Raw genomic sequence first — 121,896 nt, 5'->3', positions numbered from 1 at the left:
TCGGCGCTGACGGCCGTAGCTTCTCTCCCACTGGCAACAAGGAACCGCGAACACCGGGCAAAAAGCTCTACCAAAACGCGGGCGTGGAGCGGCTATGACATGTCGTGGTTGCGGAGCGGACGACCTTAATGGAAGGCAACGCGGCCGTGAACGGAGGCGGCGGCGGCGATGGCGGGGACGGAGGGCGGAGGGCGGAGGGAAAAGAAGGGAAAGAGAAAAATGGATGTGTCCCCGACGGATGTGCCGAGGGGACTGGGGCGCATGCCGCGCCCTTCCATGTGTGTTCGTTTAATCGTAAATGCGGCCCAACTTTGAATCGAAAGTAGATCAAAAGTGGATAAAAAATGGACAACAGTTTATTTGCTCCCACGTGTTAGACGGTCTGTTTGGTCCGTTTACCTCTAAACGGAAGCGATCGGACCATTTGAAGTCATGGGTTGGAGTTTTGCCTAAGACGGCACGCACGCACGCACGACCGCTGCGCCGGGTCGATCTACTCGACCGGACGCTGCGCCGCTCGCTCGGAGCTTGGAAGGGAGCCCATGACATTGGCTGGCGCACGGCACCATGGAAGGGATTTCTGATTTGTATCCGCGCGCAGGCGTCGCCTGGTCCGACGTCGTACGTGTCGCGATTGTGTACGGATAGGGCCATATGGGAGTCTGCGATTGGACTCCAAGGGCGGCTCGTACTACGCTGGTCTGGTGCGCGCTTGGGTTCGTCACCGGCCGCATCCCATCCGATTCCCGCGCCGCCCGCCGGGGACGGAAGCGGTTGGTCGGGGAGGAGCCGATTAGCTGCACGCCGCGTGGCTCCACTAGCTAGGAGTAGATGGCAAGCAGCTCACACAAGCGTAGCCGGATGTGGTTGTGGGCGTGACTGCCGCCGTTCCACCCATCGGCGGGAAGGGCACATTCGAACATGTCCATGGATAGCTGGCTTTTTTGAAAAGGCTGGCCAGTCAATCGGACTCACCAAGTATTCGCTCCTTGTTCGGTCTTCTTCCTCTGACATGAATATCAAGGCCAATATCAATTTAATCATACATTTAAATACTACTTAGTTTCTAACGAATGAAGCCACTATTAAAAGCTGAAGGTTGGATATTCAACAAGAACCCCACAAAAAAAAAGAGGACATTCAACAAGTTTTTACATCAATTGATCCCAAAAGCTCCTACTCCAACTCTCCGTTGCAAATACCTCCATTTGCGCAAAGCGTTTTATATGCGACGCGGTAGTCTTCAACATACCTCACCATGTCTCAAACTTGTAACTGCCTTCTCTTGGAGGCATCCTCTCACCATGAAATGCTCAATGGAGCTCGGCCTCTATGGAGGCTGAATTTCAAATGATCAAAATTCGAGGTTTGCATGTCTTAATTTCTTTTCTTTACGCCTATAAAAGCCTGAGTTGATGATGATGGTGTGCCTGTCATCTTTCACCGATAGCCGTCGGATCTAAATCTGACGCATACAAAGCAAACTGCTGCAATTTTGCAAAAAGATGCCCACACGTGTTTTCATATTTACAAACAACTCTTTGTCTCTCGCAATCAGCCTTATCCCCATCACATCTAGAAGGCCATGGAACAATCTGGTGTGATGGCCGCTGCCGGCGTCGTCCACCCCTAATCTTGATGTTCCGTGCAATGCACGGGCATCTTACTAGTTTTTTTGAAAAAAAATACACATATATCTAGAGGCACAATGCACAAGTGTGTAAATTTTCAGGACGAAATACGTTGCCTATTAATGAAACGCCCCACTCCGCTCACCACTCATATATAGTTACTAGTAAGCATGCACGTGCAATGCACGTATAACTTGCGCGCGCGGGAGGGGGGGGGGGGGGGGATACACCGATCTTGCATGAAGACCCTTGTGCTTTGAAGAACACACCTCTAATAGGTTACTCATGACCCCATCACTCTCTATCTCCAACCATATTTCCCTTCATTTCATACCAAACAAATATTTCAAGAAAAAAATGTGATATGGTTGTTCATGTCGCCATTAAGTTGACTTGCATCTTCTTTGCTCTCCCATAGTATATAATAAGCGTTGTAGTTGTAGGAAATAAGTTCGACACTTTTCTTGAATTTTCATGCATCAGTGACATGTTATTTTGTATTATACGCACATATTACTGAAAAGTTAGCAGAAATACATCTATATGACACGTAAGTCTTTTACTTCCAACCAAGAATAATTGCATCAAGTACTAAACCAATAAGCTCATTCCATCTCGCCGGTTAATGCAACTTATTAACCACTCCCTGTACGAGAAACCAAATGTCAAACTGAGTAGGGAAGGTAGTTACAATATCATAGGCGGCCATAGAGTTAAGTACTTCGAGGTCCAGAAGATCAAATGTGGTTAGATTTTCTTTTGCAGTCAATATAAAAATTATATTATGTACTTTAGAAATATCTTTACTATCCTCCTGATATAGATATAATAACCACAACTGTTCATTAGCAAAAATAAATAAATAAATAAATAGGATAGGTTTATGTACTGCTGAATGCTGAGGCTCAAGCATAGGTTTTGCTTTCCCATGCTAACTGAAATATACCAAAAGCACTAAATTTCACCTTTGTACAGAAGCAAGGTTGATTACTAATAATTGTATAGCAGAAGAAAATACATAGCATATTCATCTACTACATATTTATGTGTGAAAACAAATTTGGTCATGTTCCCAACACAAGGAATGAACCAGGTGTCAAAGCTGCCACCAGTATCAGAACAGTGCATGGCATCCAAATCAAAATAATTAATCACTTAACTGAATTAATCAAAATCATTACCATCATGAAGTATCCAGGGTAATGGTGCTGGGGTATACATATCCTCCTCCTCTGCAATTAGTATCACCTCGTCGGTCTCTTGTGAGAGACATAACATCATCGTGATGTACAGTTAGCAATTAGAAATAGTGTAGTTACTGAAGTTCATCCAGTACTCAGCAAGGGAATTGTAATAATCATTCCTCTTAGATGTAGCCATGTAGGTAAGTTCGTCAGTGTGTGCATCTTCCACATGTAGGACAAGCACCCAAGTTAGTTCAATAAAACCTGCAACCCCATGCTCAAAAGAACAATGTGGAAGTAAAATGAATTATATAAGCCAGTATGTGGCAGTGCGACAACATGACTATGAGTGGAATTAAACAGAGCTAATACGTACATACGAAGTCAAGCGAAGATTATAAGTTTAGTGCAAGAAAGTTTTTGAAGAAAATAGACTATCTATTTCAAAATATATCATTTTATGTCATGCCGTCCAAACCCCAAACACTCATTATCATAGCTCCATATCGTGTTTCAACGTAATAAAATTACCACTAATGAGAGGCTTACCATCTTCTCTAAACATGGCATTTGAGTTTTCAGATTAAAATGCCTATATGTTTGCCATTTCCTTGTCACAGAACTAAATAATCAGTAATGAAATCTCTGAACAAAATGATATTAGTACAACAAGGTAATACATGTAATCATTTTGGTTCAGAATTCAGCATTGAGTTTCTAAACCAGAACTTTGCATACATTAACTAAATAGTTAAGTAAAAGTTTGTTGAAGTGACAAAACATGGTAAAATACGGGAGTTAGTAGAACCCGAAACACAAGATTGGAGATAATTCAAATATTTATAGCCAACAATATACACTGCTCAACTGGTATGAAGCAAAACTCACTGATGACCTGAGACTCTGAGTCACCGAGGCGCATCTAATCTTACCTTGAAGGGCCTCCAGCATCGCCGAAGCAATAACCTCTGTATCATCGGCATCAAGCTCAACCACCTTGCCCATGCCTTCCCATGGTTTGGCACAACTTGCTGAGTCCAACTTGCATCCACGATAATTCTGCTTTGTTTATGATACGGAACATAATCGGTTTCAAGGTTTGCTGATATACAATGGTGAGCTGTTTCAGTTTCATAATGAGGAAATAAAAGGAAGTTTCACAGGCTCCCTCACCGGATAATGAAATAATATACTAATCATGAAAAAATGATATAAATGTGCACCAAGTTGCAGCAGGCTCCCTCACCTTTGCAAACCCAATGCCACCTTGATAGTATACACCACTAATATACGTGTTTGCAATGTTATGCTTCTTGTCGTCATCAGAATAATTGCAACGAAATAGATAATCCGAGTTTTCTGGCCAGTTTACTTTGATCTATTCTTGTATTTCTTGGACCTGGTCGTAGGAGGCATACCAGTGATGGAATAGGGAAACGATACTCCATTCTTGAAGGAAATATGCCCTAGAGGCAATAATAAAGTTATTATTTATTTCCTTATATCATGATAAATTTTTATTATTCATGCTAGAATTGTATTAACCGGAAACATAATACATGTGTGAATACATAGACAAACAGAGTGTCACTAGTATGCCTCTACTTGACTAGCTCATTAATCAAAGATGGTTATGTTTCCTAACCATGGACAAAGAGTTGTCATTTGATTAACGGGATCACATCATTAGTTGAATGATCTGATTGACATGACCCATTCCATTAGCTTAGCACCCGATCGTTTAGTATGTTGCTATTGCTTTCTTCATGACTTATACATGTTCCTATGACTATGAGATTATGCAACTCCCGTTTGCCGGAGGAACACTTTGTGTGCTACCAAACGTCACAACGTAAATGGGTGATTATAAAGGTACTCTACATGTGTCTCCAAAGGTACATGTTGGGTTGGCGTATTTCGAGATTAGGATTTGTCACTCCGATTGTCGGAGAGGTATCTCTGGGCCCTCTCGGTAATGCACATCACATAAGCCTTGCAAGCATTGCAACTAATGAGTTAGTTGCGAGATGATGTATTACGGAACGAGTAAAGAGACTTGCCGGTAACGAGATTGAACTAGGTATTGAGATACCGACGATCGAATCTCGGGCAAGCAACATACCGATGACAAAGGGAACAACGTATGTTGTTATGCGGTCTGACCGATAAAGATCTTCGTAGAATATGTAGGAGCCAATATGAGCATCTAGGTTCCGCTATTGGTTATTGACCGGAGACGTGTCTCGGTCATGTCTACATTATTCTCGAACCCGTAGGGTCCGCACGCTTAAGGTTTCGATGACAGTTATATTATGAGTTTATGAGTTTTGATGTACCGAAGTTAGTTCGGAGTCCCGGATGTGATCACGGACATAACGAGGAGTCTCGAAATGGTCGAGACATAAAGATTGATATATTGGACGGCTATATTCGGACACCGGAAGTGTTCCGGGGAAGTTTCGGATAAAACCGGAGCACCGGGGGGTTACCGGAACCCCGCGGGGGGTTAATGGGCCTCATGGGCCTAAAGTGGATAAGAGGAGGGGCTTCCAGGGCAGGCCGCGCGCCCCCTCTCCCCCTAGTCCGAATTGGACAAGGAGGGAGGGGCGGCGGCCCCTCTCCTCTCTCCCTTCCTTCCCCCTCTCCTAATTGGACAAGGAAAGGGAGGGGAGTCCTACTCCCGGTAGGAGTAGGACTCCTCCTGCGCGCCTCCTACTAGGGCCGGCCGCACCCCCCCTTGGATCCTTTATATACGGAGGCAAGAGGCACCCCATAGACATAAGTTGATCCACGTGATCATATTCTTAGCCGTGTGCGGTGCCCCTTCCACCATAGTCCTCGATAATATTGTAGCGGTGCTTAGCCGAAGCTCTGCGACGATAGTACATCAAGATCGTCACCAAGCCGTCGTGCTGACGGAACTCTTCCCCGACACTTTGCTGGATCGGAGTCCGGGGATCGTCATCGAGCTGAACGTGTGCTAGAACTCGGAGGTACCGTAGTTTCGGTGCTTGATTGGTCGGGCCGTGGAAACGTACGACTACATCAACCAAACGCTTCCGTTGTCGATCTACAAGGGTACGTAGATCACACTCTCCCCCTCTTGTTGCTATGCATCACCATGATCTTGCGTGTGCGTAGGAAATTTTGAAATTACTACGTTCCCCAACAGTGGCATCCGAGCCTAGGTTTTATATGTTGATGTTATATGCACGAGTAGAACACAAGTGAGTTGTGGGCGATATAAGTCATACTGCTTACCAGCATGTCATACTTTGGTTCGGCGGTATTGTTGGACGAAGCGGCCCGGACCGACATTATGCGTACGCTTACGCGAGACCGGTTCTCCCGACGTGCTTTGCACATAGATGGCTTGCGGGTGACAGTTTCTCCAACTTTAGTTGAACCGAGTGTGGCTACGCCTGGTCCTTGCGAAGGTTAAAACAGCACCAACTTGACAAACTATCGTTGTGGTTTTGATGCGTATGTAAGATTGGTTCTTGCTTAAGCCCGTAGCAGCCACGTAAAACTTGCAACAACAAAGTAGAGGACGTCTAACTTGTTTTTGCAGGGCATGTTGTGATGTGATATGGTCAGGACATGATGCTAAATTTTATTGTATGAGATGATCATGTTTTGTAACCGAGTTATCGGCAACTGGCAGGAGCCATATGGTTGTCGCTTTATTGTATGCAATGCAATCGCGCTGTAATGCTTTACTTTATCACTAAGCGGTAGCGATAGTCGTGGAAGCATAAGATTGGAGAGACGACAACGATGCTACGATGGAGATCAAGGTGTCGCACCGGTGACGATGGTGATCACGACGGTGCTTCGAAGATGGAGATCACAAGCACAAGATGATGATGGCCATATCATATCACTTATATTGATTGCATGTGATGTTTATCTTTTATGCATCTTATCTTGCTTTGATTGACAGTAGCATTATAAGATGATCTCTCACTAATTATCAAGAAGTGTTCTCCCTGAGTATGCACAGTTGCAAAAGTTCTTCACGCTGAGACACCACGTGATGATCGGGTGTGATAGGCTCTACGTTCAAATACAACGGGTGCAAAACAGTTGCACACGCGAAATACTCAGGTTATACTTGACGAGCCAAGCATATACAGATATGGCCTCGGAACACGGAGACCGAAAGGTCGAGCGTGAATCATATAGTAGATATGATCAATATAGTGATGTTCACCAATGAAACTACTCCATCTCACGTGATGATCGGACATGGTTTAGTTGATTTGGATCACGTAATCACTTAGAGGATTAGAGGGATGTCTATCTAAGTGGGAGTTCTTTAAGTAAATTATTTAAACCTAAATTTATCATGAAACTTAGTACCTGATAGTATCTTGCTTGTTTATGCTTGATTGTAGATAGATGGCCCGTGCTGTTGTTCCGTTGAATTTTAATGTGTTCCTTGAGAAAGCAAAGTTGAAAGATGATGGTAGCAATTACACGGATTGGGTCCGTAACTTGAGGATTATCCTCATTACTGCACAGAAGAATTACGTCCTGGAAGCACCGCTGGGTGCCAGGCCTGCTGCTGGAGCAACACCAGATGTTATGAACGTCTGGCAGAGCAAAGCTGATGACTACTCGATAGTTCAGTGTGCCATGCTTTACGGCTTAGAATCGGGACTTCAACGACGTTTTGAACATCATGGAGCATATGAGATGTTCCAGGAGTTGAAGTTAATATTTCAAGCAAATGCCCGGATTGAGAGATATGAAGTCTCCAATAAGTTCTATAGCTGCAAGATGGAGGAGAATATTTCTGTCAGTGAGCATATACTCAAAATGTCTGGGTATAATAATCACTTGATTCAATTGGGAGTTAATCTTCTAGATGATTGTGTCATTGACAGAATTCTCCAATCACTGCCACCAAGCTACAAGAGCTTCGTGATGAACTATAATATGCAAGGGATGAATAAGACTATTCCCGAGCTCTTCGCAATGCTGAAAGCTGCGGAGGTAGAAATCAAGAAGGAGCATCAAGTGTTGATGGTCAACAAGACCACTAGTTTCAAGAAAAAGGGCAAAGGGAAGAAGAAGGGGAACTTCAAAAAAAACAGCAAGCAAGTTGCTACTCAAGAGAAGAAACCCAAACCTGGACCTAAGCCTGAAACTGAGTGCTTCTACTGCAAGCAGACTGGTCACTGGAAGCGGAACTGCCCCAAGTATTTGGCGGATAAGACGGATGGCAAGGTGAACAAAGGTATATGTGATATACATGTTATTGATGTGTACCTTACTAATGCTCGCAGTAGCACCTGGGTATTTGATACTGGTTCTGTTGCTAATATTTACAACTCGAAACAGGGACTACGGATTAAGCGAAGATTGGCTAAGGACGAGGTGACGATGCGCGTGGGAAACGGTTCCAAAGTCGATGTGATCGCAGTCGGCACGCTACCTCTACATCTACCTTCGGGATTAATATTAGACCTAAATAATTGTTATTTGGTGCCAGCGTTAAGCATGAACATTATATCTGGATCTTGTTTGATGCGAGACGGTTATTCATTTAAATCTAAGAATAATGGTTGTTCTATTTATATGAGTAATATCTTTTATGGTCATGCACCCTTAAAGAGTGGTCTATTTTTATTGAACCTCGATAGTAGTGACACACATATTCATAGTGTTGAAGCCAAAAGATGCAGAGTTGATAATGATAGTGCAACTTATTTGTGGCACTGCCGTTTGGGTCATATCGGTATAAAGTGCATGAAGAAACTTCATACTGATGGGCTTTTGGAACCACTTGATTATGAATCACTTGGTACTTGCGAACCGTGCCTTATGGGTAAGATGACAAAAACACTGTTCTCCGGTACTATGGAGAGAGCAACAGATTTGTTGGAAATCATACATACAGATGTATGTGGTCCGATGAACATTGAGGCTCGTGGCGGATATCGTTATTTTCTCACCTTCACAGATGACTTAAGCAGATATGGGTATATCTACTTAATGAAACACAAGTCTGAAACATTTGAAAAGTTGAAAGAATTTCAGAGTGAAGTTGAAAATCATCGTAACAAGAAAATAAAATTCCTACAATCTGATCGTGGAGGAGAATATTTGAGTTACGAGTTTGGTGTACATTTGAAAAATTATGGAATAGTTTCGCAACTCACGCCACCCGGAACACCACAGCGTAATGGTGTGTCCGAACGTCATAATCGTACTTTACTAGATATGGTGTGATCTATGATGTCTCTTACTGATTTACCGCTATCGTTTTGGGGATACGCTCTAGAGACGGCCGCATTCACGTTAAATAGGGCACCATCAAAATCCGTTGAGACAACGCCTTATGAACTGTGGTTTGGCAAGAAACCAAAGTTGTCGTTTCTGAAAGTTTGGGGCTGCGATGCTTATGTGAAAAAGCTTCAACCTGATAAGCTCGAACCCAAATCGGAGAAATGTGTCTTCATAGGATATCTAAAGGAAACTATTGGATACACCTTCTATCACAGATCCGAAGGCAAGACTTTTGTTGCTAAATTCGGAAACTTTCTGGAGAAGGAGTTTCTCTCGAAAGAAGTGAGTGGGAGGAAAGTAGAACTTGACGAGGTAACTGTACCTACTCCCTTATTGTAAAGTAGTACATCACAAAAACCTGTTTCTGTGACACCTACACCAGTTAGTGAGGAAGCTAATGATGATGATCATGAAACTTCAGAACAAGATACTACTGAACCTCGTAGATCAACCAGAGTGAGATCCGCGCCAGAGTGGTACGGTAATCCTGTTCTGGAAGTCATGCTACTAGATCATGATGAACCTACGAACTATGAAGAAGCGATGGTGAGCCCAGATTCCGCAAAATGGCTTGAAGCCATGAAATCTGAGATGGGATCCATGTATGAGAACAAAGTATGGACTTTGGTTGACTTGCCCGATGATCGGCAAGCAATTGAGAATAAATGGATCTTCAAGAAGAAGACTGACGCTGACGGTAATGTTACTGTCTACAAAGCTCGACTTGTCGCAAAAGGTTTTCGGCAAGTTCAAGGGATTGACTACGATGAGACCTTCTCACCCGTAGCGATGCGTAAGTCTGTCCGAATCATGTTAGCAATTGCCGCATTTTATGATTATGAAATTTGGCAGATGGATGTCAAAACTGCATTCCTGAATGGATTTCTGAAAGAAGAGTTGTATATGATGCAACCAGAAGGTTTTGTCAATCCAAAGGGAGCTAACAAAGTGTGCAAGCTCCGACGATCCATTTATGGACTGGTGCAAGCCTCTTGGAGTTGGAATAAACGCTTTGATAGTGTGATCAAAGCATTTGGTTTTATACAGACTTTTGGAGAAGCCTGTATTTACAAGAAAGTGAGTGGGAGCTCTGTAGCATTTCTGATATTATATATGGATGACATATTACTAATTGGAAATGATATAGAATTTCTGGATAGCATAAAGGGATACTTGAATAAGAGTTTTTCAATGAAAGACCTCGGTCAAGCTGCTTACATATTAGGCATTAAGATCTATAGAGATAGATCAAGACGCTTAGTTGGACTTTCACAAAGCACATACCTTGACAAAGTTTTGAAAAAGTTCAAAATGGATCAAGCAAAGAAAGGGTTCTTGCCTGTGTTACAACGTGTGAAATTGAGTAAGACTCAATGCCCGACCACTGCAGAAGATAGAGAGAAAATGAAAGATGTTCCCTATGCTTCAGCCATAGGCTCTATCATGTATGCAATGCTGTGTACCAGACCTGATGTGTGCCTTGCTATAAGTCTAGCAGGGAGGTACCAAAGTGATCCAGGAGTGGATCACTGGACAACGGTCAAGAACATCCTGAAATACCTGAAAAAGGACTAAGGATATGTTTCTCATATATGGAGGTGACAAAGAGCTCATCGTAAAAGGTTACGTTGATGCAAGCTTTGACACTGATCCGGACGATTCTAAATCGCAAACCGGATACGTGTTTACATTAAACGGTGGAGCTGTCAGTTGATGCAGTTCTAAACAAAGCGTTGTGGCGGGATCTACATGTGAAGCGGAGTACATAGCTACTTCGGAAGCAGCAAATGAAGGAGTCTGGATGAAGGAGTTCATATCCGATCTAGGTGTCATACCTAGTGCATCGGGTCCAATGAAAATCTTTTGTGACAATACTGGTGCAATTGCCTTGGCAAAGGAATCCAGATTTCACAAGAGAACCAAGCACATCAAGAGACGCTTCAATTCCATCCGGGATCTAGTCCAGGTGGGAGACATAGAGATTTGCAAGATACATACGGATCTGAATGTTGCAGACCCGTTGACTAAGCCTCTTCCATGAGCAAAACATGATCAGCACCAAGGCTCCATGGGTGTTAGAATCATTACTGTGTAATCTAGATTATTGACTCTAGTGCAAGTGGGAGACTGAAGGAAATATCCCTAGAGGCAATAATAAAGTTATTATTTATTTCCTTATATCATGATAAATTTTTATTATTCATGCTAGAATTGTATTAACCGGAAACATAATACATGTGTGAATACATAGACAAACAGAGTGTCACTAGTATGCCTCTACTTGACTAGCTCATTAATCAAAGATGGTTATGTTTCCTAACCATGGACAAAGAGTTGTCATTTGATTAACGGCATCACATCATTAGTTGAATGATCTGATTGACATGACCCATTCCATTAGCTTAGCACCCGATCGTTTAGTATGTTGCTATTGCTTTCTTCATGACTTATACATGTTCCTATGACTATGAGATTATGCAACTCCCGTTTGCCGGAGGAACACTTTGTGTGCTACCAAACATCACAACGTAAATGGGTGATTATAAAGGTACTCTACAGGTGTCTCCAAAGGTACATGTTGGGTTGGCGTATTTCGAGATTAGGATTTGTCACTCCGATTGTCGGATAGGTATCTCTGGGCCCTCTCGGTAATGCACATCACATAAGCCTTGCAAGCATTGCAACCAATGATTTAGTTGCGAGATGATGTATTACGGAACGAGTAAAGAGACTTGCCGGTAACGAGATTGAACTAGGTATTGAGATACCGACGATCGAATCTCGGGCAAGCAACATACCGATGACAAAGGGAACAACGTATGTTGTTATGCGGTCTGACCGATAAAGATCTTCGTAGAATATGTAGGAGCCAATATGAGCATCCAGGTTCCGCTATTGGTTATTGACCGGAGACGTGTCTCGGTCATGTCTACATTATTCTCGAACCCGTAGGGTCCGCACGCTTAAGGTTTCGATGACAGTTATTTATGAGTTTTGATGTACCGAAGTTAGTTCGGAGTCCCGGATGTGATCACGGACATGACAAGGAGTCTCGAAATGGTCGAGACATAAAGATTGATATATTGGACGGCTATATTCGGACACCGGAAGTGTTCCGGGGAAGTTTCGGCTAAAACCGGAGCACCTGGGGGTTACCGGAACCCCCCCGGGGGTTAATGGGCCTCATGGGCCTAAAGTGGAGAAGAGGAGGGGCTGCCAGGGCAGGCCACGCGCCCCCTCTCCCCCTAGTCCGAATTGGACAAGGAGGGAGGGGCGGCGCCCCCCTCTCCTCTCTCCCTTCCTTCCCCCTCTCCTAATTGGACAAGGAAAGGGAGGGGAGTCCTACTCCCGGTAGGAGTAGGACTCCTCCTGCGCGCCTCCTGCTAGGGACGGCCGCACCCCCCTTGGATCCTTTATATATTGAGGCAAGAGGCACCCCATAGACATAAGTTGATCCACGTGATCATATTCTTAGCCGTGTGCGGTGCCCCCTTCCACCATAGTCCTCGATAATATTGTAGCGGTGCTTAGGCGAAGCTCTGCGACGGTAGTACATCAAGATCGTCACCACGCCGTCGTGCTGACGGAACTCTTCCCCGACACTTTGCTGGATCGGTGTCCGGGGATCGTCATCGAGCTGAACGTGTGCTAGAACTCGGAGGTACCGTAGTTTCAGTGCTTGATCGGTCGGGCCGTGGAAACGTACGACTACATCAACCAAATGCTTCCGTTGTCGATCTACAAGGGTATAGATCACACTCTCCCCCTCTCGTTGCTATGCATCACCATGATCTTGCGTGTGCGTAGGAAATTTGAAATTACTACGTTCCCCAACAATTCTATGCAACTTTTTTAAGTGCAGACATCATGTCACACTGTCCTCAGAAACCCATTTCGCTCATATCGAGAATACTACTGGGAATTATGGCCCAAACTAACATTACCTTGTTCCAATAGCTTCGCAATAAATATAGCACCATCAACGCCAGCATTTGCAGCTATTGTGATCAGGGGAGCCTGCAAAAATTCCGGAATAATTCATATATGTCAATGAACAACTATGGAATGACAGGCCTGAGACATAAATTGGAGAGCATGTACAACATATAATTATGTTGCAAAAAACAGAGTGATAAGAAACAAGTGGAGAAATATCTTTATTAAGATGATAAAGCAAAGTGTGATTACATGTTAGTACATAATAGGAAAATGATCACAATTCACTCTCCTGCAATGTTCCGTCATGATCCATTAACCTAGAGGAAGAACAACAATCAAGAACAACAAACTATTCAGAGAAACTATTTGTCAAATTTTGTAGCATTGATTTCATTGACTTGGTTCCTCAAACTTCAAATCTCAATGATTATATATATGCTAATGAGAAATATGATTAAGAAACTGTCAATAACTCACCTGTATCATTTCGCAAAAAAAGTAACTTACCTTTATCAGGAATAAAGCACCCTGGGATATCTTTGTCAGATAAAAACTTAATTTACCCCATGTACACATGCAAGCTGACATTGAGCGGGCTTCTGAGGATGCATGACAATCATCCTAGATTATATTATATTCGACAAGCAGCCATTCATTCCTTTCATGATGAAGCTCCTTGCTTTCTAGTACCTCTCTTCGCCATGGCGGCGTGATGCTCATTGCGCTCCTCGTCTTTGCCTTCGCCGTCACCAGCGGATTCGGAGGTGGGGCCCGAAGCTTCGGAGAGGCGTGTTTGGCAGAGGGGAGGCCGTGGTGGAGAAACGCCGTGCTGCTGCGCCCAATCTCCTTGTGCGCTGAAGCTGCCGCTGCTACGCCACCGTCACGCCAAAGACCTATGGATCCCACCGTTAGAGAAAGTATTGCAGTCATGGAGCTAGGGATCCACTGCTGGAGAGAGAGAGAGAGAGAGAGAGAGAGAGAGAGAGATGGTTGCTCATGTCGATCTGCTACTGTTGCCGCCACCGCCTTGTGCCCTTGTTCCGTCACTGCTGCTCTAGCTTCCGCCTGGTGGGGGCATCAATTCGCTAGCGTGGGGATAGGCGAGAGAGAGGGGGCCGATTTGGAAGGGATCCTAGAAGATCTCGACGTTGGGCTGATCCAAAATTTCAGGCGTGTGAGGAGGCATGACTTGCGTGAGATTGATTTTTTCCGGTGGAAGAACATGCGTGGGATTGATGTCCTGTGGCAGAACATTTAATCTCAGCCATTAGATGGGATGGCAGACTACTGAGTCAATTAGGACTGTCAAATTTAACTATGCGGGTTAGATCCTAAGGTGCTGGTTGATCCGTGTACAATAAGTTTGGTGACTCTAGGGGAATTCATGTTTGCTCTTTTAATAGTAGTGGAGATCAGAATAATTGCAACGAAATAGATAATCCGAGTTTTCTGGCCAGTTTACTTTGATCTATTCTTGTATTTCTTGGACCTGGTCGTAGGAGGCATGCCAGTGATGGAATAGGGAAACGATACTCCATTCTATGCAACTTTTTTTAAGTGCAGACATCATGTCACACTGTCCTCAGAAACCCATTTCGCTCATATCGGGAATACTACTGGGAATTATGGCCCAAACTAACATTACCTTGTTCCAATAGCTTCACAATAAATATAGCACCATCAACGCCAGCATTTGCAGCTATTGTGATCAGGGGAGCCTGCAAAAATTCCGGAATAATTCATATATGTCAATGAACAACTATGGAATGACAGGCCTGAGACATAAATTGGAGAGCATGTACAACATATAATTATGTTGCAAAAAACAGAGTGATAAGAAACAAGTGGAGAAATATCTTTATTAAGATGATAAAGCAAAGTGTGATTACATGTTAGTACATAATAGGAAAATGATCACAATTCACTCTCCTGCAATGTTCCGTCATGATCCATTAACCTAGAGGAAGAACAACAATCAAGAACAGCAAACTATTCAGAGAAACTATTTGTCAAATTTTGTAGCATTGATTTCATTGACTTGGTTCCTCAAACTTCAAATCTCAATGATTATCTATATGCTAATGAGAAATATGATTAAGAAACTGTCAATAACTTACCTGTATCATTTCGCAAAAAAAGTAACTTACCTTTATCAGGAATAAAGCACCCTGGGATATCTTTGTCAGATAAAAACTTAATTTACCCCATGTACACATGCAAGCTGACATTGAGCAGGCTTTTGAGGATGCATGCCAATCATCCTGGATTATATTATATTCGACAAGCAGCCATTCATTCCTTTCATGACGAAGCTCCTTGCTTTCTAGTACCTCTCTTCGCCATGGCGGCGTGATGCTCATTGCGCTCCTCGTCTTTGCCTTCGCCGTCACCAGCGGATTCGGAGGTGGGGCCCGAAGCTTCGGAGAGGCGTGTTTGGCAGAGGGGAGGCCGTGGTGGAGAAACGTCGTGCTGCTGCGCGCAATCTCCTTGTGCGCTGAAGCTGCCGCTGCTACGCCGCCGTCACGCCAAAGACCTATGGATCCCACCGTTAGAGAAAGTATTGCAGTCATGGAGCTAGGGATCCACTGCTGGAGAGAGGGAGAGAGAGAGAGAGAGAGAGAGAGAGAGAGAGAGAGAGAGAGAGAGAGAGAGATGGTTGCTCATGTCGATCTGCTACTGTTGCCGCTGCCGCCTTGTGCCCTTGTTCCGTCGCTGCTGCTCTAGCTTCTGCCTGGTGGGGGCATCAATTCGCTAGCGTGGGGATAGGCGAGAGAGAGGGGGCCGATTTGGAAGGGATCCTAGAAGATCTCGACGTTGGGCTGATCCAAAATTTCAGGCGTGTGAGGAGGCATGACTTGCGTGAGATTGATTTTTTCCGGTGGAAGAACATGCGTGGGATTGATGTCCTGTGGCAGAACATTTAATCTCAGCCATTAGATGGGATGGCAGACCACTGAGTCAATTAGGACTGTCAGATTTAACTATGCGGGTTAGATCCTAAGGTGCTGGTTGATCCGTGTACAATAAATTTGGTGACTCTAGGGGAATTTATGTTTGCTCTTTTAATAGTAGTGGAGATATACCATGTCTACCAACTATCTTTTATTTCATTATTATTGTTCCATTCGTCATCTCTGTCACTTCTCTGTCGTTCCCTTTTAACAAGGTGTTGGGCCAAATAATGATGATTGGCCGATGATGGGCTGCGGCAAGGTGTGGCCATTGCATGTCGCGTTGGTCCAATGAGCCGGTGTGTGTGCGAGCAGCATCAGTATAAAACGCTGGCTTCCTCTGCTGAATCAGACAACTAAGTTCAGAACTACAGAACCACTTCTACCCCTGCTTCCTTCCCCGCAAATTCTCCGCTGTTTACCCAAATAACTACCTCCAATGCTTAAGAGTTTGTGAAAAGTTCTGATCTTGTTTTAGTTGATGGCTTCTGAATTTTTTATAGAGGGGCTGAGCAGAGTTTCCAATTACTGTACTTCTCACTACCACTGCCAGTATCTCGGTGAATTGATCTCGTCAAGGGACTGGAACTGATTAATCTACCCATGCTAGTGATAATTCGCAGCAACATCTACTGTATTGTCGTGTATAAGCCTTGAAACTGCAAACACAAGAACATAGCTGCATCCTCATTACACAAGGCGTTCATCAGTGCTTAGCTTAGCAGAGTCTGACATGGATCAAAGTACTCCCTCCATTTTTGTATACAAGACCACAAACGCATATTACAGGTACCAAGGCAAAAGTTAATGTTTTCTAAGTCAATGTTGCAAGGCAGCTTGTCTCCTTGTTTGCCGTGTAAATTAATGTGTATTCTTCTCTTTCATGCACATCAAGCCAATACTCTCACTCCCGCATGCATGCAAGGGGTAGTTAATGTCCTCCTTTATTAGTACTACGAGGCAAACACCATTAATATTGCATCGATTAGTGTTAGTGGCCTTGTATATCTGTAAATTGTTATTTTGATAGTGGCCTTGTATATAAAAATGGAGGGAGTATAATAATTGGTGGATCACAGTTTATGTGACGGAAGAGACACATGACTAAACTTAAAAGCAAGACGGCAGATTGTTCATGACAGATGATACGGATTCAGAACCATCTGGTCGTAAGAAGTCTCTTCAGATCATCGTCGTCGTCAGAGAAGTCGATCGTGTTGAGCATATCCTCCCGTGCTCTGTCGCTGTCTGCTCGGACTCTGGCCCTCTTAGCGAGGAAGTCGTCATCGACCTCGACGTAGCCGTTCTTGGTGTACTCACTGCGTACCCATGCCTGGAATTTGAGGAAGTCCTCTCCGATTTTATAGTAGGCACGCACGCCGGCATAATATTCCACCATCTCCTCGTCCAGTTCCTCTTCCGGCGAAGGGAGCAGTTCAGGGTTTTGGAGCTTGAGGGCCTTGAAGTCGGAAGGGGCATCCTCGGCATCATCGATCACACGGGCGAGGATCCGAGCGACATCCTCCTGCGGCAGCCGCGTCATTTTCTTCCCTGGAGCATACTTCACATAGCCAGCCTCGTTCGCCGTGGAACAAGAAGCAATCGCCGGCGCCTTCCTTTTGGCGGTGCGCAGCTTCTCGTCGTCTGCCGCCGCCGCCTTCCTTTTGGCGGCGCACGGCTTCAGCGCGCGCTTCTCCGTCGAAGCATGACGGCATCGCTTCAGCGGGCGCTCCTCGCCGGTGGCCGCCGCATGCTTGGCCGCCCTCTCGCCCCCCGTCGACATGCTTCCGGTGATGCGCGGACCCTCCTCACCGGCCATTGATCGGTTGATTAGATCTCCCGCGCCTCGTCTCACTGACCACGCCCCGAGATTTGGTGGATGGTTGCGGAACCCTGGCTCTCGAATTAAGGCAGGAGGAGGAAGGATTATGTGCAGGCAGGGGCTTTGTTAGCGCGTCTAATTAGGAGTGCGAGTGGAGAGTTGAACTCGGAGACGAAAAAAACAAAATCCTTTTTGAGTTTGCTTCGACCAAGCCCACCTCGGAGTCGGAGTTCCTCGACAGACGGGCTTCCAATCCAAATCCCACTCTTCTATGTCTAAATAGCCAGCCTTCACTAATATATTTCTCCCAACATGCAAGCATGTCACCTCATTATTCAACATGTATAGGAAAGGTCCACCTCAACTTACAACCATGCATATTAAAAATCCACTTCAACATACAAGCATGCATGCATGTAAAATTCATTTCTATTATGGTATTAAATTTAATTCTTGTATAATTTTAAAAACTATTATTTCAAATATTCATGTTTCATATAACTAAAATTTTATTAAAATATTGCAAATATTCCCGCAACAACGTGCGGGGCATCATCTAGTTTGCCAAACGACCTGCATCTGCCGGCCCTCGAATCGGTCGGCCGTCCCATGCTATCCACACGAGAGGCTCAGCCTGCCCTGCGCATCGCCATGCTTATGTGGTCTTGCTCACTGGGCGTCGCCATGCTTCCGTGCTGCACATGTTGCACATGTTGTTGTTTTTTTGAAGTTTTTTTGTTTGCAAAAATCAGATCAATTATAAAGATTTACCGGAAGTACAAAGCACCTTAAACATAATAAACATTACATCAAGGTACATGAACAACCGAACAATCATTACCATCGCCAGAACGAGCCATCAACGTGTCACTGTCGCCGCTCCCATACCGGCTATTATATGATGCAAGCATTGCTTTCCATGTTGCGTACGTGGAATGATTTTCTTGGGTGATTTTTGTGCTGTGATTATCAACCGCTCAAAAACAACATCTTAATTTTGATTGAACTTGGTCCAACAATTAAGACGGCCGTCTACATGTTCATGTATTTTAAAAATATACTCATATAGATATTAAAATTGTTAACTTATTTTATAATATTAAAGACTGCTCACAAATCTTATAAGAAATGGTCATATAATGAAGAAATAGTTTGTATGAAAAATATAAATATGTTGCAATGAAATGAGCACACATATAAAAATAAATGTTTGTACTTTTTCAATAAAATATTTATGTATTCTTATGAAAACTCTTGTGCATAAACATAAATGTTTTCACATATTGCATAGACGACCATGTCCTATTAAAAAAATTCATAAGTCAAAATACGTGTCCATGTATCTTGTGAAAAAATTCTTGTGTTTTGCTCAAGAAAAAAAAGAAATGAAAACAAAAGTAGAAAAGTAAAGACAGAAAACAACATAAAGGGGGCAAACGCACATAAAATAACAAATAAGTCAAAGAAAGAAAAAATAACAAAAAATGAAGAAAGAAAGAAAAAATGGGGAAAGGGACAAAAGAAGAAGAAAACCGACACCATTGGACCAGTCCACATGGAAACCTGAGCAACTGCTCCCGCAAATGACTATGTTTGCGAAATTAAGGATACATCTTGCAAAGGTCACTCTCATCTTCTCAGATTGTAACAAATGACGCACTGTCGCAACTTGAGAGTTTTCTTTTTTTCGTACATTCGTTTATTAAAAATGTTTAATCTCTTAAACCATGCACCGAAAATCGCGAACTGTTTTCATGTTTTGATTTCTGCGTTGAGATCTTCGAAATTAAATTGCAATGTGAGGTCGTTATCAGTATGAATGGTACGCCATCCAGACCAGCGTCGTTAATGTTGTGCGGTTGATATGCTGGAGGCAATGTGGCCATGCACGTGGCAGCCGAGGAGATCGTAAGTTTTGTTTCTTCTTGCTCAACTTGTTACGCGTACGATGCCGGAAATCCACACTACTTGGCCCAGTGTGTTCATATGGTCCCTATAGGGTGTGGTAAAGTTTTAAATGCATTTTCGCAAAAGCTTAACCAGAGGCCGCGTATAAACCGTACCATCTCTGAGGGAGGATTTAGCTTTTTTAGAGGGAATGTGTCTGGTTTGTGAAGGAAATGCATGGCCCGTTACTCCGTTGGTCTTGAAATTGTTTGTGCACTCAAAGGAGGCCATCACATAAGACATGCCAGGCCCTGGACTTGTTCGGACCAGCCTGCAATATATGAGTCTTCTTTTAGGGTTTTAATGCGAGAATTTTTAGATTTAAAAAACGTATAATGTGTAAAAAAATGTAGACATGTTTAGAAGAAAATGAAGGGAAAAAAATAAAGAAAACGAATGCAAAATAATAAAAATAGTGAAAACAGAAAAACCCCCGAAGAAAACGGATGAAAACCAAGAAAGAAACAGAGAAGATTTCCCTCAGAAATAAAAGAAACAGAGAAGATGGAAGAAAAATAAAGAAAATAGAAAAGAAAAGAAAACGTAAGAGGGATTGGAGCGGGCCTGCCCTGTTGAACTGACCGGGTTTAGAAGCTCGAGGCGAGGCCCGCCGGCTGGCTCCTTGACGCGTCACCGCAGATTCCTCGACCATCCTCAACGCTGCCATCCCTCCTCCGGCAACCTGGTCTTCTTCTCCCCGGAGGTACTTCCTCACCGCCCCTCCCTCTCCTCCCTCTCTAGAGCACATCTCACTCCCCTCCCCTTTTCCGGAGCGTAAAGACATTGGGGCGACGACGGCGACACATCTATCCGGCGCTAGTTCGGGGGCGATGGCGCTATAGTGAGCCATCTCCTGCGTCGCCCCCTACCTCTAACGCCCACTAGTTAGCTTCTCCTCTCCCTCTTCCTTAATTTCTAGGTCAGATTCTTGATGCGACCGGTACTTTCTGCTGCTGCTGATGTGCTTCGAAATTTGTTGGGGAAACTTGTTGATTAAAGAATTTTCGTTGCAATGCACATGCTAGCCAGCCCATTTGTGGATGGGGAACTGCAATACAATGTTTTTAGTTCAGGATTTGAGCAAACTGTAGGACAGCTTTGTGAAGTTTGGTAGGACCAGGAGCCTGTGGCTCTTTACTTCTGAATTTCATTAGTGAAAGTTATCATCCTTCTTGCCTTATTCTGCCTGTAGTTGTACTTTTTATGATTGCTTTTCTTTCTATTTTCATCTCTTCCCAGCTGGTAATGTGTCGAGCAAGTTGTGAGATGGACCCTGAAATATTTGCCAACACTTTAATGTACAATACAACCAAGAGCTTGAAACGCAAATAAAATTCATCTTATCTTTATACCACCAAAAGATACCTTTCTAGTATAAATTTATGCTGACATCTTAGTCCACCTCAACATGTAGATGTTTAGGCATCTCCAGTTTGAAAGTCGGGCATAAGTTCCTCTAGAGTACATGCAAGCATGTTCACACATAATGATGTTATCAATCAGAATATAAATAAAAGCTTATTTTTCAGTCATCCGCAAGTTTTGTACTTGGGACTTTATTTCTTAATTAAGCAATGATGGACTGGGATAGAAGTTTGTTAAAGTATGGCAATAGTTTGCAGCAGCTTGTATCATGTGATCAGTGAGCTGCTCTTCAACCATCAAGCAACTTTGTTATGTTGAGAACAATATGATTTGTATTTCCTAATTTCCTGTGATATATCTTTAAGGATGATCAAGTAGCATTTACATTGACATTTGTTGGCAGTTGCTGCTGTAGCCTACCCATTGAGCTTCTCCAGTACGCCTTCACTAAGTCATTGTGAATAATTAAAATGTCACACTATCCAGTGCAGCCTCCCTAGTCATTCCAAACATTTTTTTTAGTTTTGGTATATTGCCTGTCGACTCATGGCTACACGATTTTTTCTCCTCCCTCTTTCTTTGTTTCTTTGTATGTGGAGATTCTACTTATCTAGAGACATATTTGTATTAGTATTTAGTAGTACTTGATGGAACCTAGTTCTTTGATAAGCAGAGACGAGCAAGTAATATAACTGTTACAGGCATGGCTACTGGCATTGGGAAATTGCCCCTTTTGTACTAGAATCAATGATTCTGTCTCTTTCTTATTTCAAGAACAGTGTTAGCTCATACATGAGGTCTTATCTTTTTTTATTCAGATTTGATATAGATAATAGCTATTGCAATGATTGCCTTGTCTCTGAAGTAGTCATGCAGTGGCCTTGATTCCCACTGTATTTCTAGTCTTTTTAGCACTAGGCTGGACCTGGCATGTTTTGCTGCTTCAACACAACTGACGGGCATAAGCATCATGTGTGTAAACTGAAAATTCAGTATGCTCTCATGCGAAACCGAGCATGAGCTTCCAAACTGATTAAGAAAATGCTGCTAGGCTACAAGTAAAAAATTATACATATAAGGGGTATTTTATTTTTCAAAAATCGCCTTATGAAAAAAAAACTGTATATGCATGTCATTTCTTTTACCTATTACTAAATGTACCTTACTGAAATTGATGTTTATATACTTCAGTGTCAGGTGGAATCAAGCTTGATTATGAAATCTTGGAAAGTATATAACACTGTTCTTGCATGTTCAGAACTTACATGCAAACTGACAATAGGTGCGAGGTAAACTGATTCGATTTCACTTTGTTTACTGTTAAATATTTAGTTTTCATCAACCAGTTCAACGCCTTTGTGAATGATATTGGGTCATATTCAATACTGAAATCTGCACTGCCCTTGCCTGCATAATCTAGGAAGCTTAATCTGAAATTTGAATGGGACCAACACTAATAATTTGCTTCAAACTTGTAACTGTGACATCACTGAAATTCATTCGCATGTGGGAAAGTAGCATGTATCTTGAACTCTTTTTCTTTTCAAACTACTACCCAGTTTTGAGAAATAATTTCTGGATTAAGAGAGCATGTTCTTTTTCCACATATCCTCTGATATTTTTAACCTGCTACATGGCTAAATTTGTTAAACATTGTTGTAACATAAATTTTTTAGGACCTGCTTCTCTTGTCATGAAGTGTGCTATCGATGGATTACCCTATGTTCCATTCCCGATATCTATGTTTTCACTAATCTGTAATACTCATACTCCTCGCCAGTATCAATTTGGTAACAAGATGCTTGGTTTTATGTATGGATTTTACAGTTTTGTAGCAATTTTTTCTTGCTTTGATGTTGTTTAACTTGCAAAAATTGGATTTTAACTGTTTGCATTATCTTATCTCAGTATGGCAATCTCTGCCTACCAAGCATGATTTATGTAGGAAGGGGAATGGGGATGAGAGAGGTTGGGGGTTAGTGGGGATTTGAGGGGATTGGGTGAAAGGGAGGGATTCACCAAATCCCCAGCCCCAAAGGGGCTTGAAAAACCCTTGTGCCAAACAAGGCCTAGATATGACGGATTGATGAAACTGGCCTGACTTGGCCGCTACCTCATCGTAAAATAACATGGAGGCTGCGAAGCAGAGTGGGAACCGGATTTGGCGGCAACAAGCAAACTCTATCGGGAGAACCCAAATTGAGAGAGTACAACTCCCTGGGTCCACTTGCCAGCCACTTGGTTAGCAGAGCGAAGTTATAGTCACCCAAGGAAACATGTGCATGGCCACCAAGTAACCCAACAAATCTAGAGATGAAACAATTGCTTCATAATATTTGGTCAGCAATTCAAAGTTTGACAAGGGATTGAAGTATCAACAAAATTTCTGCCTCCATTAACTCGTCAGAAATGACACCATTACTGGTCACGTTTTACATTCTCGGACGAGTAAAGTAGCAGCTACTCAGCTAGAGCTGGTGAAGAAGCTGGAGGCTCAACAAGGCTAATTAGTCTTTCCTATGAATCCTACAGATACAAAGCATGGATGTGCGAATTTCTACAGGCTTGAAATACAAAATAACCTTTATATCATTTACAGGAACAACTATACTTAGCTCAATCCATCCACACTAGTGGTTGGACAGTAGTATGACAGATTGACAGTACGTACAAGAAATCTGAAAGAATGTCGTCCTCCTCATCTCTTCTGGAAGTTGAACCTCATGATGGCGAAACTGAACAGGAAGGCGAACAACACGGTGAAAGCAACGTGCACCACCGCCACAACCCACAAGAAGTCATGATGGAAGCCATAATAGTCCCTGACAAACTGGGCCACAGTTATCTTTGGGCCTGGGACTCCCGTATCGAGCGGATGGTGGAGATCACCAAACTGGGAGGCAACCAGTCCGTACATCGTCCATGCCACCGGGCAAATCCATGCGTACCACCTCCACCAAATAGGAAGTTTCTGAAGTAAAAGTTCAATGGATGAGTAATGTGACCGGTAAGTATTAAGTTTACACAAAAGAAAAGAAAATGTAAGTGTAACTTACAGGTCGGGGGATTATATATCCTGAGAAGAGGTTCCATACGTTGTAGAATGCTGATGAGATGATAGCTGCTATGCTCTCATTCGGTGTCAAGCCTACAGCCATCATTCCATAGAACGTGAAATATAGCATGGTGAAGTACATGAAGAACAGGTACCACAAGAACTTGGCAACTGTCCACTCAAATCCTATCATGGAATAGACGAGCCCGCCATATATCAAAGCCTGAACCATGATGTATGGAAATTCAATCGCAACCTAGAAAAGGGATAACGTGGCATTGTTAGGTTCCAGGACTGATATAGCTCAAGAATGTTGATAAACTGAGCCATGATAAACTGCCCCAACCGCAGCTGTGACTTAGATTGCAAGAGAATTTGCATTCTCAAAGGTCATTCATACATATGCCCTGAAATAGGTAAACCGAGGGTCAAAGAAATTACCTGTCCAAATGCATATGGAAAAGCTGAATACATGCCAGCTGCTCTTTCCCGGTAAAAGACTGTCCGCTCCACCACGACAACTGGTTGAACAGAACCAGAGTTTTGCACACCGATGTATAGTACTGCAGCATACATTGATCCCATGGCATTAAATAAGTCCTGCTGGCTTCGACTGCATCGTGATATGAGTAAGGCGTCAGAATATATCTTACTTGAAGTAGATTCTATATCCAAAGTATAGAAGCAGTTCTAATAACAGTTGTATGTCCAAAAGAGTTATAGTAACAGTTAGGAGATGTACGTTTTATTTCCAAGGCCCCAGAACATTGTTCCGAACATTAGAGCAATGACGATGGTGAATAGTAATCTCACTGCTGTGTAGGATGGGTTTCTCCAATATGACCAGTTTTGCTTCCACAAGCAAGCTAGACACTGTGTAACGAATGATCTAGAGTACTGTGTAGGGAAGTTGAGATCTCTAGAGCCAGAAGGTGGCATGCTTAGCTCCTTTATGAGTTCCTTGTTCCTTCTGAAATTGCGAAAATGAAAGGTAGTTAGAAATGTCACTCAAGCTACACTGCATACGGATGGCTTGTGGGGAAGCTTACTGATATAGTTCTGATTGTCTGTAAACTTCAGCGAAATCAATACCCAGCATTTCCTCCTGGGCACTAGAGGACACTTCCAACATCCACGTTGCTGGGTTATATCCATCTTTTATCTTACTAATGCCTTCAATTTCCTGAACAAACATACACAAGGAATGTTGGACGTGATCTAGCTGGTAACAAGAGTGCAAACTGCAGTAGCACTGTTGATTTAATCTTCTTACCTCAAAATACTCAATCAAAGTTGATGAATTTTGTCCAACAGGACCAACATAAATTTCTTCTCCCCCTCTCTTCATTAGGAAAAGCTGCAGCCGTACATAGTCAATATACGACCTTAATAAAGCTAAGGATAATAACTGAAATAGGGAATAATGAATAACCACCTCATCAAATGCTTCAAATATGTCAATACTTGGCTGGTGAATGGTGCAAACAACGGTCCTACCAGTGTTAACAGTGTTCCTGACAGTCCTCATCACAATTGCAGCTGCTCGAGCATCAAGACCAGATGTTGGCTCGTCCATAAAAATGATCGACGGGTTAGCAACAAGCTCCACGGCAATTGTAAGCCTCTTGCGTTGCTCAGTTGACAGACCATTCACTCCAGGAAGCCCAACAAGTGCACCCCTCAATGATGTGAGCTCTACTAGATCCATGACCTCCTCGATGAACATCTGGCATCACAGTTCAGCCGGTGAGATCTCCAACCAAATGAGAAAAAAGAAATCAAGAGCTGATAATTTGCCTAGATCAAAGCTAACTAACCTTTCTTCTTTCTGAATCAACATCTGAAGGAAGCCGCAGCCATGCGGAAAATATGAGCGATTCATATACTGTCACATGTGGAGAATGAATATCATTTTGCTCACAGTATCCTGAGATACGTGCAAAGGTCTCTTGCTTCTTTGGATAGCCTGATACGGTGATTTCTCCCTCTATGTATCCTCCGGTTTTCCTACCGGCTAAAACATCCATCAGGGTTGTCTTTCCAGCACCACTCACACCCATTAATGCAGTAAGTACTCCTGGCCTAAAAGAACCACTGACACCCTTTAAAAGCAACAAGCGGTCTTCCGTTACTCCTTGTGCTTTCATTGCCTGTGAATATAAAGCATTATAACTGGGTAAGCAAACTTGGTTAATGGGTACACAATCATACTTGTGCGATCATTGTTCATTGATAAGAACTTTACCTCTGGCATGTCCACCGAGTATTTTGTGTCGTTAAAGGTAAGTGACAGTGGTGTAAATGGAAGTACTAGTCCCTTCCTGCTGCCACTAGAATCCACACCACTAATCGCTGAGTTTCGGTCACTAATGTGAGATAATTCCAGTTCTTGCGTCCTAGAATTCTTTTCCTTATGATCCTCTAGAGCTTTACCACTTAAATTTGCATGTTTTTCTTTCAGTTCCTCTTCAGACATTGATGGGTGAGAGTCTGTCAACGCTGCAAAGAAAAGCAAGTGGCTACAGTTATTATCATATAAGGTAAATGCCTAAGTTATAACCTGCAAATGTTGATTATCTAGTCCTTGATAAATAAGCAGTCTTTTAAATATGCTTACGACTCAAAACTGAAAGGGCTACGGTGTAGAGCAGGTTGAAGAGGAGAGTGTATCCAACCATGGCACCAAGCCCAATCCAATACCACTTGGCTTCTGTAAAGATGCCACGACTCTTAAGCACGGTAACTCCAATGGTCTCATTTGTTCCATTAACAACCTGTAAAATACGAATACATGTTGAATTTTCTATTTGTATGTAGTGGTGAGTTTGATTTCTTCTGCAGGCAGAGGGTACTTACTTGGTTCCAACTGGGTCCTAGAAATTCGTTTGTTGAGAGAGCGTTTTGTGCATATGATAGTGGAGATATCCAGTAACCCCAAATCCACCACTTTTTGATACTAGCTGGAAATGAAAAATAAGATGGTCATGTGAGCAACAATTAACATTTAGTTCCATCATTGTCGTGTAAACATGGCAACATCCATTTTATCATGTCCGAGTCAGTAACTTACGTCTTGCAAGGATAAAGCCACCCAATGCTACAAAAGCCAACAATGTTAAAGGTCCAAATGTGTGGGACACAACCATGTCTCTTCCAATTCCAGCAATGAAGCGGAACAATGAAGATGACATTTGATTGATTGCAAGGAGCAGCAGATACTGCTTAAAAAACCTGAGCACAAGAAATCATTAAAACTTCACAGAGCTAGTTCATTTCTTGTGAAACAATAATTTAAAAATACTTGCTCACAAAAATTCATAACTGCCTAAGAAGCAATATAATTGAGTAAGGAAATTGATTTCTGCATGAGTTTTGTACCTGCTTACACTAGGATCAAATCCAATGACATAATATGTGGTGAAAACATAAACTCCGACTTCAACAAAGGTGATAGGGATCTGAAGAATCCACGATGGTATGGTGTAGGCCCATGCAGGAAAGAAAAGAAGATCCCTCTGCTTGAAGAAGACCGGAAGTTTCATTACGGTCATCGCAAGCTCCGCAAAACCATTAAACATTATTGTGTCGAGAGCAAAGAACAAGGCCCCCAAATAGATAATTCCATATTCAACATTGCGGTGCATGGTTGTGCGGAAAAATGTGGTCATCACAATGAATGCCATTAGAGTTAACTGCAATGATGGAAAAGTTTAGATTGATGTTATCTAATAATCTTCATCCTAATAATCAAGGAAAACACGTTGAAGATATGAACTTACATTGACAAGTTTGAATATGTACATGAATGCATTCCTCTTCATCAGTAGAAGTTCTCTATCGATAGTGGCTTTGAGCAACTCTTTCCTGCTGACACCAAACTTGGAAGTAGCCAGAGCAGCAGGGTGGCTCCTGGTCCTATCAAATGGCTCTTTAAGCTCCTTCTCTATGGACTGCCCGACATGGAAGGAACGGAATGCATCCGCAAATTGCTTCACAGGTACAAAACTATATGGCCTGTCACCCCTGCACCAATATTGCTCCTGGTCTTTCTTTGATGTCACCTTTTCAGTTATTCAGATGTTTCAGTACCATTTTCTTAAAAAAAACAGAATCACAACTGTAATAGGAATTTATAGGTGAGACACACACCTCCTGTAAAAAATCAGCAACACCCTTTCTGCTAGGGCATTTGAAGCCCATGAACTCAAAGAACTCGAGCACATTTTCCCGGGGGCCCTGGTACACAACCTGCCCGTCGGAGAGGAGTATAATGTCGTCAAACAAGTTGTATGTTTCAGGGGCTGGCTGGAGCAAGGAGATGACAGCAGTTCCGCCTAGGATGTGGATAGTCTGCCTGAGAGAATTCACAATCTGGTATGTGGTTGAGCTATCCAGCCCAGTGGATATCTCATCCATGAACAGAGCTTTTGCAGGGCCAACGAGCATTTCACCTGTGCATTGAAGATGCATAAGTCGATTAGGAATTTCTTAAACAAGACTGTTTCATTGTGATGAAAAAAGCGCAAGTCTTTGTTGTACAAATATAAAAGGAGCCTCATTCTTGGTGAAAATATACCTGTTGTGACACGCTTACGTTGTCCACCAGATATACCCCTTAACATCTCATTGCCTACCATCGTGTCAGCACAAATATCCAGTCCTAGTATCTGCAGTTACATACGTGACACACATGAGAAGTCCGTTCTGTTAACAAAACAAATGTCAAGAATCATCCTTGCACTGCTATACCTTTAGTATGTATTCTGTCACAATACTTGATTCTTGCCCTCCGATAGCTGAGGCCTACAGGGCGTAAGTAATGAAACAAGTGTTAACTAATAATTTACTGATAAACAAGTCTTCTTCAAATGATTCTCTTCAATCCTAAGCTAGTCACATAAACAACTTTAAGAAGCATAAAATGCTCTAAACTTTGATAACATCCTCACCTTCATGTAGACATCGATATCATGATCTGGCTTGATGTTCGCTGCCTTTTCCCTTCTGGCCAGCTCAATAAGCATCTCTAGAACAAGCGAAACAGCAAAGCTCGAAGCTTATCACCATGATCACATCTAACATAAGCATATCATCCATGGCATAGTCCCAATAATTAGGCAGCATACCGTATCTAGTGCCAACACCTTGGCACCGGGCCGAGAACGCTAGCGTCTCCCTCACGGTCATCTCCCCAATGTGGAGATCGTGCTGGCTGATGTAAGCTGCGGTCCTCTGCGGGACGAACTCGTCCATCCCGTGGCCATTGTATGTGACCTTCCCTGAGACCTTGAGCTCCTTGTCGAGCTTCCCTGCCATCGCCAGTAGCAGTGTCGTCTTGCCTGAGCCAGGAGGTCCAAGCAGCAGTGTCATCCTCCGGGGCTTGATAATCCCGTTGACATCGTGTAGGACGTTCATGGCCTGCTTCCTGCTGGGGATGATGTGGAGCGCGTTCCCGACGGCCTGGAGCACACCGAAATATCAACAGGCTTAGATATCGAAAAAAGGACACGGTTCTTCCAATGGGGTGCTTTTTTTATCCCCTACTCTCTCTCTCCCTCTTTTTTTTTTGCGAAAATGACCCCCTACTCTCTGTTAACCCGTAAACTGCGGAGTGACGTATATAACAGTTAGGCAATGGTTGCTATTTTCGTGCAGATTGGATGGGACGGTAAATGGGTTATGCGTGTATTCTTTGTGATTTTTGTGGGTTTTGCACCTGAGGATCTTCTTCCTAGTTCAGTTTTGTGATTCGGTCTGTGAGGATTTCATTTGGCTCCTTGATCCTTTTTTTGCAGGTTTTGTGAACTCCATCTGAAGAGGGAGTTCGAGTACAATTTCAATATAGGCATAGCCGATACAATTTTCTTGTTTTCTCTGGTACTTCATCATTGTTAGCCAAATTCAGAACCCCATATAGCGTGACTAAATACATGATAGTTTTATAATACCTTACTAGAAAGAGGCCCATGCGTTGCACGGAACATTAAGATGCATTTATACGAGTTGTTTATCTTGTGGGAGACAAAGATGTACGAGAGAAGGCCTTATCTGTAAATGTGGAGAGGGGTGCGGGTATCTTTTTACAAAATTGCCCTAATTTGTTTTCTATCCGTCAGATAATCGAACGGTCTATATTGTAGGATGACAGACACACCATTATCATCAACTCGGTTTTTTTGTAAGAGTAGAGAATAGTAAGGGTGTGACTAGGTCTCAGTTGACTGGGATTTAAACAAGTCTTGGTCAACTGACATAACATGCAAAAAAGAAGAAAAACTAAAAGGAAAATTTTGCTCTGATTTCAATGTAAGATCTCACAGAGATAATACCGACTGAAACATAGCAAGACTGTAATAGTAATCTCTCCACCCAACTATATATAGGGCAATATACACCACAATATATATGTCCATGTGAATCTTGTTTTGGAGTGGAACCGAATTGTGTGAGTTGTGTTGACGAAGGAGTGATTTACCTCGAGGGTGTTTGTGACGGAGTTGACGATGGTGGGGAGGCCGCGGTTGCCGACGCGCACCTCGGCCTCGACCTCCAGCTTCTCGAACCGCACCTCAATGGTGGGGTAGTCGATGCCGACCCTGTCCATGCGCTCCTTGAGCCTGAGGAGGAAGTTCTCGTGGTCGTCGTCGGCGGCGCGAACGAGCCGCTCGATGAGCGCCCGGCTCTCGTGGGCGCCCAGCCGGGCCACGTCCACGTCCACCTTCTCCCCGCCCTCCTCCACCATGAGGATCCCGCGCCGCACGCGGTCGTACGTCGGCAGCCGCTCCAGGGCCGCCCACCGCAGCGCCTCCTCGTCGTCCTCCTCGTCGTGGAACCGCGACGACGTCCGGGAGAAGACGTCGTCGCCGCGACGCCATAGCGAGCTGTCCCGCTGCAGGCTCGCCACCCGGTGGATCTCTCGACTCATCCTCGCCTACGTACTTACTACTTATACTTACTCAGACACCACCAACATGTATCTTCTTCCTCCGTTGATCACTGTCTGCACCGACTTGGCTAGCTTGGTCTGTTGTGCAGCTCCTCCTTGCCTCGCGACAGGGGACTGGTTTGTCTCGAGCAAGCGAAGGCATCTGTATATAACTATATATACGCCCAAGAGAAGGAATGGTTGAAGCTGGTGAGGAGGAAGACCACACCCCATTCTCGAGTTTGATTTCACCTCACCTACCATGAGTGAGTCCTTGACCCTGTCGCACTTTGCACCGGTGCGGTGAACTGTGCGAGCTTGGACCCGGCACGGGATGTTTTCAAGGGGACACACCATGGAAATGTGCATCCCCGGCATAAACTAATTAAGCTTTCGAGCTAGCTCTGCATTTTTCTCGCACGTGCCTAGACTTGAAGCTTCCTGGCATGCGTCCGTCAAGGCGGGCAGGCTAGCTGAAGATAGCTTACGAAGGCAGCCACTTGCAGATGCAGATACTTACTATAATCTCTGATTGCTAATCAGTGTTTACTTTGGGTGTGACCGCGCGCGGATTGCGTGTATTTTCATGTTTTGGGCTGTTAGGCTGGTTATAGTGGGGAGTAATTTATAGCAGTGTCATGTATATGGCACTAGTCTAAATTACTATCTTCATAGTACAAAGTAATATAGTAGTAGTATCATAGATGACTTCATTTATTAGCTTATAGACTAATTTTTTTTTAAAAAGTGTTATGTTATAGTAACATACTATATTACTTTAAACACATCACTTCTCATTAAGTACATATCACATAAGCAAATTTGTATTGGAACCCGCTATGTTATTAGCTAAGTTATTCTCACTATAACTAGCCTTAGCAGCGCATGCATGCAGCAGCCCGTCTGGCGACTGTAATGCTTAGAACCATGGCTTGGTTTGGTTGTTGCTTTGGCACATGGCTTTTATTTTGTTTGTTCTATTGGGGCATATTCAATGTTGACCCGCAACCAGAGACCGCATCCGTTTCTGGATCGGAGGACTAGTCCGCGGACACAGATACGGTAGCCATCCATCCAAAGCTAGCCGTATACATTTTAAACCGGGTTTCACAAGGGTGTCAGGACCTCTCACAGCTCTCGTACAGCTGAACCGTTTATTCGGCTAGACTGTAGCTCTGCGCTTAGCCTCGGGCCTCCCCCAACAACCAACATGAGGTTCTACCGGAGTTTTAATTTCATGTGAAAAGTACAGGCTAGCATGACTTTCCGATGGAACACACCTCCTAGATTCCTTCGAACCGAGCAGACTATGGGTGAAAATTCCTATGGAAACTAATCCTCCGTATGTTCCTCCGAAATTCCCGTATACCAAACGGGCCCTAAGGTTGGGGTTTTGGAGCTTCAGAGCCTTGAAGTCAGAAGGGGCACGATCGACATGGATCACATGGTCAAGGATCAGAGCGACCTCCTCATGCGGCAGCCGCGTCACCCCCCCCCCCCCCTCCCCGGAATAGAGCTTTCAATGCCGAGGAACAACTGATCGCCGCCCACGCTGCCTTCCTTTTGGTGGTGCGCAGCTTCTCGACATCAGTCTCCGCCTTCCTTTTGTTGGTGCACCGCTTCAGCGCGCGCTTCTTCGTCGAATCATGTTGTCATCTATCTAGCGGACACTCCTCGCCGGCGGCTACCACATGTTTGGCCCCCCTCTCGCCCGTTGACATGATTCCAGTGATGCGCAAACCCTCCTCGCCGTGGTCGATCAGATCTCCTGCGCCTCGCGCCTCACTCGCTACGCCGAGATTACATAGGAGGAGCCTTTTCTTGGTGCTTTTGGTGGAGTTAGACCCGGAGTCGGAAACATTTTATTTTGAGTTAGTGTGACCGACCCCGCCGCTCCTAGAGTCGGAGTTCCTCGTGGCCGGGCACCCAAAACCACTAGTCTTTTTTTAGATCAAACCCAATCCCACTATAGTAGTAAACGAACTTTTCCTTAAAAAATGTTCTGAAAAAGATTTTCAAGTTCCTCTTCTTTGCCAGCCAAGTAATGAATTGACAAGGTGGTCGCGGTGTTAGAATAAGGTCTCTTCGGTCTCTAACTATCAGTGTTGATGGATCAGGCGCGGGGGAGGTCAAGGAAGTACATTCAATGGGGAAACTAATATCAGGGAAGCCGACTATGGTGGATGTCTTAGGGCATACGTTGGGCATGTGTAATGATTGGGCGATGGGCCGAGCCAAGGTAGACAGAAGACTATGAAACCCCTAATGCATCACATTAGCATTTTCCTATGATAAATAGTGGGCTTGACCATGTGTGTGTGGACGTTCATCTTAGTGGTTTGTTGCCATGTAGGATGAAAATTATGAGCTCTAATCATGTATAGAATGTACAAGTGAGTTACAATTGTAGGCTATAAATCGTCCTACAAAACCAAACATGACTGAGGAAAATCACTAAATTTTAAATGAAGGCTTGTAAGAATGAGAGAAGAAATTTATCATATGGCATCTTTTCTCTTGTATGGACTATGGAATTGTCATGACACTTATATTATCCTTATGCAATGCTTTTATGTTGACTTAGTTAAGAAGTTTTAAATAGCTATAATCTATGATTTTATATCACGAAAGAAAGTAATATAAGGCATGTTGTATCCGGAATTCAAATTATGGACCAAGACGAGCGTTGAGATAATGGCACCTTAATGTCTAGGACAAGTGAGTTCATAGATCCATCCGAGTACAAAGGAGCTGAAGATAAGTCCCTGGTTAACCAGATAACATAATCTGGAACCCCAAATCGAGGTGACACAAACCCCACATCTCGATCATGTTGGAGGTAAGGCCACCATGTTGAGACAACTACTACACAAACCAATGTCACAGTCATAACCGAGACAGTGGAGAACAACACAGCTGAAAGAAGAGAAAGAAAATTAGCCTCCCGTCGGCCAGGACGCCGTAGAGGATTTATTTTGCAACCACATCCATCGTTTTGTTCTAAGATGACACAATGGAGAGACCCATCATGTCAGTATGGAAGGACTCCCAAGGCCCTCCCGTACACGACGACGTCGTATATCTCGTCCAGGTTAGTGTACTTGTACTCGAACCCTTCCTTGACGAGCTTGTCCGACCAAATGCACACCCTGGGCTTCTCCGGAAGACCACCAATACTGCAGGCAAACACAAGCCCACACATCGTCAGTGATCAAGGAGTAATGCTACATCTATAAAGGTTTTGCTTAATAAAGATTTTACTACAAACTGAGTAGAGGATTGTGATTGGTAATGGTGGGATTAAGGAGCCCACTCCACTTAAAATAAGGGGGTGAGAGAGAATTAGTTTGGAAGGTCAAGTAAATCTTTGTACTTCGTTGTAGGTCTAGCGTTATTGGTGGTCAAGTGCATCGCATAATTAACGATAATTCTAGATGCACAGCCCAACTACGGAGGTTTTACGGGACGATAACTAATCTCATCGCCCCGTGATTCTCAGTTGGGGTGGGCCCTTCATCAGATTTCTACCCAATTAAAAAGGATCTCAATAAATCCCGAACGTTTGGATTTTAAGCATGTCATCCCGAATGTTTTTTCATGGCAAATTTAGTTGATGCGAGATGACAAGTTTAGTTGTTAAGACATGGCAACTTTGTCTCAGTTTGTTTTTTTTAGAAAATTGCCATGTTTGCCAACCTCGCATGAATTAAAATTGCCATGAAATACGTTTAGGTTGCCATGCTTAAAATCCAAACTTTCGGGATTCATCATTTCTGATAAATAAAAAAAATCCCAGCTCAGCCTCTCCGTTGATTCCGTAAAGAGCAGCCCGAGTATGAAGCATTTCTCGCACAACTAGTACTCCAGCTTTTACGTAACACGTCGTGTACTTACTGATCTGTGTTGATTTCGTACTGCGGGTACTTGGCCGCCAGGAAGTGGGCGAGCGCCACGCCGGAGGTGTTGAGGGTGCACACGATGTACCGTCCCGACGTGGCCTCCTCGGCGGCGAATATCTCGGCGCGGCACACGTCCTCGATGTGGATCAACAGGATCGACCCCGACGCCTGCTCGATGAGTTCCAGTCTGTCGACCATGTCGTCGTCGCCTGAAATCATCCATCACACACCGTCTCCACGGATGCATCACTGCATAATTTTTGTGCGCACGTTTCAGTTTGAGGCCTCACGTACCGGATAGCAAGGAGAGGATCTCGGGGACGCTGGTCGTCACCTTTGTCGCCGGGGCCCTGCCGACGACGACGACGGGGCACACGGTGACCAGGCTGAGGCCCTTCTCCTCCGCGAACGCCATCGCTGCCTTCTCCGCGAGCACCTTCGACGCAGGGTACGCCTGCACTTACGGCGTCATTCCAAACTTTTTTATGCTACTTTCAACTTGACTGAAGATGCATGCATAGACGATAGATGTGTACGCACCCAGGTACCGATCTTGTTGGCCCTGAGGTACTCGTCATCGGACCAGGATTCCTCATCCAGGACATGGCCTTCACCTTGCAGCGGCCCGCTGGAGATGGCGGCCGTGGACGATGTGAGGACCACGCGCTTCACCGTCCCCGCCTTCACGCACGACCTCATCACGTTCAGGGTTCCCTGAATCGCTGGCTGGATCACTTCTTCCTGACACCACACATGAAAGGAAAGCAAACATTGCCAATACTCAATACTCGATAGTGGGTTAACCATAACCTCAGTGAAGTTAAAACTGTAGTGTGGTGGTGGTTGCTTACCTCAGGGTTCTCCGGCAAGAGGGTCACCGGAGCGGCGACGAGGAAGGCGTAGTCGCAGCCGGCGACAGCATCGTCGAAGCTGCCCTCTTCGTTCAGATCGGCGCGGAAGACCTCCAAGGGTCCGAGCGCTTCCAAGGCCTTGAGATGCGCGGTCTTCTCCGTGTCATCTGAGAATCCAACACACCACGACGCATATGACCATTTCATTCAGTAAGTTCTGACGATTTCACAAGAGGTAAATGAAGATCTAGAGCAAGCAATTATACCGGGGTTCCTGACGGTGGTCTTCACGGCGTACCCCTTCTCCAGCAGCATCTTCACCAGCGCCGACGCGATATACCCACTCCCTCTGGTGACGCACGCCGTCTTTTTTTTTGGAACGAAGGCTCAAATAGAGCCCAGTTTTGAATTAACAAAGCCATCAACCGGCCAGGATTACACAAGACCATCAAGCATGAGCGACCGAAAGATACATGGAAGCTGACTGAACAGCTTACAACGCAACGCACATTACTGCACACCAAGAAAATACACGAGAAAGTCCTGCAAGTAATGTCGAAGCCCGCTGCACCCCGGGACCAAAGACAGGAGAACAAAGAAGCATCGAGGTTCAGTCAGTAGCATGGAGGCACCGGGGGTCGCCTGACCATGGAGCATCGGACAAAACGAGCACCTGTCTTCCAACGCCGAAGAGGAACCCTATCCTCTCGCCTAGGCTCGAAGGCGCCGCACCATCGGATCGTTGGGAGCTCACCCGAGAGCTAGAGCAGGCGCCGGCCGACACACCAGAGCAAGTAAACTATCGGTCCTCGCCACACCAAAGACACACCACATCCGCTGCACTGCCACCTTCCTTGGACACCGAGAAACAGAAGGAAAGCTGCCGGGAGGATCGTCGAAGAAGCAATGCAGAGCACCAGGGAAGAAAGTTGGAAGCACCAGGTGCCGCTCCAGTGTCCGCACAAGGGAAGAGGCTTCCGCGGTGCGCGTCGTGGGGCTGTCAACGGGAAGAGGAACCCTATCCCCCTCCAACCCGGCTCAGGAGCAGAGCCACCATGACACACCACGACCTTGGCGCCGCAGAGCATTACTCCATCAAGGCATACACCTGCAGGAACACACACCCTACACAAAAAAAATCACCCCTTGGGCTCGCCGCCGACGAGCGCTCTCCAACCTCACAACCACTCTTCCGAAGAACCAGAGAGCCCCAGGCGGCGTCTCCAAGGAGAGAACGACGCGCATGGCGCCGCCGTCGCCCCACCCGGGACGGGTTTTGGGCTTTCACCCGGGATCTGGGATGAGGGTGGAAAGAAACAGGTCCTCAACGGCGCCTCCAGGGAGGAAAACCACGCGCGCACGCGCCGTCGCCGCCGTGGCCGAAGAACCGGCCATGGGATTACCCCAGACGCAGTCATATACCACCATCACCCCGCCAGCACCGGATCTGATAGCCGAAGCCACAGATCGAACACCGCCAGAGGGGGGAGTGGAGCAGAGGGGGAGAGAAGCACGACCTTCAGATCTGGAGTGGAAGAAGCCCACACCACGACCACCTCCTGCCGGCTCCTCGCTGCCCAAGCTGCCGAGGAGGCCGTCCGCTGCATCCCGCGCCCGCCACCTACCGCGAAGGTGGCGCCGCCTCGCCGTCCGGGGCCGCCGCCCCGGCGTTCAGGGTCCTTCGCCAAAGGACGAAGCGACGGGGAGCTTCGCCGCCACCTTCATCGGCAGCAAGGGGAGGGGGGGCTGGAGGGGGTGGAGGCGCCGGGAAAACCCTAGTCGCCCCCGAGTCGCCCAAGGGGGACGCCGGGGGGGGGGGGGGGGGGGAGGAGGGGAAGCTCAGCTACTCACTACTACAGTTCTCTTGGCAACTCAAGCCAACGAGGTAGTAATTCTGCTCTTCTGGTGAGTGGTGCACGCGGCTCTGATGTAACTGTATATATATGCTCCCACCTGCACGTGCATCACGCGCGTTCAACTCCAGCCACGCAAATCGGTCGATAGGTACAGATATTTACCAGTGCGACTGTGAGCACGCACGACTCCACATTCGACAAGGAATCGTTGGGGCCGTGAGACCTGCAACTAAAGGATGTCGAGGACTATATATGAGCACGAGGTAACTATACATTTATCTCCTATCCCTTTTCTTTGCGCAAAAGTTGTCCCATATCTCCAAAGTTTTGCTGTAATAATGATGTATCAGCCTGTACGTGACGTGCTACCAACCTATACACTCGTCTCCTTTTTCTTCTGCAGGGAACCAAAAGACTCTTTAAAGTCAGTGTGTAACGAGTCCCGCCGTGACGAGTGCTGCAAACTGCCTAAGGGCATGGTCAATGCATAGCCTCAGGGTGATGCTCACATGTCATGTAGGATCGGATGTCAGGAAAAACAGATTATGAAGAAGAAGCCGGATCCTCTTCAGGAGGCGGGTGTTTCAAAAGAAAAAGTATGATCCGGTGTAAAAAGCTGAAAATGATGGAGTGAAGAGTAGAGATGCATGTGCATTAGAGTCTTTACTTTTCATTTCTTGATGATGCTCACTAGTGGTAGCTTGCACCGGGGAGAAAAAATTAATATAGATGTCTCAAGTTACTTTTTTTCGTGAGGCAGTGTGTTCACATACCACCATAGTTCATGCCCTAAAAGATGCAATTCTCTCCAACCACACGTCAGGTGTGGTCAGCTATTACAAATTGAATTGGTTAAATGATCCGTTGGAGAAAAATGCAATTCTCTCCGAGCATGATGTACCGATGCAATTCTCTCCGAACCAAGCTAACATGTGACAAATGAATTCAGCCTTGTAAGTTTAGCGTGAATATGTTGTTTCCTCTTCTCCTCTGCCTTAGTTGCCCTGTGTGGCTTGTGTGTGGGAGTTCAAGTTTCTGGCTCAGCTACTTTGGCTCGGTCTGAGCGCCATTAACAGTTTGATGTGGTCTTGTTGCCTCATTGGTGCTCATTTTCTTCTGAAATATATATATATATATATTTAAATAACCTTGAAATTTTCCCAATGGCACATTAATGCTTCAAATATAAAATGAATGTTTTCAAAATGCGAACACGTTTTTATCAAATATCACGACAAATCTCTACGTCTTTTAAGAAAAAAGATGTAAAATGGAAAAATTGAACAAGGAAAGCCGGACAATGGCCGAAAGGGCCCATGTTAGGACGAATTGAACGAACAACCGACTATCATGACCAGTGCACCACAACAAAGTTCACTAGCACAGAAGGAATCGAACAAAGCTGAAAAGCTGAGTCTTTTTTCTTCCCCTAGTCTCTCACGACTAGGGTTCTCTAGTCCTCCGACGGCGCCGCTGTTGTGAGTTTTGCCCGGCGAGTCTTCCGCCGCCCTTCAGTCCCCCTCCTCCCCCCGCTCAACTCTCTCTCCCTCTCGGGCTGATCCAGGGGATCCCTCGTGGTTCTTCCCGGCCTTGGAGGTGAGGCGACAAAAGCTAGGGGCTAGGGGTTTCTCGATCTGTCAGCACCGGCAACCCGATCATGTCGGAATCGCAGGAAAGTTTGGAGAAACAGGATGCAGGAGTGGGAGAGACAAGCAACTTGCTGGAGAGGTTGATGCTGCAAGATGATGAGGCTGACGATCTGATCTGGGAAGAAGAACTTGATGTCGAGGAAATCAAACCTAAGTGGTTAGCCTTGGGGCGCTTGCTCACAACGAAAACTTACAGCCATAGTGCTTTGATTGCAGATATGAGGGCTGCATGGAATCCTGCCTTGAATGTGGTTTGGAGAAGGATTGATGCAAATTTGTTCTTGATTCAGTTTAACTGCCTTGGAGATTGGAATAAGGCTATACATCAGGGGCCGTGGGACTTCAAAGGACACGCTGTGATTCTGGCAGAATACGATGGGTTCACCAATCCAGAGAAGGTCAAACTAGATAAGCTTGAGACGTGGTGCCAAATCCATAAATTACCTGATGGTGTGCTTAGAAGAGAGAAGGCACTTGAAAACCTAGCTCAAAGGATTGGTGAGGTTCAGGAGGTTCAGGTTACACTCCCTAATGGCTTTGCAGGTGAATTTATTCGCATCAGAGTCAGGTTAGATGTGAACAAAAAACTTACCCGGGTGGTCGATATCACAAAGGGTGGAGAAACAGAGAAATATTTGGTGAAATTTGAAAAGCTACCCACCTTTTGTCATGCTTGCGGCTTGATGGGGCACTGGTATGAGGAGTGCGGCACGAGAGAGCACGATGTAAGCAAATTTGAATGGGGGAATTTTCTCCTTGCTCCGAGACGGGAAAGAGGAGGTGGTCGTGGAGGTCGAAGTAATGGTGGCCGAGGGAGAAACACCCGTTCCTTCGGCCCTTCCAATGGTAAATGGAATGGTGATGAGGAGGATGACTTGGCAGGCGAGTTTGGAAGAGGAAGAGGACGTGGGATGCATGAGTTCGCAAATTGGCACTATAACAGCGCCTACAACCAGCAAGCTGCCAGTAACCTGGGAGAAAAAACTAGTTCACATGGACCTGAAATTGCTAACAAGGAAGCCCTGATGACTAAGAAATCTGGAAATCCGGATTTGGGTGAGACCATAGGGCAGATTGTGGTGGCAGATCATGTAAATGTCCTAAGGAAACGTACTGCAGAGGAGTCGGGTGCTACTGTGATTTGTAACAGTGAAGCGATACAACAAGAGAACGCTGGAGCTATTCTACCAGTGGGCAACACAGCAAACAAGGTGGATAACTTTGATGGGGGAGGTTCTGTTAGCACTGATCCGATGGGGACCCCACAGAAAAATGCCAATAAGAAAAAGCTGAAAGGAGTGGATGGTGAAGCGATTGCAAATGACCCCAATGTTGTATCGGCGGCCTCCTCGGCGGAGGACCGCCGGGAGCAATGAAAACCCTTGCATGGAACTGCCGCGGGATGCTTTCGCCCACGGCAGTTCGCGAGCTCTTGCATCTGCAAGGGCATGTGAAAGCGGATGTGGTTTTCTTGTCTGAATCACATCTGAACAAAGATAAGGCAAATGAGATTAGGAAGAAGTTAGGTTTTGATCAATTACATGTCGTAGAAAGTGATGGTCGGTCTGGAGGGCTTGTACTCTTTTATAATAACTCAAATGAAGTGGTTTTGAATTATTCATCGCCTAACTTTATTGATGGTTTTGTGATGGATGGCAATGCTATGGCTTGGCGCTTGACGGGGTTTTATGGAGAACCCAGTTGGGATTTGAAGCACCTATCCTGGACTTATCTGAGGACGTTGCATAACAACACCGAGGGACCGTGGATGATCATAGGAGATTTCAATGAGATATTAGTAGCAAGTGAAAATGACGGTGGAAACATCAGGCCCTTACAATTTATGCAAAGTTTCAGAGATTGTATAGAGGAGTGTGGATTGCAGGAAATTATGTATACGGGGACCAATTTATGTGGAGTCGAGGAGTGATAAGGGAACGCCTTGATAGAGCTCTTTGTACCGAGAAGTGGGCTGAAAATTTTCCTTTTGCAGCTGTTGTTCATGAACACCATACCCACTCAGATCATCGACCCCTAGTCTTGGATACAAACTATTTTGCTGATGTGCTTTCACAGCAGCCAAAGGGCGAGAGGAGATTTGAAGCAAGGTGGCTGAACGAAGAGACAGTAAATGAGATTGTCACAACGGCCTGGCAGCGTGCCCATCTGTCCGGAGTTGGGCCGTCACTGTCGGAACGTACACGAGCAATAAAAGAGGATCTTTTTCAGTGGGATCGAGAAACATTAAAAGGCCCAAAGCGAAGAATTCATAAACTGGAAAAAGAATTAGAAAAGTTGAGGAGGAGACAACCCACAAGTGAAGCCAGACACAGAATGAAGGAGATTCAAATCTTGATAGAAAACTTACTGGATCAGGAGGAGATTGTTTGGCTACAGCGAGCACGGGCAAACTGGTTGCTGCATGGTGATCGGAACACTTCGTTCTTCCATAAAGCTGCCTCGGCACGTAAGAAAAGGAATTGCATTAAGAGATTACTTGACGATACAGGTGTGTGGAGAGAGGATATGAATGACATAAACTGTATTATTTCAGGGTACTTTACTGAGTTGTTCACATCTCAGGTTGCCATACCGAATGCTAATGTCTTGAACCAGGTGCAATCTAAGGTAACCTCAGCTATGAATGATGTGTTGATGTCCCCGTACACAGAGGAAGAGGTGAAGAAAGCGTTATTTTCCATTGGTGACCTTAAGGCCCCAGGGCCAGACGGGTTGCATGCAATATTTTACAAACGATTTTGGTCCATGCTAGGAGATGATCTTGTTGCAGAGGTGTTGAATGTAGTAAACTCTCAGATCATGCCTCAAGGTTGGAATGACACCACAATCGTTATGATCCCCAAGGTAAATGCTCCGGAAAAAGTTTCGCAATTTAGGCCGATAAGCTTATGCAATGTTGTATATAAGGTCATATCTAAGATGATTGCCACGAGACTGAAGTATCTCTTGCCGGAAATAATTAGCCCAACCCAAAGTGCCTTCGTCTCAGGGAGATTGATTACGGACAATGTTCTTATTGCTTATGAGAGCTTGCACACAATAAAGCATAAGAAGACAGGCAAAGATGGTTGGTGCGCTGTCAAACTTGACATGCATAAAGCATATGACCGAGTTGAGTGGGTGTTCTTGGAAGCTATTCTTCTAAAACTCGGGTTCCATGCAAACTGGGTGAACATGATTATGTTGTGTGTCTCCTCGGTTGAATATAGAGTGAGGTATAACTCGACGGAGACAGAAGCATTCAGACCAACTAGAGGCCTCCGTCAGGGGGACCCACTATCGCCGTACCTTTTCCTTCTCTGTACAAAAGGACTGACTGCCTTACTATCAAGAGCTGAACAGGAGGGTGATTTGGTGGGAGTCAAAGTCTGCCGTGATGCACCGGTAGTAAAAAAATTCTTGTTTGCGGACGATTCACTTATTTTGATGAAGGCCAATGCAGCTAATGCAACTTGCTTAAAATCAATCCTGGACCTCTATTGTTCTGCTTCGGGCCAACTTGTCAGTGTGCAGAAATCGAGTATTTTTTTCAGTCCAAGTACAGAAACTAATGTTAAGGCCGAAGTTTGCTCAATTCTGGATATCATGACAGAGGCCTTGAATGATAGATACTTGGGTCTCCCATCCAATCTGGGTGTTGATAAAAGTGATGATTTTCAATACCTGATTGATCGATTGTTTCAAAGATTAATGGGATGGAAGGAGAGATGCCTATCTTCTAGAGGAAAGGAAGTGCTCTTGAAATCAGTGGCTCAAGCCATACCAACTTACGCGATGTCCGTCTTCAAAATTCCTAAAAAAAATTGTAAAGGAATCACAAATGCGATGTCTCGGTTTTGGTGGGGGTGATGATGCAACGAATAGAAAGATGCATTGGTTCACGTAGCGGAAGATGTGCATACCAAAGAAATATGGAGGTATGGGATTTAGGGACATCCACTGCTTCAATCTTGCACTTCTAGCAAAACAAGCCTGGCGTCTTATTGATAGCCCGGTTTCATTATGTGCAACTATTCTGAAAGCTAAGTATTACCCAGAAAGAGACTTATTGGACGCCACCTTAAAGCCAAAATCATCCTTTACATGGCAGAGCATTATGGCTGGGGTACACATGTTGAGACGTGGATATATTTGGAGGATTGGAGATGGTCAAAAGGTGAACATATGGGAGGACTCGTGGATTCCTCAAGCGCCAACGAAAAAAGTGTTAACTATCAGAGGTAGTAACTTAATATCCCGAGTTTGTGATCTCATTGATCCGGTGACTGGAGATTGGGATGTACAGTTGGTGAACCAAACGTTCTGGAATGTGGATGTTCAAAGGATTCTGGCTATACCCTTACCTTTACATGAAATGTCTGATTTTATTGCATGGAGCCCTACCAAGAATGGGCTTTTCTCAGTGCGATCAGCCTATCAAATTGAATGGAATTTTCAGTTTGGTGACCTGACTCAAGTTAATGCGAGCCCTTCATCACCTGATGATAAATGGAATTTGATATGGAGCTTAGAATGCCCAGCAAAAATTAAAATCTTCATATGGCGAGTACTACATGCCGCTCTTCCATGTCGGGCAGTCCTAGCTTCTAAACACATGAAGGTTAAAATCCAATGCCCAGAATGCAGGTTGGAACCTGATAGTATACGCCACTTCTTGTTTGAATGTCCAAGATCAGTAGAGGTTTGGAGACAATTGGGGTTGTATGAGATAGTAAAGAAAAAGTGCACAAAATACAAGTCTGGAGAGGAAGTGATGCACGAGTTGTTGCATGTGGAAGATACAGAATTCTATATCTTGGGGCTTCCAAAAATGAGAGAGATGGTAGTCACCGCAGCTTGGTACTTGTGGTTCGAACATCGTAAAGTATACCATGGTGAAGAAATTCAAACATCCACTCGGATCGCCCTAGCTGTACGCGGACTAGCGGCAAATTTCAGTATCGCATGTTCACCAAAAGCTAAACTTCGGTGTGGAGGTTGGGAAAAGCCACCAAAGGGATACATGAAATTAAATGTTGATGCGGGGTTTGATCAAGATCTACTTGAAGGATCCGTGGGGGCAATCATTCGCGATCAGAGTGGACAATTCATTGCAGCGGCGAACGAAAAAATAGGCATTTGCTTTGATTCTTTCACAGCAGAGGCTCTGGCCGTCAGGTTTGGGCTGAACCTCGCAAGAACTATCGGATGCAGCAGGATCGTGGTAAACTCGGATAGTTTGGAGATAGTAGAAGCCCTAAAAGACGGCAATTCTTCTTCAGTTGCATCTGCTATTATTGACGATTGCTTCTTCATGGCCTCTGATTTCAGCCATGTTATTTATGATCATTGTAATAGAAAGAGTAATAAAGTAGCCCATGAACTTGCTAGGCTAGTTAAGTTTTCCCCTCCTAGTTGTTGGTTGGGTTCAGCGCCTCCTAAGGTGCTTTTAGTACTTGTAAGTGATAACACTGTTCTCGTATCTGAATAAAGGAGGAGAAATTCTGTCAAAAAAAGGTCCACTAGCACAGAAGCGATCAAATCTGTGCCTACACGGGAAGTAAATCCGTGTCTCTCGTGGTAGGAAAAAAAACATGTTCTTTTCCCTTTTTGCGGCAAGCACCGCAGAAGAAAATCCGTGCCTCGACGAGAAGTAAATCCGTGCCTCTCGTGAAAGGAAAAAAATGTATTTTTTTCCTTTCCGAGAGGCATGGCGGAAGCAAATCTGTGCCTCCACGAAAGTAAATCCGTGCCTCTCTTGGTAGGAAAAAAGATGCGTTTTTGCGAGAGGCACGGTCATGCCTCTCGCGAAAAAAAGGAAAACACATTTTTCTCCTTTTCCGAGAGGCAAGACCGTGCCTCTCGCGAAAGGAAATACGTTTTCTAATTTTTGCTGTTCAAAACCTAAGAAAAAACCGAGAAAAGCGAAAAAAATGATTTTTATTATTATTTAAAAGCCGAAAACGTGTATGAAAAAATGGAAAGAAATTTCGAAGGAAGCGCCCAAAGCGCGATAAGTGACGACGGCTGAGAGCACGCCAAGTGACGTGCTCCCAACCCACCCCAAGTGACCCTTACGGGGCTCGTGAAGGAGTACTCCTTGATTAGTTGCTCTCTAAGAAAGTACAAAGGCAAGCATGCGAAAACTGAACGAATGGTATAAATGGACTGGACTACAAATTGATCACAGCTGATTGAGACTTAACAAAGTCCTTAGTTTGCCTAGAAAAAGTCCTTTGTTCATTGAGTTGTAGCCACATAAGCAGTTACCGGGGAGACTTTTATGAGATCTCACATTAGTGTGATTGGCTTTTGTTTAAAAAAAATACGTGTTCGAACATTCTCAAAAAATTTATGGACACACATCATATTTGATGTACAGACTATCAAAATGTTTTAGCTCCTAATTCGACTTACATTAATAGAATCAAAAAAAGACAAAATCAGATATGAATATAGTGTTAAAGTACTATTCACCCAAAGCTGCCATTTTTCACATTTGAATTTGTCTTTTTTTGAATCTCTAAATGTGCACTGATTTTTGAGCTGATTTTTTCGGAGTTGTAGACATACCTCATATGGATGTTGTCAAATAATTTCAGATATTTCTAAAATATCTAAATATGATTTTAGGGGTTGATCTCATGATCTTACCTAATTTGAGATCTCATACAAGTCTCCCACAGTTAATGTCTACCAGCTTCGTTTTGGTTTACTAGCCGCCTCCTTATTTTGAGGCTTTTTTAACCATGATTTTAACTAAAAAATATAAATTATACGTAATAAAAAATATATCATTGAAAATTATATTTAAATACAAATTCAATAATGTAATTTTTTTATGACATGCAAGAATATTTTGCTAGTCAAATATGTGATGCAACTTTGACCAAAAATATGACAATCTATACCTACTAATGAAGTATGGAGTGCTTCTGCCCGTTCGACGTCCGTCATACGATTTACAAAACGAACATGATTTTTTCCTTTAAGTAACCCGCGGTCCCACATTAAGTGCCTTTTCTTTGTTGGGCTTTGACTCTACTGTGGTAGCCACTATCTTGCGCTCTTGGGCGCTGCTTAGTGTTCCGTGTTTTCTAGTTCACTCAGCCCGTTTAGGTCCATAGCCTTTTATTATTTACAGAGAATATGTTAAACATGATTATGATATAATTTTGCAACCGTAACTCAGACTAAAATAATTTGTATATGTAGTTGGATAAAAAATATGTAGTTTTCAACCGTGCTATTATTTGTACCTGCTAACCACTTTAAGATTCCGTTTAGGGTATAACTTTAATTAATAACCTAATTAATTGCAATGATGTATTTTCAGAAATGCTAACACACAATATAAATTTTATATAGCCCTTATCTATATCAATATAAAAAGACCCAAAAGGGCACATCCAAACCATCTTAACCGTCAAATCATGTGATCTAGTGGTTCAAATCGCTCCAGTGTTGAGCACCAAACACGTTTAACGCTCTAATTACCCACCACTGGCATTGGTTATAAACATGTTTAGACTCAACGATATCCCATGAAATCTGCCATGTAAATAATATCTTACTATTCCGGCGAAGAAAGCAATTAATATCTTACCAAATATCAATGTGCCACAAACATACCTTACCTAATATAACGTGCCACTAATATCCTACCTAACACGTCATTGCATGTACATAATTACTATTAATATGAAGTATGTTAGAGGGGGCTATATGAATTTGAGGGAGCATGAATGATCGGTTTTAATGGGCATATAGGAGTAATAAAGAAAGGCGAGAATAAAGGGCGTAATCAATGGGGATAAAAGAAGAACGGGAAAGTGAGAGATGCTATGTGAGCGTCGAGTTGCATGCAACCAACTAGGGTCATTTCGCTCAGACATAGACAATTTTTCTATTAATCTTCAAGCGTATTCAAAGATGGCCTAAAACATATTTAATATAATCTTTTATTGATATTTTTCTCACGACTTGGTGCATATTCCAAACATTGCTTCAACTTATAAATAATGCCTTGGTATGATTTTTTTTTATAAAAAAATAGGCTCTTTAAGATCAAAATCGCCGCAAAAAAATCATACCAAAAGTATTGTCTATGTAGCATGCTTCTTAATGTACTACTGATACGAATTTCTGCTAGACCTTAGTGTGCGCCTCTCTGGTATGGCGGGCACAATTCAAATGTTGTTCGGCCGTGCTAACGGATAATTCAGGTAAGACTAATAAACCTAGCTTAAGTGGCTGCAAACGACGCCCGATCGAGACGGAGAGAGCTAGCTGTTCCATGCACTCCAGCTGGCATGCATCAACTTAATCGATTTGGAAATGCATCGTCGTGCAAACTTCATCCGATGTTTGAACCGGCCGCCATGACAAAGCTTCGGAGGCTCCGCTCCGCCGGCCCGCCTGAAGCCGCGGCCTCTCGCGCCATCCCTTTCAGAGCCTCTACTCTTTCCCTGATTTCAATGGCCCTTGGGCCATGACCCATGAGCAGCTCCACGCACCTCGCGAGCTCCTCCCGAGTGAAGACGCCCTCGCTGTTGCGCTCCCCTCTGACGCCGGCAGCCCACTCCTCCTCTATCAGGAACGCGTTCGTCGGCTGGTCGAACAAGCTTGGCGCGGCGACGACCGGCACGCCGAGCGACATGGCCTCCAGCGCGGAGTTCCAGCCGCAGTGCGTGACAAAGCATCCCACGGACGGGTGCGACAGGACCTTCGGCTGGTCGCACCACTCCACCACCATGCCCAGCCCCTCTAGCACGACGTCGTCCAGGCTCCGGCTCACGTCCTCCTGCCGCCCATCGTTGCGCACGACGAGCAGGTACGGCCGCCCGCACCGGCGCAGCCCGTTGGCAATCTCCTCCATCTGCTTTTCGGTGTACGTCCATACGCTCCCGAACGAAACGTACACCACCGACCTCGCCGCCTGCGCGCCCAGCCACTCCATGTACCTCTTCTCGTCGGCGCCGGCGTGGTTGAACAGGTGGATGCGCGGCTCGGCCGAGGAGGAGGGCCCGATCACCGGCCCCACGGCGAACACGTCTAGGCGCTCCTTCATGGCCGCCAGCGCTGCCGGCTCCAGCTCGTCGAAAGTGTTGACGAGAACCTTGGTGCAGCCGTGATCACCCAAGCGCTCGAACACTTCTCGGGCCGCTTCGTTCATGAGCTTGGCCAGCTCGCTGCCCGTGGTGTCGACGAGGAAGGACGGGAAGTCGCGGATCCGGAGCGGGCGGGGCATGCCGGGCAGGGACACCTCGAACGCGGGGTCGGCGGCGTGGGACGCGACGAGGTCGCCGTGGCCGTGGAAGTAGTGGTAGTACGCGGCGAGCACGGTGGCCGGCTGGATCCAGTACACGGCGAGCGGGATGGCGTGCTCACGCGCGACGTCCAGCGCCGCGGGGAGAACCATGCTGCAAACGACGCACGTGACGGGCCGGCCACGTGCGGCGAGGGTGGCGACGACGGCCGACAGGCTCTCAAAGGTCGCCTGGCGGCTGCGCGCCCTCGCCTCGCCGTCCCTGGCCATGGAGCCGTCGTCGAGGCCGTTGGAGTATGGAGCGTAAGAGACGAGGCCGTCGGTGGCGGCATCCTTGTTGTTGTTGACGTCTCCGGACGAAGGGAATAAGCGGCGGTGAGCGAACACCGGGAGGGAGATGGTGGCGAGGACGGGCCCGGAGCCGTCGACGCCGTGGAGGCGCGCGAGGCGGTGCGCGAGGACGCGGCACGGGTTGAGGTGGCTCTGGATGCCGTAGGCCACGATGAGGAAGTGGTGGCCGGTGCGCGCGCCGCCGTTGCGGCTGTGTTGCTGCCGGTGCTGTGCGTCCGTGGCCATGGATGAGATGAGAAACTTTGATGTGAAATGAAGATGTGTCTGCTTGTGATGTGAAACCTCTGACGCGCCCTATATATTGGTGTCATTGTGCCGTATCTTTGCCCTGTGCCGGCCTTGAAGCCGCCGAATGGCGAACATCAACAACTTGCTTCCAAATGGGTGAGAGCTACACGTGACGTCGGCACTGACGGTATGCCATCCCATTTGGAAGTCAGCCGTACATTTGTTTTCAGGAAATCAGGAGTTTATTCCTTACCTAATACTAGCTGAGTGCCCGTGCGTTGCCACGGAACAATAAACTTAGACATGAGACATTGCTAAAAAAATCAAATAAATTTTCATTCGTATATGTTTTGAGAATAGAGTTGTATGTGCCATACATGTATTTCTTGCAATCAATTCAAAACAAATCAAACATATATCCCTTCCATGTAGTTCTTTGGGAAGTCAATTCGCTGCATGCAAGAAAATTAGAAAGTAGGTAGTTGGCTAAGGTTTAAAATGTAGAACCGGCAAACTTGATGATATGCATGCTCATAGTTTCCTGTCGATCGAGTGTTGCTCCTCTAGTTATTGAACACCCGATCTTGTTGCCAGCCTCTTGGATAAGTAGATTCATTTGCAAAAGCTTAGCTTCTTAGTGTCTGAATTCAGGAGGAACTGTACATAAGTACTTGGGCTGGTGTAGTAGCAGTACACATGTAGCACGTTTTCCACTCATATCTAGACACGACATAATGCTTGCTATCTTTGAACATTGTCCATTCTGCAAGGCTATTTGACTGTCGTCAATGTGACTGCACTTGGTGGCATTGGTATTGGTACCAACAAAGGAAAGTGATTTTTACCAATTCATTATCCCATGCTGAAACAAACCATGTGGAAAACAACTGAAAAATCACATCTCACTTCAAAATACTTAAACTATATTTGTTCCTGATTTAAAAAAATACAAATTTTATATGTGATGAGTCAAATATAAAAATTAGCCCATTTGATACATTGCAATCACAACCCTAATATTACACATCAACTTTCAGTTACTCTGATCCAGAAGACTGGTTACAAACCGGTCAAAGAAGCAAACAAAAAAAAAACTCATCACTGAAACAAATAAATGAATATGATTTAAACTTCATTATGCAGTTACTGTCTTTCGCTCCAAGGATGTTGAGAATCATATAAAATATGGTTATGGTTTATCTATATTAGCAAGACCACAAAAGCCCCCTCACTTGAGAGTACCACAAAAGTCCAAAACAATTGTTCTCGGAGGGCTCTTCTCGGGGTGAATTAAACTTTTTCCGCCTGCACTATGCAATAAATTAAAATTTCTCAACAGTTTTTCAATGGCACGAGAGTTTTAGTACTATCCTCCTAGAACTAATTTTGGTACTAGCATGTTTGTTACTAAAGGCAAGTTAAGAGGAGGTCATAATATACTCCCTCTGATCGATATTAGTTGTGGTTGATTTAGTACTTGAACTAAATCAGCAATAACTAAAAAGGAGTGCCGAAGGCTTCATGTAACTTCAGTATACACTCAAAGTTTGAAACAAGATTTATCTTCTATTTCTACATGCAATTGAATACATTTCGCAATCACCAAAAATAATACGGGCTTAAATTAGACTATGACAACCATAGAAATAAAAAAATGGGAAATATTTTTGTCCTTACCTTGATACCTCAGCAGCCAAATTACTATTTCATTGCCAAACACAACCTAAAGAATGAATCACATTACTGCTATAGTTGGTGAGATGTTGTCAAGCTTAGTGACAAACAAAAAGATCAGAATGTACCATACCTTCAGCTGGTGACCTCTTGGAGTTAAATAAAAATAATTTCCAAAACGAAAAGTGAGATGTTGTATCTGGTGCCTCACCCAAATACACTTATGTTCGTTCTGTTGCAAGAACTGTATATATTCAGTAGCCTGCAATAGAAAATGGTGTCAAGAAAACCCAACTTAATAAAATGGGTTGCAACGTATAATCAATAACCTTCTAGGTGTGTGCCATATCACTTTTATGAAAACCAGAACAAAGTTATTTATATGCATCTCTAATTAGAACCCAAACGAAATTAATAAAATCTCTGAGGCGAAGAACACATACAAATTAATGGACTAAAAAATAGCAGGATTGAGCAGAACAACCCCACTGTTGCTTGTTGGAAAGGGTAATCATTAAGACTTTATAAGGTCGATCCATCACGAACCAAAGACTGCACAAATGGTCAAATTCTGTACAAAAAAAATCAATACAGACTACCGTTAACTAATACCTCAGGGAGCACTTTGAAGCAGGGAAAATATCATGACAACTTTATTAACATGAGTCTCGACAAGTCGGGCATTATACATTTTTCAAGCTTGACCTCCTATATGGAGTATCTTATACAGCAGAGCAAGGTAGAAATAACAACTGGGATAATAAAAGGAATTCCTACTCAAGTCGACCGACCAAAAGCTAATTCAAATATGTGACTTCAGAATCCACTCTATTTGCTAAAAATGAAAAAGCAAAACATGGATTATATCGATAACCTTTAAAATAGTTATGTTACATTTACATGATAGCTTAGAACTACTTAAATTAGCACGGTGAATCTACATAAAATAGTGAAAGAGGACTCACCAGCCTTGCTAGTTCTCTCTTTTGGTTGCCCACAGATCTCACAGATTGTTAGAGTTCACCAACGATTGCTTGTCCAAGTAGTATAGAAATCATAACTCTACTTTTCTTTGAGCAGTAATCGTAACTCTACCTAGCCAGGTGATACATGTAGCTCCTAGGTTGTATCAACGTGAGTTGAAGAAGTATAAACAGCAAATAGCGTTACATGCCAGTGTGTGTGTGTGTGTTGCTAGCTAGTCCATCAACATAATCCACCTGCTAGTCGACCAATCAATCCATCGACTGGATCCATCTCAAGGCAAAGCTAGCTAGCTACGTTGTTAGCTGATTCAGTCCATCCCAAGGCAAGCCACGTTTGCTCTGTGTTCGTTTTGCCATCGGCCGAAAGCGTCGGGCAAGAGGAATATTGGTCCACGGGCACTTAATTAACCGACCAGAACGAAGGAAAGGATCGAGATGCACGCACCTGTGACAGAGTCCTGATGGGGGCAAAGGGCTTAAGTCTGAGCTGTTTGCCTTCTACGGGTCCTCGTTGTTGGGGAACGTAGCAGAATTTTAAAATTTTCTACGCATCATCAAGATCAATCTATGGAGTCATCTAGCAACGAGGGAGAGAGGAGTGCATCTACATACCCTTGTAGATCACGAGCGGGAGCGTTCAAGAGAACGGGGTTGATGGAGTCGTACTCGACGTAATCCAAATCACCGAAGATCCTAGTGCCGAACGGACGGCACCTCCGCGTTCAACACACGTACGGAGTGAGGACGTCTCCCGCGCCTTGATCCAGCAAGGAGGAGGGAGAGGTTGAGGAAGAGGGCTCCAACAGCAGCACGACGGCGTGGTGGTGATGAAGCTGCAGTACTCCAGCAAGGCTTCGCCAAGCTCTTATGGAGGAGGAGAGGTGTTGGGGAGGGGAGGGGCTGCGCCTTGAATGTTGTGTGCAGCCCTCCCCTCACCCCTCTATTTATAGGGGAAAGGGGAAGGGGGCCGACCCCCTCTAGATGAGATCTAGAGGGGGGGCGGCGGCCAAGGGGAGGGGGGCTTGCCCCCCAAGCAAGGGGGCGCCCCCCCTTAGGGTTTCCCCCAACCCTAGGCGCATGGGCCCTAGGGGGGTGTGGCGCCCCAGCCACTTGGGCTGGTTCCCTTCTCCATACAGCCCATAAGGCCCTCCGGAAGAGGTGGACCCCTGGAACCCCTTCGGTGACCCCGGTACAATACCGATATGCCCCCGAAACTTTCCGGCGACCATATGACAACTTTCCATATATAAATCTTTACCTCCTGGCCATTCCGGAACTCCTCGTGATGTCCGAGATCTCATCCGGGACTCCGAACAACACCCGGTAATCACATATACAAGTCTTCCTAACAACCCTAGCTTCACCGAACCTTAAGTGTGTAGACCCTACGGGTTCGGGAGACATGCAGACATGACCGAGACGACTCTCCGGTCAATAACCAACAGCGGGATCTGGATACCCATGTTGGCTCCCACATGCTCCACGATGATCTCATCGGATGAACCACGATGTTGAGGATTCAATCAATCCGTATACAATTCCCTTTGTCAATCGGTACGTTACTTGTCCGAGACTCGATCGTCGGTATCCCAATACCTTGTTCAGTCTCGTTACCGGCAAGTCACTTTACTCGTACCGTAATGCATGATCCCTTGATCAACCACTTGATCACATTGAACACATTATGATGATGCATTACCGAGTGGGCCCAGAGATACCTCTCCGTCATACGGAGTGACAAATCCCAGTCTCGATTCGTGCCAACCCAATAGACACTTTCAGAGATACCTGTAATGTACCTTTATAGTCACCCAGTTATGTTGTGACGTTTGGCACACCCAAGGCACTCCTGCGGTATTCGGGAGTTGCACAATCTCATGGTCTAAGGAAATGATACTTGACATTCAGAAAAGCTACAGCAAACGAACTACATGATCTTTGAGCTAAGCTTAGGATTGGGTCTTGTCCATCACATCATTCTCCTAATGATGTGATCCCGTTATCAATGACATCTAATGTCCATAGTCAGGAAACCATGACTATCCTTTGATCAACGAGCTAGTCAACTAGAGGCTCACTAGGGACGTGTTGTGGTCTATGTATTCACACATGTATTACGATTTCCGGATAACACAATTATAGCATAAACAATAGACAATTATCATGAACAAAGAAATATAATAATAACCATTTTATTATTGCCTCTAGGGCATATTTCCAACAGTCTCCCACTTGCACTAGAGTCAATATTCTAGTTACATTGTGATGAATCGAACACCCATGCAGTTCTGGTGTTGATCATGTTTTGCTCTAGGAGAGGTTTAGTCAACGGATCTGCTACATTCAAGTCCGTATGTACTTTACAAATCTCTATGTCTCCATTTTGAACACTTTCACGAATGGAGTTGAAGCGACGCTTGATATGCCTGGTCTTCCTGTGAAACCTGGGCTCCTTGGCAAGGGCAATAGCTCCAGTGTTGTCACAGAAGAGGGTCATGGGGCCCGACGCATTGGGTATGACTCCTAGGTCGGTAATGAACTCCTTCACCCAGACTGCTTCTTGTGCTGCCTCCGAGGCTGCCATGTACTCCGCTTCACATGTAGATCTCGCCACAACGCTTTGCATGCAACTGCACCAGCTTACTGCCCCACCATTCAAAATATACACGTATCCGGTTTGTGACTTAGAGTCATCCAGATCTGTGTCGAAGCTAGCATCGACGTAACCCTTTACGACGAGCTCTTCGTCACCTCCATAAACGAGAAACATTTCCTTAGTCCTTTTCAGGTACTTCAGGATATTCTTAACCGATGTCCAGTGTTCCATGCCGGGATTACTTTGGTACCTTCCTACCAAACTCACGGCAAGGTTTACATCAGGTCTGGTACACAGCATAGCATACATGATAGACCCTATGGCCGAGGCATAGGGGACGACACTCATCTTTTCTCTATCTTCTGCCGTGGTCGGGCATTGAGCCGTGCTCAATCTCGTACCTTGTAATACAGGCAAGAACCCCTTCTTTGACTGATCCATATTGAACTTCTTCAATATCTTGTCAAGGTACGTACTCTGTGAAAGACCAATGAGGCGTCTCGATCTATCTATATGGATCTTGATGCCTAATATATAAGCAGCTTCTCCAAGGTCCTTCATTGAAAAACACTTGTTGAAGTAGGCCTTTATGCTTTCCAAGAATTCTATATCATTTCCCATCAACAGTATGTCATCCACATACAATATGAGAAATGCTACAGAGCTCCCACTCACTTTCTTGTAAATGCAAGTTTCTCCATAAGTCTGCATAAACCCAAACGCTTTGATCATCTCATCAAAACGAATGTTCCAACTCCGAGATGCTTGCACCAGCCCATAAATCGAGCGTTGGAGCTTGCACACCTTGTCAGCATTCTTAGGATCGACAAAACCTTCCGGCTGCATCATATACAATTCTTCCTTAAGGAAACCATTAAGGAATGCCGTTTTGACGTCCATTTGCCATATCTCATAATCATAGAATGCGGCAATTGCTAACATGATTCAGATGGACTTCAGCTTCGCTACGGGTGAGAAAGTCTCATCGTAGTCAACCCCTTGAACTTGTCGATAACCCTTAGCGACAAGCCGAGCTTTATAGATGGTCACATTACCATCTGCGTCTGTCTTCTTCTTAAAGATCCATTTATTTTCTGTGGCTCGCCGATCAACGGGCAAGTTAGTCAAAGTCCATACTTCATTTTCATACATGGATCCTATCTCGGATTTCATGGCTTCCAGCCATTTGTCGGAATCCGGGCCCGCCATCGCTTCTTCATAGTTCAAAGGTTCACCGTTGTCTAACAACATGATTTCCAAGACAGGGTTGCCGTACCACTCTGGTGCGGAACGTGTCCTTGTGGACCTACGAAGTTCAGTAGCAACTTGATCTGAAGTTTCATGATCATCATCATCAACTTCCTCTCTAGTCGGTGCAGGCACCTCAGGAACATTTTCTTGAGCTGCGCCACTTACTGGTTCAAGAGGTAATACTTCATCAAGTTCTACCTTCCTCCCACTTATTTCTTTCGAGAGAAACTCTTTCTCTAGAAGGGACCCATTCTTGGCAACAAAGATCTTGCCTTCGGATCTGAGGTAGAAGGTATACCCAACAGTTTCTTTAGGGTATCCTATGAAGACGCATTTTTCCGACTTGGGTTCGAGCTTTTCAGGTTGAAGTTTCTTGACATAAGCATCGCATCCCCAAACTTTTAGAAACGACAGCTTAGGTTTCTTCCCAAACCATAATTCATACGGTGTCGTCTCAACGGATTTCGACGGAGCCCTATTTAAAGTGAATGCGGCAGTCTCTAAAGCATAGCCCCAAAATGACAGCGGTAAATCGGTAAGAGACATCATAGATCGCACCATATCTAATAGAGTGCGATTACGACGTTCGGACACACCATTACGCTGAGGTGTTCCAGGCGGCGTGAGTTGTGAAACTATTCCACATTTTCTTAAGTGTGTGCCAAATTCGTGACTCAAGTATTCTCCCCCATGATCTGATCGCAAGAACTTGATTTTCCTGTCACGTTGATTCTCAACCTCACTTTGAAATTCCTTGAACTTTTCAAAGGTCTCAGACTTGTGTTTCATTAAGTAGACATACCCATATCTACTCAAGTCATCAGTGAGGGTGAGAACATAACGATAGCCACCGCGAGCCTCAACACTCATTGGACCGCACACATCAGTATGTATGATTTCCAATAAGTTGGTTGCTCGCTCCATTGTTCCTGAGAACGGAGTCTTGGTCATCTTACCCATGAGGCATGGTTCGCACGTGTCAAATGATTCATAATCAAGAGACTCTAAAAGTCCATCTACATGGAGCTTCTTCATGCGTTTGACACCTATGTGACCAAGGCGGCAGTGCCACAAGTATGTGGGACTATCATTATCAACCTTACATCTTTTGGTATTCACACTATGAATATGTGTAGCATTACGCTCGAGATTCATTAAGAATAAACCATTCACCATCGGAGCATGACCATAAAACATATCTCTCATATAAATAGAACAACCATTATTCTCGGATTTAAATGAGTAGCCATCTCGTATTAAACGAGATCCTGATACAATGTTCATGCTCAAAGCTGGCACTAAATAACAATTATTGAGGTTTAAAACTAATCCTATAGGTAAATGTAGAGGTAGCGTGCCGACGGCGATCACATCAACCTTGGAACCATTCCCGACACGCATCGTCACCTCGTCCTTCGCCAGTCTCCGTTTATTCCACAGCTCCTGCTTTGAGTTACAAATGTGAGCAACCGCACCGGTATCAAATACCCAGGAGCTACTATGAGTACTGGTAAGGTACACATCAATTACATGTATATCACATATACCTTTCGTGATGCCGGCCTTCTTGTCCGCTAAGTATTTGGGGCAGTTCCGCTTCCAGTGACCACTTCCCTTGCAATAAAAACACTCAGTCTCGGGCTTGGGTCCATTCTTCGGCTTCTTCCCGGCAGCTTGCTTACCGGGCGTGGCAACTCCCTCGCCGTCCTTCTTGAAGTTCTTCTTACCCTTGCCTTTCTTGAACTTAGTGGTTTTATTCACCATCAACACTTGATGTTCCTTTTTGACTTCTACCTCTGCTGATTTCAGCATTGCAAATACTTCAGGAATGGTCTTTTCCATCCCCTGCATATTGAAGTTCATCACAAAGCTCTTGTAGCTCGGTGGAAGCGACTGAAGGATTCTGTCAATGACCGCGTCATCCGGGAGATTAACTCCCAGCTGAGTCAAGCGGTTATGCAACCCAGACATTTTGAGTATGTGCTCACTGATAGAACTATTTTCCTCCATCTTACAGCTGAAGAACTTGTTGGAGACTTCATATCTCTCGACCCGGGCATGAGCTTGAAAAACCATTTTCAGCTCTTCGAACATCTCATATGCTCCGTGTCTCTCAAAACGCTTTTGGAGCCCCGGTTCTAAGCTGTAAAGCATGCCGCACTGAACGAGGGAGTAATCATCAGCACGTGTCTGCCAAGCATTCATAACGTCTTGGTTCTGTGGGACGGGTGCGTCACCTAGAGGTGCTTCTAGGACATAATCTTTTTTGGCAGCTATGAGGATGATCCTCAGGTTCCGGACCCAGTCCGTATAGTTGCTGCCATCGTCTTTCAGCTTGGTTTTCTCTAGGAACGCGTTGAAGTTGAGGACAACGTGGGCCATTTGATCTACAAGACATATTGTAAAGATTTTAGACTAAGTTCATGATAATTAAGTTCATCTAATCAAATTATTAAATGAACTCCCACTCAGATAGACATCCCTCCAGTCATCTAAGTATAACATGATCCGAGTTAACCAGGCCGTGTCCGATCATCACGTGAGACGGACTAGTCAACATCGGTGAACATCTTCATGTTGATCGTATCTTCTATACGACTCATGCTCGACCTTTCGGTCTTCTGTGTTCCGAGGCCATGTCTGTACATGCTAGGCTCGTCAAGTCAACCTAAGTGTATTGCGTGTGTAAATCTGTCTTACACCCGTTGTATTCGAACGTTAGAATCTATCACACCCGATCATCACGTGGTGCTTCGAAACAACGAACCTTCGCAACAGTGCACAGTTAGGGGGAACACTTTCTTGAAATTATTACAAGGGATCATGTTATTTAAGCTATCGTCGTTCTAAGCAAATAAGATGTAAAACATGATAAACATCACATGCAATCAAATAGTGACATGATATGGCCAATATCATTTGCTCCTTTGATCTCCATCTTCGGGGCTCCATGATCATCGTTGTCACCGGCATGACACCATGATCTCCATCATCATGATCTCCATCATCGTGTTTTCTTGAAGTTGTCTCGTCATCTATTACTTCTACTACTATGGCTAACGCTTTAGCAATAAAGTAAAGTAATTACATGACGTTTATGTTGACACGCAGGTCATAAATAAATAAAGACAACTCCTATGGCTCCTGCCGGTTGTCATACTCATCGACATGCAAGTCGTGATTCCTATTAGAAGAACATGATCAATCTCATACATCACATATATCATTCATCATTCATCACAACCTTTGGCCATATCACATCACAAAACACTTGCTGCAAAAACAAGTTAGACGTCCTCTAACTGTTGTTGCAAGTTTTTACGTGGCTGCTATAGGTTTCTAGCAAGAACGTTTCTTACCTACGCCAAAACCAAAACGTGAATTGACAATTTCTATTTACCCTTCATAAGGACCCTGTTCATCGAATCTGAACTGACTAAAGTGGGAGAGACAGACACCCGCCAGCCACCTTATGCAACTAGTGCATGTCAGTCGGTGGAATCGGTCTCACGTAAGCATACGTGTAAGGTTGGTCCGGGCCGCTTCATCCCACGATGCCGCCGAATCAAGATAAGACTAGTAACGGCAAGCAAATTGACAATATCGACGCCCACAACTACTTTGTGTTCTACTCGTGCATAGTAACTACGCATAGACCTAGCTCATGATGCCACTGTTGGGAACATAGCAGAATTTTAAAATTTTCTACGCATCACCAAGATCAATCTATGGAGTCATCTAGCAACGAGGGAGAGAGGAGTGCATCTACATACCCTTGTAGATCACGAGCGGAAGCGTTCAAGAGAACGGGGTTGATGGAGTCGTACTCGACGTGATCCAAATCACCGAAGATCCTAGTGCCGAACGGACGGCACCTCCGCGGTCAACACACGTACGGAGCGAGGACGTCTCCCGTGCCTTGATCCAGCAAGGAGGAGGGAGAGGTTGAGGAAGAGGGCTCCAACAGCAGCACGACGGCGTGGTGGTGATGAATCTGCAGTACTCCGGCAGGGCTTCGCCAAGCTCTTATGGAGGAGGAGAGGTGTTGGGGAGGGGATGCGCCTTGGATGTTGTGTGCAGCCCTCCCCTCACCCCTCTATTTATAGGGGAAAGGGGAAGGGGGCCGCCCCCCTCTAGATGAGATCTAGAGGGGGGACGGCGGCCAAGGGGAGGGGGGCTTGCCCCCCCAAGCAAGAGGGCGCCCCCCTTAGGGTTTCCCCCAACCCTAGGCGCATGGGCCCTAGGGGGGTGTGGCGCCCCAGCCCACTTGGGCTGGTTCCCTTCTCCATACAGCCCATAAGGCCCTCCGGAATAGGTAGACCCTCCAGGTGGACCCCCGGAACCCCTCCGGTGGCCCCGGTACAATACCGATATGCCCCGAAACTTTCCGGCGACCATATGACAACTTCCCATATATAAATCCTTACCTCTTGACCATTCCGGAACTCCTCGTGACGTCCGGGATCTCATCCGGGACTTAGAACAACATCCGGTAATCACATATACAAGTCTTCCTAACAACCCTAGCGTCACCGAACCTTAAGTGTGTAGACCCTACGGGTTCGGGAGACATGCAGACATGACCGAGATGACTCTCCGGTCAATAACCAACAGCGGGATCTGGATACCCATGTTGGCTCCCACATGCTCCACGATGATCTCATCGGATGAACCACGATGTCGAGGATTCAATCAATCCATATACAATTCCCTTTGTCAATCGGTACGTTACTTGTCCGAGACTCGATCGTCGGTATCCCAATACCTTGTTCAGTCTCGTTACCGGCAAGTCACTTTACTCGTACCATAATGCATGATCCCGTGATCAACCACTTGATCACATTGAGCTCATTGTGATGATGCATTACCGGGTAGGCCCAGAGATACCTCTCCGTCATACGGAGTGACAAATCCCAGTCTCGATTCGTGCCAACCCAACAGACACTTTTAGAGATACCTGTAATGTACCTTTATAGTCACCCAGTTACGTTGTGACGTTTGGCACACCCAAGGCACTCCTACGGTATCCGGGAGGTGCACAATCTCATGGTCTAAGGAAATGATACTTGACATTCAGAAAAGCTACAGCAAACGAACTATACGATATTTGAGCTAAGCTTAGGATTGGGTCTTGTCCATCACATCATTCTCCTAATGATGTGATCCCGTTATCAATGACATCTAATGTCCATAGTCAGGAAACCATGACTATCCTTTGATCAACGAGCTAGTTAACTAGAGGCTCACTAGGGACGTGTTGTGGTCTATGTATTCACACATGTATTACGATTTCCGGATAACACAATTATAGAATGAACAATAGACAATTATCATGAACAAAGAAATATAATAATAACCATTTTATTATTGCCTCTAGGGCATATTTCCAACACTCGTACCCCATCTGCTCCGCCACATGTGTCCTCCCCATGGCCGCCTGCGATGAAGATGATCCGTCGAATTCACATAGAGGACGCACACCCAAATCATGGAAGCTGGTGGCCGCGGAAGACGTCTTGGAGCAAGTGGATGGAGGGCGGAGGCGGAACATGGCTCAACAGCGAGAAAGCCAGACGGCGAGCCGTCGGCCATCTTCGCCACAACCGAGTCGAGTGAAGTTTCTCGAGAGAGATTAGATTGGAATCGAGGGGGGTGGAGGGGATTGAGACGGAGAATAGATGATCCTCATGCAGATGGGAGTGCGGGGCCGACAGCGACGTCCACGGCCAGGACCGCAGCCATGACAACCAGGAGAGGACGATGAGGGGAGCAGCGACAGTGAATTTCTCGAGAGCGGAGAGATTGGTTGGGCTGTTTCTCTTTTCTTTGGTGTGAGGGGAGATGGAGGATGGGACGTGTGTTCGTGGGTGGGTCATGGCCTCTGTTTTTCTTTCCTTTCTCTGTGCTATTTTTTCGAAGCAGTGGGTAGTTTTCCTGATTTTTTAACGTGCGAAGGGTGGGGGAAGGGGTATCGATAGGATAGGAGGTCGAACCATCACGACGTTTGATTCTCCTTTAATAGTAGAGATTCTCACTGTTTCACTCTGTTCATTGGATTCATGAGAGTCGTATTTTTTAGGGTTTTAATCATTTATGTCACTAGTTGTTTCCCACTACTCAGTTTTGCAATTAGAGATTACAACTCATCACAAATGTCATTGTTCCTTGAGATGGTTCCTCAAAAATGCCATTAGATATCTCAAAAATGCCATCGTTCCATTAGATGTTTGCTCAAAAATGCCATTAACATTGTTATTGTCTAGACCCCTAGACCCACATGTCAAAAATACCACTAGACCCACATGTCACCTCTCTCTATCTCACAATTATAAGTGTGGGCCCCACTTGTCTGGAGTAAGCAAGCGAATAATTTTAGAGAAAAATAAGAACACTGTTGGGATCAAGTGAGACCCATACTTTATTGTAATGAGATAGAAGAAGAGCTTGGTCCATAGGTATTTTGTTCATTATAACATGTCAAATGAGATTTGAGCTAATAGTAATGGTGTCCGATGGCATTTTTGAGCAGTTAAATTTCTAGTGGCAAAACTAAGTAGTGCGACATAAGCAGTGGCATAAATGATAACCCCCCCCACACACACTTTTAACACACTATAGATGCAGACACGCTCATACACTCACCGTTATGAAATCACTCATGCACATCCTACCCCTATGAGCACATCCGAGAGATTGAGCCGGCACATCAGAAATAATCCAGGAAAATGCGACCACCAATGTTGTGTAGGATTTGAATTCTAGTGGGTTGGTTCCATCACAAGAAACCTAATAACCATCTAAGTTACGCTCAGTTGATGACAGATAAATGGATAAAAGCATCTTCAACAGGTGATATATCTTAAATACACAAATAGTTTTACATCATTAAAAATAAATTATACGTCACCTGAAAGATTTTTGCTATAACAGATGATATAAAATAGAGCACCATTTTGCTCCAATAGGTGATGTATATTGGACACAACAATTGCAAACATATTGAACATATTCATACCAAACTCATCTCAAATGAATCACAGACACTACAGATAATTTTTTCATCACACATCACGCAAATTGTTCAAGTTATTACAAAAATTGGTCATCACACATCACGTAAATTGTTCATCACACAAATTACTCATCGCAAGAGAAGATGAAATTAGGGTTGTTGTTCCCCATGCCACTTCCACCACTCCATGGCATCCTTTCAAAGACCATCATGCGTATTGGCATCTCAAATCTCATGGTACGTCTTAACAAAGCATCAGATTTGATCCTCCCTTCGGCTTCACGGGTTTCCCCATGAGCTCATAAAAGGTGTAATCCAAATCTTCGTCACGCTTATTCCCAAGGATCATGTTGTGCATGATCACGCATGCCGCCATGATGTACCAGAGGACCGCTTGATCCCAAAACCTAGACGGTCCTCGTACAATAGCAAATTCGACTTGCAAAATTGCAAAAGCCCTCTCCACATCTTTCCTAGCGGTTGCTTGAGCATTATGAAAGTAGAGTTCTTTCTTACCTTGGGGACTTTGGCTTCACAAAAGTAGACCACCTTGGATATGTCTCGTCCGCAAGGTAGTAGCCCTTGTTATGGTGCGGCCATTTTCTATGAACTCCACCGATGATGATTCTCCATTGACTACCTTGGCAAAAAGAGGTGGCCGCTGGAGCACATTAACATCATTGCAAGATCTCTGCATCGCCAAATGTGCATGCCAAATCCATGTCTCCTGATTGTCCACGGCCTTAAGAATGATGGTGGCATCTGATGGTGTCCTGGACTAGGGGGTACTCACCACGTCGTCTCCCGACCAGCTGGATCGGGCCGAGGACCCCCATGGAGATTCACTCATGGGCCACTTCGGGCAGCCCATGCCGCACAAGAGGAAGATTCCACAAGGCTTGGTGATCAAGACAAGGACTCCTCTTCGCCAACGTATTCGACTAGGACTCTTGTTATCCTAGGCCTCCGGTACATTATATAAGCCGAGGCCAGGCTAGTCGATAGATCATTATGACATTATTCACCATACCCTGAGGTTTTAGACCACAACATATGATCTCGAGGTAGATTAACTCTGTACTTGATACTCCATCAATATAAATAAGAGCAGGACGTAGGGTTTTACCTCCATCAAGAGGGCCCGAACCTGGGTAAAACATTGTCTCCTTCGTTCCTGTTACCATTGATCTGGGAATCCATAGCTCGGGACCCCCTACCCCGAGATCTACCGGTTTTGACACCAACAATGGTGCTTTCATTGAGAGTTCCGATGTGTGATCGGCAAAAGATCAATGGCTCGCCTGCAGATCAACTGCGACATCGGCATCTTCGTCGTCGGCTCGACTGGTCACCTTGGCTTGACCGAGGACTGTGCCCTGCCTCCAATCATCATGTTCGGACGAGGGCCTTCATCAACATCAACTCCGATCTCTATCATGATCATGGAGGAATCAACCATGGAGCTTGGGGGCTCAACGTCAACATTTCCCTCGGGCGACCGTGCTATTTTTCTGAATAGCAAACTTGTATCCGCTACCACCACCTCCTCGAGCATCGCTTTGATGATTCCTTTGGTGGACTTGTGCGAAATTGAGGCTACAATGACCCTGTAAAATTCCGTCGCCTTCCGATGGAGGAATCTCCGGTGATCTATGATATACCGGAGGCCTGTCGAGTCTAGATGGGAATCTGAATGAGTTTAGGGCGTGGTCTCCAAAGCCTAGCTCGAAGGTTATTTGGAAGATCCAACCATTCATCTTCTGTGGAATTTCCATATCTGCCACCTCTCAAAATTTCAGCTTGATCCGACATTCAAACTCCGGGAACCTTCCGATTAGTGCATCATTTTTCGGATCTGTTTTCTGCATGAACACGAATCCGACCTGAGTTCATCCCTTTTCATGAACGAGATATTGGACAACCTTTTGGAAGAATCTCTTTCTAGGGTATTGTGTTTTATTTCCGAACACATGCTCACAAATTTCGCTCCTTTTCCGAGGTAATCTTCACCGTCGTGCCGGTGTCAAACCAGCCCTAACTCCACGTCTGCCGACCTGCGCCAGACGGATCGTGGCTTCATCGACTGAGCCCAACCTTATCGGATCATCATCTCGACAAGCCGAACAAGAGTTCGGGATCGTGAAGGCTAAATCATCACCAACATCATCGCCAGACATCGCTGCATGGTCACTTCAGTAAGCGGGCATCGACCGCGTCACAAGATCCGGCCTGCATCGGCATCACCGCACTATTGCTTCTTCAAGCCTGAATGCGACCTCTGCGTCCGAAGATCGGGAGTCAATTCCGTCCAGACTCACCTCTCTTATCTCGAATCCAGCTTCAAGTCTGGACCCGACTTCGGCGTCCGAACACCAGGAGTCAACCCTGGCCGGGCTCACCCCTCGCACCATCGTACCGGAGGACGACTCCGAAGAAAACCCAGATACTAATCCGGCGAGGTGTCGAAGTAGGTCGGCATGGTGGACATCGACTTGGTTGGTCGGATTACGTCTTCGTCCCGGCACGAGCTCGGACCTCGTCAAGGATACCGAGTACACTAACCAGCTAAGTCGCCTCCATGCTCAGTTTTTTCTTTCATTTTATTAATTCTTGTTTGGTTCGACCAAACATTATACTTGTGTTAAACAATAAAGTTGTTCGTTCAAACATTTATTGTTGAACACTTCTTTTTTTCGGCACCTCGGTCATGAGGGTTTTCGTCACCTCGGCTGGACCAGGGGCTTCGGCTCGTCACATCGACCGTGCGGCATCGCCACTTCATCAAGCCAAGCTCTTCGCTCGGACACCTCAGGATTGGCTTGGGGGCTGGGACCTCGACCCGCTGCAAGCTCGGCCCGCATCATCAACGCCGAACACATTAATCAGCTAAGTCACTTTCATGCTCAAAGTTTTCAATTTTTTAATTTGTGTTCGGTTCGACCATGCTCGCGTGAGTTGTTTGTTAAAAGAAACTCCCTTTGTCCATGTTAACTAAGGGCTCTTAAAATTTATATGAGCCATTTTATAATAAATGTGTTTTCTTCTTGTTCATTGCAAAGTCTTTTTCTATCACTCCTTCCTCGACTCGAGTATGTGGTCAATAGCCGGATAGCCTGGTTTCTCTCTAAAGCCGCTCAAGTTTAGTTTGCTAAACCGTCCTGAGAAGCACTCCGCCTTAGGGATAGGAGGTTGAAGCCGAAGGCTAAACCACTCGTAGTCTTGAGATCGGATGTGTCATTTTAAAGCACGACGGAAGCACAAACTAATTTTAAAACCAATTTTCAGATTGGCACCAAAAAAACTTACCATAGTTCGGACGTAAAGTTTCTGCATAAAGTTTTAGCTTATGGCACTTTTGATCTATTTGTGTGTTTTTCTTTTATGAGGCGGGACATCCTCTTGACTGGGGTACCCTGTGTAATAATCTAGCTTGGGAAATCTTTTTCGACCCATAGTTCGGCATTTTTGCTGCCTGCACCTCAGTGTTGGGTCCGAGCATAAATCCCGCAGTATACTGCCGGGCACTTTTTAAGCATCGACAATATCAACGGGGGGCTGCGACTTGAGCTGAACCCACCAAAAGCCAAGGTACTCCGAGGAGTCCTCGGCAAAATGTTCTCGAATATTGCTTTATATGCATCAGTTTCGAATTGTGTATTCGGTCAATAGTTGGGTTGCCCGGCTCCTGTGCTTGCCTCCTACATTTCACTTTGTTCGGCTAGGTGTGCAAAGGGAGAACCACTGCGATTGTGCTTCGAGCTAGCATGGTTAAGCGCCTCCTTGGAGAAAGCCGAAAACTGACTGTCACAATAAGCGTAAACTGGTCAGCGATCCAATGACTGTATTAAACTATAAGATCGATAGAGGTCACCCCGTGTTAAATGATGGTCTGTTCATAACATTGGCCGAAGTGTTTATGGCTTGACCTCGACTATCGCCGAACACTAACCGGGGGCTAGTAACTGGCCTCCCAACTTTTAGCTCCTATGAGTAAGTGAAAGTTATAAAGCCCGCATATCTAATTGCCTTGTTTCTGCTAGCACAACCGCCTTCGGGCACCGACACGTCGGCTAAGGGTTGCCTTGTTATTGCGGAAACACCCTACGTAGCATCTACAAAGGGGTAGAAGCCAGTGATGGGCCACTTTCAAATGATAAACGGTCACAACGGAGTCAAAATAAACATATATCATCAGTGTTTGTATTCATTATACAAGTGTTGCCTTCCATAATTATCGTTATAAAGCCATAAATATGCATCAATTTGACTTAAGATTTTGGCCAAGCTGGGTCGCCTGGCTCCTGTGCTTAACCCTACATTCCCGATAGTTCGGCTAGGCGATAAAGGGAGCATCTCTGTGATTGTTACTACCGGGTCATCCGAGTTAGTACCTCAGAATGGGTGAAGCCGAAAGCTAGTCATCTTAAAGGATATAATTGGTCGGCAACGATGGAAGTGAAAATTCAGGTCCGCTAAAGACCACATAATTTGGGAACTTTCTCCAAACTAAATCCTCAGTATTTTCCTCCCGCATTGATCGGAGCTGAGGTTTCGTGATCATGATCATCATGGCAACCCAAAGAAAGGAACTGATGGCGGAACTATTTTCTTTGGAAGATGTTTCTTCATATAACATATCTCTTTGCATACCTTTGTTTATAAAACGTATGGCCGGTTTGCCTCGTTTGCCACAAATCTTTGCCCTCATAAAGGCTTTAAAAAGTGGGACAAACAATCCCTAGCTACTGGCCGAGGACGTTGAAGCCAATGGTCGGTCAACAAAGTTTTGTACAATGCAGATCCGAGCATTACTGATGTAAAGTACTTGGGTACATAGAATCGCTACACATAAATTGTGAGCAAAAATCAATTTTTCCGCATCCAATCTTTTAAAGAGTCAATGGCACGGTCTCTTTGAGACAACCGAGCAGCTGACATAACGCTCTCATAGTTCCTTATTGGCATTGATTTCCTATTGATACGTCTCCAATGTATCTATAATTTTTGATTGTTCCATGCTATTATATTATCCATCTAGGATGTTTTATATGCATTTATATGCTATTTTATATGCTTTTTGGGACTAACCTATTAACCTAGTGCCCAGTGCCAGTTTTTGTTTTTTCCTTGTTTTTGAGTTTTAAAGAAAAGGAATACCAAACGGAGTCCAATTGACATGCCAATTTTTGATGATTTTTTATGGACCAAAAGAAGACCCCGGAGTAAAAGAGTTGGGCCAGAACAGCCCCGGGCCGTCCACGAGGGTGGGGCACGCCCACCCCCCCACGAGCGCGTGGGCCTACCTCGTGGATGACTCGGGCACCTTCTTGACGTGAGACCGACGCCAAAAATTCCTATAAATACAGAAACCTCCAGAAAATAACCTAGATCGGGAGTTCCGCTGCCAGAAGCCTCAGTAGCCATCGAAAACCAATCTAGACCCGTTTCGGCACCCTACCGAAGGGGGGAATCCCTCTCCGGTGGCCATCTTCATCATCCCGGTGCTCTCCATGACGAGGAGGGAGTAGTTCACCCTCGGGGCTGAGGGTATTTACTAGTAGCTATGTGTTTGATCTCTCTCTCTCTCTCGTGTTCTTGAGTCGGCACGATCTTGATGTATCACGAGCTTTGTTATTATATTTGGATCTTATGATGTTTCTCCCCCTCTACTCTCTTGTGATGAATTGAGTTTTCCCTTTGAAGTTATCTTATCAGATTGAGTCTTTAAGGATTTGAGAACACTTGATGTATGTCTTGCATGTGCTTATCTGTGGTCACAATGGGATATCACGTGATCCACTTGATGTATGTCTTGGTGATCAACTTGCGAGTTCCGTGACCTCGTGAACTTATGTATAGGGGTTGGTACACGTTTTCGTCTTGACTCTCCGGTAGAAACTTTGGGGCACTCTTTGAAGTTCTTTGTGTTGGTTGAATAGATGAATCTGAGATTGTGTGATGCATATCATATATTCATACCCATGGATACTTGAGGTGACATTGGAGTATCTAGGTGACATTAGGGTTTTGGTTGATTAGCGTCTTAAGGTGTTATTTTACTACGAACTCTAGGGTTGTTTGTGACACTTACAGGAATAGCCCAACGGATTGATCGAAAAGAATAACTTTGAGGTGGTTTCGTACCCTACAATAATCTCTTCATTTGTTATCCGCTATTAGTGACTTTGGAGTGACTCTTTGTTGCATGTTGAGGGATACTTATATGATCCAATTATGTTATTATTGCTGAGAGAACTTGCACTAGTGAAAGTATGAACCCTAGGACTTGTTTCAACACATTGCAATACCGTTTTAGCTCACTTTTATCATTAGTTACCTTGCTCTTTTTATATTTTCAGATTACAAAAATCTATATCTACCATCCATATTGCACTTGTATCACCATCTCTTCGCCGAACTAGTGCACCTATACAATTTACCATTGTATTGGGTGTGTTGGGGACACAAGAGACTCTTTGTTATTTGGTTGCAGGGTTGCTTGAGAGAGACCATCTTCATCTCATGCCTCCCACAGATTGATAAACCTTAGGTCATCCAATGGAGGGAAATTTGCTACTGACCTACAAACCTCTGCACTTGGAGGCCCAACAACGTCTACAAGAAGAAGGTTGTGTAGTAGACATCAAGCTCTTTTTTGGCGCCGTTGCCGGGGAGGTTAGTGCTTGAAGGTATATCTTTAGATCTTGCAATCGAATCTTTTAGTTTCTTGTTTTATCACTAGTTTAGTTTATAAAAGAAAATTACAAAAAAGGAATTGAGGGTACCTCATATGCTTCATCTTTTTAATATCTTCCATGAAAATAAGGATTCCGATAATTGTGCCAAATTACTAGAGGAAGAATGCATTAGAATGTTTGGCACTAAATCTTTGAATGATGAGCATGATTGCAATGTTGTTATTATGAATTCCTTGAATATCCATGGTACTAATGATGATTGCACTAGTCATGATGAAAATGTCTCTTATAAGCATGTCAATTTTTGTGGAGTGCATAGAGTTTGCAAGTACACACCAAATAGGGAAGATAGATCTTGCAAGAGGCATAAGTATTTAGAAACTAAATGGTTGCAAGAAAGGCTAGATGCTTGTGCTGAAGATTTAAAATTTCTTTGCCATCCTTGTGAACTTTGCAATGAACGTGATCATTTAAATATCCAATGCAAATTGTTTCATGATCGAATCGTGTCCACAAATTGTGATGACTTTATTTCCCTTGCACATCATAATGAACTTAGTTTGCTCCTGGGTTATGAAGAAATGAAACGTATAACTAAGGATATTCCAGAATTTGCCCTTGATAAAGTTCTTGATTTTGATCTAGAGGAAATTTATGTGTATTGTGCGGTGAATTGCATTGAGAATCCTTATATTACCAATTACATAAAGTCTAGAAAATAAATAGAAGATGAAGAGAATACTAATGAAAGGGAAGAGATTTCCCAATACCCTCCTATTATTTCTTATGATGAACCAGGTAACGAGGAGGAGCCTTCTATTCAACCAATCTCATTAATAAGGAGATCCAAAAAGAGGGATAAACCCATACTTAATGTGAAGAAGAAAAAGGAAAGATGGAGAAGTAAAGGTAAAGAGGTATCCCTCCCAAATGATGTTGCTCCTATTACACATCGTGATGATGATAATTGTTATACTATTGGTGCTATCCATACTATTAATGATGAGAGTGATTATGCTTATGATATGAAAAGGCCCAAGCTTGGGGATGCTATGTTTGATGAGAATGACATGTTTGAGAATGTATTTGCTGCAATTAATGTTTGTCCCAAGCTTGGGGATGCTATGATTAATGAAGATGGTATTTTTAGTCTCCCAAGTTTTGATGAGAAAATTTACTATGATGATAGCATGCCTCCTATTTATGATGATTATATTTATGAAAGTGGGTTTGGAAGAGTGTCAACTTTAGGAAGTAATGATCCCACTATTTTGGAGTGTGTTGAATCTTATTGTGATAATTATGAAAGTGGATTTCGAGAGGTCATGACTTTATTTAGTGATGAATCCACTATTTCGGAAGAGTTTTCAATTGATTATGAGAACAAAGTTGCTACTTATGATGATTATTGTGATGACACTTATGCTATAAAAAGTAGTGATGATTATATTTATAAAAATTGTTATGATTATGATTACCCCTTTTCTGAACATTACTCTTTTAATGTGGAAAGCATTTATAGTATTCGGGTTTCTTATGTTGCTCCCACTATTCCGAACGAGAAGAATTTTGCTTATGTGGAGAGTAATAAATTTTCTATGCTTGTGGCTCATGAAAATAATGCTTTATGTGATAGTTATATTGTTTAATTCATTCATTATGCTACTGAAAATTATTATGAGGGAGCAATATATTCTTGTAGGAATTGCAACAATATCAAGTTTCCTCTCTATGTGCTTAAAATTTTAAAGTTATGCTTGTTTTGCCTTCCTATGCTAGTTGATTATTGTTCCCATAAGTTGTTTGCTCACAAAATCCCTATGCATAGGAAGTGGATTAGACTTAAATATGCTAGTAATATTCTTCATGATGCTCTCCTTATGTTTCAATTCTTATCTTTTATGTGAGCATCATTGAAATCATCATGCCTAGCTAGGGGCGTTAAACGATAGCGCTTGTTGGGAGGCAACCCAATTTTATTTTTGTTCCTTGCTTTCTGTTCATGTTTAGTAATAAATAATTCGACTAGCCTCTGTTTAGATGTGGTTTTATGCTTTCAATTAGTGTTATTGCCAAGTAGAACCTTTGGGAAGACTTGGGGGAAGTCTTTGCGATCTTGCTGTAAAAAACAAAAACTTTAGCGCTCACGAGATTTGCTGCCATTTTTTTACTAGAGAGTGCGATTAGGTTGATTCTTTTTGCAGATGATTAATAGACAAATTCCTCACGTCCACCAACTTATTTCAGAATTTTTGGGGTTACAGAAGTATACGTTTGATTCATATTACTACAGACTGTTCTATTTTTGACAGATTCTGTTTTCATTGTGTTGTTTGCTTATTTTGATGAATCTATGAGTAGTATCAGAGGGTATGAACCATAGAGAAGTTGGAATACAGTAGATATTACACAAATATGAATTTAGAATGAGTTCATAACAGTACCTAAGTGGTGATTTATTTTCTTATACTAACGGAGCTTACGAGTTTTCTGTTAAGTTTTGTGTTGTGAAGTTTTCAAGTTTTGGGTAAAGATTCGATGGACTATGGAATAAGGAGTGGCAAGAGCCTAAGCTTGGGGATGCCCAAGGCACCCCAAGGTAATATTCAAGGACAACCAAAAGCCTAAGCTTGGGGATGCCCCGGAAGGCATCCCCTCTTTCGTCTTCATTCATCGGTAACTTTACTTGGAGCTATATTTTTATTCACCAGATGATATGTGTTTTGCTTGGAGTGTCATTCTATTTTATTTTTCTTTACTTGCTGTTTGAATAAAATACCAATATCTTAAATTATTAAATGTTAGAGAGTCTCCACATAGTTACATAATTATTCGACTACTCATTGATCTTCACTTATATCTTTCGGAGTAGTTTGTCATTTGCTCCAGTGCTTCACTTATATCCTTTTAAAGCACGATGGTAGTTTTATTTTGAAGAAATAGATGAACTCTCATGCTTCACTTATATTATTTTGAGAGTCCTAACCAGCATGGTAATTTGCTTTGGTTATGAATTTAGTCCTAATATGATGGGCATCCAAGAGGGATATAATAAAAACTTTCATAAAGTGAATTGAATACTATGAGAAGTTTGATACTTGATAATTGCTTTGAGATATAAAGGTGGTAATATTAGAGTTGTGCTAGTTGAGTAATTGTGAAATTGAGAAATACTTGTGTTGAGGTTGGTAAGTCCCGTAGCATGCACGTATGGTAAACGTTGTGTGACAAATTTGAAGCATGGGGTGTTCTTTGATTGCTTTCCTTATGAGTGGCGGTCGGGGAGAGCGATGGTCTTTTCCTACCAATCTATCCCCCAGGGGCATGCGTAGTAGTACTTTTCTTCGAGGGCTAATAAACTTTTGCAATAAGTATATGAGTTCTTTATGACTAATGTGAGTCCATGGATATTACGCACTCTCACCCTTCCATCATCGCTAGCCTCTTCGGTACCGTGCATTGCCCTTTCTCACTTTGAGAGTTGGTGCAAACTTCGCCGGTGCATCCAAACCCCGTGAGATGATACTCTCTATCACACATAAGCCTCCTTATATCTTCCTCAAAACAGCCACCATACCTACCTATTATGGCATTTCCATAGCCAATCCGAGATATATTGCCATGCAACTTTCCACCGTTCTGTTTATTATGACACGCATCATCATTGTCATATTGCCTTGCAGGATCATGTAGTTGACATCGTATTTGTGGCAAAGCCACCATGCTTAATTTTTCATACATGTCACTCTTGCTTCATCGCATATCCCGGTACACCGCCAGAGGCATTCACATAGAGTCATATTTTGTTCTAAGTATCGAGTTGTAATTCTTGAGTTGTAAGTAAATAAAAGTGTGATGATCATCATTCGAGCATTGTCCCATGTGAGGAAAGGATGATGGAGACTATGATCCCCCCACAAGTCGGATGAGACTCGGGACGAAAAAAAGAGGACAAAAAAAGAGAAAAAAGGAGAAGGCCCAAATAAAAAAATGAGAGAAAAAGAGAGAAGGGACAATGTTACTATCCTTTTTACACACTTGTGCTTCAAAGTAGCACCATGATCTTCATGATAGAGAGTCTCTTATTTTGTCACTTTCATATACTAGTGGGAATTTTTCATTATAGAACTTGGCTTGTATATTCCAATGATGAGCTTCCTCAAATGCCCTAGATCTTCGTGAGCAAGCAAGTTGGATGCACACCCACTTAGTTTCTTTGACGAGCTTTCATATATTTATAGGTCTAGTGCATCTGTTGCATGGCAATCCCTACTCCTTGCATTGACATCAATTGGTGGGCATCTCCATAGCCCATTGATTAGCTACGTCAACGTGAGACTTTCTCCTTTTTGTCCTCTCACATAACCCCTATCATCATACTCTATTCCACCCATAGTGCTATGTCCATGGCTTGCGCTCATGTATTGCGTGAGGGTTGAAAAGGCTGAAGCGCGTTAAAAAGTATGAACCAATTGCTCGGCTTGTCATCGGGGTTGTGCATGATGGGAGCATTTTTTTGATGAAAATGAAGCATGGCCAGACTATATGATTTTGTAGGGATAAGCTTTCTTTGGCTATGTTATTTTGATAAGACATAATTGCTTGGTTAGTATGCTTGAAGTATTATTAGTTTTATGTCAATATTAAACTTTTGTCTTGAATCTTATGGATATGAATATTCTTGCCACAATAAAGAAGATTATACTGATGATTATGTTAGGTAGCATTCCACATCAAAAATTCTGTTTTTGTCATTTAACTACTCGAGGACGAGCAGGAATTAAGCTTGGGGATGCTTGATACGTCTCCAACGTATCTATAATTTTTGATTGGTCCATGCTATTATATTATCCATCTAGGATGTTTTATATGCATTTATATTCTATTTTATATGATTTTAGGGACTAACCTATTAACCTAGAGCCCAGTGATAGTTTCTGTTTTTCCTTGTTTTTGAGTTTTTACAGAAAAGGAATACCAAACGGAGTCCAATTGACGTGCCAATTTTTGACTATTTTTTATGGACCAAAAGAAGACCCCGGAGTAAAAGAGTTGGGCCAGAAGAGCCCCGGGCCGTCCACGAGGGTGGGGGGCACGCCCACCCCCTTACGGGCGCGTGGGCCTACCTCGTGGACGACTCGGGCACCTTGTTGACGTGAGACCAATGCCAAAAATTCCTATAAATACAGAAACCTCCAGAAAATAACCTAGATTGGGAGTTCCACCGCCAGAAGCCTCCCTAGCCACCGAAAACCAATCTAGACCCGTTCCAGCACCCTGCCGGAGGGGAAATCCCTCTCCAGTGGCAATCTTCATCATCCCGGCGCTCTCCATGACGAGGAGGGAGCAGTTCACCCTCAGGGCTGAGGGTATGTACCAATAGCTATTTGTTTGATCTCTCTCTCTCTCTCTCACTCTCTCTCTCTCTCTCTCGTGTTCTTGAGTCGGCACAATCTTGATGTATCGCGAGCTTTGCTATTATATTTGGATCTTATGATGTTTCTCCCCCTCTACTCTCTTGTGATGAATTGAGTTTTCCCTGTGAAGTTATCTTATTGGATTGAGTCTTTAAGGATTTGAGAACACTTGATGTATGTCTTGCATGTGCTTATCTGTGGTGACAATGGGATACCACGTGATCCACTTGATGTATGTTTTGGTGATCAACTTGCGAGTTCCGTGACCTCGTGAACTTATGCATAGGGGTTGGCACACGTTTTCGTCTTGAATCTCCTGTAGAAACTTTGGGGCATTCTTTGAAGTTCTTTGTGTTGGTTGAATAGATGAAATCTGAGATTGTGTGATGCATATCGTATAATCATACCCACGGATACTTGAGGTGACATTGGAGTATCTAGGTGACATTAGGGTTTTGGTTGATTTGCGTCTTAAGGTGTTATTTTACTACGAACTCTAGGGCTATTTGTGACACTTCTAGGAATAGCCCAACAGATTGATCGGAAAGAATAACTTTGAGGTGGTTTCATACCCTACAATAATCTCTTCGTTTGTTCTCCGCTATTAGTGACTTTGGAGTGACTCTTTGTTGCATGTTGAGGGATAGTTATATGATCCAATTATGTTATTATTGTTGGGAGAACTTGCACTAGTGAAAGTATGAACCTAGGCCTTGTTTCAACACATTGCAATACCGTTTTAGCTCACTTTTATCATTAGTTTGTTGGAAATATGCCCTAGAGGCAATAATAAATTGGTTATTATTATATTTCCTTGTTCATGATAATCCTTTATTATCCATGCTAGAATTGTATTGATAGGAAACTCAGATACATGTGTGGATACATAGACAACACCATGTCCCTAGTAAGCTTCTAGTTGACTAGCTCGTTGATCAATAGATGGTTACGGTTTCCTGACCATGGACATTTGATGTCGTTGATAACGGGATCACATCATTAGGAGAATGATGTGATGGACAAGACCCAATCCTAAGCCTAGCACAAGATCGTATAGTTCGTCTGCTAAAGCTTTTCTAAATGTCAAGTATCTTTTCCTTAGACCATGAGATTGTGCAACTCCCGGATACCGCAGGAATGCTTTGGGTGTACCAAACGTCACAACGTAACTGGGTGGCTATAAAGGTGCACTATGGGTATCTCCAAAAGTGTCTGTTGGGTTGGCACGAATCGAGACTGGGATTTGTCACTCTGTGTAAACGGAGAGGTATCTCTGGGCCCACTCGGTAGGACATCATCATAATGTGCACAATGTGACCAAGGAGTTGATCACGGGATGATGTGTTACGGAACGAGTAAAGATACTTGCCGGTAACGAGATTGAATGAGGTATGGGGATACCGACGATCGAATCTCGGGCAAGTAACATACCGATAGACAAAGAGAATTGAATACGGGATTGACTGAATCCCTGACATCGTGGTTCATCCGATGAGATCATCGTGGAACATGTGGGAGCCAACATGGGTATCCAGATCCCACTGTTGGTTATTGGCCGGAGAGGTGTCTCGGTCATGTCTGTATGGTTCCCTAACCCATAGGGTCTACACACTTAAGGTTTGGTGACGCTAGAGTTGTTATGGGAAATAGTATGTGGTTACCGAAGGTAGTTCGGAGTCCCGGATGAGATCCCGGACGTCATGAGGAGTTCCGGAATGGTCCGGCGGTGAAGATCGATATATTGGACGAAGGGTATTGGAGTCCGGAAGTGTTCCGAGGGTATCAGGCTATGGCCAGCATGACCGAAAGGTGTTTCGGGAGCCCCGGCAAGTGTGGGAGGGCCTCATGGACCAAAGGGGAAGGGGCAAACCAGCCCACTAAGGGGTGGTGCGCCCCCCACACCCTTTCCCACGTTACTCGGGGAGGTGGGGCGCCTCCACCTGGCTTGGGAGGCAAGCCTCCACCTGCTTGGCTTTGGGGGCAAGTCTCCCTAGGATTTTCCCTAGGGAGATCCAATCTTCCCTAGCCGCCGCCCCTTGGGGGAAACCCTAGGGCACCTCCCCCTCTCCCCTTGCCCCTATATATAGTGAAAGGGTGGGAGGGCAGCCGTACCTCTTCCCTGGCGCAGCCCTCCCTCCTCCTACCTTCTCCTCCTCCTCCATGGTGCTTGGCGAAGCCCTGCCGGAGAACCACAAGCTCCTCCACCACCACGCCGTCGTGCTGTTGGACTTCTCCCTCAACTTCTCCTCTCCCCTTACTGGATCAAGAAGGAGGAGACGTCCCCGGGCTGTACGTGTGTTGAACGCGGAGGCGCCGTCCGTTCGGCGCTTGATCGGATCTTCCTCGATTTGAATCGCCGCGAGTACGACTCCATCAACCGCGTTCTTGTAACGCTTCCGTGTCGCGATCTACAAGGGTATGTAGATGCACTCCCCTTCCCCTCGTTGCTAGATTACTCCATAGATTGATCTTGGTGATGCGTAGAAAATTTTAAATTTCTGCTACGATCCCCAACAGTGGCATCATGAGCTAGGTCTATGCGTAGTTTCTATGCACGAGTAGAACACAAAGCAGTTGTGGGCGTCGATATTGTCAATTTACTTGCCGTTACTAGTCTTATCTTGATTCGGCGGCATCATGGGATGAAGAGGCCCGGACCGACCTTACACGTACTCTTACGTGAAACAGGTTCCACCGACTGACATGCACTAGTTGCATAAGCTGGCTAGCGGGTGTCTGTCTCTCACTTTAGTCGGATCGGATTCGATGAAAAGGGTCCTTATGAAGGGTAAATAGAAATTGGCATATCACGTTGTGGTTTTGGCGTAGGTAAGAAATGTTCTTGCTAGAAACCTATAGCAGCCACGTAAAAACTTGCAACAACAATTAGAGGACGCCTAACTTGTTTTTGCAGCATGTGCCGTGTGATGTGATATGGCCAAAAGGATGTGATGAATGATATATGTGATATATGAGATTGATCATGTTCTTGTAATAGGAATCACGACTTGCATGTCGATGAGTATGACAACCGGCAGGAGCCATAGGAGTTGTCTTGATTTATTTATGACCTGCGTGTCAACATAAACGTCATGTAATTACTTTACTTTATTGCTAAAGCGTTATCCATAGTAGTAGAAGTAATAGATGATGAGACAACTTCAAGAAGACACGATGATGGAGATCATGGTGTCATGCCGGTGACAACGATGATCATGGAGCCCCGAAGATGAAGATCAAAAGGAGCAAATGATATTGGCCATACCATGTCACTATTTGATTGCATGTGATGTTTATCATGTTTTACATATTATTTGCTTAGAACGACGGTATCTTAAATAACATGATCCCTTGCAATAATTTCAAGAAAGTGTTCCCCCTAACTGTGCACCGTTGCGAAGGTTCGTTGCTTCGAAGCACCACATGATGATCGGGTGTGATAGATTCTAACGTTCGAATACAACGGGTGTAAGCCAGATTTACACACGCAATACACTTAGGTTGACTTGACGAGCCTAGCATGTACAGACATGGCCTCAGAACACGGAAGACCGAAAGGTCAAGCATGAGTCGTATAGAAGATACGATCAACATGAAGATGTTCACCGATGTTGACTAGTCCGTCTCACGTGATGATCGGACACGGCCTAGTTGACTCGGATCATGTTTCACTTAGATGACTAGAGGGATGTCTATCTGGGTGGGAGTTCATTAAATAATTTGATTAGATGAACTTAATTATCATGAACATAGTCTAAATTGTCTTTGCAAATATGTTATAGATAAATAGCTCACGTTGTAGCTCCCTGTTTCAATACGTTCCTAGAGACTAAGTTGAAAGATATTGTAAGCAATGATGTGGACTGGGTCCGTAGTCCGAGGAGTGTTCTCACTGCTACATAGAAGGCTTACATGTTTGATGCACCGCTCGATGTGCAAACCCCTACAACATCGTCTGTGGGTATTGTGAACACCTGACAGACACATCCTAATGACTACTTGATAGTTTAGTGCACCATACTTTACGGCTTAGAATCGGGATTCCAATGACGTTTTGAACGCCATAAGACATATGAGATGTTCCAAGAGCTGAAATTGGGAATTCAGGCTCATGCCTGTATTGAGAGGTATGAGACCTCTGACAAGTTCTTTTCCTACAAGATGGAGGAGAATAGCTTAGCTAGTGAGCATGTGCTCAGAATGTCTGGGTGCTACAATCACTTGAATCAAGTGGGAGTTAAAATTCCAAATAAGATAGTGATTGATAGAGTTCTCTAGTCACTATCACTAAGCTACTAGATCTTCATGATGAACTATGGCATGCAAGGGATGGAGATGATGCCGGAGCTGTTCGCGGTGCTTAAGACCGCAAAAGGTAGAAATCAAGAAGGAGCATCAAGTGTTGATGGTTTAACAAGACCACTGGTTTCAAGAAGGGCAAGGGCTAGAAGGGAAACTTCATGGATGGCAAACCAGTTGCCGCTCCAGTGAAGGAACCCAAGGTTGAACCCAAACCCGAGACTAAGTGCTTCTATTGTAAGGGGAACGGTCACTGGTAGTGGAATTACCCCAAATGCATGGTAGATAAGAAGGCTGGCAACTTCAACAAAGTATATATGTGTTATTAATGTGTACCTTACTAGTACTCCTGGTAGCACCTGGGTATTGGATACCGGTTCAGTTGCTATTATTGGTGACTTGAAGCAAAAGCTACGGACTAAACGGAGACTGGCTAAGGGCGTGGTGACGATGTGTGTTGGAAGTATTTCCAAAGTTGATGAGATCACCATCGCACGCTCCATCTGCCTTCGGGATTAGTATTGAACCTAGATAAATGTTATCAGGTGTCTACGTTGAGCATGCATATGATTAGATCATGTTCATTGCAATACAATTATTCATTTAAGTTAGAGAATAATGGTTATTCTGTTTACATGAATAATACCTTTCATGGTCATGCACCCTATGTGAATGGTTCATTGAATCTCGGTCGTGGTAATACACATGTTCACGCCAAAAGATGTAGAGTTAATAATGATAGTACCACTTTCTTGTGGCACTGCCGCTTAGGTCATATTAGCGTAAGATGCATGAAGAAACTCCATGTCGATGGATGTTTGGAGTCACATGATTTTGAATCGCTTGACACATGCGAGCCATGCCTCATGGGCAGGATCACTAAGACCCCGTTTTCAGGTACAATGAAACGGGCAAGTGACTTGTTGGAAATCATACATGCTGATGCGTGTGATCCAATGAGAAATTGAAGCGTGCGGTGGACATCGCTATTTTCTCATCTTCACTGACAATTTGAGTAGATATAGGTATATTTACTTAATGAAGCACAAGTCTGAAACGTTTGAAAAGTTCAAGCGATTTTAGAGTGAAGTTAAGAATCATCATAACAAGAAGATCAAATTCCTACGATCTGATCAATGAGAATTTCCGAGTTATGAGTTTGGCAAACACTTAAGACATTGTGGAATTGTTTCACAGTTGAAGCCACCTGGAACACCACAGGGTAATGGTGTCTCCGAACGTCGTAATCAAACCCTATGAGATATGGTGCAATCTATGATGTCTCTTGCCGATCTACCATTTTCATTTTGAGGTTATGCGTTAGAGACAACTGCATTCACTTTAGATAGGGCACCATCTAAGTCCGTTGAAAAGACGTCGAACATTGGTTTGGCAAGAAACCAAAAATTGTCGTTTCTTAATGTTTGGGGCTGCGATGCTTAAGGCTTCAACCGGAGAAGCTCGAACCTAAAAGCGGACAAACACATCTTCATAGGATACCCAAAGGTGACAGTTGGGTATACCTTCTATCTCAGATCCGAGGGCAAATTGTTTGTCGCTAAGAACGGGTCCTTTCTCGAGAAGGAGTTTCTCTCGAAAGAATTGAGTGGGAGGAAGATAGAACTTGATGAGGTTGTCGAACCTTTACTTCAACCAGAGAGTGATGCAACACAGAAAGATGTTTTCTGTGGCACCTACGTCTGTTGAATAGGAAGTTAATGATAGTGATCATGAAGCTTCGGATCAAGTTGTTATCGAACCTCATAGGTCGACAAGGATATGCACTACTCCTGAGTGGTACGATAATCATGTCTTACATATCATGTTGTTAGACAACAATGAACCTACGAGCTATGGAGAAGCGATGGTGGGCCCGTATTCCAACAAATGGTTAGAAGCCATGAAATCCGAGATAGGATCCATGTATCAGAACAAAGTATGGACTTTGGTGGACTTGCCCGATGATCGGCAAGCCATTGAGAATAAATGGATCTTTAAGAAGAAGATGGACGTGGACGGTAATGTTACCGTCTATGAAGCTCGACTTGTGGCAAAGAGTTTTTCACAAGTTCAAGGAGTTGACTACGATGAGATTTTCTCACCCGTAGCGATGCTTAAGTCCGTCGGAATCATGTTAGCATTAGTTGTATTTTTCGATTATGAAATCTGACAGATGGATGTCAAAAACAAGTTTTCTTACCAGTTTTCGTAAGAAAGAGTTGTATGTGATACAATCAAAGTTTTGTCGATCCTAAGGATGCTAAAAGGTATGCTAGCTCCAACAATCCTTCTATGGACTAGAGCAAGCATCTCGGAGTCAGAATACATGCTTTGATGGAGTGATCAAAGCTTTTAGGTTTATACAATGTTTGCTAGAAACTTGTATTTACAAGAAAGTGAGTGGGAGCACTACAACATTTCTGATAAGTATATGTGGATGACATATAGTTGATCCAAAATAATGCAGAATTTCTGGAAAGCATAAACGGTTGTTTGAAGAGTGATTTTCAAAGGAAGACCTGGATAAAGCTGCTTACATATTGGGCATCAAGATCTATAGAGATAGATCAAGACGCCTGATGATACTTTCAAAGAACGCACACCTTGACATGTTTTTGAAGGATTTCAAAATAGATCAAGAAAAGAAGGGGTTCTTACCTGAGTTGTAAGGTGTGAAGTTGAGTAAGACTCAAAGCTTGACCACCGCAGAAGAAAGAGGAAGGACGAAGGTCGTCCCCTATGCTTTTGTCATAGGCTCTATACGGTATGCCATGCTGAAGTACCGCGCCTGATGTGTGCCTTGCCACATGTCTGGCAAGAGGGTACAAAGGTGATCTAGGAGAGGATCACCAGATAGCGGTCGAAATTATCCTTAGAGGAATAAGGAAATGTTTCTCGGTTATGGAGATGATAAAGAGTTCGACGTAAAGAGTTACGTCGATGCAAGCTTAACACCTATCCGGATAGCTCTGAGTAGAGATACCGGATACGTATAATGGAGCAACAATTTGGAATAGCTCCAAGTGGAACGTGGTAGTAGCATCTACGATATGACATAAAGTTTTGCGAAATACATAGGGATCTGAATATGGCAAGACCCGTTGACTACAACCTCTCTCACAAGCATAATATGATCAAACCCAGAACTCTTTGAGTGTTTATCACATAGTGATGTGAACTAGATCATTGAGTCTAGTAGACTCTTGGATGTTGGTCACATGGCGATGTGACCTGTGAGTGTTAATCACATGGCGATGTGAACTAGATTATTGACTCTAGTGCAAGTGGGAGACTGTTGGAAATATGCCCTAGAGGCAATAATAAATTAGTTATTATTATATTTCCTTGTTCATGATAATCGTTTATTATCCATGCTAGAATTGTATTGATAGGAAACTCAGATACATGTGTGGATACATAGACAACACCATGTCCCTAGTAAGCCTCTAGTTGACTAGCTCGTTGATCAATAGATGGTTACGGTTTCCTGACCATGGACATTTGATGTCGTTGATAACGGGATCACATCATTAGGAGAATTATGTGATGGAAAAGACCCAATCCTAAGCCTAGCACAAGATGGTATAGTTCGTCTGCTAAAGCTTTTCTAAATGTCAAGTATCTTTTCCTTAGACCATGAGATTGTGCAACTCCTGGATATCGTAGGAATGCTTTGGGTGTACCAAACGTCACAACGTAAATGGGTGGCTATAAAGGTGCACTACGGGTATCTCCAAAAGTGTCTGTTGGGTTGGCACGAATCGAGACTGGGATTTGTCACTCCGTGTAAACAGAGAGGTATCTCTGGGCCCACTCGGTAGGACATCATCATAATGTGCACAATGTGACCAAGGAGTTGATCACGGGATGATGTGTTACGGAACGAGTAAAGAGACTTGCCGGTAACGAGATTGAACGAGGTATGGGGATACCAACGATCAAATCTCGGGCAAGTAACATACCAATAGACAAAGGGAATTGAATACGGGATTGATTGAATCCCCGACATCGTGGTTCATCCGATGAGATCATCGTGGAACATGTGGGAGCCAACATGGGTATCCAGATCCCGCTGTTGGTTATTGGCTGGAGAGGTGTCTCGGTCATGTCTGCATGGTTCCCGAACCCGTAGGGTCTACACACTTAAGGTTCGGTGACACTAGAGTTGTTATGGGAAATAGTATGTGGTTAGTGAAGGTAGTTTGGAGTCCCGGATGAGATCCCGGACGTCACGAGGAGTTCCGGAATGGTCCAGCGGTGAAGATCAATATATTGGACGAAGGGTATTGGAGTCCGGAAGTGTTCCGGGGGTATCAGGCTATGACCGAAAGGTGTTTCGGGAGCCCCGGCAAGTGTGGGAGGGCCTCATGGGCCAAAGGGGAAGGGGCAAACCAGCCCACTAAGGGGTGGTGCGCCCCCACACCCTTTCCCACGTTACTTGCGGAGGTGGGGCGCCTCCACCTGGCTTGGGAGGCAAGCCTCCACCTGCTTGGCTTTGGGGGCAAGTCTCCCTAGGATTTTCCCTAGGGAGATCCAATCTGCCCTAGCCGCCGCCCCTTGGGGGAAACCCTAGGGCGCCTCCCCCTCTCCCCTTGCCGCTATATATAGTGAAAGGGTGGGAGGGCAGCCGTACCTCTTCCCTGGCGCAGCCCTCCCTCCTCCTACCTTCTCCTCCTCCTCCATGGTGCTTGGCGAAGCCCTGCCGGAGAACCACAAGCTCCTCCACCACCACGCCGTCATGCTGTTGGACTTCTCCCTCAACTTCTCCTCTCCCCTTGTTGTATCAAGAAGGAGGAGACGTCCCCGGGCTGTACGTGTGTTGAACGCGGAGGCGCCGTCCGTTCGGCACTTGATCGGATCTTCCGCGATTTGAATCACCGCGAGTACGACTCCATCAACCGCGTTCTTGTAACGCTTCTGTGTCGCAATCTACAAGGGTATGTAGATGCACTCCCCTTCCCCTCGTTGCTAGATTACTCCATAGATTGATCTTGGTGATGCGTAGAAAATTTTAAATTTCTGCTACGATCCCCAACATAGTTACCTTGCTGTCTTTATATTTTCAGATTACAAAATCCTATATCTACCATCCATATTGCACTTGTATCACCATATCTTCGCCGAACTAGTGCACCTATACAATTACCATTGTATTGGGTGTGTTGGGGACACAAGAGACTCTTTGTTATTTGGTTGCAGGGTTGCTTGAGAGAGACCATCTTCATCCTACGCCTCCCACGGATTGATAAACCTTAGGTCATCAACTTGAGGTAAATTTGCTACTGACCTACAAACCTCTACACTTGGAGGACCAACAACGTCTACAAGAAGATGGTTGTGTAGTAGACATCACCTATCTATTAAGCCCCTTAAGGCCTAACTTGCCGAGCTCAACTTTTGTTAGCTCTAACTCCTTTATGAGATCTTTAATCTCTTTCCAAGAACTTTGTGTTAAACACAACAAAATTTTCTGTCAAACGGATATCAATCCTTAATTCGGCCACCCGTGCCCGCATTAAGGCTCGGGGCCTACTGGGCCTCGTGCTTATTATTTATAAATATTAAAGGGGCACATTGATCCCCTGATCTGGTGTTGCCACCCGACTAGTGTCTCGGGGGCTACTGCATTGCCTATTCAATGCAGAAAATTCAAAGCGCTTAGTGTTCGGCTTGTCCGAACTATGGGCAAACGCATCTTCGGACAACAATATCTACCATCTGGACCTATCCGGCATCAAGCTAATATATTATGGCAACTTCTCAAGACCCTCTCTCAAGGGCCCGTTCGCCGATCACTATTTCCTCTAAAATATTACACCGCGTTTCTATTCCTAAGTATGCTGCCGAGCTGGGAATTGATCCTTAGGCTGATTTTACGAATCGACCTGAGTCTTAGGGGCTACTAGGGTCAGCGGTTTGATTTTATCGTTCAGGTGCATCCCAGATATTAGGCCAACTATTGGGGAACGCAGTAATTTCAAAAAAATTCCTACGCACACGCAAGATCTATCATGTTGATGCATATCAACGAGAGGGGAAGAGTGTTGTCCATGTACTCTCGTAGACCATAAGTGGAAGTGTCATGACAACGCGGTTGATGTAGTCGTACGTCTTCACGATCCGACCGATCCTAGCACCGAAGGTAAGGCACCTCCGCGACCTGCACACGTTCAGCTCGGTGACGTCCCGCGAACTCTAGATCCAGCTGAGTGTCCAGGGAGAGTTTCGTCAGTGCGACGGCGTGATGACGGTGATGATGAAGCTACCGGCGTAGGGCTTCGCCTAAGCACTGCAACGATATGACCGAGGTGGATTATGGTGGAGGGGGGCACCGCACACGGCTAACAAAGTCAACTTGTGTGTTCTAGGGTGCCCCCTGCCCCCGTATATAAAGGAGCAAGGGGGGAGGCCGGTCGGCCCTTGGGGCGTGCCAAGGAGGGGAGGAGTCCTCCTCCTAGTAGGAGTATGACTCCTCCTTTCCTAGTCCAACTAGGAGGAGGAAGGGGAAGGAAGGAGAGAGGGAGAGAAAGAGGGGGTGCCACACCCTCCTTGTCCAATTCAGACTCCTCAAGGGGGGCATGCGGCCAGCCCTAAGGCCCCCTCCTCTCTCTCTCACAAGGCCCATGTTAGCCTATTAGTGTTGGGGAACGTAGTAATTTCAAAAAAATTCCTACACACACGCAAGATCATGGTGATGCATAGCAACGAGGGGAGAGTGTTGTCTACGTACCCTCATAGACCGAAGCGGAAGCGTTGACGCAACATAGAGGAAGTAGTCGTACGTCTTTCCGATCCGACCGATCCAAGCACCGTTACTCCGGCACCTCCGAGTTCTTAGCACACGTACAACTCGATGACGCACCCCGGGCTCCGATCCAGCAAAGCTTCGGGGATGAGTTCCGTCAGCACGACGGCATGGTGACGATGATGATGTACTACCGACGTAGGGTTTCGCCTAAGCACTACAACGATATGACCGGGGTGGAATATGGTGGAAGGGGGCATCGCACACGGTTAAGGAACGATCACGTTGATCAATTGTGTCTAGAGGTGCCCCCCTGCCCCCGTATATCAAGGATCCAAGGGGGGGTGCGGCCGGCCCTATGGTGGCGCGCAGGAGGAGTCCTACTCCTACCGGGAGTAGGACTCCCCCCCAATCCTTGTCCAACTAGGAGAGGTGGAGGGAGAATAGGAAAGGGGGGGCGCCGCCCCTCCCTCCTTGTCCAATTCGGACTAGAGGGAGAGGGGGCGCGCGGCCTGCCCTGGCAGCCCCTTCCTCTTCTCCACATTAGGCCCATGAGGCCCATTAACTCCCCGGGGGGGTTCCGGTAACCCCCCGGTGCTCCGGTTTTATCCGATACTACTCCGGAACCCTTCCGGTGTCCGAATATAGTCATCCAATATATCAATCTTTATGTCTCGACCATTTCGAGACTCCTCGTCATGTCCGTGATCACATCCGGGACTCCGAACTAACTTCGGTACATCAAAATGCATAAACTCATAATAACTGTCATCGTAACGTTAAGCATGCGGACCCTACGGTTCGAGAACAATGTAGACATGACTGAGACAAATCTCCGATCAATAACCAATAGCGGGACCTGGATGCCCATATTAGCTCCTACATATTCTACGAAGATCTTTATCGGTCAGACCGCATAACAACATACGTTGTTCCCTTTGTCATCGGTATGTTACTTGCCCGAGATTCGATCGTCGGTATCCAATACCTAGTTCAATCTCGTTACCGGCAAGTCTCTTTACTCGTTCTATAATACATCATCCCGCAACTAACTCATTAGTTGCAATGCTTGCAAGGCTTATGTGATGTGCATTACCGAGAGGGCCCAGAGATACCTCTCCGACAATTGGAGTGACAAATCCTAATCTCGAAATACGCCAACCCAACATGTACCTTTGGAGACACCTGTAGAGCTCCTTTATAATCACCCAGTTACATTGTGACGTTTGGTAGCACACAAAGTGTTCCTCCGGCAAACGGGAGTTGCATAATCTCATAGTCATAGGAACATGTATAAGTCATGAAGAAAGCAATAGCAACATACTAAACGATCGGGTGCTAAGCTAATGGAATGGGTCATGTCAATCAGATCATTCATCTAATGATGTGATCCCGTTAATCAAATAACAACTCTTTGTCCATGGTTAGGAAACATAACCATCTTTGATTAACAAGCTAGTCAAGTAGAGGCATACTAGTGACACTCTGTTTGTCTATGTATTCACACATGTATTATGTTTCCGGTTAATACAATTCTAGCATGAATAATAAACATTTATCATGAAATAAGGAAATAAATAATAACTTTATTATTGCCTCTAGGGCATATTTCCTTCAGTCTCCCACTTGCACTAGAGTCAAAGGGTTTACTAGAGTCAATAATCTAGTTCACATCGCTATGTGATTAACACCCAAAGAGTGATCATGTTTTGCTTGTGAGAGAAATTTAGTCAACGGGCCTGCCAAATTCAGATCCGTATGTATTTTGCAAAATTCTATGTCTACAATGCTCTGCACGGAGCTACTCTAGCTAATTGCTCCTACTTTCAATATGTATCCAGATTGAGACTTAGAATCATCTGGATCAGTGTCAAAAACTTGCATCGACGTAACCCTTTACGACGAACCTTTTTGTCACGTCCATAATCGAGAAACATATCCTTATTTCACTAAGGATAATTCTGACCGCTGTCCAGTGATCTACTCCTAGATCACTATTGTACTCCCTTGCCAAATCTGTGCAGGGTATACAATAGATCTGGTATACAGCATGACATACTTTATAGAACCTATGGCCAAGGCATAGGGAATGACTTTCATTCTCTATCTATCTTCTGTCGTGGTCGGGCTTTGAGTCTTACTCAACTTCACACCTTGTAATACAGGCAAGAACTCTTTCTTTGACTGCTCCATTTTAAACTACTTCAAAATCTTGTCAAGGTATGTACTCATTGAAAAAAACTTATCAAGCGTCTTGATCTATTTCTATAGATCTTGAAGCTCAATATGTAAGCAGCTTCACCGAAGTCTTTCTTTAAAAAAACTCCTTTATGCTTTACAGAATAATTCTACATTATTTCCGATCAACAATATGTCATTCACATATACTTATCAGAAATGCTATAGTGCTCCCACTCACTTTCTTGTAAATACAGGCTTCACCGCAAGTCTGTATAAAACTATATGCTTTGATCAACTCATCAAAGCGTATATTCCAACTCTGAGATGCTTGTATCAGTCCATAGATGGATTGCTGGAGCTTGCATATTTTGTTAACACCTTTAGGATCGACAAAACCTTCTAGTTGCATCGTATACAACTCTTCTTTAATAAATCCATTAAGGAATGCAGTTTTGTTTATCCATTTGCCAGATTTCATAAAATGTGGCAATTGCTAACATGATTTGAACAGACTTAAGCATAGATACGAGTGAGAAACTCTCATCGTAGTCAATACTTTTAACTTGTCGAAAACCTTTTGTGACAATTCTAGCTTTGTAGATAGTAACACTACTATCAGCGTCCGTCTTCCTCTTGAAGATCCATTTATTTTCTATGGCTTTCCGATCATCGGGCAAATCCATCAAAGTCCATACTTTGTTCTCATACATGGATCATATCTTAGATTTCATGGCCTCAAACCATTTTGCGGAATCTGGGCTCACCATCGCTTCTTCATAGTTCATAGGTCCGTCATGGTCTAGTAACATAACCTCCAGAACAGGATTACCGTACCACTCTGGTGCGGATCTCACTCTGGTTTACCTACGAGATTCGGTAGTAACTTGATCCGAAGTTTCATGATCATCATCATTTGCTTCCTCACTAATTGGTGTAGGTGTCACAAAAAACGGTTTCTGTGATGTACTACTTTCCAATAAGGGAGGAGGTATAGTTACCTCATCAAGTTCTACTTTCCTCCCACTCACTTCTTTCGAGAGAAACTCCTTCTCCAGAAAGTTTCCGAATTTAGCAACAAAAGTCTTGCCTTCGGATCTGTGATAGAAGGTGTACCCAACAGTAACTTTTGGGTATCCTATGAAGACACACTTTTCCGATTTGGGTTTGAGCTTATCAGGACGAAACTTTTTCACATAAGCATCACAACCCCAAACTTTTAAGAAACGACAACTTTGGTTTCTTGCTAAACCATAGTTCATATAGTGTCGTCTCAACGGATTTAGATGGTGCCCTATTTAACGTGAATGCAGCTGTCTCTATTGCATATCCCCAAAACGATAGTGGTAAATCGGCAAGAGACATCATAGATTGCACCATATCTAATAAAGTACGGTTACGATGTTCGGACACACCATTACACTATGGTGTTCCAGGTGGCGTGAGTGGTGAAACTATTTCACATTGTTTTAACTGAAGGCCAAACTCATAACTCAAATATTTTACCTCTGCGATCATATCGTAGAAACTTTTATTTTCTTGTTACGATGATTCTCCACTTCACTCTGAAATTCTTTGAACTTTTCAAATGTTTCAGACTTGTGTTTCATCAAGTAGATATACCCACATCTGCTCAAATCATCTGTGAAGGTCAGAAAATAATGATACTTGCCGCGAGCCTCAACACTCATCGGATCGCATACATCAGTATGTATTATTTCCAATAAGTTAGTTGCTTGCTCTATTGTTCCGGAGAACGGAGTCTTAGTCATCCTGCCCATGAGGCATGGTTCGCAAGCATCAAGTGATTCATAATCAAGTGATTCCAAAAGCCCATTAGCATGGAGTTTCTTCATGCGCTTTACACCAATATGACCTAAACGGCAGTGCCACAAATAAGTTGCACTATCATTATTAACTTTGCATCTTTTGGTTTCAATATTATGAATATGTGTATCACTACGATCGAGATCCAATGAACCATTTTCATTGGGTGTGTAACCATATAAGGTTTTATTCATGTAAACAGAACAACAATTTATTCTTTTACTTAAATGAATAACCGTATTACAATAAACATGATCAAATCATATTCATGCTCAACGCAAACACCAAATAACACTTATTTACGTTCAACACTAATCCCGAAAGTATAGGGAGTGTGCCATGATGATCATATCAATTTTGGAACCAATTCCAACACACATCGTTACTTCACCCTTAACTAGTCTCTGTTTATTCTGCAACTCCCGTTTCGAGTTACTAATCTTAGCAACTGAACTAGTATCAAATACTAAGGGGTTGCTATAAACACTAGTAAAGTACACATCAATAACATGTATATCAAATATACTTATGTTCACTTCACCATCCTTTTTATCTGCCAATCACTTGGGGTAGTTCTGCTTCCAGTGACCAGTCCCTTTGCAGTTGAAGCACTTAGTCTCAGGCTTAGGATCAGACTTGGGCTTCTTCACTTAAGCAGCAACTTGCTTGCCGTTCTTCTTGAAGTTCCCCTTCTTCCCTTTGCCCTTTTCTTGAAACTAGTGGTCTTGTCAACCATCAACACTTGATGTTTTTCTTGATTTCTACCTTCGTTGATTTTAGCATCACGAAGAGCTTGGGAGTTGTTTCCGTTATCCCTTGCATATTATAGTTCATCACGAAGTTCTACTAACTTGGTGATGGTGACTAGAGAATTCTGTCAATCACTATCTTATCTGGAAGATTAACTCCCACTTGATTCAAGCGATTGTAGTACCCAGACAATCTGAGCACATGCTCACTAGTTGAGTGATTCTCCTCCATCTTTTAGCTATAGAACTTGTTGGAGACTTCATATCTCTCAACTCGGGTATTTGCTTGAAATATTAACTTCAACTCCTGGAACATCTCATATGGTCCATGACGTTCAAAACGTCTTTGAAGTCCCGATTCTAAGCCATTAAGCATGGTGCACTAAACTATCAAGTAGTCATTATATTGAGCTAGCCAAACATTCATAACGTCTGCATCTGCTCCTGCAATAGGTCTGTCACCTAGCGGTGCATCAAGGACATAATTTTTCTGTGCAGCAATGAGGATAAACCTCAGATCACTGATCCAATCCGCATCATTGCTACTAACATCTTTCAACACAATTTTCTCTAGGAACATATCAAAATAAACACAGGGAAGCAACAACGCGAGCTATTGATCTACAACATAATTTGCAAAATACTACCAGGACTAAGTTCATGATAAATTTAAGTTCAATTTAATCATATTACTTAAGAACTCCCACTTAGATAGACATCCCTCTAATCCTCTAAGTGATCACGTGATCCAAATCAACTAAACCATGTCCGATCATCACGTGAGATGGAGTAGTTTCATTGGTGAACATCACTATGTTGATCATATCTACTATATGATTCACGCTCGACCTTTCGGTCTCCGTGTTCCGAGGCCATATCTGTATATGCTTGGCTCGTCAAGTATAACCTGAGTATTCCGCGTGTGCAACTGTTTTGCACCTGTTGTATTTGAACGTAGAGCCTATCACACCCGATCATCACGTGGTGTCTCAGCACGAAGAACTTTCGCAATGGTGCATACTCAGGGAGAACACTTCTTGATAATTTAGTGAGATATCATCTTATAATGCTACCGTCAATCAAAGCAAGATAAGATGCATAAAAGATAAACATCACATGCAATCAATATAAGTGATATGATATGGCCATCATCATCTTGTGCCTGCGATCTCCATCTCCGAAGCACCATCATGATCACCATTGTCACCGGCGCGACACCTTGATCTCCATCGTAGCATCGTTGTCGTCTCGCCAATCTTATGCTTCCACGACTATTGCTACCGCTTAGTGATAAAGTAAAGCATTACAGCGCGATTGCATTGCATACAATAAAGCGACAACCATATGGCTCCTGCCAGTTGCCGATAACTCGGTTACAAAACATGATCATCTCATACAATAAAATTAGCATCATGTCTTGACCATATCACATCACAACATGCCCTGCAAAAACAAGTTAGACGTCCTCTACTTTGTTTGTTGCAAGTTTTACGTGGCTGCTACGGGCTTAAGCAAGAACCAATCTTACCTACGCATCAAAACCACAACGATAGTTTGTCAATTTGACTCTGTTTTAACCTTCGCAAGGGCCGGGCGTAGCCACACTTGGTTCAACTAAAGTTGGAGAAACAGTCACCCGCAAGCCACCTTTGTGCAAAGCACGTCGGGAGAACCGGTCTCGCGTAAGCGTACGCGTAATGTCGGTCCGGGCCGCTTCATCCAACAATACCGCCGAACCAAAGTATGACATGCTGGTAGGCAGTATGACTTATATCGCCCACAACTCACTTGTGTTCTACTCGTGCATATAACATCAAACCATAAAACCTAGGCTTGGATGCCACTGTTGGGGAACGTAGTAATTTCAAAAAAATTCCTACGCACACGCAAGATCATGGTGATGCATAGCAACGAGGGGAGAGTGTTGTCTACGTACCCTCGTAGACCGAAGCGGAAGCGTTGACGCAACATAGAGGAAGTAGTCGTACGTCTTCCCGATCCGACCGATCCAAGGACCGTTACTCCGGCACCTCCGAGTTCTTAGCACACGTACAGCTCGATGACGCTCCCCGGGCTCCGATCCAGCAAAGCTTCGGGGATGAGTTCCGTCAGCACGACGGCGTGGTGACGATGATGATGTACTACCGACGTAGGGTTTCGCCAGGCACTACAATGATATGACTGAGGTGGAATATGGTGGAAGGGGGCACCGCACACGGCTAAGGAACGATCACGTTGATCAATTGTGTCTAGAGGTGGCCCCCTGCCCCCGTATATCAAGGATCCAAGGCGGGGGGTGCGGCTGGCCCTATGGTGGTGCGCAGGAGGAGTCCTACTCCTACCGGGAGTAGGACTCCCCCCCCCCAATCCTTGTCCAACTAGGAGAGGTGGAGGGAGAATAGGAAAGGGGGGGCGCCACCCCTCCCTCCTTGTCCAATTCGGACTAGAGGGAGAGGGGGCGCGCGGCCTGCCCTGGCAGCCCCTTCCTCTTCTCCACATTAGGCCCATGAGGCCCATTAACTCCCCGGGGGGTTCCGGTAACCCCCCGGTGCTCCGGTTTTATCCGATACTACTCCGGAACCCTTCCGGTGTCCGAATATAGTCATCCAATATATCAATCTTTATGTCTCGACCATTTCGAGACTCCTCGTCATGTCCGTGATCACATCCGGGACTCCGAACTAACTTCGGTACATCAAAATGCATAAACTCATAATAACTGTCATCGTAACGTTAAGCGTGCGGACCCTACGGTTCGAGAACAATGTAGACATGACTGAGACAAATTTCCGATCAATAACCAATAGCGGGACCTGGATGCCCATATTGGCTCCTACATATTCTACGAAGATCTTTATTGGTCAGACCGCATAACAACATACGTTGTTCCCTTTGTCATCGGTATGTTACTTGCCCGAGATTCGATCATCGGTATCCAATACCTAGTTCAATCTCGTTACCGGCAAGTCTCTTTACTCGTTCTGTAATACATCATCCCACAACTAACTCATTAGTTGCAATGCTTGCAAGGCTTATGTGATGTGCATTACCGAGAGGGCCCAGAGATACCTCTCCGACAATCGGAGTGACAAATCCTAATCTCGAAATACGCAAACCCAACATGTACCTTTGGAGACACCTGTAGAGATCCTTTATAATCACCCAGTTACGTTGTGACATTTGGTAGCACACAAAGTGTTCCTCCGGCAAACGGGAGTTGCATAATCTCATAGTCATAGGAACATGTATAAGTCATGAAGAAAGCAATAGCAACATACTAAACGATCGGGTGCTAAGCTAATGGAATGGGTCATGTCAATCAGATCATTCATCTAATGATGTGATCCCGTTAATCAAATAACAACTCTTTGTCCATGGTTAGGAAACATAACCATCTTTGATTAACGAGCTAGTCAAGTAGAGGCATACTAGTGACACTCTGTTTGTCTATGTATTCACACATGTATTATGTTTCCGGTTAATACAATTCTAGCATGAATAATAAACATTTATCATGAAATAAGGAAATAAATAATAACTTTATTATTGCCTCTAGGGCATATTTCCTTCAATTAGTTCCCCCGGGGGTTCCGATAACCCCCCGGCACTCCGACAATTATCTGGTGACCCCCGGAACTTATTCGGTGTCCGAATATAGTCATCCAATATATGAATCTTTATGTATCGACCATTTCAAGACTCCTCGTCATGTCCGTGATCATATCCGAGACTCGGAACAACCTTCGATACATCAAAACACATAAACGCATAATACCAATCATCACCGAACGTTAAGCGTGCGGACCCTACGGGTTCGAGAACTATGTAGACATGACCGAGACTCATCTCCGGTCAATAACCAATAGCGGAACCTTTATGCTCATATTGGTTACTACATATTCTACAAAGATCTTTATCGGTCAAACCGCATAACAACATACGTTGTTCCCTTTGTCATCGGTATGTTACTTGCCCGAGATTCGATCGTCGGTATCTCAATACCTAGTTCAATCTCATTACCAGCAAGTCTCTTTACTCGTTCCGTAATGCAACATCCCGTAACTAATTCATTATTCACATTTCTTGCAAGGCTTATAGTGATGTGCATTACCGAGAGGGCCCAGAGATACCTCTCCGATACACGGAGTGACAAATCCTAATCTCGATCTATGCCAACTCAACAAATACCATCGGAGACACCTGTAGAGCATCTTTATAGTCACCCAGTTACGTTGTGACGTTTGATAGCACACTTAGTGTTCCTCTGGTATTTTGGAGTTGCATAATCTCATAGTTATAGGAACATGTATAAGTTATGAAGAAAGCAATAGCAGTAAACTAAACGATCATCGTGCTAAGCTAATGGATGGGTCAAGTCAATCACATCATTCTCTAATGATGTGATCCCGTTCATCAAATGACAACTCTTTGTCCATGGCTAGGAAACTTAACCATCTTTGATTAATGAGCTAGTCAAGTAGAGGCATACTAGTGACACCATGTTTGTCTATGTATTCACACATGTACTAAGTTTCCGGTTAATACAATTCTAGCATGAATAATAAACATTTATCATGATATAAGGAAATATAAATAACAACTTTATTATTGCCTCTAGGGCATATTTCCTTCACCAACACGCACCTTGAGGGCTACTGGCTATACATCTCGGCAGAGAATACATTGCACAATTCGAAATTAAATTCATAACAATAATCCCACGACCGGGGCGGTGCACCACCTTGGATACAGTCCGGCGTTGGTGCTCGACCGCAAAATATACCTCAGAAGCAGTCCGGCATAAAGCTCGGTTGCAAGTGGCTGGCTCCATAGTGGGCATCTCCTGCATTAAGCTCATTTGAACCCTTTTAACTTTTTGAAGACTATCGGTGTCAAAACCGGCGGATCTCGGGTAGGGGGTCCCGAACTGTGCGTCTAAGGCGGATGGTAACCGGAGGCAGGAGACACGATGTTTACCCAGGTTCGGGCCCTCTTGATGGAGGTAATACCCTACGTCCTGCTTGATTGTTCTTGATGATATGAGTATTACAAGAGTTGACCTACCACGAGATCGGAGAGGCTAAACCCTAGAAGCTAGCCTATGGTATGATTGTATGTTGTCCTATGGACTAAAACCCTCCGGTTTATATAGACACCGAGGGGGCTAGGGTTACACAAGGTCGGTTACAAAGGAGGAGATATCCATATCCGTACTGCCTAGCTTGCCTTCGACGCCAAGTAGAGTCCTATCCGGACACGGGATGAAGTCTTCAATCTTGTATCTTCATAGTCCAACAGTCCGGCCAAAGGATATAGTCCGGCTGTCCGGAGACCCCCTAATCTAGGACTCCCTCAGTAGCCCCTGAACTAGGCCTCAATGACGATGAGTCCGGCGCGCAGTTTTGTCTTCGACATTGCAAGGCGGGTTCCTCCTCCGAATACTCCATGGAAGATTTTGAACACAAGGATAGTGTCCGGCTCTGCAAAACAAGTTCCACATACCACCGTAGAGAGGATAATATTTCCACAAATCTAACCTGTTGACACGTTTAGCAACATGACATCATGTCATGGCCCGGTCATTATTCGAACCTCTTTTCTCACCGACACTGCACATATCGTGAGGTGATTTTCCCGACACGTCTTGTCAAAGCAGAGATCGTGTCCCCCTATCACGGGATTCTCATCAATACGGATGTGGGTAACCCAACCGCGCCATCAATTATGGTGCTTGGGGAATGAGAGGTTTTACTAGGTGAGTGGGGAGGCACACCGCCTCTTCTGCCCTTACAAAGGGACAAGGATTCACTCTTTTCAACCACGCCTTCTTCCCGACTCATTCCCTTCTGCTCAGGCTCCAGCGCCCAAGCGTTCATCTTCTCTGCCCACAAAAGGCCTTCCAAAGATGTCTGGACCTAGAGTAGGAGGCAAATGGATGGCCTCTACCGTCCGAGAGAAGGATATCAAAAAGCTTCGGGAGGCCGGGTATCTGGCCAAGAAAATCAGCCACCGTCTCCCGACGGCAGGACAAATCGTCCCTACACCGGAACCCCATGAGAGGGTCGTATTCCTCCCTCATTTTGTCCGCGGGCTAGGGTTTCCCCTCCACCCGTTCGTTCACAGTATCATGTCCCCTAATTCCTTCCTCAATATATCGACATTTATTGTCGTTTGCGAGGCTTTCCTCCACATCTCACCGCACTTAGGTTTATGGCTGAAGGTTTTTAATGAGAAGCCCAAGGTGGTGGGCGGCGAGCATGCCGAGTGCGGGGGCTCTATGGTGAGAAAGATGCCCAACGTCATATGGCCAATGGGAACCTTTAATGATTTTTTCAAGGAGTGACAACAGCAGTGGTTTTACATCACTAAGCCGTGCGGCAAGGAATGGGCCGCCTCTCCCGAGTTTCGATCCAGCGCCCCTCTGCGGCTTACATCCTAGGTCAGGAAAGGCCTGGACTGGTCCTCGTCCGACGAACTGTCGGTGCTTCAGACGCGTGGTAAAGATATGGGAGATAAGAGCATTGAACTTGTCAACGTAGTCCAGGTGACGTTAGTCCGCCGGATACTGCCTTGTCAACACCGGACTTGCAATCTATGGGATTTCGATCCGGCCAGGCACCAAACTTTGCGAAGGTTCTTCGACTCCTTGCACGAGGACATTTGGAAGGTGCTTTTCAAGTCCAGCAAATCATGGCTGGACTCCGCCGAAGACCGCGGGTACCAACTGTCCTGCCCTGCAAGTTCGGTGAGTTTATCAAACTTTTATATCCGCATGACCCAAAGGAAGCGCTTAACGCATGTTTATTCAACTCCCCCAGAGCTGGACGAAGAAGGCGGAGCGGACCCATTTTCCGGCCCCGCTGCCCGAAGACCCGGCCATCCCACTTCTGACGAAGATGCTGGTCCCGGCGCCCTACAAGGTGCTGAAGAAGATGGCCGAAAAGGAAGCCAAAAAGGCCCGGGGCGGCCTTCGTTGTCGCGGCACTTCGGACATAATACCCGAAGGTTCTAATGCCCGTTCTGCCTCCGAAGAGGATAAAAAGGAGGAGGAAGATGAATCCCCTTCAGGGGGAAGGAGGAAGAGGACGGCCTCCGCACCCTTGGAGGCTGAACTGCCCAAAAGGGGAAGGGCTTCTCTCCTGGAGGAGTCCACTGCCGCCGTCGACAGCGACCTGGCATGGGATACCAGGGCCCAGCCCCTGGTCAACTCGTAAGTATATAAAATCCGAGTACGTTTTAAGCATCCGGACTCATCGTGGCTTAGTATTTTAACCTTAAGCCATATTTTTTGGTAGTCCGGTGAGGTCCCGTACCCAACAATCCTCATCAGAGGACCTGCTGAGCTCGAATGCTATGGAGAGTGGGACTCCCCAAAAGGCCCCTTCCTCCAAGCAGGTGCATAACACCAAGGCTTCGTCCCAGGAGGGCCCCGGCCAAGGAGGAAAGGAAGAAACTATGAAGGCGACGCCTGGAGGTCAAACCGCCGGGGCCAGACACGTGGGGGAAAAGATTCCCATAGGGTCAGACGGCAGGGGCGACCTTGAGTTCGGCTCCTCACCGGATGCAATTCCAGAGGTTTATACGCCTCCAGAATCAAGAAGGCAACCTCCTTCAGCTGGAGGGAACGTGCCTGTTCCGCCGGCGACCTCTGTCCATCCAGAGGTGTCGGATGCTTTGTTGGTGGCGTTACGAGACGCCTCCATTATTGACGAACACCGTGCCCTTATGGGTGCGGTGATTGAGAAGATTCAGTCAACCGAGAGTGGACTGAACGAAGCCTGTATCAGCCTTATAAGAGGCTTTGAGGTATGTTAAGTTGCCGAAGAGTGTCATAGTATAGATAGTAGCCCCTGATACCCTGTTCGGTGAAAGAAGGAACCGGACAGGGGATCGCATTGATGATCACAGGAAGACTCATTGAATGATATTGATTTCTCTTATGTTCCAAGCAGATACCTGTATCGGCTGCTGCCTCTCGTACTGCGGAGATCTCCGGACTGAATCAAAGTCTAGAGCGGGCCATAGAAGAAATTGGCCAATTAAAAATGCAGTTGAGGGATAAACAAGGTATGCACAAGCGTTGCACGCATTTATTGTGAAATAGATGTTCAGTATGAAATAAGCCGCATAATTTGTGCTAGGGGTTATGACCGAAGTCGAGGCCCTCAAAAGGGCCGTTGCCGAGGCCGAGAAAAAGGAGGCCATGGAGAGGACTCTTCGTGAGAAACACGAAGCCAGAGTTATTAAAGCTGAGCAGGAGCTGCAAGAGGCCGTAAGTAAATGCGAGGCCTTGGAGCAGAGTTTAACGGAGAAAGAGTCCGAACTCACCAAGGCACGTCAAGCCACGAGCGACGCCCGGGGGGAAACCCAAAGCGCCCTGCAGGGGATCCAAGAGGCGAGGAAGATCGCGGTGGGTAAGGCTTTTCCCATGTAAAGCAAGTATTTGAAGGGAAAACTACGTTTCTGATTGTGAATCCAGACTTCTCAGGTGTATTTGCCGAGCTACCTCATAGTATATCAGATGCTGCGCCATTCTACCGAGCCGAAGGAAGGAACACCGCTGATAAGCTCTTTTGGTCGCAGTATTTGGCACCGAATTATCCGGTGCCTTTTGCCGATCAACTGAGACAGCTGATCGAACTGCATAAGGTGGCAGAACTAGCAATGAAAGATATGGTTATCCAGCTATGGCCTGCCGAGCCAATTCCAAGAAGCTAGTTCGGGCTGGTGAGGCGGCTTATAAGCGCTTGCCCTCGACTTGATGTCATCAAGCAGTCGGTCTGTATAGAAGGAGCGCGAATGCCCTTCGCCCTCGCAAAGGTGCACTGGGGGAAGATGGATGCCGAGAAGCTAGTGACCGAGGGACCGCCAGAGGGAAAGGAGCACCGCAAGCCCGAATTGTATTATAAGAGTGCCCTGAAAGGATCCTACCTTGCAGCGGAGCTATGTACCAAGGACATCATATTTCCATGAGTGCCGATCATGTTGTCCTTTGTAATGTTTGAACAAGGTAGTTTATATGTCGCCTGTCATATAAAAGTTTACCCTTCGATGCGGCCGTTTGTATGTTAAGGATGAGAGTTGGCCAGTCGTCGGCTTCTGCCCCCACGTAGGAAGGACGGGGGTGTTCGGGATAAACCTGAGCACTCTTTATCCCAGTTTTGGGTCCTCCGAGGGAGGTGCTCAGCACAACGAACCAGGTAATCGGACTATAGGGCTTTATCACTCTCACTTAGCCATAGGAGCTTTAGTATGGTCGGCGCAGCCCCTTGTGTTTGGAAGACCGTACTAGGGGCTCCATAAGCGCCTGATCGGAGAAAAAGCCGATCCATCGCACGCTGCATTGGTTATGGCATTATGCGGGAGAAATCCTTAAATATTTTGTGACCGCTCGAACAGCTGACCAGCTCTCGCCGTATCATGACAGTTAGTTTTCGGCTTTCTCTACTGAGGTGCTCATCCGAAAGAACCGGGACACAATCGCAGTAGTTCTTGATACGTCTCCAACATATCTATAATTTTTGATTGCTCCATGCTATATTATCTTCTGTTTTGGACATTATTGGGCTTTATTATCCACTTTTATATTATTTTTGGGACTAACCTATTCACCTAGAGCCCAGTGCCAGTGCCAGTTCCTGTTTTTCCCTTGTTTCGGTGTTTCGAAGAAAAGGAATATCAAACGGACTCGAAACGGAATGAAACCTTATGGAGAAGTTATTTTTGGAAGGAAAGCAACCTGATAGACTTGGAGTGCACGTCAGGAAAGAAACGAGGGAGCCACGAGGTAGGGGGGCGCGCCCACCCCCCTAGGGCGCGCCCTCCACCCTCGTGGGCCCCTCGTGGCTCCCCTGACGTACACTGGTAGAAAAAGGGCCTATAGTCCCGGTTCGTAAGGGCCTTTAGTCCCGGTTCAGGAACCGGGACTAAAGTGTCGGTACTAATACCTCCACCCTTTAGTCCCGGTTCAATCCAGAACCGGGACTAAAGGCCCTCCACGTGGGCAGTGCGCAGAGCCCAGTCAGGAGACCCTTTGGTCCCGGTTGGTGCCACCAACCGGGACCAAAGGGTCTCCTGACTGGGCTCTGCGCACTGCCCACGTGGAGGGCCTTTGGTCCCGGTTGGTGGCACCAACCGGGACCAATAGGCATCCACGCGTCAGCACTTCTGTGGCTGGGGTTTTTGTTTTTTTTTGAAAGGGGGGGGGTTGGGGGTTTTAGGGGGTTAATTTAGCTGTTTCATATATTGTGTTAGCTAGTTATAATTAATAGAGAGAAGTGTCCTCTGTTATGTCTGTGCTTGGTCGACGCTACGTACTATACATACGTATATAGAGAGGACTAGACACGCTAGCTAGCTAGTAAGCAAACGAAGGAAACAGAAGATCGTCATGAACATATATGCATATATACAGAGAGAAGTGATATCGACCACCTCTCCTTCTCCGAGAGATTGGTCGAACAACAAGTTCTCGTATATCTATCTGACACTACCGGCTACATATATACAGTAATTATCTCTTACAAATATAATCATATGGACTCAGGGTTAACATAGAATTCTCCGTCTTCAGGGATCACGTGGTCAAGAAAGAATGCCGCCAATTCCTCTTGAATTCCTCGCATGCGAGCTGGTGCTAGGAGTTCATCCCGCTTCCGAAACATCTAATTTAAAGAAGGGGGTCAATACATATATATATGAATGAATGAAACTCAACACAAATGATGGTAATAAAATAAAATTGTGAATGTTGTTATTTACGTACTTCATATTGTTCGTCAGTGTAGCCCCGCTCACAGGTCGTGTGGCGGATGGACTCGCAAACATAGTAACCACAGAAATCATTCCCTTGTTGCTGCCACAACCACTTTACAAGAAATAGAGGTTAATCAAACTGATAAGCAAGAATGCCAAATGGTATTGATGAAACTAGCGCTTGAATGACTAGTAGATGCGCTTAAAATGCTACTATAGCTAGTGCTTACTTTCGGGTGTCTAAATTGCAGCTCCTTCGGCAGTCCCGGAGATTTTCTGGTGAATTTTCTCCAAACCCTGCCGGACAAAGAAAACAATTACTTGATATATCAGGAAATGAACAAAGTTGCTGATCTGGTGGATAATGATCGATTAACTTACTTCTCGAGTATTTGAGTCATGTCTGCATAGTCCTTGGGATCTTTTCGTCTTGAGTCTAAGACGGTTACTAGTCCCTGCTCAAGCTTAATATGTAGGAGAATATAGTGGAAACTGCACACGCATGCATAACTCATCAATTACATTACTATAACCTTGACTAATATATAAGGGAAACCGAATACGCACAAGACAGTAACACTCACTTGAAGTTGTAAGGAAAGAGTATTATATCTTTGTTTTGATTTATTATCAATGATTCTAGCATGCTGGCCTCGGTTTCTGCGGCATGAAATTTAACCTGAGTTGCATCTATGAGATTTGTGTTAATGAACCCAATATCACCGACTTGTCTTTTCTTCAATTCGATGATCTTCAATCTGCATAATATAGTGAGGATGATTATAAATACATGCAATGAAAGAGCTAAGCTATATAGAGAAACTTAATGACAGAAGTAGTACTACTTACAAACAGTAGCAGGTGACAGTTGCTTTATCGAGGGCCAATTGATTGAAGAACTGATAGAACTCCTCAAATGGAACAGGCAACAGATCAATTCCAACGAGGTCATGCTCCGGTTTAACTCTCGCATACAAAGTACTCCTCCCCCCAGAGTCTCAGCAGATTTTCAAGTACCAATCATGCAATCTTCGCATCATCGTTGATAGAGATCTTTCATCTTTGACGAGAGGCTTCTTGTACTCGTATCTTTGTATCTGCACGTCCATGGGGTCATAATGTACTTCGTCGGGCAGGTAATCTGCAGGATTGCTATAACCGGGCACCATCCTCGGATCATTATCGACGTTGTGGCTAGGCACCTTGAGCGGGGGGCACGATTGCTTCGCTTGTTCGCCGAGCTGGGCAATTTGTTTCCCAGCTCGTCGTTGTTTCAGCCTTTGATCACTGACAGTACTTCCCGACCGCTCCGCTTCGGCAAATTCCTTTCCAATAATGCGGTCATAGTTTCCTTTCGGCGAATCAGACTTCGGTGGTTTTGTCAGGGCAGCCAGAGTGCGCTTCACTTTCACCCGATCTACCTCCTCCTCCGGAGGTGGATGTTTCTTTGCTTTCACCCCTTCAAAGAATTTCTTCACTTCTTCTCGCGCGATCTCGGCGTTCTCCTCCTGGGTCCTCTCGTATGGTAACTTCTCTGGAGTCTTCAGAGAAGGACCGAATCTGTATGTCCTCCCGCCTCTGGTTGTACTGCTAGACACCGACCGAGCAGACGTAGCGGTTGTCTTCTTTACTTGCTTAAGCGGCGGAGGAGAAGGACTACGACGCGCCGGAGCAGCTGGAGCGGCGGCAGGTCTCTTCCGCCCTTGCTGACGAGGCGGAGAAGGAGGAGGCGGGCTGCTCGGGCGCGTCGGCGCAGGCGGAGAAGGAGGCGGAGTGCCGCCGCGTGCCGGAGAAGGAGCCGGCCGAGGGCCCTGATCGTCACTCGCCGGAGGAGGAGGAGGCGGTGGAGGCGGAGTGCCCTGACTCGCCGGAGGAGGAGGAGGAGGCGGTGGCGTCCAGTTCGGAAGGTTGATGAGGTCCTTCCGCCATAGGCATGGAGTCTTCAGAGCAGACCCCAGCCGAGTCTCCCCTTCACCGGTAGGGTGGTCAAGCTGGAGGTCCTCAAATCCCTCCGTTATCTCATCCACCATCACCCTAGCATATCCTTCTGGAATCGGCCGACAGTGAAAAGTTGCGCCGGGTTCAGTAGGATAAACAGAGCCAACAGCCGCCTTGACCTTCAAATTCATCCATTGCGTCATAAGGTGGCAATTTTGAGACTCCGTGATAGCATGCACGGGATAGCTGGTAGGAGCTGTCAAGGCATGCTCTAGCTGAAGCAGCTCGGTGGAAGCCACGCTGCTTCTGCGCTGAGATGGCAGGGTAGCTTCGGGGAAGGCTTCGGCAGTACGTTTGCTGCGATTTGCTTCTCGTTCCTCTATCGCGTCCACCCTTGCTTGCAGCGCCTGCATTTGGGTCTGCTGCACTTTTTTCCTCCTCTCATGGGATTTGTAACCTCCTGCGTCCGGAAACCCAACCTTCCACGGAACGGAGCCTGGCGTGCCTCGTGTCCGTCCAGGGTGCTCAGGATTCCCGAGGGCCATTGTGAGCTCGTCGTTCTCTCTGTCTGGAAAGAACGTCCCTTCCTGCGCTGCTTCGATATACTGCTTAAGCTTACTGACTGGTATGTCCATTTGATCGTTCGTCCAAATGCACTTCCCTGTTTCAGGGTCCAGGGTTCCGCCAGCCCCGAAGAACCAAGTCCGGCAACGGTCTGGCCAGTTATTTGTCTCTGGTTCGATCCCTTTATGAACCAGATCATTCTCACTCTTGGACCACTTAGGCCGGGCTACGAGGTAGCCACCTGACCCCGTGCGATGGTGAAGCTTCTTCTTCACAGCATTTTGCTTGTTTGTCGCCGACATCTTCTTACTCTTTTCTGATGTCTTGTGGGCCACAAATGCGGGCCAGTGATCTCAGATCTTCTCATATCTGCCCTTGAATTCTGGTGTCTCATTTTTTTCGACAAACTTATTCAGCTCTTTCTTCCACCTCCTGAATAGTTCTGCCATCCTCTTCAGAGCAAAAGACTTGATTAATTTCTCTTTAACTGGGTTCTCTGGATTATCCTCAGGCGGTAGGGTGAAATTTGACTTCAGCTCAGTCCAAAGATCATTTTTCTGCATATCATTGACATAAGACACCTCAGGGTCTTCTGTAGCTGGCTTAAACCATTGCTGGATGCTTATCGGGATCTTGTCCCTAACCAGAACCCCGCACTAAGCAACAAATGCGCTCTTTGTCCGGAGGGGTTCAATAGGTTGGCCTTCGGGCGCGATTGCTATGATCTCAAACTTTTCATCCGAGCTCAACTTTTTCTTCGGGCCTCGTCTCTTTACCGAAGTTGTGCTCGATTCGGAGGGCTAGAAAAAAGAACAAAGACTTAATTAATATGTGTACATACCAAAACAATGAATGCATCAATCAGCTAGTCAGCATAGGCTTAACTAATATATATACCTGGCCGGACTCGGTTCGGTCACCGGAGCCGTCATCACGGTCTCCTTCTTGCACCGGCATTGGGTCACCGGAGCCGTCCTCATGTTCTTCTTCTTGCACCGGCATTAGGTCACCGTAGCCAGCTTGTTCACCCTCTCCTTCCAGACCATCGGTTTCGTTGAGAAACAACGAGATGGCATCACTTCCTTCTGCGATTATGTCCCTCAACAACGCTTCTTTTGTTGCTTCGTCTAGGGCGGTGTCCATAGTTTCTACAAATATTTACAACATGGCAATTATTATTCAAACATGACAGATGGATATATTAGTGCCAAACGTAGAACTAGCTACCTAATCATAGTAAGCTATCGGGAGGGGGTATATATCGACAACGACGACACTACGTCTATGTCCCTCGACGACCCTCGTTCCGATAAAAAAAAGAGGAAGAAGAAGAAATATAAGAGGAGAAGAAAGAATAGAGGAGAAGATCTCCTCTATTCTTTCTTCTCCTCTTTTTTTCTTCTTCCTCTTCTTTTTTTATCCTCTTCTTCCTCTCATGTTCGATAGGATCACCGAGGGGTCGGGAGGTTGCCTAGTGTCTCAGGATTCAACAAAACCATGTCTTCATCATTAGGCGAAAGTAACATATGCATGATGGTACGAAGCTCTTCAAAGTTGTTCTGGAACGGACTCCCAGATAGGATAATCCGCCTTTTGGTACAAAGTTCAGCAAGAGCCTTCCGAATATTGCTATTTGGAAGGCCTTTGCTGAATTGGTACCAAAAGGCGGGTTATTCTATCCGGGACTCCATTCCAAAACACCTTTGCAGAACTTCGTACCAACATGCCCTGGTTACTTACGGCTAATGATGAAGGCATGGATTTCTTCAATACTTTGACACTAGGAAACCTCTCTCGACCCCTCGGCGATCCTCGACCCCTCGAACCCTCGACGACCCTGGAACCCTCGACCCCTAGACGACCCTCTTCTTCCTCTCATGTTCGAGAGGATCGCCGAGGGGTCGGGAGGTTGCCTAGTGTCAAAGGATTCAACAAAACCATGTCTTCATCATTAGGCGAAAGTAAGATGTGCATGATGGTACGAAGCTCTTCAAAGTTGTTCTGGAACGGAGTCCCAGATAGGATAATTCGCTTTTTGGTACAAAGTTCAGCAAGAGCCATCCAAATATCGCTATTTGGAAGGCCTTTGCTGAATTCGTACCAAAAAGCGGATTATTCTATCCGGGACTCCATTCCAGAATAACTTTGCAGAACTTCGTACCAACATGCCCTGGTTACTTCCGACTAATGATGAAGGCATGGATTTCTTCAATACTTTGACACTAGGAAACCTCTCTCTACTTCCGGCTAATAATAATAATAATAATAAGAAGAAGAAGAAGAAGAAGAAGAAAAGAAGAAAAAAAAGAGGAGAAGAAGAAAGGAATAGTGGAGAAAAGAGAAAATAGAATATATTCTATTTTCTCTTCTTCTCCACTATTCCTTTCTTCTTCTCCTCTTCTTTTTCTTCTTTTTTCTTCTTCTTATTTATTTCTCCTCTTCTTTTCGGTAGAGGAAACCCTAAATAGCTAGCAAGTTTCGTGGGTGTGAGATACATGTGGCCTTCGGTGTCGGACACTACATCCACGTCCCACAAGTGACATGGGCGTCGAAGCCCGCGCCACTTGTGGGATGTGGGTGTAGTGTCCGACACCGACGGTACATGTATCTCACACCGACGATACTTTCTATTTAGGGTTTCTCCTCTACCGCTCCTCGACCTCTCGACGACCCTCGTTCCCGATAAAATAAAGAGGAAGAAGAAGAAGAAAAAAGAAGAGAAGAAAGAATAGAGGAGAAGACTTCCTCTTCTTCCTCTCCTCTTCTTCTCCCTCTTCTTCCCCTTCTTCCTCACCTCTCTCATGAATGTCCAGCGTTCTCGACCCCCCCCCCCACGTGTCGAAGAAAAAAAAGAAGAAAAAAAAGAGGAGAAGAAGAAAGGAATAGAGGAGAAAAGAGAATATATATTCTATTTTTCTCTTCTTCTCCTCTATTCCTTTCTTCTTCTCCTCTTATTTTTCTTCTTTTTTCTTCTTCTTATTTATTTCTCCTCTTCTTCCTCTCCCCTCTTCTTCTCCTTTCTTCCTCTTGTTATTTCCTTTTTCCTCTCATTCTTTTTCTTCTTCTTCCTTTCTTAAAAATACATGAAGTAGTATTGCTTGTTTTTTTTAAAAATAATGATCAAATATAAATTTTAGAAAAAAGTAAAGGTTTTGCCTAATTCATTGTTCATATGAATATACAAACATTTGAACATATCATCATATATATTAACATACATTTTCTTTGCATATGCATATGAACATACATACATACATTTTTCTTTCATATGAACATACATACATACATTTTCTAAAAATCTGAACATACATACATACATTTTCTAAAAATCTGAACATAAACATACATACATATGAACATACATACATACATATAAACATAACATACATACACAAAAAATTCTAAAAATCTGCCTAAAAAATTATATGAAAAAAAGCATACATCATCCATCCATCCATATAATGAACATATACATCATCCATCCATCCATATAATCAACATATGCATATGAAAAAAAATTATATGAAAAGGATCGAGGGGACAGGGAGGAAAGGGGGTCGCCGGAGCCGGACCGAACGGGGAGGAGGGGCGGCGTCGAGGCAGGGGCGGCAGTGGGGGCGGGCGCCGGCGACGACGACAATGGTGGGGGCGGGCCGGGGCGCAGGGGCGCGGCCGTGCGTGCTCGGGGACGGGGCAGGGGCACGGGGCGGCGCCCGGCGTGGGCTCGGGCGCGGGGCAGGGGGACGGGGAGACGGGGATGGCGGCCAGCGGCGGCGACGGCGACGAGGAGCGCGTGAGCGATTTGGGCAGCCTGGCGGCGGGGGCAACTGGCGACGGGAGGCGAGGGAGATGTGAAATTTTCACATGTCCTGGTTATATAGCAAGGGCATTGGTCCCGGTTCGTGGCACCAACCGGGACCAATGCCACCCTTTAGTACCGGTTGGTGCCACCAACCGGGACCAAAGGCCAATTTTCGGCAGCCCAAAGGGCGGGAAGCGACGGCCTTTGGTCCCGGTTGGTCGCACCAACCGGGACTAAAGGGTGGCATTGGTCCCGGTTGGTGCCACGAACCGGGACCAATGCCCCCTTTAGTCCCGGTTGGAGCCACCAACCGGGACCAATGCCCTTGTGCTGCCCGCGCCCATAAGTTTAGTCCCACATCGCTAGTTGAGAGCGGCCGGCACTGGTTTATAAGGTCTTCTGCCTCCTCCCTCCCGAACTCCTCTGAATAGCAGGCCTATGGGCCTAATTTGACACTGCTTTGCCTGTGGGCCTATTGGTCCTTCTGCGGGCCTGAATCCTGGCCCATGTAGGGTTTCTAGTCGTATTCAGGCCGTGGAGGCCCAGTAGGTGGCATTTTTTTGGTTTTTTCTTTTTTATTTCTATAATTTTTTTGGTTTTTTATTTTTTTATTTCTACTTAAAACTAAATACTTACAGTTTTTTAGTGATTTCTTTTTGCTTTTAGGTCACAAAAATTATAAATTTTCTGTTAGTGCCATTACTTTTAAATTTTAAATAGTTTAAATTTGAATTTTTAAAAATTTGTGTGAATCACTAGTTTATGAATAACTTTACTATAAAATTAGAATTTTTTTTCTATTTATTTTTATTTCTACTTAAAACTAAATACTTACAGTTTTTTAGTGATTTCTTTTTGCTTTTAGGTCACAAAAAATTATAAATTTTCTGTTAGTGCCATTAGTTTTAAATTTTAAATAGTTTAAATTTGAATTTTTAAAAATTTGTGTGAATCACTAGTTTATGAATAACTTTACTATAAAATTAGAATTTTTTTCTATTTATTTTTTATTTCTACTTAAAACTAAATACTTACAGTTTTTTATTGATTTCTTTTTGCTTTTAGGTCACAAAAATTATAAACTTTCTGTTAGTGCCATTAGTTTTAAATTTTAAATAGTTTAAATTTGAATTTTTAAAAATTTGTGTGAATCACTAGTTTATGAATAACTTTACTATAAAATTAGAATTTTTTCTTCTTTGCTATTTATTTTTATGAATCACTAGTTTGTGAATCACTAGTTTATTTCTATTTAAAATTAGAATAACTTTACTATTGATTTTAGGTCACACAAATTATATTCTTTTTGCTATTGAAGAATATTATAGTTTTATTTTAGTTGATCATAACATAATATTTTAATTGATTGTTTTTATTTTCATAAAAGTTTTGTAGTTCATTCTGTTTGCTATTAATTCATTCTTTGAGCTAAATGACTCTGAAATTGGAAAGCATTTCAAAATGAACTCTGAAAAGGTTGAAAGTTGGCATGGTATCATCATTTCACCCACATAGCATGTTCCAAAAAGTAGAGAGGGTTACAACAAAAACTTGATGCACTTCATGTACAAAATGGACAATCACTTTCGAAGTATCAAAGTTTCGAACCATAAGACATGAAAGCATTTCAAATGAACTCTGAAAAAGTTGAAAGTTGGGATGGTATCATAATTTCACCCACATAGCATTTGCTTATTGCGGGAGAAAGTCTTCACTTTTTCTTTGCTTGTGTCATTTGCTTATTGCGCCGTAACCATGGATAATCTTCATTGTTTATCAGGATGCTTGGGTCAGCCTTGACATTGAAGGGAGGAATTTCATGAAACTTTTCATAATCTTCAGACATGTCTGTCTTGCCGTCCACTCCCAGGATGTCCCTTTTTCCTGAAAGAACTATGTGGCGCTTTGGCTCATCGTATGATGTATTCGCTTCCTTATCTTTTCTTTTTCTCAGTTTGGTAGACATGTCCTTCACATAGATAACCTGTGCCACATCATTGGCTAGGACGAACGGTTCGTCAGTGTACCCAAGATTTTTCAGATCCACTATTGTCATTCCGTACTGTGGGTCTACCTGTACCCCGCCGCCTAACAGATTGACCCATTTGCACTTAAACAAAGGGACCTTAAAATCAGGTCCGTAGTCAAGTTCCCATATGTCCACTATGTAACCATAATATGTGTCCTTTCCGCTCTCGGTTGCTGCATCAAAGCGGACACCGCTGTTTTGGTTGGTGCTCTTTTGATCTTGGGCGATCGTGTAAAATGTATTCCCATTTATCTCGTATCCTTTGTAAGTCAATACAGTCAAAGATGGTCCCCTGGACAACAAGTACAACTCATCACAAACAGTGTTGTCACCTCTGAGACGTGTTTCCAACCAACTGCTGAAAGTCGTGATGTGTTCACATGTAATCCAGTCGTCGCACTGCTCCGGGTGTTTGGAGCGCAGACTGTTCTTGTGTTCATCGACATACGGGGTCACCAAGGTAGAGTTCTGTAGAACTGTGTAGTGTGCTTGAGACCAAGAATATCCGTCCCTGCATATTATTGAGTCTCTTCCAAGAGTGCCTTTTCCAGTCAGTGTCCCCTCATACCGCGATTTAGGGAGACCTATCTTGTTAAGGCCAGGAATGAAGTCAACACAAAACCCGATAACATCCTCTGTTTGATGGCCCATGGAGATGCTTCCTTCTGGCCTAGCGCGGTTACGGACATATTTCTTTAGGACTCCCATGAACCTCTCAAAGGGGAACATATTGTGTAGAAATACGGGCCCCAGGATGACAATCTCGTCGACTAGATGAACTAGGACGTGCGTCATGATATTGAAGAAGGATGGTGGGAACACCAGCTCGAAACTGACAAGACATTGCGCCACATCACTCCTTAGCCTTGGTACGATTTCTGGATCGATCACCTTCTGAGAGATTGCATTGAGGAATGCACATAGCTTCACAATGGCTAATCGGACGTTTTCCGGTAGAAGCCCCCTCAATGCAACCGGAAGCAGTTGCGTCATAATCACGTGGCAGTCATGAGACTTTAGGTTCTGAAACTTTTTCTCTGGCATATTTATTATTCCCTTTATATTCGACGAGAAGCCAGTCGTGACCTTCATACTGAGCAGGCATTCAAAGAAGATTTCTTTCTCTTCTTTCGTAAGAGCGTAGCTGGCAGGACCTTTATACTGCTTCGGAGGCATGCCGTCTCTTTCGTGCAAACGTTGCAGGTCCTCTTGTGCCTCAGGTGTATCTTTTGTCTTCCCATACACGCCCAAGAAGCCTAGCAGGTTCACGCAAAGGTTCTTTCACGTGCATCATGTCGATTGAGGAGCGGACCTCTAGGTCTTTCCAGTAGGGTAGGTCCCAAAATATAGATTTCTTCTTCCACATGGGTGCGTGTCCCTCAGCGTCATTCGGAACAGCTAGTCCACCGGGACCCTTTCCAAAGATTACGTAGTGTAAATCATTGACCATAGCAAGCACGTGATCACCGGTGCGCATGGCAGGCTTCTTCCGGTGATCTGCCTCGCCTTTGAAATGCTTGCCTTTCTTTCGACATTGAAGGTTGGTCGGAAGAAATCGACGATGGCCTAGGTACACATTTTTCCTGCATTTGTCCAGGTATATACTTTCAGTGTCATCTAAACAGTGCGTGCATGCGTGGTATCCTTTGTTTGTCTGTCCTGAAAGGTTACTGAGAGCGGGCCAATCGTTGATGGTCACGAACAGCAACGCCTTAAGGTTAAATTCCTCCTGTCTGTGCTCATCCCACGTACGTACACCGTTTCCATTCCACAGCTGTAAAAGTTCTTCAACTAATGGCCTTAGGTACACATCAATTTCGTTGCCGGGTTGCTTAGGGCCTTGGATGAGAACTGGCATCATAATGAACTTCCGCTTCATGCACATCCAAGGAGGAAGGTTATACATACATAGAGTCACGGGCCAGGTGCTGTGATTGCTGCTCTGCTCCCCGAAAGGATTAATGCCATCCGCGCTTAAAGCAAACCATACATTCCTTGGGTCCTTTGCAAACTCATCCCAGTACTTTCTCTCGATTTTTCTCCACTGCGACCCGTCAGCGGGTGCTCTCAACTTCCCATCTTTCTTTCGGTTCTCACTGTGCCATCGCATCAACTTGGCATGCTCTTCGTTTCTGAACAGACGTTTCAACCGTGGTATTATAGGAGCATACCATATCACCTTCGCAGGAACCCTCTTCCTGAGGGGCTCGCCGTCAACATCACCAGGGTCATCTCGTCTGATCTTATACCGCAACGCACCGCATACCGGGCATTCGTTCAGATCCTTGTAGTCACCGCGGTAGAGGATGCAGTCATTAGGGCATGCATGTATCTTCTCCACCTCCAATCCTAGAGGGCATACGACCTTCTTTGCTGCGTATGTACTGTCGGGCAATTCGTTATCGTTTGTAAGCTTCTTCTTCAATATTTTCAGTAGCTTCTCAAATCCTTTGTCAGCCACAGCATTCTCTGCCTTCCACTGCAGCAATTCCAGTACGGTACCGAGCTTTGTGTTGCCATCTTCGCAATTGGGGTATAACCCTTTTTTGTGATCCTCTAACATGCGATCGAACTTCAGCTTCTCCTTTTGACTAATGCATTGCGTCCTTGCATCGACAATGACCCGGCGGAGATCATCATCATCGGGCACATCGTCTGGTTCCTCTTTATCTTCAGCAGCTTCACCCGTGGCAGCATCATTGGGCACATCGTCTGGTTCCTCTTGATCTTCACCAGCTCCCCCCGTTGCAGCTTCACCGTATTCAGGGGGCACATAGTTGTCATCGTACTCTTCTTCTTCGCCATCTTCCATCATAACCCCTATTTCTCCGTGCCTCGTCCAAACATTATAGTGTGGCATGAAACCCTTGTAAAGCAGGTGGGAGTGAAGGATTTTCCGGTTAGAGTAAGACCTCGTATTCCCACATTCAGTGCATGGACAACACATAAAACCATTCTGCTTGTTTGCCTCAGCCGCATCGAGAAACTCATGCACGCCCTTAATGTACTCGCGGGTGTGTCTGTCACCGTACATCCATTGCCGGTTCATCTGCGTGCATTATATATAATTAAGTGTCCAAATTAATAGAAGTTCATCATCACATTAAAACCAAAGTGCATACATAGTTCTCATCTAACAACATATAGCTCTCCAGAGCATCTAATTAATTAAACCATACATTGAAACTATGTAAAACATTTCAATGCGAAAACAAATGCGATCATAATCGCAACCAAGGTAACAATTGATCCAACGGCATAATGATACCAAGCCTCGATATGAATGGCATATTTTCTAATCTTTCTAATCTTCAAGCGCATTGCATCCATCTTGATCTTGTGATCATTGACGACATCCGCAACATGCAACTCCAATATCATCTTCTCCTCCTCAATTTTTTTTTATTTTTTCCTTCAACAAATTGTTTTCTTCTTCAACTAAATTTAACCTCTCGACAATAGGGTCGGTTGGCATTTCTGATTCACATACATCCTAGATAAATAAAATCTATGTCACGTTGGTCGGCATAATTTTCATAAACAATAAATGAACCAATAGTTATGAAGATAATATACATACCAAATCCGAATCATAGACAGGACGAGGGCCGACGGGGGCGGATACCAAAACCATCGCACTATATAAGATGCAATAATAAATGTAAGAAAATGATACAAGTATCTATCTAAACAGACAAGTAAGAATATTTTTACTTTCAGAAAGAAGATAAGAACAAGAGGCTCACCACGGTGGTGTCGGTGATGAGATCAGCACGGGTGATCGACGGCGGTGAAGACGGGGACGGGGCGTGACGGACCGCTAAATCTAGACAAATCTCGAGGAAAATGGAGCTTGGAGGTCGAGCTTCGAGAGGAGAAAGTTTAAGTAGTGTGGCTCGGGCATTCCATCGAACACCTCATGTGCATAGGAGGTGAGCTAGAGCACCACAAACCCCTCCCCTCGCCGGCCAGAGAAAAACAGAGCACTGGAGTGCTCTGCTCGCGGGCGAGGGTATATATAGGCACCTCATTGGTCCCGGTTTGTGGCAAGAACCGGGACTAAAGGGGAGCCTTTGGTCCCGGTTCAGGGCACCAACCGGGACCAATGGTGGTGGGCCAGGAGCGAGGCCCATTGGTCCCGGTTCGTCCCACCAACCGGGACCAAAAGGTCCAGACGAACCGGGACCAATGGCCCACGTGGTACGGCCGGCCCCCTAGGCTCACGAACCGGGACCAATGCCCACATTAGTCCCGGTTCTACACTGAACCAGGACTAATGGGCTGAGCCGGCCTGGACCATAGCCCTGTTTTCTACTAGTGGTACTTCTTCCTACTATATATACCCATATACCCTAAAACGGTCGGGGAGCACAATAGATTGGGAGTTCCACCGCCAGAAGCCTCCGTAGCCACCGAAAACCAATCTAGACCCGTTCCGGCATCCTGCCGGAGGGGGAAACGCTCTCCGGTGGCCATCTTCATCATCCTGGTGCTCTCCATGATGAGGAGGGAGTAGTTCTCCCTCGTGGCTGAGGGTATGTACCAGTAGCTATGTGTTTGATCTCTCTCTCTTGCTCGTGTTCTTGAGGTGATACGATCTTGATGTATCGCAAGCTTTGCTATTATATTTGGATCCTATGATGTTTCTTCCCCCCTCTACTCTCTTGTAATGGATTGAGTTTCCCCTTTGAAGTTATCTTATCGGATTGAGTCTTTAAAGATTTGAGAACACTTGATGTATGTCTTGTCGTGCGTATCTGTGGTGACAATGGGATATCACGTGATTCACTTGATGTATGTTTTGGTGATCAACTTGCGGGTTCCACCCATGAACCTATGCATAGGGGTTGGCACACGTTTTCGTCTGATTCTCTGGTAGAAACTTTGGGGCACTCTTTGAGGTTCTATGTGTTGGTTAAATAGATGAATATGAGATTGTGTGATGCATATTGTATAATCATACCCGCAGATACTTGAGGTGACATTGGAGTATCTAGGTGACATTAGGGTTTTGGTTGATTTGTGTCTTAAGGTGTTATTCTAGTATGAACTCTAGGACTGTTTGTGACACTTATAGAATAGCCCAACGGATTGATTGGAAAGAATAACTTTGAGGTGGTTTCGTACCCTACCATAATCTCTTCATTTGTTCTCTGCTATTAGTGACTTTGGAGTGACTCTTTGTTGCATGTTGAGGGATAGTTATGTGATCCAATTATGTTATTATTGTTAAGATAACTTGCACTAGTGAAAGTATGAACCCTAGGCCTTGTTTCAACGCATTGCAATACCGTTTGTGCTCACTTTTATCATTAGTTACCATGCTGTTTTTATATTTGCAGATTACAAAAACCATTATCTACTATCATATACCACTTGTATCATCATCTCTTCGCCGAACTAGTGCACCTATACAATTTACCATTGTATTGGGTGTGTTGGGGACACAAGAGACTCTTTGTTATTTGGTTGCAGGGTTCCTTGAGAGAGACCATCTTCATCCTACGCCTCCTATAGATTGATAAACCTTAGGTCATCCACTTCAGGGAAATTTGCTACTGTCCTACAAACCTCCACACTGGGAGGCCCAACAACGTCTACAAGAAGAAGGTTGTCTAGTAGACATCAAGCTCTTTTCTGGCGCCGTTGTCGGGGAGGTTAGTGCTTGAAGGTATATCTTTAGATCTTGCAATCGAGTCTTTTAGTTTCTTGTTTTATTACTAGTTTAGTTTATAAAAGAAAACTATAAAAAATGGAATTAAGTTTGCCTCATACGCTTCATCTTTTTAATATCTTTCGTGAGTATGATGGGAAGGAAAATTGTGCTGAAGTGCTAGAAGAAGAATGCATTAGAATGTTTGGCACTAAATATTTGAATGATGAGCATTATTGCAATGTTGTTAGTATGAATTCCTTGAATATACATGATGCTAATGATATGCAATGCCACAAGCTTGGGGAAGCTATGTTTTATGAAGATGATATTTTTTGTCCCCCATGTTTTGATGAGAAAATATATTATGATGAAAGCATGCCTCCTATTTATGATAATTATATTGATGAAAGTGGATTTGGAGAGGTCATGACTTTATTTTGTGATGAATCCACTATTCTGGAAGAGGTTCCAATTGATTATGAGAACAAAGTTGCTATCTATGATGATTATTGTGATGACTTGTATGCTATAAAGAATAATGATATCCATGAAACTTGTCATCATGATTTTAGTTTTCAATTGGATTATGCCTCACATGATAATTATTTTGTTGAGTTTGCTCCCACTATTATTCATGAGAAGAATTTTGCTTGTGTGGGGAGTAATAAAATTTCTATGCTTGTAGATCATGAAAAGAATGCTTTAGGTGATGGTTATATTGTTGAATTCATTCATGATTCTACTGAAAATTATTATGAGGGAGGAACATATGCTTGTAGGAATTGCAATAATAGCAGGTTTCCTATCTATGTGCTTAAATTTATGAAGTTATGCTTGTTTTACCTTCCTATGCAAGTTGATTCTTGTTCCCACAAGTTGTTTGCTCACAAAATCCCTATACCTTAAGAAAAAGCAGCAGCAGCTTCAAGCTGATCAAGATTTGCTAGCTGACAGATGGATTGAAGTCCTGGCGGCCGAGGAATGTAAACTCGAACGCCCCTCCAAAAGTTACCCAAAGAGCAGGTTGCTACCCCAACTGGAGGAGGAAGCACCGAAACCTACATCCCCGGCGTATGACGCGGCTGATCGGCCACCTCATGGCCGCAACAAAGAGGCATTCCAGCCAAAAGCTCAGCCCGCACCCCGACGCCATTCAAATAAAAAGGAATGGGGAAATACGCCAGACCTGCGAGACATATTGGAGGACAAAGCAAAACATGCAAGATCGATCTACGGATCACGAGGGCGCGCCACTATGCGAGACGATAATCGTCACGCCAGATACAGTAAAAGTAAGTCCGGCCGGGCCGAACACAGCGGGCAAGACGCATTTGAGCTGCGTCACGATATAGCCCAGTACAGAGGCGCCGCACACCCCTTATGCTTCACAGACGAAGTAATGGATCATCAAATCCCAGAGGGTTTCAAACCCGTAAATATAGAATCATACGACGACACAACAGATCCTGCGGTATGGATCGAGGATTTCCTCCTGCACATCCACATGGCCCGCGGTGATGACATACACGCCATCAAATACCTCCCACTCAAACTCAAAGGACCATCTCAGCATTGGCTCAACAGCTTGCCAGCAGAGTCCATTGGCTGTTGGGAAGATCTAGAAGCCGCATTCCTCGACAACTTTCAGGGCACTTATGTGCGACCACCAGATGCCGATGACTTGAGCCACATAATTCAGGAGCCAGAGGAATCGGCCAGGCAATTCTGGACACGGTTCCTAACAAAGAAAAATCAAATCGTCGACTATCCGGATGCAGAGGCCCTAGCAGCTTTTAAGCACAACATTCGCGACGAATGGCTCGCCCGGCACCTTGGCCAGGAAAAGCCGAAATCTATGGCAGCCCTCACGACACTCATGACCCGCTTTTGTGCGGGAGAGGACAGCTGGTTGGCTCGCAACAATAAGATATCAAAGAACCATGGTACTTCGGATACCAAGGACGGCAACGGCAGGTCACGCCACAACAAACATAAGTGCCGCATTAACAGCGACAATACCGAGGATAAGACAATTAATGCCGGATTCAAAGGCTCTAAACCCGGTCAGCAGAAAAAGCCATTCAAAAGAAGCACTCCGGGCCCGTCCAGTTTGGACCGTATACTCGATCGCTCGTGTCAAATACACAACACCCCCGACAAGCCAGCCAACCACACCAACAGGGATTGTTGGGTGTTCAAGCAGGCCGGCAAGTTAAATGCCGAAAACAAAGATAAGGGGTCACATAGAAATGACGAGGAGGAGCCCCGGCAGCCGAACACCAGAGGACAGAAGAGGTTCCCTCCACAAGTGCGGACAGTGAACATGATATACACAACCCACATCCCCAAGAGGGAGCGGAAGCATGCGCTCAGGGACGTATATGCGTTGGAGCAAGTCGCCCCAAAGTTCAACCCATGGTCCTCCTGTCCGGTCACCTTCGATCGCAGGGACCACCCCACTAGTATCCGTCATGGCGGATTTGCCGCACTAGTCCTAGACCCAATCATTGACGGATTTCACCTCACTCGAGTCCTTATGGATGGCGGCAACAACCTGAACCTGCTTTATCAGGACACAGTGCGCAAAATGGGTATAGACCCCTCAAGGATCAAACCCACAAAAACAACCATTAAAGGCGTCATACCAGGTGTAGAGGCCCATTGCACAGGCTCAGTCACACTAGAAGTGGTCTTCAGATCCCCAGATAACTTCCGAAGCGAAGAGTTAATCTTCGACATAGTCCCGTTCCGCAGTGGCTACCATGCACTGCTCGGGCGAACCGCATTTGCGAGATTCAGTGCGGTACCGCATTATGCATATTGCAAGCTCAAGATGCCAGGACCTCGGGGGGTCATCACAGTCAATGGAAACACAGAGCACTCTCTCCGCACGGAGGAGCACAGTGTGGCCCTCGCAACAGAAGCGCAAAGCAGCCTCTTAAGGCAATCCACTAGTTCGGCGATTAAGGACCCGGACACCTTCAAGCGCGCCCGGAGTAATCGGCAACAGGACCGCCTGGCACATTCCAAGCTCGCATAGCAATGCGGCCCCCACCCCGGTCCCAGCCAAACGGCGAAGCCCGTGCCATGCGTACATAATTATGCATTAAAAATACCATCGGCACAGGTGGGGAGGGGGGCACGACTACGGCACGCTCCAAGACGCGGCTTAAACCGCACTAGGGGCTTGCCGCTTTGTTATTTTTCTCTTTCAGGACTTTAATCTCTGGAAACCCTGTCCGGCAGCATGATTGCCGAACACATGATGCAGCAACCAAGGAGGCAGAAAGCTACGTCACACCACGGAACTCCTAGGTGGATTACGATAACGAGTGAAATACTCGCTTTAATACTATTCCTCAGCTTGCCCTTGGAGGGGATATGTCAAATAGTCCTACTTTTTGCTTATTGCACTACTTGTATCATTCTGCATTAACGCACCTTTTTGAATAAACAATGCATAGCATTAAGACTATTATTGCATTCTTCTTTTTTTACATATATATATATATACGTTCATTCATGACATCTAGCACCCGTACACTCTGGTACGGCCAATACGCTAGGGGCTTAAGCATACCCATACGGCATGAGAAGTCCGAACACTTTCGACAATGCGGCACCCCGAACTTATAGCATTATATGCATTAGCTCTGAATCATGTCTTGGGTCAATAGTTGGGTTTGCCCGGCTCCCATGTTTTGGTACCTTACGTTCCGCTATATCGGCTAAGGTAGTACTGGGAGAACTACTGCGATTGTGCCCCGGTTCTGCTGGGCTAAGCACCTCAGTAGAGAGAGCTAAAACTGACTGTCATGATAAGGCGAGAGACTGGTCGCTGTTCGAGAGGTTTCAAGTCCCTAAGGACTTATGCCGCTTAGAGCGAGGAGTCGGCCCTGTCCGGCTTAAGGCGTGTATCGCGCCCCGAATTCGGCCTTCCGAATACTAGGGGCTTCGCCGAAATTTAAAATTATAGAACTCTATGGCTAAGTGAGAGTGATAACGCATTATAGTCTGATTGCCTTGTTCGTTATGCCGAGCACCTCCCTCGAAGGACCCAAATATGGGAACAAGAGTGCTCAGGTTTATCCCGAACACCCCAGCACTCATGGCGTGGGGGCAGAAGCCGACGACTAGCCATCTCTCAGATTTGATAAACAGCTGAACATAAGGTAATATTTTAAATTCAAACAAGCATTGCATAGCGCATATGAACAAGTTTTCATAATATAGGATTACACGAGCAAGTTTATTCAAATATTACATCTTTCGCACACTCGTCCGCTACAAGACGGGCACCCTTCAGGACACCCTCATAGTCCATCTCGGGGTGGCGGTGCTCCTTGCCCTGCGGCGGCCCTTCCTTCACCAGCTTCACGGCGTCCATCTTGGCCCAGTGCACCTTCGCACGGGCGAAAGCCCGGCGTGCACCTTCGATGCAGACGGACCGCTTGATGACTTCCAACCGTGGGCAGGCATCCACAAGCCGCCTCACCAGGCCGAAGTAGCTATTGGGAAGGGCGTCGCCAGGCCACATCCGGACTATAAAGCCCTTCATGGCCTGTTCGGCCGCCTTGTGTAGCTCGACCAGTTGCTTCAGCTGGTCGCTCAGAGGCATCGGGTGTTCGATCCCAGTATACTGAGACCAGAACAGCTTCTCCATTGAGCTTCCCTCCTCGTCCTGGTAAAATTGTGCGGCATCCGACACGCTGCGGGGCAAATCTGCGAATGCTCCTGGAGAGCTCCAGACTCGAGTAAGTAACAAGTAATTTACTTTCACATGCTTGCTTTGCATATTGAATGCCTTACCCGCCGCTATCTTCTTCATCGCATCAATCTCCTAGAGGGCCTTTTGGGCTTCAGCCTTGGCACTCTTTGCACTCTCAAGGGCCGTGGCAATCTCGGACTCTCGCGTCTTCAAGTCAAGCTCCAACGCCTCATGCTTCGTCACGAGAGCATGGAGCTCTTGCTGCACCTCGCCCACCCGTGCCTCTTGTTTTTCCCGCTCGGTGCGCTCCTGGGCCGCTTTGTTTTCGGCCTTGGATAGCGCTTGCTTCAGGGTTGCCAATTCGGTCGTGGCCCCTGGCAAATTAAAGATGATCCTATCATTTTGCAATCGCATCCTTTTTGTATATATACATATCTATAGACTAGGTATTACTTAGCTTTGTTCTCCTCGAGCTGCCTCTTAGCAATGCCGAGCTCTTTCTCGGACCCCTCGAGGTCCTGCTTCAGTGCGGCGACCTCCGCAGTCAGTGTGGCAGAGGTCAGCAGTGAAGCCTGCATACGCATACAGACATACTAGTATTAGACTCCTGCAGATATTATTTGATCCTCTATTCGGCTTTTCTTTGTGAACACCAAACAGAGCATCAGGGGCTACTGTCTATGCGGTAATATTTTTCCAATATTTTGAACACTTATCTCAAAGCCTGTTAGAAGGCTGGCACAGGCTTCAGTCAGTCCGCTCTTGGCGAACTAAACCTTCTTGATCACCGCACTCATAATAGTGCGGTGCTCTTCGTCGATGGAAGCACCGCGAAGCGCTCCCAGCAGGTTGTCTGGTGCCTATGGATGGACAGAGGTCACCGGCACAAGCGTCTTGCCCCTTTTGGAAGGAGGCCGCCTGCCTGAGTCCGGAACCACTGGAGGTTCCGGCGCGGTGTTCGGCTGAGGGCCGAACTCGGAGCCCTCAGGAGCCCTACTCCCTCTGCTCCCGGAGTCCGGAAGGTCGCCTTGAGGCGCCTCCGGGACTGTCTCCCCTTGAACCGGTGCCTCTTGAGACAATACCCCGGCATTGTCCGTAGGGAAAGGGGAGGTCGCGGTCGGAAGTGGATCGCTATCCATATCCGACGAGTCCAAGGAGCCGTCCGACGAAGATACGTCGATACGGGCTTGGGGCGGTCTGCATAATTACATTCGGCGTTAGGAGAAGCAGTGCGACAAAGGTATGCTATGAGTTACTCTGCTATCCGAATACTTATGACTTCGCCAGGGGCTTGGCCCTGAGCAGCCACTCGTCTTCGCCTTCGGCGGCGGTGGTGGAGTAGTCCGAAAGGAGAGTCCTCCCCTTCTTGGACCCTTCACCCCCCCCCCCGGTTGGGGCGGCCTTCCTTTTCTTGTCTCCCCCGACTAGAGGGGGAGCATCTTCATCTTCCTCCTCGTCTTCGGGGGAGGAGTGCGTCGCGAAGTCATCGGACAATGAGTCTGATATCACCTAGCGCCGGGAACTCTTTCGGGTTCCCTTGGCCTTCTTCTTGGTCTTCTCCGGCACCTTGTAAGGAGCCGGAGTCAGCATCTCCATCAGGAGAGCGTCCGCAGTGTCTTCGGGCAGAGGGGCCGGGCAGTCGATCTGCTCCGATGCCTTCACCAAGTCCTATCAAAGGCATGGGAGCTCAGACCCCGCTTATAGTTAAGCTATGGGAAGTAAAAATCCTACCAGATGTACAAAACTTACCAAATTCGCAGGGCGCTTCGCGCTTAGCCCGCGGTCCTCGGTGAGAGA

The 121,896-nt window shown here is 45.0% G+C and overlaps 2 protein-coding genes, 1 long non-coding RNA gene and 1 pseudogene across 6 annotated transcripts; 1 reads left to right on the top strand and 3 right to left on the bottom strand.

The window, feature by feature from the left end:
* Window positions 1-20,345: 20,345 nt before the first annotated feature.
* Window positions 20,346-27,165, top strand: LOC147986922 (uncharacterized). 3 transcript variants are annotated; one of them, XR_015617464.1, is made up of 5 exons: window positions 20,346-20,471; window positions 22,325-22,422; window positions 26,650-26,728; window positions 26,840-26,927; window positions 27,030-27,165. It is a non-coding gene; the product is annotated as an uncharacterized LOC147986922 (long non-coding RNA). The 3 variants fall into 3 exon arrangements; XR_015617465.1 differs by having other exon boundaries at window positions 26,835-26,927; XR_015617463.1 differs by lacking the exon at window positions 27,030-27,165 and having other exon boundaries at window positions 26,840-26,965.
* Window positions 23,500-31,353, bottom strand: LOC125528415 (ABC transporter G family member 37-like). The gene is made up of 20 exons (XM_087544994.1): window positions 30,664-31,353; window positions 29,315-29,648; window positions 29,138-29,214; window positions 28,938-28,991; window positions 28,765-28,855; window positions 28,338-28,639; window positions 27,968-28,249; window positions 27,567-27,880; window positions 27,259-27,419; window positions 27,045-27,148; window positions 26,806-26,962; window positions 26,434-26,687; window positions 26,006-26,338; window positions 25,624-25,914; window positions 25,462-25,545; window positions 25,238-25,371; window positions 24,931-25,158; window positions 24,630-24,801; window positions 24,190-24,444; window positions 23,500-24,104 (listed from the first exon to the last, which is right to left on the bottom strand). The coding sequence occupies exons 1-20, from the start codon at window positions 31,111-31,113 to the stop codon at window positions 23,832-23,834; spliced, it is 4,350 nt and encodes a 1,449-aa protein (XP_087401120.1). The 5' UTR covers window positions 31,114-31,353; the 3' UTR covers window positions 23,500-23,831.
* Window positions 31,354-34,144: 2,791 nt separating this feature from the next.
* LOC125534191 (anthocyanidin reductase ((2S)-flavan-3-ol-forming)-like) lies at window positions 34,145-38,498 on the bottom strand. 2 transcript variants are annotated; one of them, XM_087540198.1, is made up of 7 exons: window positions 38,463-38,498; window positions 36,130-36,229; window positions 35,864-36,030; window positions 35,553-35,753; window positions 35,307-35,466; window positions 35,008-35,221; window positions 34,145-34,289 (listed from the first exon to the last, which is right to left on the bottom strand). In XM_087540198.1, the coding sequence occupies exons 1-7, from the start codon at window positions 38,496-38,498 to the stop codon at window positions 34,145-34,147; spliced, it is 1,023 nt and encodes a 340-aa protein (XP_087396324.1). The 2 variants fall into 2 exon arrangements, with proteins under 2 accessions (XP_087396324.1, XP_087396323.1); XM_087540197.1 differs by lacking the exon at window positions 38,463-38,498 and adding an exon at window positions 37,217-37,598.
* An 8,851-nt stretch (window positions 38,499-47,349) lies between these two features.
* Window positions 47,350-49,242, bottom strand: LOC125533914 (cyanidin 3-O-rutinoside 5-O-glucosyltransferase pseudogene; annotated as a pseudogene).
* Window positions 49,243-121,896: the final 72,654 nt, after the last annotated feature.

Source organism: Triticum urartu, chromosome 2A (assembly GCF_056163025.1).
Source record: "Triticum urartu cultivar PI428250 chromosome 2A, HENAU_Tu73, whole genome shotgun sequence".
In the NCBI taxonomy this organism is placed as follows: Eukaryota; Viridiplantae; Streptophyta; class Magnoliopsida; order Poales; family Poaceae; genus Triticum; species Triticum urartu.
Note: the sequence above shows the minus strand (reverse complement) of the source record. Positions and strands in the feature narration are given on the sequence as shown.

Coding starts and splice junctions, on each gene's coding strand:
- LOC125528415 (XM_087544994.1), bottom strand. CDS start 31,113: ATGAGTCGAGAGATCCACCGGGTGGCGAGCCTGCAGCGGGACAGCTCG. Junction 27,881..27,967: donor ACATATTCAAACTTGTCAAT/GTAAGTTCATAT, acceptor CCATCATTGCAG/TTAACTCTAATGGCATTCAT. Junction 25,915..26,005: donor TTGATTCAGAAAGAAGAAAG/GTTAGTTAGCTT, acceptor CTGTGATGCCAG/ATGTTCATCGAGGAGGTCAT.
- LOC125534191 (XM_087540197.1), bottom strand. CDS start 37,291: ATGGTGGTATATGACTGCGTCTGGGGTAATCCCATGGCCGGTTCTTCG. Junction 36,230..37,216: donor CGGCGACGGCGCGTGCGCGC/GTGGTTTTCCTC, acceptor CCAAAAAAAAAG/ACGGCGTGCGTCACCAGAGG. Junction 36,031..36,129: donor GACCACCGTCAGGAACCCCG/GTATAATTGCTT, acceptor TTGGATTCTCAG/ATGACACGGAGAAGACCGCG.